General features: G+C 38.4%; 1 protein-coding gene across 1 annotated transcript; it reads right to left on the bottom strand.

Moving 5' to 3' along the window:
* Positions 1 to 17,348: 17,348 nt before the first annotated feature.
* Positions 17,349 to 63,819, bottom strand: LOC149167999 (uncharacterized). Its single transcript, XM_089430662.1, has 2 exons — positions 63,593 to 63,819; positions 17,349 to 18,186 (listed from the first exon to the last, which is right to left on the bottom strand). Exons 1-2 carry the CDS (start codon positions 63,817 to 63,819, stop codon positions 17,349 to 17,351), a joined length of 1,065 nt encoding a protein of 354 aa, XP_089286788.1.
* Positions 63,820 to 144,179: the final 80,360 nt, after the last annotated feature.

The following is a 144,179-nucleotide window of genomic DNA, read 5'->3' on the forward strand; positions in this document are numbered from 1 at the left end:
AGTATCATTGCCTCAGGAAATTACAGAAAAATATGTCAATATTTTCAAACATTATAAAGACATATTTTCATGGTCATATGAAGAGATTAAAACCTATGACACAACTATTATTGAACATATAATTCCTCTCAAACTAGAAGCTAAACCTCTTCATCAAACGTTAAGAAGAATAAATCCAGTCTTGCTTCCAATTATTGAAAATAAATTAAAAACTATTGGATGCAAAAATAATCAGTCCCTTAAGATAATATGAATGAATAGCTAACCTAGTGTCTGTCAGGAAGAAAAATTGTGAAATACGAATTTTGTGTCGAATTTAGAAATATAAAAAAATTGTATTTAAAAAATAAGTATCTATTACCAAAGATGGATCAATTACTTCAAAAAGTCTTAGGTTCAAATAGAATTTCAATGTTAGATAGCTTCTCTCGATATAATTAGATTATGGTTAGTCTAGAAGATAGAGAAAATAAAACATTTGCAACTCCTTGGGATTCATTTATGTATGCTAGAATGCCATTTGGTCTAATCAATGATGGAGAAACATTTCAAAGAGCAATGGATCTTTCATTTATTGGTAATATAAATAAATTCATTGTCATTTATCTTGATGATTTAAATGTATTTTATAATTCTGGTGAGAAACATTTGAAGCACTTGAGGAAAATTTTTGAAATATGGGATTTCACTTAATCCCAAAAAATTGTTGTTTGTAATGAAAGAGGGAGGCTATTGGGACACACAATCTCAAAGGAAGGAGTTGTTATTGATCCAAAAATAGTCTTTCCAATTGAGGTAATTAGTTTACCTAGAAATAAAATGGAATCTCAGAAAATTAAATTTCTTGAGAAGATTTATACCGAATTATGCTGAGATAGTCAAAGATATTACTAATATTCTTAAAAATGATCATGAAGTAAAATGGATAGTACATGCTAGATATTCATTTTCACGGATCAAGAAGGTTATTTCAGAAGCCGCAGTACTAGCTAGTCCAGATTACTCAAAACCCTTTAGTATCTTTTCCTTTGTCTCTGACACTACCATAGTTGTTGTTTTACTACAAAAAAATGATGATGGATATGAGCACCCATTTCCTTTTTCAACAAAGTAATGAGAGATTTTGAGTTGAGATATGACATCATAGAGAAGAAAGCATATGCCCTTGTGTTACCCCTAAAAGCATTCAAGATTTATGTATTATATTCTCCTATCATTTCCTATGTCCCAAACCATGCAATAAAGATAATTTTGACACACCCTGATATAGATGGAAAAAGGGGAATATGGATTGCAAAGATACTTGAATTTGATCTAGACATCAGATCTACCAAATTAGGAAAAGGACAAGGTTTAGCTAAAATTTCGGTTGAATTAAATTGTAAGGTTCTTGGTATCAATACCATTTCTCAGAATTCAAGTGAGAATAATCCACAAGAACCTTCTAAAAACTCAACTATGAAGAATCCACATGAACCTTCTCAAAAATCAAGTGGGAATAATCCACAAGAACCTTCTTCCTATTCAAATCTTGTTCCTCTTCCTTTTTACATTGATGAAAAATTCCTACTTTTAGATTGGTATAAAGACATAGTGAATTTTCGTCGTGATTTAAAGTACCCTCCTGAATTTACAAGGAATCAATCTAGATCTCGTAGACTTAAAGCCATGAAATATTGTATCGTAAATGCCAATTTGTATTGGAAAGATCCTCTCAATATCCTTTTTTTATTTCTAACTGAAAGTGAAACATATGGAGTTATTGAACAATTTCATGAAGGCATTTGTGCAGGACATTTTGCTTGGAAGGAAACTCCATACAAGATTATGAGAGCAGGATTCTATTGGCCTAAATTATTTCCATAGTTTGGATCTAAAGTAAGAATTTGTATTCCATGTCAAATATTTGCTGGAAATGAGTATCTATTACTAAAGATGGATCAATTACTTCAAAAAGTCTTAGGTTCAAATAGAATTTCAATGTTAGATAGCTTCTCTCGATATAATTAGATTCTGGTTAGTCTAGAAGATAGAGAAAATAAAACATTTGCAACTCCTTGGGATTCATTTATGTATGCTAGAATGCCATTTGGTATAATCAATGATGGAGAAACATTTCAAAGAGCAATGGATCTTTCATTTATTGGTAATATAAATAAATTCATTGTCATTTATCTTGATGATTTAAATGTATTTTATAATTCTGGTGAGAAACATTTGAAGCACTTGAGGAAAATTTTTGAAATATGGGATTTCACTTAATCCCAAAAAATTGTTGTTTGTAATGAAAGAGGGAGGCTATTGGGACACACAATCTCAAAGGAAGGAGTTGTTATTGATCCAAAAATAGTCCTTCCAATTGAGGTAATTAGTTTACCTAGAAATAAAAAGGAATCTCAGAAAATTAAATTTCTTGAGAAGATTTATACCGAATTATGCTGAGATAGTCAAAGATATTACTAATATTCTTAAAAATGATCATGAAGTAAAATGGATAGTACATGCTAGATATTCATTTTCACGGATCAAGAAGGTTATTTCAGAAGCAGCAGTACTAGCTAGTCCAGATTACTCAAAACCCTTTAGTATCTTTTCCTTTGTCTCTGACACTACCTTAGTTGTTGTTTTACTACAAAAAAATGATGATGGATATAAGCACCCATTTCCTTTTTCAACAAAGTAATGAGAGATTTTGAGTTGAGAGATGACATCATAGAGAAGAAAGCATATGCCCTTGTGTTACCCCTAAAAGCATTCAAGATTTATGTATTATATTCTCCTATCATTTCTTATGTCCCAAACCATGCAATAAAAATAATTTTGACACACCCTGATATAGATGGAAAAATGGGAATATGGATTGCAAAGATACTTGAATTTGATCTAGACATCAGATCTACCAAATTAGGAAAAGGACAAGGTTTAGCTAAAATTTTGGTTTAATTACATTGTAAGGTTCTTGGTATCAATACCATTTCTCAGAATTCAAGTGAGAATAATCCACAAGAACCTTCTAAAAACTCAACTATGAAGAATCCACATGAACCTTCTCAAAAATCAAGTGGGAATAATCCACAAGAACCTTCTTCCTATTCAAATCTTGTTCCTCTTCCTTTTTACATTGATGAAAAATTCCTACTTTTAGATCGGTATAAAGACATAGTGAATTTTCGTCGTGATTTAAAGTACCCTCCTGAATTTACAAGGAATCAATCTAGATCTCGTAGACTTAAAGCCATGAAATATTGTATCATAAATGCCAATTTGTATTGGAAAGATCCTCTCAATATCCTTTTTTTTTATTTCTAACTGAAAGTGAAACATATGGAGTTATTGAACAATTTCATGAAGGCATTTTTGGAGGACATTATGCTTGGAAGGAAACTCCATACAAGATTCTGAGAGCAGGATTCTATTGGCCTAAATTATTTCCATAGTTTGGATCTAAAGTAAGAATTTGTATTACATGTCAAATATTTGTTGGAAATAAGTATATATTATTAAAGATGGATCAATTACTTCAAAAAGTCTTAGGTTCAGATAGAATTTCAATGTTAGATAGCTTCTCTTGATATAATTAGATTCTGGTTAGTCTAGAAGATAGAGAAAATAAAACATTTGCAACTCCTTGGGATTCATTTATGTATGCTAGAATGCCATTTGGTCTAATCAATGATGGAGAAACATTTCAAAGAGCAATGGATCTTTCATTTATTGGTAATATAAATAAATTCATTGTCATTTATCTTGATGATTTAAATGTATTTTATAATTCTGGTGAGAAACATTTGAAGCACTTGAGGAAAACTTTTGAAATATGGGATTTCACTTAATCCCAAAAAATTGTTGTTTGTAATGAAAGAGGGAGGCTATTGGGACACACAATATCAAAGGAAGGAGTTGTTATTGATCCAAAAATAGTCTTTCCAATTGAGGTAATTAGTTTACCTAGAAATAAAAAGGAATCTCAGAAAATTAAATTTCTTGAGAAGATTTATACCGAATTATGCTGAGATAGTCAAAGATATTACTAATATTCTTAAAAATGATCATGAAGTAAAATGGATAGTACATGCTAGATATTCATTTTCACGGATCAAGAAGGTTATTTCAGAAGCCGCAGTACTAGCTAGTCCAGATTACTCAAAACCCTTTAGTATCTTTTCCTTTGTCTCTGGCACTTCCTTAGTTGTTGTTTTACTACAAAAAAATGATGATGGATATGAGCACCCATTTCCTTTTTCAACAAAGTAATGAGAGATTTTGTGTTGAGATATGACATCATAGAGAAGAAAGCATATGCCCTTGTGTTACCCCTAAAAGTATTCAAGATTATGTATTATATTCTCCTATCATTTCTTATGTCCCAAACCATGCAATAAAAATAATTTTGACACACCCTGATATAGATGGAAAAAGAGGAATATGGATTGCAAAGATACTTGAATTTGAACTGACATCAGATCTACCAAATTAGGAAAAGGACAAGGTTTATCTAAAATTTTGGTTGAATTAAATTGTAAGGTTCTTAGTGTCAATACCATTTCTCAGAATTCAAGTGAGAATAATCCACAAGAACCTTCTAAAAACTCAACTATGAAGAATCCACATGAACCTTCTCAAAAATCAAGTGGGAATAATCCACAAGAACCTTCTTCCTATTCAAATCTTGTTCCTCTTCCTTTTTACATTGATGAAAAATTCCTACTTTTAGATTGGTATAAAGACATAGTGAATTTTCGTCGTGATTTAAAGTACCCTCCTGAATTTACAAGGAATCAATCTAGATCTCATAGACTTAAAGCCATGAAATATTGTATCATAAATGCCAATTTGTATTGGAAAGATCCTCTCAATATCCTTTTTCTATTTCTAACTGAAAGTGAAACATATGGAGTTATTGAACAATTTCATGAAGGCATTTGTGGAGGACATTATGCTTGGAAGGAAATGCCATACAAGATTCTGAGAGCAAGATTCTATTGGCCTAAATTATTTCCATAGTTGGATCTAAAGTAAGAATTTGTATTCCATGTCAAATATTTGCTGGAAATAAGTATCTATTACTAAAGATGGATCAATTACTTCAAAAAGTCTTAGGTTCAAATAGAATTTCAATGTTAGATAGCTTCTCTCGATATAATTAGATTCTGGTTAGTCTAGAAGTTATAGAAAATAAAGCATTTGCAACTCCTTTGGATTCATTTATGTATGCTAGAATGCCATTTGGTCTAATCAATGATGGAGAAACATTTCAAAGAGAAATGGATCTTTCATTTATTGGTAATATAAATAAATTCATTGTCATTTATCTTTATGATTTAAATGTATTTTATAATTCTGGTGAGAAACATTTGAAGCACTTGAGGAAAATTTTTGAAATGTGGGATTTCACTTAACCCCAAAAAATTGTTGTTTGTAATGAAAGAGGGAGGCTATTGGGACACACAATCTCAAAGGAAGGAGTTGTTATCGATCCAAAAATAGTCTTTCCAATTGAGGTAATTAGTTTACCTAGAAATAAAAAGGAATCTTAGAAAATTAAATTTCTTGAGAAGATTTATACCGAATTATGCTGAGATAGTCAAAGATATTACTAATATTCTTAAAAATGATCATGAAGTAAAATGGATAGTACATGCTAGATATTCATTTTCACAGATCAAGAAGGTTATTTCAGAAGCCGCAGTACTAGCTAGTCCAGATTACTCAAAACCCTTTAGTATCTTTTCCTTAGTCTCTGACACTACCTTAGTTGTTGTTTTACTACAAAAAAGTGATGATGGATATGAGCACCCATTTCCTTTTTCAACAAAGTAATGAGATATTTTGAGTTGAGATATGACATCATAGAGAAGAAAGCATATGCCCTTGTGTTACCCCTAAAAGCATTCAATATTTATGTATTATATTCTCCTATCATTTCTTATGTCCCAAACCATGCAATAAAAATAATTTTGACACACCCTGATATAGATGGAAAAAGGGGAATATGGATTGCAAAGATACTTGAATTTGATCTAGACATTAGATCTACCAAATTAGGAAAAGGACAAGGTTTAGCTAAAATTTTGGTTGAATTAAATTGTAAGGTTCTTGGTATCAATACCATTTCTCATAATTCAAGTGAGAATAATCCACAAGAACCTTCTAAAAACTCAACTATGAAGAATCCACAAGAACCTTCTCAAAAATCAAGTGGTAATAATCCACAAGAACCTTCTTCCTATTCAAATCTTGTTCCTCTTCCTTTTTACATTGATGAAAAATGCCTACTTTTAGATTGGTATAAAGACATAGTGAATTTTCGTCGTGATTTAAAGTACCCTCCTGAATTTACAAGGAATCAATCTAGATCTTGTAGACTTAAAGCCATGAAATATTGTATCATAAATGCCAATTTGTATTGGAAGGATCCTCTCAATATCCTTTTATTATTTCTAACTGAAAGTGAAACATATGGAGTTATTGAACAATTTCATGAAGGCATTTGTGGAGGACATTATGCTTGGAAGGAAACTCCATACAAGATTCTGAGAGCAGGATTCTATTGGCCTATATTATTTCCATAGTTTGGATCTAAAGTAAGAATTTGTATTCCATGTCAAATATTTGTTGGAAAGCAGAGGTTAGCAGCACTTCCCCTTGTTCCAGTGTTAATTGAAGCACCCTTTTTACAATGGGGATTATATTTCATAGGTGAAATAATTCCGGCTTCAAGCAACCAACACAGATGGATTTTAATTACTACAAACTGCTTCACCAAATGGGTAGAAACAATTCATGTCAAGAATGCAACATATATAGTAGTTATTAAATTCATTGAAGAGAACATATTTTCTAGATTTGGTTGTCAAGAAAAAATAGTTACAGATAATGCATAAGCTTTCAGCAGTATTAAAATGATAGAGTTTTATCAAAAGTACCAGATTTCATTACATCATTCTACACCTTATTACCCTCAAGGTAATGGAGTAGCAGAATTATCAAATAAAAGTCTGATTAAGGTCTTTTAGAGTCAGTCTTTGCAACCTTCCACCAATGATCAATCATGCTCTAAGAAAATGACCTTAGGGTGTCAAAGTCAAATTTTTTCATTTCAGTGAGTCTTCGAGTAAAATTTGGTCACTAGGTATTAGGTCTAGGATCATTTTCACTCCTTCCTAAGTTTTCCAAGTATTGGTCCCTGTCACCATTCAGCTGAGTGTCCTATCATTCAAAGATTTTTCATCGTTATTTCAAGTTCCAATGGGTCATTTTACACCTTGTTTGTGCTTAGGTAAGGCTCATTTCCCTCTCCTAGGGTTTTGATGGTGTTTTTTTTTGGATGGTCAAATCATCAACAAAAACTTGTATCCAAATGCTCATACACCTTCCCCTATCCTTAATATACCTTCGTAAATACTTCCCATCACTGATATTCCTCAAATTCATAATTTTCCCACAAACCCTAGCTTATTGCTACAATTTGACACTTTTCTATGTTAGATCTGTGTTTTGCCATTTTGGACCCCTTCCCCTCACTCAATCCTTGAAATTCCACTTTCCTCTGCTTCCTAACATCCCTCCCTACTTACCAAAATTCCCTCAAGAAATTAGAAACCCCTCATCCCCTTCATTTCCCTTCATTTCTACAAATCCTCTGTTCCACACATCGGGATAGGCTTTATTCAAATTATTTTCTGAGCAAGAAAAGATTAATTTGACAACAGTGAGAGAGGTTTTTGTCCATCATAGCCCAAGAATATAAAGCTCCTTCATTTTTTACACAGGACTCATGTTTTGGGAGAAATTTCCAAACAATCATTTTCCATAGGAGAGTTGCTGCACTTCTAGAGTGACCTTGGGAAAATCAAGATTTATCCTATCTAGAGTTTCCAAATGACTTTTTTGATGATTCAAATGATAACTAGACACAAATATTTTTCCAATGCACTATCATCAGCTCAATTTGGAGTTGTGGAAGACATCCAAAAGTTGACTGCAACAACACTCTACATTATGGTAGCCTCATTCTGCACATTTTGACCAGTCTTGGGAGATTGAGCTTTTAACAAGTCAAATGAGCTCCAAATTGAAAAATTCAAGATATTCTGGAAATTAGACTCGAAAATATTTCCAACGAACTATCCATCACTCAATTTGAACATCAGGAAGGTAGTCAAAAGTCATCTTGAAGTGGCGTTGTGCATTAAGGAGGTGGTGTTGCGCGTTTAGGAGGTGGCGCTACGCATCCATGGGTGGAACTACGCGTTTAGTAGAAGGGCCAGAAAGGCCTCTAAACCTCAAAAAATTTCAAATTTTCCCTTTATTACTTGCATACAAGTAAGTGATCCTCCCATTGTTGGTTTGAAATTTAATTTTTAAACATAATGTCCCTTGGTGATGCCTAAACCCTAAATTTGCCCCTAGTTATGCCTAAAACCCTAAACCTCCATTGTTCCTCCTATCACCTATCACTAAAACTATAAAATGTTTCCCTAGCCCAACTTCCCTATTCCTTTATCCCTTTATCCCTATCCCATAACATCCCTATTTCCCTATCCCTTTATCCCTCTTCCCAAAGGGCAATTTCTCAAACAAAACAAAGCCCTCCCTCTCATTTTTATCATAACTACTTCCTCATTCATTTTCTAGCCCATAAGCTAATCTCCCATCCCCTCACTCCTAAACAATTTTCACTTATTCCCTTCATACAACCTCAAGCCTTGCAAACATGGACGGAGGGGACCGAGACTATGAGGAGGAGGAAAACACAGGCAGTGACACCTCAGTAGATAAAGCTAGGCTAAGACTGGCTCTGAAAGGAAAAAAGAAGGAGGATAGTGTTAGGTTGCTTGATGAAGATTCCTTAGCTCATCAAGATACTTGTTTATGGTGCTTCTCACCAATTTTGGTCAACTTTGGAAGAGTTTTTGTCATTTGCAAATTTTGAAATTCTACACACAGGAAAACTGCCTAAACGCACAGAACCACTGACGCTGCACTTTTCCTAGGGGCACCCAATGGAGAAATTGTTTGCATTTTTGGATTCATAGCGATGAGGACATGCACCCTAGATATTTTCAAAGTTTTTTGGGCAGAACGGGTCCACCAAAAGGTCAAAAAACACCCTAAAAATGAGCTTTCTGCCACTTTTTGGACACACGTAAGCAGTCTTGGGAGAATCTAGTTTTGAGGGGTCAAATAAGCTTCAAATTCCAAAATTACAAGTGTTTTGGAAAGTAGACTTGAATTCCCTTCCAATTAGCTATCATGGGTGCAATTTGGATTCCGGGAAGGCCTCCAAAAGGGACTTGAAAGTGGTGATGCGCATTGGGATAGTGGCGCTGCGCGTAGGGCAGATTTTGCGCAGGATGCCTATTTTTCCATTTTTTGACCGTGTTCATGGATTCTCTCTCATGGAGGATGATTTACCTTTTAAGTGATGACTTGGCATGCAAGTATGATAGATAAATATTAATAGAGGGTTGATTCATTACATTAGAAGTCAATTTGAGCTCAAATGAATCGGTTTTTCACTTTTAGAGGCAAGTTGTTAAGACACCTATATTCCTGTTTCTTGTTCAGTATTAGTTAGATTAGCCCCTAATCTTAGGGATTCGACCCTTGAGGATGGGATGAGGTTGAATTCATGTCTATATCTTCTTCCTCTTTCTCACTGTAAAGGGTTGGACTCAGCTGGATGCTCAGACCTTGATTGTACATCATTTTGTAGCAGTTTAGGAGGAGATTAATAAGAATTGCAACTATTTTTATGGGATCCATGTGTTATGGAGTTTTAGTACAGTTTTTCCTCTTTTTATCATATTTTAGTATATTTTTTTATTCCATTAATCATTTCATTGCTTTCTAAGTGAATGCTTTCAAGCTGATAGGAAAAATTCATTACATCAATGCTCTTCTTTGGGAAACTATTCACCATTATATGTTTTCTACAGTTTGGGAAGGATCCATGGTAATATTAGCCTCTCACTAGTCTTAAACACCTCAGCCATCAAGCCCTATATTTATAAAACTTATGCCTACCTTGCCCCATTGAAAACCCTGCAATTTTGACCTAATTCCCTAGACCTAAATTTTCCAGCTCCTCCTCATCCAGCAAAACCCCTTCAAAATCTAATCAAAACTTCGTGCTACTATAACTAGCCTAATATCCTTTTCTTGATCTAGTCATCTTGGCTGAGATCCTTATGGAGAGAGCCCTTTCCTAGCCTAGTAGGGCTAGCTACTTGTCTAAGCGTGGTTTGTGGTTACCCTGGCATTACCTTCCTTCAGCCTAAGGTTCAATCCAGGTGATAACAAGGTCATTAAGAAAGTATTGGAAGATCATAAAAGGAGTTGGGATAGTCATCTCAAATATGTAGTTTGTGAAAATAGAGTATCACCTAAAAGATCTATTGGAATGTTTCCTTTTCAACTTGTCTATGGAACTGAAGCAATTTTCCCCACATAACTAGCATTTCCAGTCATGAAATTTCTGTAGGAATCATATGAGGAAGCTGATGATTTTTAGAGGAGAATCAATTAGATCATTGAGTTCAATCAAGAAAGAGATGAAGTTCAATTCAAACTTCATCAATATCAAATAAAATGAAAATTTTATTTGACATAAAGGCTAGAGAAAGAGACTTCATATAAGGTGATCTAGTTTTGAGATGGGATCCTAGAAGAGAGGAAAGAGGAAAGAATGACAAATTTGACAATTTTCATTGGGACCATTCAACATTGTAGAAGTGAAAGGTAATAATACTTTTATTTTGCAGAACCTAGAAGGACAATATTCCTCATTTTCAGTCAATGGGTAATACCTCAAACATCATATTTAGTATTAAAATGCTTGCAACAGTAGTTCATTGTAAATTTCCAGTTTTCTTTTAAGTTTCACTATCAAGTGTGATTTTCACAGAAAATACTCCATAGCCTAAGGAGAAGGCACATGGATACGCAAGTTCTCTGCATCCTGCAGGGGGAAGCAGTCCCTGGATGGAGCCAATGTTATAACTTAGTTTTACCATGTTATTTTTCCATTTTCCTTTTATGTTGAAAAAACAAAAAACAAAAAAAGATATATATATATATATATATATATATATATATATATATATATATATATATATATATATATATATATATATATATATATATATATATAAGAAAATACAAAAATAAAAGAGAAATGAAGAAAAAATGAAAAGATACAAAGTAAAGAAAAAAATGGATAAAATATATATGTAAAGTCCCAAAGTATAGGTACACTTGTTTAAATGTCACTGCAATTATATTTGTATTATTGTTTAAATCCTTATTATGTTAATTAATTAATGATTAATTAATATATTGTAAATAAAGTGATTTAACATGTTTTATCTGCTTATGATAAAGCCCAAGCGAGAATCAACGGTGTAGGTCACCCCTGCTTGGATCAACGATAGGGGGTGAACTTAAAAACCCCCCGTATTATCGACACTTAACAAAGGGGGGATCCGAAAAGTAGTTTTGCAAATTCCTCCAAGGGCTACGTTTCCTCTCCACATCCATTTTGGAACCCCCCTCTACAAAACCACAAACAACCTACTCACCCCCGAAAACCCCTCTCTCATCCACTCCACTCCCGCCGCCACTTTCGAACCTCCAATCACACCTTGCCATTTGTCATTCCCTCATTCATTAACAACATATTACGGTTATGTTAATAAATTTCCCTGCCAACAGCTAATTAACCGTTATGACTAATAAATCCTTTCTGCCAATGTCTAGTGCATTAAATAGATGCACCAAAATGGTTAATTTGTTCAAAACACTTATAAAACATCTACTTCCCTTCACATTCCTTTTCTTCTATCATCGTGTAGCAGTGCAAGTACTATTGGATTTTATCAGCTGACAACCATTTGCTACACCAACAATCACTAATTCTTCGGTAATTCGATACTCCTACTTGTAAATTCATAATTCAGCATGTCGTCATCCAAATGAAAGTCCAAATTACTTATAGAAATCCCAATGCTACCCCTTGTAGTGAATTTAGATTAATTTACCCTAGTTTATAAGTAACATAAAATATTTGAAACCCAGTGTGAGTTCAATCTTTATGAACTCCAAAACTGGGAAAATAATTTTTTTTAAGATGCCAGTGATGAATTGATCATATGGGAATCTTTCCTACCCCAATTCATCTTTCCCCAGACCCACTTCTTCCATGAATTTGTTACTTGGTGTCATTTAAGGTATCTCCCCAGTCAAAGGGTTGTAATTTCCCAGAGCAACGAAGTTTTATTTACAATTAATCCTGAGTTGATATGTCAAATTCTCTAGGTCAATCCTACAGCCTCTTTGTACCCCTTTTCTATAGATTCTCTGATGGATAATTACCAAAAACTTATATTTTCTCAACGAGCCAGAATATTTGAATCAATTTTACCTGAGAATTATGACTTACCAAGAACTAATCCACCCTACTCTTCTTCAATATTCCCATAAATGTCTAGGAAAGTCATTTCCATGGTTTCATGTCTATTAGATTACCCTAGTGATCGATGGGTTGATGAGGTAATTCTAGTATTTTTATCAGTATTTTCAGAAGGTGATAAACCATCACTTATTTTCAACTATAATCAATTTTTGGCAGAGAGCATTCATGATCAATTTTTGAATTTTTCTACTGAAGGTGCTTTTAAGCATCAATCACTCCTTATGTATTTATTTATATTTTATCAAGAAGATAGATTCAAGTTTCCACTACATAAATTATATGCACAGGGGAATCCTCAATATGTTATTCATTAGAATTCATTGGTAAGAAAGAACACAGAGGAGTATTCTTTTAGTGATTATGTAAATCAGTTTTTACATACGACATTGTGTCTTCTCAACAGTGATATTATACCTAGAATTTCACTTGAAATCAAAATAATTCTTCACCTCATTGAGAAAACTAAGATTGGAGACTGGTACCTCTATCATAATTACACATAAATCAGGATTTATGGATGTGAGATTCCTCCCTATAGGTTGACAAAATTTGTACCAATCAGGATTTTTGCATTGGAATACATCAGACAAATGATGAACATGGATGATATACATTTTGTATCGAGTAAGAAGAAATCTCAATTTAAATTAAAAGCACAATTTGACCCTTTTATTGTCAACACCAAAGAAACAACAAAGAAGGCATATCTTCTCTTGAAACAAATTAAGTTCAAATTGAGCATCACCTAGACCTATGATCCCTTAGGGATTATTTCGAAGCTAAGAGTTGAACATAAGACTACACCTTATGCACATACACCTAGGCCAGAAATAGAACAATATGCAAATCAACAGGAGTGGTAGGAGAACACATTACAAGATGCATAGGAACAATTTCATATTCAAACAACTTCACAAACTCAAGGCCCTCAAGAGAAAGAGATGAACAGGACAAGAAAAAGTTTGTCTCCTACAATTTCAGAAATTCAAAAGATAGATTTCACAATTTTTAAGAGAAGAAAGAATACCAATACTCATGAAGAGAAATTTCAAGGAGAAAGTTCACAGTAGTGGGAAATAATAGTATTAACAGGTTCTCATACTTCTACCTTTCCAAGGATTGAGGATATCACCATAGATTCTCCTATATCATTTGTTTCTCATGGTACAGAACATTGAAATCATTTTTGCTAGGTAAAAAGAGATTAAAAGAAAGAATGAATCATTGAAGGCCACCACATATTCTGAATTTTGGAAACAAACTTCTACTACCTAGCATAGACTTATGTCTACACTTGATACTAAAAAGGGACAATTTTAGTTATCTTTCTTGGAACCCAAAGTTCCAGTCCCTAGAAATGAAGAAGATTATAAGACATCTGTTTTTTCTTTTGACACCAAACAAATTCATGCCATTGATCAGATTGATATGCCTAAGAAAGTTGGAGAAGTGATATATTCTACTTTGACTAGTTTAGCTATGGCAACCTCCAAATTACAAGCTTCATTGAATAAGATTCATTCACAATTAAAGATGGAGAAAATGTAGTCCTTGGCCAAAGATGTACCACAATTAAGTAATTGGAAGATCTAGTAATAAAATTAGGATATGATCCTAATAATGTTAAAACAGCTGAAGAAATGATGAAGAAAAAAATGTTGATATTCAAGCATTAAGGAAACAGTTGAAGCTTCCTACTACAGAACATCCATAGGTCAAATAAGTTTGTCAATTGGAGATAGAAAAAGAGAATATGTTCAAAATGATAATTGAACAAAATCTTGAGATATAGAAAATGGAAGCCAAAATGGAGACATTGTTAAAGGAAAAATAGCAGCAACCTGATGTTTCAGATGTCATTCCCATAGCAACAACATATAATGCATGTACTTCAACAGCTGGTGGGCTCCAGTATTGTAGCAATAATGCTACAACTCCTGGAACTCCCTTCTTTAATTTTATCAACCCGGTAGTTCGTAACAAACTTGGAAGCAACGGTGTTGTATGCACAAGTACTAGCTCTTGCCGCAGCTGTCACTTGGTCAGCTGGCACAAGTCCGCTAGGAGCTTAAGCCAACTTCTATGAGCTCTTAGAAGAAGCTTTTTAATTGATGGATGAAATTTAACTCGAAGGAAGCTAATCTAATTGCGAAAAGAAAATGAAAGCCAAAAAGGAACGCAAACCCTAGCAAACCCTAATTCTACCAGCTAGTCCTACCGATGCAAAGGAGAGCATGCAAACTACCAAAAGAGATGCCATTACTTCGAAGAAGGTAAAATGCATGTGTCTAAGTTATCACTATCTGAAGAAAACATCTTTTTGTATTTTTGTTTAAGTTATTAGAATTATCATGCATGTGCTTTTAACTAGATTTTTACTGTGCAGAGGTGGATCAAGGAGGAGAAATGCTTGGGAAAGGTTGGGAAGGTTCATAGAGGGTCTAAGGGGTCCCTAACACCCTTCCAGAGACTCTCAAAAAGTTTGGTTGCAAAGAAACCGTGTTTATGAGCTTCTACAGGAAGTCTGCAGGGGTTCTACAGGATGTTCAGGATTTCTACAGGATGTTTCGTGATTGGGTTTTTGACTGATAGGTGAGTGGGAGAGAATGCATGAATGGGTAGGGAGGTAGGGTAGGGGCTTGGAATGACCCAATGACTAAGGGATGAGGTGATGAGAGGGTGTGGAAGTCTAGCTTGCATCAAAGAAGGTTTAGGCAATGGAAAGGCAAGAAGGTAGGGTTACGTGGCAAAAGAGCAGATGGGAGATGAGGAAACAGACTTGGTGATGGAGGAGCTGATCTGGACGAGGCTCAGATGAACGAGGAGGTGATGAAGGTGCCCTGCATAGTGTTTACCTGATCAAACCAACTACATCTTGCATAGAATCAAAATATTAGATGATCTATCTAACAGTTTAATGAGATCAGTGAACAGCAACCTTATTCATGACAAGAATCACGTACAGCATGTGAACAAAACATTATCAAAGAGATATAAACACATGACTAACTCCTACCAATCCATCCTAAACATAAAAAGCTACTTCAACCATCAAAAGCAACCTAAGTAACAAAGCACGAATTAAATCTAAAGAGCAGACTTTATTTTAAGAATGCAGCGAACACACATAAAGATAAACAAGGGAGGTACTGGGCGCTTGAGATGGGCCCAACCCCAAGAGCTACAACCTCCCAAGAGAGATTTAGAGCTGGTGCAAAGCTGGATTCATCTTTATTAATCAAGAATGAAGAGTTACATCAAAACTGTCCACAAGGAGAGCTTGAGAATGAGCTGAAAGCAAAGCTAATCTATTGCCTACAAATCGAATTACAAAATGACTACAACAAGGCTATGAAATGACTAACTACTAGCTACTATCTACTGGCTAACTAGCTAACATCCACTGGCTAACCAAAATGAGGCCCTAAGCCTTCTTATTTATACAATTTGAGGACCCAACAGTCCTCCTAAAATTTAGGGACTCGGCTGCCCAAGACTTGGAGTTAACAACAGTCCTACTTGACTTTCTTGGCTGCCCTTGTGCTGATTGATTCGGTGGCCTTTGAACTCCGAGCTGATGGTGGAGAATTCGAGGTAAGGGCCCATAAATGAAGGGGACACCTTCCTACAAATCCTCTCCCTTGTTCTCCCACGAATTTGGCTGCCAAGTGCTCATTAAGACCTTCAATTTTGTCTCCAAATTGACCAAAAAGGCTACACAAAGCACCCATTAGACTTGTTGGCATAATGACTAACCAAATTCACTCTATTAACATAAATATAATCAAAAACATGCAATAAACTAATGAGAATGGTGGATTAAGTCAATTAGGAGGTTGAATGAGCCCAAATATTTATCCATTTTTGGGGCTCATCATCACCCCCCTACTGAAAGTGTTGCTCATCCTCTGAGCAACCAATCTCTCTCCTCGTCTTTGATAGCCCTGGTGGCTTCTTTGGCTAACATCTCGGCGATTCCTCCTTTGGCTTCCCTCTTTTCAAACTTCCTGTAGAAACAGTTCGCTGGATTCCTGTAGAAACAGTCTGCTAACTTCCTGTAGAACCAATTTTCTCTGACTTTGCTTTCTTGGCTGGGGGTGCCTTCTCCTTGAACTGTGCTGCTGCCTGAAAGCTGACGAATCCAACACAAATGGCAAGTCTAATGTATTATAAAAGCACACAAGTACAATGAACTGCCCGAGAATAGATATTGCATGCCAAAGCTGGATGGGAAAAAGTGTTTCCAGGCCTTTAACTGAATCAAATGGCATTCTTAATCTTGGATTTGAACTCTGCTAAGAATTGATAAGAGATGCAGAACAGAACATAAGATAGATCAAGGGCAGAGAAAATATGACTTGCTCACATATCACTGCTATGAATCAGCATTTCCCTTCAATCTGAAATTGCTTCAAAACAGGCCAAAAATGAGAATTCCCAAGTTTTGTTTCAAGCTGCTGTATAACCAAGAGTAGAGAAAAACTTCATACCGAATCACACTTTTAAGAATTCTTTCACATGGAATAATCTAGCTATTGCAAAAGACCTTGTGAACCCCATGGAAAGTATTGAAATAAACAAATCTAACCAGAACAACACTAGAACTTTCCAGTTTGTTTCATGGTAGATTCACTTCATGCAAAATCACTGTTTTTCCATTAGTTAACTTTAATTCAAATTTATGTTCCTAACATGACAATACTTTCCGACTGTGGCAGCCTTCTCTTCTTCATTTGAAGATGTTGAAATAAGTTTTGCTAAACATTTCATATATTTTTCTCCAAGATGTTCTCCTAATTTTCTTTTATCTCCATCTTGAGACAAGATAAACAATAGTTTCACAGCATAAGCTCGCATTTCAGAGTATGAAGCTTCACAAAAAGGGAAGCAATACTTGAATTGCTCCTCCCTCTATTAAATTTGTCCTTGCCTCAACAGCCGCTGGTACACAACAAATGGCATGGAATGCTCGAACAATGCTTCCATGTATTGAAGGTGGTGTCAAATTTATTAAAGATAATAGCTGGTATATGATCTCATCAGATTCCAATAATGCAGTTGTTGTGTCATTTGTTCTTTGGGGCAATGTTGTAGACATAGCAAGGTTTGCATAGGTATTAACAGCTTTTTCTCTCAAAGCCAATACAGTTGACAGTGGTGTGCATAGAAGGTCCAAGATGGGTCGGACCACCCCATCTTTGATCATTTGTAAAGCATTCTCAGGTAAACTTGAAAGATTCTGAAGTGCCCCAATGGCTGCTAATTTTGACTTCAAATTAGCATTTGAAATCATTTCAAGAAGTGGAAATATAACTCCCTCTTTGAGCAATGCAGCGTTGTTTTGATCTGTTAAACCTATCTCTGACAACTTACTTGCCATAACAATTTTCATTGTGCCAGACCCTTCTCTCAGGTTCTGTATCAAAGGCTTGAAATAGTTCACCTGTGCCATTTGCACTACATTATGCTCACTGTATGGGAGATTCTCCAGAACTTCGTTTGCATCCTTAGCAGCTTTAGGATTGTCACTATTTGACATTGTTACAAGGAGGAGGATACAACCTTGTACCTTGCCAATCCGTTCACACACAGCCATATCCTTTGAAAGCTCTAAAAGCAATTCCACGGCTCTCATACCCTCTGCAATATCACGTGCAAGTGAACGAACAATAAAATCAATAGCATGATCCACCTCAGCTATTTTCACCTTTCTTCAAGCTCCAAACTTGATGAACAAAAACTCAGGCTTCTCTGCTCTAGAAGACTCTGCTGTATTTTCCTGTAAAACGTCTTCCTGTAGAATGCTAGCCGGATGCCATAGGATGTCTCTGCGCCTCTGCACGATCTTGGTATGCGGAAGAATTTTGAAGAGGCCAAAAAAAATCAGCGAAGGATGATAGGTTAAGCTGATTGTGGAAGCAGAGGATGTATACTTCAGTTTAACATGATGCAAGTGCAAGTTGACTAACAGTTTATGAATTTCAGCTGAGCGCTCATTAATTTCTGCATGATTGTTTTGGAGTGAGGTGGCAAAGACGTGTGCTGGCCCATGCAACTATTGTGCTATCATGAACTGCAGTGGTTAACTGTGTGTTCTCTGCCTGTAATCTCATCCATCAGTTGCACTGGAGTTTAGACTACCCACACTATCCGTGTTTTTTAAATTTCACGTGCATGACTGACCCATGCATGCTGTGTGACTTTCTCGTGAGTGCTAGAGAACTGGGTGTCTTGCTACATTCATGGCTTAATTTCACCATTCCATTCATTCATGCAATGCTTAGACTAGATTCATGCAATAGATGAACAAGGTTTAGTCACGTACCTAAAGTCAAACGACTGCTTGTGAAGCTTTTTGCTGCTGCATGCTCATGTTCTGCTGCTGCATGCTTGGATCCTTTGGTTACATGAGGGCTTGGCTGATGATTTTTGATTGCTTTTCCTTGTGCAGGTGTCCTCTGACCAGATCTAAGCTGCATGCATTTGTTTCCACGTTCAAATCTGCACCTTCAAGCTGCTGCTGCTGCAATGTCACAGAACCAGAACTTGTTTTCGCCATTTCTCCCAAATGGTAAAGCGGATTGATCTGAAACTTGCTGAGCATGTTTCTATCATCATGATGCATCTCCCATGGCAAAATCGTGATCAATGGATGCATGGATTTCGATAAAAATGGAAAATGTCTGAAGATTTCAGGGATTGATTTCTCGGAAACCGTGCATCGGAATCAGCTGAAACTGCTTGGGTAGGCTACTATCACCCATGTGCATCTCCCCATGAAACAGGTTTTAAAACGGAAGCACGGATATGGAGAAAATGCAAAAATGGCTGATGGTGATGGAGGCTGATTTCTTGGAAACCGTGCACCGGAACGGCATGAAACTGCTCAGGCATGTTTTCATCACCCTTGTACAATTCCCCATAAAACGGTTTGTCAAATGGATGCATGGTTTTCAAGTTATGGCAAAAACAAATTTTGTTCTAGGTATTTTTGCTTCAAGGCCTTTTGCAAGTGTTTGCATGGAAGGAAAAACTGAGCTTGGGCTGTGATGCAGGTATGGAGATGATGGAGGAGGAGTTGGAAGATTGCATGAGGACTTCTGAACCCTTGAGGAAGCTACCATGTTTGCCAAACCACTTTTTGAAATCCATGTCTAGTTTCCCATAATTTCTACAGGAAGTTCCTGTAGAAGCACAATGAGAAGCACAATGGGGTGGAAAAAATGATGGAGAAAGGCAAGGGATGGAGACACAAGTGCTTGTAGGCCTAATCAATAGATTCCCACCATCAGATTCCATTTTAGACTTGAATTTGGTTCGTCCAAAGGTTCTACAGGATGTTTCCTGTAGAAATACAGAGCTTCCTGTAGAAGGCACAAGAAAAATTCCTTTAGCCTTGATTTGAGTGCTCCTCCTGTCATGAAACATCCTTCTTGCAACCTGCAATTAGCCAATGAAATTAGTTTTATTTTTCTTTTTCTTTTTTCTCTTTTGTTTTTTTTTTCAAAAAACAACTAGGGCGCCTCATGGAGGTTTTCACCCTAATTGCCTGCCTTGGGCGCCTCCAACGGAGGTTTTCACCCAAAGATCTTATTGCCTTTTTATTTTCTCTTCTTTCCAACCCATTGACCGCCTCATGGAGTTTTTCAATCAATGAGCCAATCTAAGGTGCCTCCGAGGAGGTTTTCACCTTAGATTTCTATTTTCCTCTTTTTTCATTTTTTCTTTTTTTCATTTTTTTTTCTTTTTTCTACCCTACCCTACTGAAAAACAAAATCGTTCTCAAGTATAAGAATACTTCCAATGGAGCCATGTGCACATCAAGATTAGAGACAAAATGATGTGAAGGCTCGAAATGCATGCTTTGATAGGTATCCAGATCTCAGAGACCAAATGATCTGACCTTGAAGGGATCAAACATAGCTGAGGAAGAGAGTACCGCTGCAACTTAGTGACCGTCTGAAACCATATCTCAATATAGCTCTGATATCCTTGGTTCTTTTGCTGATCTGGATCATGTTTCATGTCACCTTCTAACATGACTTTCTCATCTTCCTCTTTTTGCTGATCTTTCTCTTGAATACATGGATGATTTGATGGTAACCATGAGGAAGCTTTCTCGATCTCTGATTCTGATCTCTTCTCTTCATCAAGTGCAGCCCATGGTTCTTTGATCTCCTCTTTTGAATCTTCTTTTGTTGGATGTGATCCTTCAATGCTTTCAAGATGATCTCTTTTTTGCAATGCTCTTCCTGAGCTGTGGTGAAGATCATTGATCTCAAGAGGAGTCATTTGGATATGTTGTGCCTCAGCATTGTAATGGAGTTGAGCTACTCCAATGTGTGGATTTGGAAATGGTGGTATGGGTAGCTGAGTGGAAGTGGGAAATTGAGATGGAGATGGATGGCATTGTGGTTGGGTAGGCATTTGGGGTTGCCTTGGTGGAGGAGGAGGCGATGGTTGTGGATGAGCAGGTGGTGGAGGAAAATGAGCGGGATGAGAGTTGTACTGGGGCCTCCACTCCTGATAAGGTGCATTCCACTGAGGCTGTGGCTGAGCATAAGAGTGAAATGAATGAGCAACTGGTTTGGCATAATATGTATCTGTGAAGGAACAAGGAGGAGGTGTGAACCAGGAAGGATGAGCAGGGGGACCCCAAGAAGGCATGAAAGTGGCTTGGTAGGGGTCATAATAGGTCTCGGATGTCCCTTGCAGTTCCTGCTGGTAAGATCTAGGTCCATGTGGCCTCCTTTAGTTCATATAATGGAGTGGTTCAGTGGCTCCTTTGGCTCTCTGATATGCAACTTTAAGTCCAGGCAAGGAAGGGCACTGATTTGTAGGATGGTATTCTTCACAAATGAAACACACTTCTAGGGAGTGCATTGGACATTCGTTCCTAGGATGCTTTCTAGTGCACCTAGGACAAAAGATGACCAAAGCGCTCTTGGCTCCCTCTTGCTTCCTTTGGATCTGTAAGGTATCCAGTTGCATGGCAAGAAACTGCCTCATATCACTCTTGAAATCTTCCATTTGAGTTGCAAACTCATTCTTGGACAAGGTATTGCTCCAAAATTTCTACTTGTGGCCATTTGCTCCAAAGGAATGTTTTTTCTTCTTCTTCCCCTAGAGGTTCTTTAAATATGCCTTGTGTCCATCAAGGGTTCTTCTTAGTCACAGCCATCGAAGAAGAGAGAAGGTTGGCATGTGAAGCAATGGGGGTGTGTTTGTGAAATCATTTTTCTAACTTATCTCTACTCCTACAAGGCATGAAAGGAAATCTTTTTGATTGATTTTTGTATTTTTCTTCTTGTACCTGCAAAACTAAAATAGACTGAACTGCAACTAACTATCTTGCTGAAATGAAAAGGCGGAATTGAAATGAAAGCAGGAAAGGACTAACCTATTTTTCTCAAATGAAATTGCAGGAATGAAATGCTAAGCTACACTTGCGGAATTGAAATGCTAATCTACGCTTGCAGAAATGAAATTGCGGAATTGAAATGCTAATCTATGAAAGCGGGAAAGGCTAATCTACTTTTGCATAAACAAAATTGCATAATGGAAATGAAATAAACTACTTAGTAGAACATTGTAGTGGAAAATAGAAGAAAAGCGACAATCACCAATACTCTGACGCTTCCCCGGAAACGGCGCCAAAAAGATGGTGGGCTCCAGTATTGTAGCAATAATGCTACAACTCCTGGAACTCCCTTCTTTAATTTTATCAACCCGGTAGTTCGTAACAAACTTGGAAGCGACGGTGCTGTATGCACAAGTACTAGCTCTTACCGCAGCTGTCACTTGGTCAGCTGGCACAAGTCCGCTAGGAGCTTAAGCCAACTTCTATGAGCTCTTAGAAGAAGCTTTTTAATTGATGGATGAAAGCTAACTCGAAGGAAGCTAATCTAATTGCGAAAAGAAAATGAAAGCCGAAAGGAACGCAAACCCTAGCAAACCCTAATTCTACCAGCTAGTCCTACCGATGCAAAGGAGAGCATGCAAACTACCGAAAGAGATGCCATTACTTCGAAGAAGGTAAAATGCATGTGTCTAAGTTATCACTATCTGAAGAAAACATCTTTTTGTATTTTTGTTTAAGTTATTAGAATTATCATGCATGTGCTTTTAACTAGAGTTTTACTGTGCAGAGGTGGATCAAGGAGGAGAAATGCTTGGGAAAGGTTGGGAAGGTTCATAGAGGGTCTAAGGGGTCCCTAACACCCTTCCAGAGAGTCTCACAAAGTTTGGCTGCCAAGAAACCGTGTTTATGAGCTTCTACAGGAAGTCTGCAGGGGATCTACCGGATGTTCAGGATTTCTACAGGATGTTTCATGATTGGGTTTTTAACAGATAGGTGAGTGGGAGAGAATGCATGAATGGGTAGGGAGGTAGGGTAGGGGCCTGGAATGACCCAATGACTGAGGGATGAGGTGATGAGAGGGTGTGGAAGTCTAGCTTGCATCAAAGAAGGTTTAGGCAATGGAAAGGCAAGAAGGTAGGGTTACGTGGCAAAAGAGCAGATGGGAGATGAGGAAACAGACTTGGTGATGGAGGAGCTGATCTAGACCAGGCTTAGATGAACGAGGAGGTGCCCTGCATAGTGTTTACCTGATCAAACCAACTACGTCTTGCATACAATCAAAATATTAGATGATCTATCTAATAGTTTAATGAGATCAGTGAACAACAACCTTATTCATGACAAGAATCACGTACAGCATGTGAACAAAACATTATCAAAGAGATATAAACGCATGACTAACTCCTACCAATCCATCCTAAACATAAAAAGCTACTTCAACCATCAAAAGCAACCTAAGTAACAAAGCACGAATTAAATCTAAAGAGCAGACTTTATTTTAAGAATGCAGCGAACACACATAAAGATAAACAAGGGAGGTACTGGGTGCTTGAGATGGGCCCAACCCCAAGAGCTACAGCCTCCCAAGAGAGATTTAGAGCTGGTGCAAAGCTGGATTCATCTTTATTAATCAAGAATGAAGAGTTACATCAAAACTGTCCACAAGGAGAGCTTGAGAATGAGCTGAAAGCAAAGCTAATCTATTGCCTACAAATCGAATTACAAAATGACTACAACAAGGCTATGAAATGACTAACTACTAGCTACTATCTACTGGCTAACTAGCTAACATCCACTGGTTAACCAAAATGAGGCCCTAAGCCTTCTTATTTATACAATTTGAGGACCCAACAGTCCTCCTAAAATTTAGGGACTCGGCTGCCCAAGAATTGGAGTTAACAGCAGTCCTACTTGACTTGCTTGGCTGCCCTTGTGCTGATTGATTCGGTGGCCTTTGAACTCCGAGCTGATGGTGGAGAATTCGAGGTAAGGGTCCATAAATGAAGGGGACACCTTCCTACAAATCCTCTCCCTTGTTCTCCCACGAATTTGGTTGCCAAGTGCTCATTAAGACCTTCAATTTTGTCTCCAAATTGACCAAAAAGGCTACACAAAGCACCCATTAGACTTGTTGGCATAATGACTAACCAAATTCACTCTATTAACATAAATATAATAAAAAACATGCAATAAACTAATGAGAATGGTGGATTAAGTCAAATTAGGAGGTTGAATGAGCCCAAATAATTATCCATTTTTGGGGCTCATCAACAGCAGTGAAATCTACAACAACAATTATTACAGTGGATAGATAGTTCAGTGATGCAGTAGTAGGCTTATCAAAGGTCATGGGAGATATGACACTAAAAGATCAGGAGATTGAGAAATTAAAGATGAAACTTCAGAAGCTTCAAGAACAAAATATTAAAACTGATAACACATACTTGGTCGAGATACAAAAGAGCTATAAGTTAACTCATCAAATAGAAACTTATGAAAATGAATCTGCAATTGCTTAGACCATTGCTTAGGCCAAAGAAAATATTTGGCTTAATATTAATGAATCAATTACTGAATTATGGCCTTCAATTGAGATTATTTTTTGAACAAGAAGAATTGTTACAAAGATCAAAAGAAGTAGTGGCAGAAGTAAATGAAGATCTCGACCAAAAACTAGGAGATGCTACAAGAATAATCAAGGTTCTGAATTCCAAGACAAAAGAAGAGCTTGAAGAATATAGTATTGAATAGAAAATTGAATTTTTCTTGGAGGTGAGAATGATGCGTACTAAAATAAATTTAATGCCACAGACGGAGAATAAATGTCACAATTTAGAAGTCTAGATTAAAAAATTTCACAGAAAATTTAATTCATTATATGCAAAAGGACTTCTAGGTCTACAGGGTATAGGTGATCAACTAATTCCACTGGAATAATATCAACAAATATTGCATGATATAGCAATAGATAAAGCTAAATTTTCTAAAATCAAAGGAACCATTACTGGAAAGGCTTTCATTGAAGGTCTTAGTTATGATTTATTAATTCAATGAGATCAAGAATTTGTTCATAAATAAGCCTACTTTTGAGAAATCTATTGAAATGGATGAATCATATAGAAAATTATTAAAATTTCTATTCTCGATGAAAAAATATAGGCCAAATTGTGTGAACTCATCGAATGAGAGACAACATATTTTCAACAGATGAAGACCAAATTTTTAGGTAAAAAGAACAAATTTACAGGAACAAGAAACATAACAACGAATTTATAGCTCTAGTCACAAAAAATAGTCCTCAAATTTTGTGCAAGATGTCAAATCAATTCAAATTTCCTTTTTTTCTAGTTCTATTTTTGTAATGAATCCAAATAAGTTTGGATGACATATTTTGTAATAATTTTAATTCAAAGTCTAGATATTTTGAATGAAACTCTATAACTACTTTGTAATTCGAAGAAAATAGGGTTGAACCCTTGTGATGAGCCATTGAGCATGATTGTAATTCTATGAACTGTTTCAGAGATTAATAGAAGGATTTTGGATTCATTTTGAAGCATCTAGTGTTTTCTTGTGAGTTTTCTAGTTTCTTATTATGTTTCCATATTTATTTATTTCCACACATGTTTAAAGCTAATAGGAAATATGGTTAAGATAACATTGAATATCAATATTTCTAAAATCCCTTGGGAAGTCATAATCAATTAAAGAGATTAATTCACCGAAACTATTTGTTTGAGTTAATTCCTCCACATAATTTAATTGATGCTTCCTGTTATCTTTAAGTATGCTCTGTTTGGATGTAAAAGGATTTTACACACATCATCTATATATGACAAGTTAAATACTCTATTATAATGTTTAAGGAATCATATATATCATCTTAAAATTCTACCTTTCATAGAACATTTTAAAGCTTAATTATGTTAAATATGAAGAAATAAACCCTTTTAAAATATAAAAAATAATTAGGATTTGCATTTGTTTAACAGTTTAAAGCATTGTTCATCTAAACCCAAATTAAAACAACATTGTAGATTCTTTGACATAGTTCCTTAGCTTAAAATTCTCTACAAACTACAACACCCACTATAGTGTTTTCCCAAGATTCAGCTTGGAATATTTGTCCCATGACCTTGGTCTTATCATTTTGCATCTAATATCTTTTATTAAATGAAAATTTAACCTGGGACTATTACAAATCCCTCCCCCTTCGGGGAACACTGTCCTTGGTGTTCTATGACACTTATGACCAGAAAAATGCTGAAAACAAAACATATTTCCTGTGGAGCTTTATAATATAGCTCGATGCGGTTTTTACAATGACATCCTCTTGAAATAAAAGCAAACATATCGCTTATTGAAGCTTTCTAACAAAACTAATTGTGGTATTTACAACAAAACTCATATATATATATATATATATATATATATATATATATATATATATATATATATATATATATATATATATATATATATATATATATATATATATATATATATATAGAGAGAGAGAGAGAGAGAGAGAGAGATAGAGAGAGAGAGAGAGGCAAAAATCATTTTCTTTAACCATCAAATAATGAATGATACAAAGCTTGCATTTGATCAACCATCTCTAGTGTTGCTTCATCGAGCCCAAAATGCTTCCATTCCACTTTAACTTGCTTTATTTCTTAGTTCTAGAGCATGAACTATTTCCGATGTAGAATGCATTGTGGCTATGGCTGGAACTCTCCCTCTGGTTAAACCTCCAATACAGACCAAACAATCACATGATCAATAACTTGCATATATTTCTTAAGCAATGAAACATGGAAAATATCATGGTATTTCTTTGTCGGCGGAATTGCAAGTCTATAGGCCACTGGGTCTAATCCTCTCAAGGATCTCAAAAGGCCCACAACACTGAGATGCCAACTTGGAACATGACCTAATCCTCAAGGAGCTCCTCATAGGCTTGATGCTCAAGTACACATGCTCCTCGACCTGAAACTCCTTGAATGTTGTATGTTGATCTGCATAAAGATTTTGATTATCCTGTGCTTCCTTCGGATTCCTCTTGATAACCAACACCTCTTGCTCCATCGCAGCGAACATGTCCAGTCCAATCAGTACCCTATTGACTGGATCACTCTAGCTGATAGTAGTATTACAACTTCACCTGTAAAGAGCCTCCAATGAACTCATCCTCAAGGAATCCTAATACCCATTATTATATGAAATCTCCACCAGTGGAAGATACTCCTCCCACTTCCTCTACTGATGCATGATATACATCCTCAACATCTCCTTAAGAATCATGTTAACCCTCTTTGTATGTCTATCTTTCTGTAGATGATAAGTTGTAATAAACGCTAACTTTGTCCCCAAGCCTGCAAACAACGCCTTCCAAATCTTGGAAGTGAATTTGGCATCTCTACTGGATAAATTCCTTGTAGATTCAAACTAATAGTTGTAATTTACTAAAATAATAGACTTGAATCTACTCTACTCATCAGCAGAAACAATTAAATGATCAGGAAATCATGAATCATACAAGAGAAAGAATTCAATCAACACATTACACAATGATTTCCTAGGGAAAGCCACAACTAAAAACCCCTTCTATTTATATATTGCATTAGTCATAAAATATGAGAAGATTACAATGCTTTGCTCAATCCTAAGCAACCTTCGCACTATATATATCCATCTCACAACCTCCTAGACAATCCTAGGCCAATACTTAACCAATTTCCTTCCATCCCACGTCCCTATTTCATTTCATTGTTACCTTGGGAATCAACCCCTATTAATTAGGGAAAATCCTCAATTGGAATTGTGAAATCCTCATAGGCCTTCCTATGATTACATGCACCACCTGTACAATTCAGATGATTATACAATTGACGGTACATTGTCCCTAAACTCCAATCTCAACTACGTAACTCTATGATATGAAGTGCATGAGTTATTTATGAGTGAATCATCAGTTAACTAGGTGATCACTGTAGGCACACCACAATACTAGACCTCCCACTAGCTCGTCCAATAGTTGGAACTAGTTTAACTGACTTTAACTTAGTTAAACTGAATTAATTAATTACAGCTTGAAATAAACTCAACCAAGGATCCTATAATGTAGGAAAATCTATACATGACTCAAGTTAGACCCTCAACTAGAATTAACCAAGGAAACTAAGTCAAATTTACTTAGTTAACTAATAAAAGTTGTCATGTGATGTGGAATTACAATTTTATTCCTAATTTAATTCAAGGACAAAATTAAATTAGGATTATCTTGTTTCATTTTCAAAACTCCCTCTAAAAAAGAAATGGATTATTTGCTACACTGATCCTTCCTCTATGAAACTCGAATTTTCGTCTTGATAATGCCTTTGTAAAAATATTTGCATCTTGTTCCTCTGTAGGAATGTACTCCAGTAGCATGATTCTCCTCTACACACAATCTCGTAGATGGTGATACTGAATGTCGATATACTGGGACCGATCATGAAAAATTGGATTCTCTGAGAGTTTGATACAACTATGATTGTCAAATTAAATTAGGATCCATTTGTTGAATAAATAACCCAACAAGGGTCTTCTTCACCCAGATAGCCTCACAAGTTGCTTGATTGGTAGCCATGTACTCTACTTCCATTGAACTAAGTGCAACTGATCTCTGCTTCCTATTATACCAAGAAACTATTACTGACCCAATACTAAAGATTCCTCTTGATGTTCTCTTCCTATGAGATGGAATCCCTTCCCAACATGCATCTGTGAAGCCTTGCAGATTCACTCCCTCTATCCATTTGTACCAAAGACCAATCTGAGTGGTGCCTCTGAGGTATCTCAACACATTTCTAGCTACTTTCCAATAGAGTTTGGTTGACTTAACCATTGGTTGACTAAGATGGTTAACTGAAAGAAAATATGTTTGTTCGTGTGTTCACCAAATATATAAGTGAACCCATAAGCCGCCTATAAATAGTAGCCTCCCCTACTTCACCTGAAGTAGCATCTTCCTTCCTCCAATTTCCTACTAGAGGAGTCTCCATGGGTTTGACCCTCCATGTGGAACATCTTCAGTATCTCATTGGCATACTTGCCTTGAGAGACAAATAATTCCTCATCTCCTTGTCATACATCCATACCAAGGAAATAATCCATAAGCCCCACGTCCTTCATCTCGATTTCTCTTTCAAGATCCTCTTTGCAAAATTTTGCTAGCTTCTCATCACATGTTACAATTAAATCATTGACACATAATACTATAATCAACAATTTACCTTCAACCACAATATGGTAAAGTTTTTCATTTGCTTCACTTATGGTGAAGCCCAACCTGGCGAAATAGTTGTTAATCATGTGTACCAAGCACAGGGTGTGTAGAAAATCTTGTAGATTCACAAGCTCATGCAATGTACTAAAGCATAGGACAAGAATCTACTTCTACTTTCAACCAGAGGAAGCCAATATATCAATGAAAACAATATGAACAAGAAGAAGGTAAATCAATGGCACATAATAAAAGATGTATATGGGGAAAGCCACTCCTCAAAACCCCTCTATCTGTATTGCATATGTCAAAAATATGAGTGAAGATACAAAGATTGTTCTCACTAGAATAATTGTACAAAAGTATGCTCAACTCTCTCATCTCACAAGCAAGCTCTTGGCCAACACTTAGCCAATTATGTAGCTCTCTGAGCCCCTATTTCCTTGTGCAATTCCTAGTATGAATAACCCATATTTAAAGGGAATTCATGCTCCCAAAACTGTGCAATCCAAAAATAGGTCCTTCTTTGATTACATGCATGATATTTACAACTTGGTAAATGATACAAATAATAGTACATTGTCCCTGCACTCTAGTCTCAACCGGGCCTTTCTTAGAATCGACATGCATGAGTTTATGATGAGGGAATCTTTAGTTAACTAGAGTGGTACTTGTGGATGCACTAGTGCACCAACTGACTGTTAACTCTCTATTAGTTCCAAAAATAGTTTGGAATTAATTTAACTGAACATAAACTTAGTTAACTGATTTATCTAACTACAACTCACAATTAAACTCATACTAGACCCCTAAAACTTAGGGAGAACATATACATGACTTCAAAAAGAATTCCAAATCGAAATTCCTAAGCTAATTGAGTTAATTAAACTTAATTAACTATTTACAATTTTCTAAGAGAATAGAATTCGATTTTAATTCACAGTTTAAATTCAACGACAAATTTAAATTGGAATTTCTTGTTGCCATTTCTCAACACTCCCCCTCAACAAGAAAGGGATTATTCACTACCTTGATCCTGTCTATGTGAAACTCCAATTTACATATTGACAATGCCTTTTTAAAGCTCCTCCGTGGGAATGTATTCTAGCAACATAATGTGCCTCAATAGACAATCTCTAAGATGATGATATCAAATATCAATATGCTTGGACCAATCATGAAAAACTGGATTTTCAGAGAGTTTGATACAACTCTGATTATAACAGTAAATCACAGTTGGATCCATCTGTTGACCAAGAAAACCAACCAGGATCTTCCTCATCTAGATGGACTCACATGTTGCCTGACTCATAGCCATGTACTTTGCCTCTGCCGAACTGAGTGCAACTAATCTTTGTTTCTTGTTGTACCAAGAAACTATCGTTGACACAATATTGAATATCCTTCCTGATGTTCTCTTCCTATCGAATGAACTCCCTACGCAATCTACATTAGTTAATCCTTGAAGCTTCACTCGCTTTGTCCATATGGACCATAATCCATACTAATAAGTGCCCCTGAGGTATCTCAACACATGCCTTTCTGCCTTCCAATACAGCTTGGTAGGCCTAACCATTGCTTGACTAAGTTGGTTAACTTCATATCACATATTTGGTCATGTGTTCTCCAAGTACATGAGTGAACCCACAAGATTGCTGTAAATAGTATCTTCCATGACTTCCCATGAAGCAGCATCTTACTTCCTCCAGTTACCTACTAAAGGATTCTCCATGGGTTTGTTTCTCTCTATGCAGAATATTCTGAGTATCTCATTGGTGTACTTGCCCTTAGACACAAATAACTCCCCATCATCCTACAATACCTCCATTCCAAGAAGGTAATGCATGAGCCCCATGTCCTTCATGTCAAAATATCTTGCAAGGTCCTCCTTGCAAGACTTGATCAACTGATCATCACTTGTCAGGATAAGATCATTAACATAAAGTACAATGATCAACCATTTACCTTCCACCACTATGTGGTATAGGTTGAGATTCGCTACACTCTTTATGAAGCCCAACCCGGTGAAGTAGATATTTATCCTGGTGTACCAAGCATGGGGTGCTTGCTTCAACTCATACAACACTCTCTTGAGTTGACACACATGCGACTCATGGTCAAAGGTCTCAAAACCCTTAGGGTAATCTATGTACACTTCTTCCTCAATCATTCCATTAAGGAATGTTATTTTTTCATGCATCTGATGTATCTTCCAAACCATCTCTGCTAATAGTGCCAATATAGATCTGATCGATGAGTACCTTGCAACAGGAGAAAAGGTCTCATCATAGTCAAGCCACGAGCCACAAATCTAGCCTTATGCTTCTCCACACTACCATCTCCAACTTGCTTTACCTTTTACATCCAACAGGATCTCACCACTAACTTGTCCTGTCATCTTGGGACCACATCCCAAACACTGTTACGAACTATGGAGTCATACTCATCCACCATGGCATCAACCCAAATTGGCTAATGCATTGCTTCCTTAAAGGAACATGGCTTTGTCACAACACATTCGCCAATAAGAGCCATGTATCAAGTGTACCTATTAGGCGACCTCCTCTTCCTATGCGGAGAAGTGGGTGCTCCCACATTCTCCCCTGCATCATCCAACATTCTGTCAGCCTCTTTGGTGTGCTTTCTTCCCTCCGTGGAAGACTTTTCCTGAGTGGATGTATCCACTCCTAGATCCTTTATGTGTGGTTGATCCCTCTCAAGGGAAACTTGCATGGCCTTCTCTTCATTGAATCTGGCATGCCTGCGAGCCATTGTCATTCTACTGGTTAAAAAGTGCACCTAATAGTTGTGAGGTGTATCAATGTACCCCACAAATATTCCCAACTGTGTGGTTGGCTTAAGCTTCTTCTGTGCATCTTTTGTCACATGGAAATGTATCGATGACCCAAAAATCTTGAAATGACCAACATCTGGCCTCTTACTAGACTAAGCCTCCTTTGGTGTCTTCATCTCAATTATTCAATGTGGGCTACGATTATGAACATAAACCAATGTGTTGCATACCGCAACCCACAAGTGAAGTGGTAGGCCCTGATCATGCAACATCACCCTCACTACCCTTACTATGCTTCTAGTCTTCCTCTCAGCCACCCCATTCTTCTAAGGGTTATGGGGTGTCATCAAATCCTATTTAATCTCTTCCATTGCACAGAAGTTCTTAAACTCATTTTATACATACTCACCATTGTTATCACTCCATAGAGATTTAATCTTCTTGCTCGACCCTTTCTCCAATAATGCTTTAAACTCACAAAACTTTGGGGAAGTTTGATCCCTTTTCTACATGAAAAATATACAGCATTTTAAAAGTCATCAAAAAATATAACATAATACCTGGCCATGGATGCTATCGAGAATGGTCCACACACATCTAAATGGAATCACTCTAGAATAGCCTCTGTGTCACTGTCTTTGTTGTGAAAGGAATACTTGGTGTATTTTCCCAAAGTACATCCCTTGCATGTATCAACTTGCTCAATGTACAATTGTTCTTCAATCACACTCTTGAGAGGAATGTTGTCTTCACATCCATCTGATGTATCTTCCATCCCATTTGCGTTGAAAGTACTAGAATATATCTTATTGATGAGTACCTTGCTACTGGAGAAAATTTCTCTTTGTAATCAATTTCCTCCACCTAAGAGAACACAAATATGGCCTTACGTTTCTCCACACTCCCATCTGCTTCTTTCTTTACCTTTTAAAGGCATTTGGAACTCAACACTAACTTATCTTCTAGTATTGGTACCACTTCCCAAACTTTGTTTCCGATAATGGAGTCATACTCCTCAATCATGCTATCAACCCACACTGGTTGTTACACTTCTTCCTAAATGAGGATGGCTTAATATCTACACACTTGCTCATCAGAGCCATGTAGCTGGTGTACAAATCTGGTGACCTCCTCTGCATTCACTATGATGTGGGTGCTCCCACATTATCTCTAGCATTATGCATCGATACTTCAACCTCTTTGGTGTGCTTCCTTCCATCTTTAGAATTCTTTGCATGAGTGGGTGCTTCCACTCTCTACTCCTCTACATGTGGCTTCTCCACATCATCCTAAGGTTTTTCCTTTGGAGATAAAATCTCCTCTTCTCCATTCAACTGAAGATACCACTCAAGGGAACATCTCATGGCCTTCTCTTCCTTGAACTTCACATCTCTACGAACCACTAACATCCTCTGAGATGGCAAGTACACCCAATGGTTGTGAGGTGTATCAGTGTACCCCACAAATATTCCCAACTCAGTTGTTGGCTCTATCTTTTTCCTTGCATCCTTAGTAACATGATAGTAAATTGATGAAACAAAGATCCTAAATAATGCCACATCTATTTTCTTACCTGAAAGAAATTTTTTTGGTGTACTCATCCTGAGAATATGATGAGGACTCATGTTCTGCACATATACAGTTGTGTTGCATGTTTCAACCCATAAGTGCAATGGTAGGCCTTGATCATGTAACATTTCCCTTGAAACTCCCATAATACGTTTATTATTCCTTTCAACCACCTCATTCTGTTGTGGGTTATGGGGTGCTATTAACTCTTGTTGAATGCCTTCTAATGCATAGAATTTCTTGAATTCATTCGAAAAATATTCTGCACCATTATTGCTCTTGAGAGCCTTCACTTTCCTACCAAAGTATTTCTCAATAAGTGATTTAAATTCACAAAATTTAGCGAACACCTGATCATTCTTTTGCATAAATAAACTCCAACACTTATGAGAGAAATAATCTACAAATATTACATAATACCGGTGCTTGGTCATGGAGGCTGTCGAGAATGGTCCACACACATCTGAATGAGCCCTTTCAAGGATCACTTGTGCTCAACTATCCTTATCATGAAAGGTGGCTTTGGTGTACTTCCCTAATGTAAAATATTTGCATGTATCTCTCTGATCTAGTGCACCCTTTAGAATTCCTGTAGAAATTTATTTCATGATCTTCAAAGCTTCATGCTATAAGTGACCCAGTCTTCTATGATAAAACTTAACGATGTCTCAGCTTTGCACCTTCTCTACTTTTGTGCTCAAGGCAGCACGATATTCTACATCTATTTTATAGAGGTTCTTCACCCAAACCCTAATCCACTTCACTTGTCCTAAGGCTATGTGACAAAGGAAATCCTTTCCTTTTCTACATATCACATTGTAACCATGGTCCCCCAATAAGAAACTAAAATGAAATTATTCTTCAAACCTAGAACATACATGACATCTTTTAATGTGAGAGGAGAACCATACTCCCTCTAAAAAGTAAAAATATTGATGTTGATCATGCTATACCTTCCATCATCTCCCATTTCGATGCGCATCTAGAGGTCCTTCTCCTCCAATTCGCTGAAGAATTCCTTATTGTTGGTCATATGGAATGAGTCTCCACTATCAAGATACCACACACTACCCATCACCGATGTCACCATGCAAGTGATGAGGGTGAAATCCAAATTGAATTGTGAAGCAAGTGCTTCACCTACTGCTCCTCCTAAGGGATTCTTTCCAGCCTTCTTGTGTAGACGCTTTGTGGCTTAATGTCCCAACTCATGATAGTGAAAACATTTAATCTTTGACAAGTCCTTCTTCTTGCCACCCTGACTAAAATCCGATTTGGAATGGCATGAATTTCCTTTCCCTTTCATCAACTTTCTAGCTAAGGCGTAGTTCTCCTCATCCTCATGCTTGGATGAGGATCCATCTATGGTATTCCTCTAAATCTCTTCTTAAACCAAGCCATACGAAAAATTCTCCCACTCTAGTAGCTTCTCCCTCCTATTTACTGAATCTTGGTAGCTGTGCCATCTCTTGGGAAGGCCTAGAAATGCTAGGATAACCAGATCATCTTCAACAACTATAACACCAACACTTCCAAGATCATCCTGACATTGGGTTAAATTGGTCGAGTACTTTGGTATTGTGTTTCCCTTCTTCATCTTGATTTTCCTTAGCTCTTCCTTTAGTGCCAGCATCTTGTGGTCACTGCTATTTTGAAATAGGTATGTGAAGGCCTTCCACATTGCTTATGGAGTTTCCTTACCATGGAGATTCGAGAAAATATGATCTCGAACTCCTTCCAAGCTAATCCTTCTCACCTTTTCAACAAATTTTTCCCACTCTGCCAGATATTGAGCATCAGTTGTTGGAGGCTTAGGAATATCTTTGTCTATGAATTCCTTAAGCATGTTGTCTTCCAACATTTCCTCCATCCTATCCTTCCAAGAAATATAGTTCAAACTACCCTCAAGGGCATATTCGAGTCTCAATCCATAGAATGACATCCTACTGGATCTGAAGAATGATACAAAAAATTTGATTTCACCTGCAAAAAACAAACTCGTATTCTCCTCTTCTAGAGTGATTTCAGCTCTCATACCATTTAGACATTCCTTGTAGATTGAAACTTCAAATTGTAATTTACTAAAACAACAGGATTGAATCTACTCAAGTTATCAGCAGAAATAATTAAACGATCATGAAATCACGAATCATACAAGAGAAATAATTCAATAAACACATTACACAATGATTTTCTAGAGAAATCCATAGCTAAAATTGTTATCTATATATTGCATTAGTTAGAAAATATGAGAAGATTACAATGCTTTGCTCATTCCTGAGAAACCTCTACACTATTTTTATCTCTCGTATCTTCCTAGACAAGAACAGGCCAATACTTAACCAATTTATTTCTTTCCCAAGTCCCTATTTCCTTGTGTTTTTTCCTTGGGAACTAGCTCCTATTAATTAGGGAAATTCTTCAATAGCAATTGCACAATCCTCATAGGCCTTCCTCTAATTGCGTGCACCACTTGTACAATTCAAATGATTATACAGCTGATAGTACATTGTACCTGAACTCCAATATCACCTGTGTAAATCTCACATCTAACATGCATGATTTATTTACGAGTGAATCATCAGTTAACTAGGTGATCAGTGGAGGCACACCACACTACTATACCTCCCACTAGTTCCTCCAAGAGTTGGAACTAGTTTAACTGATGTTAACTTAATTAAATTGAATTAATTAATTACAACTCAAAATAAACTCAACCAGGGCTACTATAATGTAAGAGACACTCTACATGACTCAAGTTAGACCCTCAACTCGAATTAACTGAGCCAACTAAGTCAAATTAACTTAGTTAACTAATACAAGTTGTCATATGATGTGGAATTAAAATTTTATTCCTAATTTAATTCAAGGACAAAAGTAAATTATGATTTTCTTGTTTCATTTTCAACATCTATCTTATATTATCTTCTTGGGAACTCCATGCAATGTCACTATCTCCCTAATGAATATCTGAGCTAACTCACTAACTGAATTCGTAGACTTAACTGCAATGAAGTGAGCTACCTTGCTCAACCTATCAACCACAACCATGATGGAACCATGTTGCCTTTATGTCCTTGGAAATCCTATAATCAAGTCCATGGAAATAACCTAACATTTCCATTATGGAATCAAAATCGGCTACAACAAACTTGTTGGATGCTTGCATTCACCTTTTACCTACTGATAGTCCAAGCGCTTGGCAAAAATTTCAGCCACCTCTTTTTTAAAATTAGGCCAATAGTAGAAATTTTTGATAGCTATCAAAGTCTTTTGTTATCCTAGGTGACCTAAATATGGATTGACATGAAACTCTATCAAGAGGAAATTTTTCAACTCACTGATATTAAACACATAAATCTCATTCTTGAAATTGACCAAGCCATCTGCTGTGAGGTGATACTCATCATCCCTATCACCTTCAACCTGCAACTACAATCTCTACTTCAACTGTTGGTACCTCTCATCATGCTTCCTTACATGTAAGATCTGCTCCTGCAAATTTGTCCCATAAGAGCTCACAACTAAAATATGATTCACCTACACTCTCCTACTGAGAGAATCTACAACCCATTTATCCTTTCCCTTGATGTACGTGATCTCAAATTCTAACTCACCGAGGATATACAATCATCTAGCTTGCCTCGCATTCAGATTAGGTTGGTTAAACAAGTACCTTAGTCTACTATGATCACTCATAGAAATAAACCTCATGCCAAGAAGATATTGCCTCCACATCTTCAAGGCATGAATGATAGTTTCGAACTCAAGATCATGATTCACATAGTTTTTCTTGTTCTCATTCAGCTTCCTTAACTCATAAAATACCACATGCCCTTCCTACATTAGGACTCCACCAAGAAATTTCTTGCAGGCATCTGTGCAAACTATGAACTCTTTATCAGGATCCGGAATCTTTCAGACTGGAGCATTTGTAAGCAAATTCTTCAATTGCTAAAAACTAGTTGCATACTCCTCAATCCATTCAAACTTATTTCCTTTTCTCTACAAAGATGTAATAAATAGTGAATGATTGAGAAGTTTCTAATGAACAACCTATAATAACCTACTAGTCCCATGAATGATCTCACCTCATCTGCATTCCTAGGAGTTTTCCACTCCATGATAGCTTTAATATTTTTCGATCCACTACTATCCCCTCTTTGGAAAAAACATGTTCCAAGTAATGAATATGAGACTAAAATAAACTGCACATTTTGAGCTTGGCATACAATTCATGCTCTCTCAACAATCTTAATACTGCTGCCAGGTGCTCTACATGCTCCTCCTCATTCTTAAAATATATCAATATATCATCAATAAATACTATTACAAACTTGTCAAGATAAGGGTGCAACACATTATTCATCAAACACATGAAAGTGGTTGTAGCATTAGTAAAACCAAAAGGAACCACCACAAATGCATAATTCCCATACCTCGTATGAAATGTAGTCTTGTATATGTATTGTTCTTTGATGCACACCTGACGATATCTTGATCTTAGATCAATATTTGAAAACATTGTTGTTCCTTTCAACTGATCAAACAAATAATCAATTTGTGTTAATGGATACATGCTCTTGATTGTCACCTTTTTCAACTGCATGTAATAAATTCAAAATATGACAGTACCATCCTTCTTCTTTACAAACAACATTGGTGCACCCCAAGGTGATACACTTGGCCTTATGTGTCCCTTATTAAGCATTTCCTTAATCTACAACTTGAATTCCACCAACTTGGGAGTACTCATCCTATAAGTTTCCTTTGATGCTAATGTTTCTTCTTATACCAACTCAATAGATAAATCCACTCCCCTATGAGGTGGTAACTCTAAAATATTTGTAGGAAATACATCTTGAAACTACTACAAAATAGGATACTTCCTCAAGACTTTCTCATTCTCAACATCCTTCCCTTTCTTACTGGAAACATGAACTGCAAAAAATACACACCACTTCCTATGACTGCACTTAGCTTGCATGGTTATAACCATTGTTATTGATATAGGCTTCTTTTTTCCCTTCAAGATTCTCCTTTCCCCATCATTATCCAGGAACTCAATGGAATTCTCATAGAAATCTACCTTGGTCCTGTGAGTAAACAACCAATCTATACCCAAAATCATATTATATGATCCCAAAGGAAGCACATTTAGATGTGCAAATTTAGGCATACCATTAAGCTCAAATGCACAATCTCTCACCCAATGATGAAATCTCCTCTTGGTCCTTGTAGCCAACTGCACTAACCAAGATTATGCATGCACTTATTTATTCAAATGAAATTTATCCACCAGGTTAGGAATAACATAACTATAATTAGATCTAAGATAAAGCAAAATGGAAACAACTCAGTCCCAACGCTTACCTTCCATCTCAATAATGGATGCCTGATGGTCTTTCTTCATGTTATTAAGTGTTGCATAGATCCGAGGAATTCTCTAACCAAATCCCAAACTTTTTGCACCTCCTCAGAACTATAGATATGTCATTTTCCACCTTGATACAATGGACAATCCTTCTTGTGATGGTCTTTTCCACAAATCTAACACTACAATAGTCCCCTAGCGTTACCTTTATTTTGCTACTCTCCAGGCAGAGACCCATGTCCTTTCTTAGTTGCATTAAAATTGTTGTAAGGAGCCATATTCACTTTCTCACCTGCATCCTGAGATATTCCCTGCTTCTAAGGCCATTTTCCTTTGGTCTTCTCATTCAATTTCTAGTCATGCTTGTTCTCTCACTTGATCTTTCACTGCTCATAACAATGCTTGAATTTATGGATGGCTTCCTCTAATGACCAAGGCTCATCAAGCTCAATCTGGTCTCTAAATGCTATTGGCAACCCACTGATGAACCTTTTAATATTTTCCTTCTCATCCTTAAGGTAAGGAACTGTTGTGGTCACCAACAACCCCCCTCTTTGTTTGATATTAGCAATAACACCAAGCAAAGGGGGACCCTTAACAAAAAATCCAAAAATATTTTTATCAAAATTTTTGTATTTCAACTCCCTAAAGCTAGATCGCATTGCGAAGAGAGAGTGAAGTGTTTCCTATGCGCATAAATAAGTTGAGAAGAAGCGACGCGAAATTCATCGCATCGCATAAATTGAAAGTGCCCTTAGATGAAAAACTTAAGGAATCACCGACGGCCGATATGCGACGTCACATATCGCAACATCGCATAAACGGCACACAGTAAATGAAAAACGCGATCTGCGATCTTACAATCTGCGATCTGCGATCTGTGATCTTGCGATCTGCGATCTGCGATGAATGAGACTATCAATTCCTGCGATGACACTACTTGACATCGCAATCTTCGATACTGCGATGTGAATCGCAAGAACCACTCATCGCAATATTTCCTCGACATAGTCTATAAACCCAAAATTGAGCGCGCACCTTAAGGGAAATTAATGATTGTACGCCAAAATATCCAAGAATGATTGTGTTGCATTTTTCGAAGAGTCAAGTCATTATGAGTGTCATGATTATGCATTCATTAGAACTGAAAGCTTTCATGTCAATCTTTTCGTCATTTCTCTTTTCCCTTGCGTAAACTGTAAGGCAGCAACTAATATAAATCAATATGCAGGAAACATCTAAGGAAAAGGGGGAAGCGCTAATACTAGGAGAACAGAGAGGAGATGCCTTCGCAAATGGATGCCGCATGCAACAGGACCACGGATTCCAGAGTATCACTCAACAGACACTGATGAAAATAGACTATCCAAGACTCAGAGTCAAAGGCGCACAAAAGCAGCATGTTTACAAAAGATCCTGAAGCTCAAACTGGGTAAAGCAAAAAGAAAAATGCTAAAGAGGGAGGACGCTCCAGAAAAGCCTGGAACAAAGAACAGAAGCAATTTTCAATACAGAAGATTGTTCAGGCAACGAAATCCCTAACTCATTGAGTCATTCGCACGGCCGGAAACTGAAATAGCAACAACACAATCAGTTTGAAAGAAATCTGGGTTATACTAAGTATACACACAGCGAATACACCCAGCCAGAGGAAGATTTTCGAAAATATCTTCTAGTTTGTCAGAAAGAGGTGCCAGCTTTTGTTATTTCTACTTTTATCGCTCGAACGAAAGGAAAAGACAACCAGCCGACTCTTTCCAGGCGAACGTTGCATCGCTTACAGCACTAAGGAGCAGATACAGAAACAGTTAGAAATTAGATTCAATTTTTAGAAATAAATGTGTTTTAGTAAAAGGGCGGTCATTTGAAGCCGTTTCCTAAATTTGTGTAATTAAGATTAATTAGTTAGTAGTATTTAACCCTTCTCATGGCATTTGGAGAAGGGTCCGGAAATTTGTCAAAAAACTTGTCCTTAGAACATGCACTTTTGCACCCTCAGAGGGGGTTTTTGATGAATGGATGGATCGAGATTTATTTATGTTTGCATTTTAATGTTGCTACTGATGTTGCACTTCTGTACTCTTAGTAGATATTAGAACAAGTAGAGATAAATCGTTATTGCTTGAAGTTTGTGAGTGAAATCAGTCAGAAATGGTACTTTTATCTCTTGACCAATTTCTGCTTATATTCTTAGAGTGATATGCAGCTGAGTTGTTTATATGTTAATGTATGAATGTGTGGGTTACCATTTGGCACTTCTGTATGGTGGAGTCATTTATTTGTGCTTGACATATGAATAACTTATTATGCGATATGTTGTTCACAACTGTTTTGCCTAACTTTTTATGCAGAATGGTTTATCTTAATTGATTTCTATTCTTATGATAGCTGAATGATCTTTATTACCAGTTATTGTTCGAAATCTTTTTAGATCGCATAATAGAGGAAATCTACCCCGGGTTAGCATAGATTAGATGTGTTGTTTTTTTTTGTTAGATTACAGTAGCATAGAGTCAGTTTAGAAGTTACAATTAAATTAGCTTAAATTACTTCTAGATCAGCATCATCAAACTCTACACACACACACACACCCCTTACATTGGGAAACTGGTCCCATTATCCCCAGTCGGACCCGCTATACCAAACGGACAAGGAGCTGCCAACCAAGTTCCGGACCGGGTGGGTATCCCCCTTGTTGTTGACCCGATTTCCGGGCCCTCAACATATTTGGCGCTAGAAGGAGGGCACGAACTATGAATGGCACCTAAATCAAAATCTAAATACCATTCTGAGAGTAAATCACCCTCATCAACTCCCCCGACTTCTCCAGTACGGTTAAACCCGGAGTTAGAAGTCGCTCGAGTATCCACCGCTGCTACCTACCCTAATATATCAGACCAACTTATCATTGAACCCCCTGAAATTCAAACTTTGATTCGTAAACTCCAGGGATTCTCTATTTTTACTCAGAGGTCTGATAAATCTCACAGCAGCGTGACTTCGCAGTACAATCCTGCTCATCCCCCGACCAGATTGAAGAGTGAAAAATTTGGCATCCAACCAAGTGAACTCCCTCTCCCTACTAGGAAAAGAGCAAGGGAAACACAACCAAAGTCTAACAGTGAGACTCTTTCATCTACTTCGTCCATTTCAACCCCCTCACCGTGAAGTCAACCACCCACATCTTCATCCCAAATCACTCATCCATCTTCCACAACCCTTCCTCTTCAATCATCAAATATCATAATATCTTCATCTTCTCAGCATCAGTGACCATTCTCTGCACTTTCATTAACTAGCAGCTCAACGATGGCCTAGTCTCCATGGAACAATCCTGGGGCGGTTTTAATGCCTCCACCCCTGAGCCCAATACCAGCCCATCCTGAGAAATGGATACCTAAATTCAATCCAGAAACAGGCATGCTAGCTGAAGAGCATATCAATAATTTCATGCTTTCTGTTAATCTCAATGGAGTTACCAACGAGGATGCTGTTGTCCGGCTTTTTCCCTATACAATGCAAGGAACAGCCGGGTCATGGTACTTTTCGTTACCTTCCGGGTCTATCACAAGTTGGGACATTTTTCAAAGTCAATTCCTTACCAAGTTCGGTGATGACAGGTCAACAACGACATTGATCAATGACCTATCCAATCTTAAAGCTGAGGCTAGAGAACCCATTAAAGATTTCAGTTTACGGTTCAATAAGATCCTCAACAAAATTCTCGCTGCTTCTCAACCTAGCGAGGAAGTAAGATGTGAATGGTATATCACGGCCTTACCATCAAACTTGGCTATCTTCGTAGATAGGGCAAACAAGACGACCTTAGTTGAAAACTTAACAGAGGCGTTAGCAGTAGAAAAGCACGTAGTAGCCCTAGAAAAGAGATCTGCAATAGAGGAACACAAATCTAAGAAAATCTCTTTCAAAGAAGACACCAAGAAGAAACAAACGAAAGATCCTTTCGATATGGAAGGATTACAAAAAGTGTTAAAGGCCATGTCCAATGAGATGATTGACATAAGAAACAAGTAGTAGAAACTTCTTCAAAAAAGCCCTACAGAGCTTTTAAAAGAAATCCTCCCATGGAGGTGAAACCACCCAATGTTGTCTCAAACGTCGAATCTGAAGAAGAAGAAGAAGAAGAGAATACCACTGAAGGGCAGACCGATGATGAAGAAGTTGTGGAACTACAAGGAATGTGGGATTTCATCCTCCCACAAGAAGAAGATCAAGAAGCATTTCCGGTTAGCACACGAAACAAAAATCAACTTGATCCTCCCCAAACTACCCCTAAATAGAAGGGCGCAAGCCCTGCAACAAAAGATAAGGTCGCAACAAAGAAAACAACCGCTAGAGCGACCCAATTTAGCCCAGTCCAATCAGATCAAGCACCTCAATCAAGAACACTGATAGTGTCGGATGAAATGGAGTATAACATTATCGATGACATGAAAAAGATTAGGGCTAATATCACTCTTTACGAGTTGAGCAAATTGAAACATCAACAGAAAATAATGATGAAAGAATTACATGCCGTGCCCACTACATCTTTACCTACAGCTATAGCTTCCCACAACATGGGAAGACCTCCAACCAACATGATCAATAAGATTGATCCAAATGACATTGCTTGATTGGAGGAAGATCAAGATCTCATACTCCTCCTTTTCTTCTCACTTATGAAATTTTCAATAAAACGCGCACAATTGCTTGGTTGATTCTGGTGCTTCAACGAATATTTTACCCAGATAATATGTGCCAAATTGAATGTTCAACCAAAAAATCCGCATGCGCATAGTTCAATGATCGATCTCAAGTCGAAGTGATTGGTGAACTTAATCAGTGACCATAGATTGTCATCTAACCGAAAGTATGCCAGGTTATCGACATTCTAGTAGCTGATATCCCTGAATTCTATGGTTTAATTCTTAGCAGGGATTGGTCCGAAAAACTCCACGGATATTTCTCAACCGATGGTCGCACATGTGGTTACCTACAGTAAACCGAATCAAATAAAGGTTGAACGAGAGTTGCACAAAAGTACATAGTGATGGAATTGGAAGGAGAGAATGAAGCAATAGCATACAACAGCAGTATCATAGGCAATTACTCGGTAGATTCTTTCCTCGACAATTTCAATGCTCATATTTCACTTACTTAGAAATTCAGTTTTGTCCCAAGTTGAAAATTTTTCAAACTGATAATTCAAAATGTGTTAATTTTTTAGATAACCCTGTAAATAATCTTTGTTTGGAAATTATATTTTGATGGCTCTAAATCTAACGAGGGAGCAGGAGCAGGATGCGTTCTGATTAGCCCAGACAGAAATAAGACAATGCTTACGTGCAGACTTGAGTTTGATTGCACAAACAATACAGCGGAGTACGAGGCCTTGGTGCAAGGCCTATCAAAGCAGACTAAACGTTAAGTATCTTCAAGTTTTGGAGATTTGAGATGTCGTCAAACAGGTACGTAACATCAACATTGCCTATCAAGCCATTTGAAGCACTATCAATCTTTAGTACAAGATCTGACTGCACATTTCATAGCATTCAATATTTCTTCAATCCCAAGACTCCAAATTGCGAGTGCAGACCTGTTAGCTAACGTAGCTCTAGACTTATTCCCTCCGAAGATTTTGTCCAGATAGTTCTCAATAGAATTAATCTTTAGACCATCCATCCCTGACAACATCACCAACTGGAGAGTATTCAACGACGATCCTGACATTGTAAATTTCTCACTTCTGAAGGATCCTACTCAAATCAAATAATTGACGAAGACCATCATGATCACCAAATACAGCAAAATAGCACTGATAATGCTATACCTAAATCGGTGGTTAAGTTAGAAGATTTATATGATTTAAAAAGTCGGTTTAAAAGGTTGCCAATTCTAAACTCTACAGTTCAACTATGAACTATGAATTAGTGAACTAGGAATCGATGAGAAGCCAGAAAACGTTAATCTAGGCCACGGCCTAGCCCTGAAGAAAAATCAGCATATATCCGTCTTCTGAGACAATACAAAACGTTTTTGCCTGGATTACGATGAGCTAAAGACATACAACACTTCTATCATTCAACACACTATCCCTATGATTGACAATGAAAAACCTGTCCAGCAGAAGCTCAGAAAAATCCACCCCAACTTAGAAAATCAGATAAAGACTGAGCTAAATAAGTTGTTGAGAGCCAGAATATTTTCCCCGTCAGACATTTCAAATGGGTATCCAATATGGTGCCCATTAGAAGAAAAACAGTGATATCAGGATCTGTATCGACTTCTGAATCTCAACAAAGCCTGTCAAAAAGACAATTTTCCCCTCCCACCTATGGAGCAAATATTACAGGCAGTAGCAGGCTCAGAATTAATGTCTTTTCTGGATGGATTTTCAGGATACAATCAAGTGCTGGTATATCCCAATGATCAGTTAAAAACCACATTCCGAACTAAATGGGGCACATACGCATATCAGAAGATGCCATTTGGTCTGATCAATGCCGGCGCTACCTTTCAGAGAGCCATGGACATCGCATTTAAAGGTTTAGTCAATAAATTGGTAGTGATTTACCTGGATGATATAACAGTGTACTCCAAGAAGCGAAGCAACCATCTCAAAGACTTGAAACAAATCTTTCAAAGATGTTTAAGGTATGGGATTTCACTTAACCCAAAGAAATATTTTTTCGCATTAAGTGAAGGGAAATTGCTAGGATTCATAGTGTCAAAGTCTGGTATTCACATTGAACCTGACAGAATCAAAGAAATTTCCGAAATATCCATGCCCCATAACAAAAAGGCCATGCAATCTTTCCTTGGTCAAATCAATTTTGTAAAGAGGTTTGTTCCGGATTTTTCACGTATTATTTCTCCTTTAAAAAATATGATAAAAAAGAATTCAAATTTTAAATGGGGTCAAGATGAGCATGAAGCATTCAACTTGATCAAACAAGCTATCATCAACGCTCCATATTTAGCGAACCCAAACTTTTCATAATCTTTTATCTTATACACATTTGCCTCAGAGAAATCTTATGCCGCGATTTTAACTCAAGCAAATCAAGAGAAGGCGGAAGCTCCAATCACATTTTCTAGCTCGAACTTACAAGGTGCTGAACTCAATTATTCAGACGTGGAGAAACAGGCATATGCCGTTTTCAAAGCAATCAAATATTTCAGACCTTTCTTACTTAAAGCCCATACCAAAGTCATAGTACCGTTTCCAGCAGTAATAAACCTTCTGATACAGAAGGATGTGGGCGAAAAGAGAGCAAATTGGATTACCGCCTTACAAGAATACAATCTTGAGATCAAGCCAGCAAACATCGTAAGAGGTCAAGGCTTCTGCAAGATGTTAGCTGGAGCATCGCAAATTCCTGAGAACTCATCTGAAGAGGTACATACATATGAGGTAAGCCTAAACGACGCAGAATCATTATATGCGGACACCATTTATTATCTTAAGAACGGGTATGCTCCATCACGCCTGGACCACACCAAGAAAAGAGCTCTGAGATTGAAAGCTAAACAATACCAGCTCATAAATGATGTTCTGTTTAAAAGGAATTATGATTCTGTACTTCTTAGGTGTCTTGAAAAAACTGAAGCCGAAAAGGTTTTGCAGGAACTCCACGATGGACCAGCAGGTGGACACTATGCTGGAGAAGCTACTGCACCTAAAATCTTACGTGCAGGATATTATTGGCCCACGTTGTTCAAAGACTCATACAATTATGTAAGGAAATGCCAAATCTGCCAGACTGCTGCAGGGAAACAAAAGAAATCGTCCATGCCACTACAGCCGGTTAACATCGAGCAACCATTCAGCCAATGGGGCTTGGACATAATAGGTGAGATTGTTCCTCACTCTTCTAAGCAGCATAGGTATATCCTCACGGAAACAGATTATTTTACTAAATGGGTAGAAGCAGTTCCTCTCAAGACAGCTAATTCTGAAAACATTATTGAATTCATAGATCAATTTATCATCACTAGGTTTGGATTGCCAACGGCCTTAATGTTTGATAATGCATCATACTTTTCTGGAAATACAATGACTGAGTTTGCACTTAAAAGAGGGTTCAAACTGAAGTATTCTGCCAACTACTATCCGCAAGGTAATGGGTTGGCTGAATCAACAAACAAAAACCTAATCAGGATTATTAAAAGAACAGTCGACCAAAACCAAAAGAATTGGCACAAAGCACTGGTAAATGCTTTATGGGCAGATAGAATTACGAAGAAAGCTTCAATCGACACTTCTCCCTTTAATTTAGTTTATGGGAAAGAAGTGGTTCTTCTAACTCACTTAGTCATTCCCTCTTTGTCTTTAGTACAATACATCGATGAAGTATCTACTTCCTCCTTACAATTGAGACAAATGGAAATAATCAAACTAGAAGAATGACGAGAACAAGCTAAGAAAACCCATGCTCACCACCAAGCGCTAATAAAATCCTCTTTTGACTCAAGCATAATGACCAGAAAAAGCTTTCAGATGGGAGATTTAGTTTTAAAATGGGATAAGGCTCATGAAGAAAAGGGCAAACATACGAAATTTTAGAAGCTGTGGCTTGGTCCTTTTCAGATTGTAGAAGTCATAGACCCATCGACGTTTGTGTTGCAGGATTTGGCAGGTAGGAGAGATTCTTTGCCTGTGAATGGACAGATTCTTAAAATGTATTTTCCATAGAAGATAATTCTTCTATTTTTGTAGGATAGTTTTAGTTTTTTTATTTATTTTGTTTTTCTCTTTCTTATAAATAAAACCGGTTGTAAATGATCATCAAAAAGGATTCATGAAAGAGCACACCAATTCTCTATCAGATTTTGATTTCGCTTGTACAAGTAGCAAAACTTTTCGAAAAATCTGATTTTTATTATTGACAAATAGAGTTAACTTTAGCCTAAATATGATGTTAGTTTCAACCTCAAAAAACTTTGATGAAAGCAACCTTTGGTAAAAAATTGTTTTATGTCAGCACAATGAAAGGTATCATCAATAATAAAATAAATATTCTCTGTAAAGCTGCTGTTTTCAAACTCTATTATTGTCATCCAGATCTTTCTTACGGAAAGACAATGACTTCCTCCCTGCTAAAGGAAACCGCAGCATTCAGAGAAACAATCCAGGAAAACACTATATCTCAAAGAATAAGAGGTCTCATCATGAGCCGGCTTATCATGATCACAGATATTATAACTTGCTGACTTTGCCAATACTGTCTATCAAAATAGGGCAATGACTCAAGATTGTTGCAATCAAAAGACAAGGGGTCTCATCATGAGCCAGCTTGTTCAGCAAAATTTTAAATCAAGTGAATGATTGTGTCATCATAATTTGGCCACCAAACCAAGACATTGTTCTTTAGAGAATAAAAAAGGAAAAAGTGTCAAAAAGGATTTTTCTCTGAAATGTTGTAAATAACCTCAAGCAGGATAAAGGATCATTGTTGGATAACAGGTAACCCTGTCGAGGCTATGGACGCTTGCAGGCAGCAGAGGCTCTACCTACGACATATGAGCATATTTTAAAAGCCAGTACGCAGAGAAGACCTTATTTTATCTTTAAAAAGACCGAGTAATGTCTGGTATGAATGCAAGAACTAAGCCTGAGGAAGCAGACAATTGGAATATGAAAAGGTTGTGACAAAGTATCATTGACAGGATAAGGAGTAATGTACTCTATCTGTCCATAACAAAATTTAGGCATATGAAAATTTTTCTGTTTCGGAAGTGAAAATTCAATAGAAAAGCAGAGATAACTGGTTCTTCACAGTGAATCGCCATTGTTGTGGTCACCAACAACCCCCCTCTTTGTTTGATATTAGCAATAACACCAAGCAAAGGGGGACCCTTAACAAAAAATCCAAAAATATTTTTATCAAATTTTTTGTATTTCAACTCCCTAAAGCTAGATCGCATTGCGAAGAGAGAGTGAAGCGTTTCCTATGCGCATAAATAAGCTGAGAAGAAGTGGCGCGAAATTCATCGCATCGCATATATTGAAAGCGCCCTTAGATGAAAAACTTAAGGAATCGCCGATGGCCGATATGCGACGTCGCATATCGCAACATCGCATAAACGGCACACAATAAATGAAAAACGCGATCTGCGATCTTACAATCTGCGATCTACGATATGTGATCTTGTGATCTGCGATCTACGATGAATGAGACTATCAATTCCTGCGATGACACTTCTTGACATCGCAATCTTCGATACTGCGATGCGAATCGCAGGAACCACTCATCGTAAGATTTCCTCGATATAGTCTGTAAACCCAAAATTGAGCGCGCACCTTAAGGAAAATTAATGATTGTACGCCAAAATATCCAAGAATGATTGTGTTGCGTTTTTCAAAGAGTCAAGTCATTATGAGTGTCATGATTATGCATTCATTAGAACTTAAAGCTTTCATGTCAATCTTTTCGTCATTTCTCTTTTCCCTTGCGTAAACTGTAAGGCAGCAACTAATATAAATCAATATGCAGGAAACATCTAAGGAAAAGGGGTAAGCGCCAATACTAGGAGAGCAGAGAGGAGATGCCTTCGCAAATGGATGCCGCATGCAGCAGGACCGCGGATTCCAGAGTATCACTCAACAGACAGTGATGAAAATAGACTATCCAAGACTCAGAGTCAAAGGCGCACAAAAGCAGCATGTTTACAAAAGATCCTGAAGCTCAGACTGAGTAAAGCAAAAAGAAAAACGCTAAAGAGGGAGGACGCTCTAGAAAAGCCTGGAACAAAGAACGGAACCAATTTTCAATACAGAAGATTGTTCAGGCAACGAAATCCCTAACTCATTGAGTCATTCGCACGGCCGGAAACCGAAATAGCAACAACACAATCAGTTTGAAAGAAATCTAGGTTATACTAAGTATACACACAGCAAATACACCCAGCCAGAGGAAGATTTTCGAAAATATCTTCTAGTTTGTCAGAAAGAGGTGCCAGCTTTTGTTATTTCTACTTTTATCACTCGAACGAAAGGAAAAGACAACCAGCCGACTCTTTCCAGGCGAATGTTGCATCGCTTACAGCACTAAGGAGCAGATACAGAAACAGTTAGAAATTAGATTCAATTTTTAGAAATAAATTTGTTTTAGTAAAAGGGCGGTCATTTGAAGCCGTTTCCTAAATTTGTGTAATTAAGATTAATTAGTTAGTAGTATTTAACCCTTCTCATGGAATTTGGAGAAGGGTCCGGAAATTTGTCAAAAAACTTGTCCTCAGAACATGCACTTTTGCACCCTCGGAGGGGGTTTTTGATGAATGGATGGATCGATATTTATTTATGTTTGCATTTTAATGTCTGCTACTGATGTTGCACTTCTGTACTCTTAGTAGATATTAGAACAAGTAAAGATAAATCGTTATTGCTTGAAGTTTGTGAGTGAAATCAGTCATAAATGGTACTCTTATCTTTTGACCAATTTCTGCTTATATTCTTAGAGTGATATGCAGCTGAGTTGTTTATATGTTAATGTATGAATGTGTGGGTTACCATTTGGCACTTCTGTACGGTGGAGTCATTTATTTGTGCTTGACATATGAATAACTTATTATACGATATGCTATTCACAACTGTTTTGCCTAACTTTTTATGCATAATGGTTTATCTTAATTGATTTCTATTCTTATGATAGCTGAATGATCTTTATTACCAGTTATTGTTCGAAATCTTTTTAGATCGCATAATAGATGAAATCTACCCCGGGTTAGCGTAGATTAGATGTGTTGTTTTTTTTTGTTAGATTACAGTAGCATAGAGTCAGTTTAGAAGTTAGAATTAAATTAGCTTAAATTACTTCTAGATCAGCATCATCAAACTCTACACACACACACACACCCCCTTACATTGGGAAACTGGCCCCATTATCCCCAGTCAGACCCGCTATACCAAACGGACAAGGAGCTGCCAACCAAGTTCCGGACCGGGTGGGTATCCCCCTTGTTGTTGACCCGATTTCCGGGCCCTCAACAGGCACATACCTCAAAAACTCAAGGAACCCGCTATTATACTCATCATCTGTCATAGAACCCATATTCAACTCATAGAACTCTTTGGCCCTATCATCATAGTATCTCTCAGATAGATATTTCTCCTTGAAAAGTCTTTCAAACTCATCCCAAATCAAATCCTCTTCTCTAATGCTTCTAAAATTCTCCACATCTTCCCACCACATATCTACTTTCCCTTCAAGATTGAAGGTAGCTACCTTGGCATTCATGTTATATAATTAGTAATGCAATATTAAGAACTTCTTCATTTCAGGTAACCATGCTTCTACATCTTCTAATTTCTTCATCTCTCCATCAAAAGTAGGAGGATTGACTTTCTTAAACTCCTTTGGAAGGTACTCACTCTTCCTATGATGTTGGCGGTGACGAAGATGATGATGATGATGTCTCATGGAAGAAGAACTAGAATAAAACCCATACATACCAGACCTCTTGTTAGGTGTATCCAAGAATCTGCCACTCTTCATTGATCCTCCTTATCCAATCTATGTCTTCTTTGATACTTGCTACCATCTGCCCCATTAGTATTATCCTCCTACCTATCTCCATGATTGTTCCCCATTTATCCTTGCTTCTTCAACTTTGAAAGACTTTGTAGAATCACTGTGTTAACCTTTTCCTAATTTTCTTAAGCTTTGGCAAGAAATTTGTATGCCTCGTCAACCTGTTATTATATGCCTTGAAAATTTTAATCTCTTCCTTTGAACTCCTCAATGTGTATTCTATATCAGGAGAATACTCTTCTCCTTGGTACTACTCCACTGACTTTTCCCATTCAACAAAATTCATAGAAAGCCTATAAGGAGAGTCATGTGAACTTTCATCCACCATTTTTCTCTTCATCTTTGGCCTTCTCTTTCCTACAAACATGCCGTGTCAGATAAACCAAATAGAAACATAATCAAAATCATACCTTAATGAATTTCATGGGAGGTTATCACATCTGCACAAAGCAATCCAGATTAGCACGATACATATACATACATATTGACGTCAACATAGCAACATCATGCATGATGAAAAATTACTGTAATAATAACCATATACATGGTAACCATAACAATCACAATTCATGCATAACAATATGCATTTATCCCATCCAGTCCAAGTGTTTGAACCTAGAAGATATTATACTAATATGTAACCCCTCACCTCACATTTACCTGCTTTTACAAGCTCTCCAAGGTAGACATGAGTTGACTACTACTATGACACGACCTAAACTCCAAGTTCTAGTTAAGGAAGTGGGCCTATAAATTGGAAACTTATTGGCATCCCTTAGGGACCATAGATCACTTAGGATCATAACAACCACCCTACGTGATCAATCCATGAGATGGAACCTTTTTTCATTGAATTAACACCCCAACCACACCCTTGACACATTGTGCATGTGGTTATGCGGATATAACCACACCCATAAGCCTACCTACCAGCAGTTATGCCACAAAATCCTTAGTTATGTGCTATTGGTTGCGAGATCCGTGCCACGTTTTTAGGCTAGCCTCTAGACTACTTCCCAAAACTACCTGTAACTTTCCACAAACATAAATAATATGATAGTAATTCTAACCATTCAAAACTTGAACAAGATATTGACCAAAACATGCCTAATACAAGATATAAATATCATCAAACATATGGTAAAGATGAAAGCTACATGTTGGCTTAGTGGGGCCCAACCTAGGTATGGAAGAGTTATTAGACAAACAAATCTCGTGCTACCGGCCCTTTTGGAAATAGTTTGTGGAGTGCGGACTGAAGCCTTAGCTGAGGTAGCAGGGGAGGGTGTTGGAACCAGGTTTCCACACCCTTGTGATGTCTTGATGTGGTCTGGATTGGACCGCGCACCGTTCTGGGGCCCCATGCTACTCTGCATGACTATTGGGCTTCCACGTAGATCCGCACCAACGTGCTCTTATCATTATGAGTTTATTATAGATATATTCTACTTCTTACAGTCTTTAAGCAAACATTTAACAATAATACCCAGTGCGCGCAAAAATATACATAAACTCAAAACATTAACAACAGGTAGATTCACGATAAAAGACACAATGATTTAGAAATTCTTATCTTTATTGATCTCTTTCCTAGTACAACCAAATCCGCCCTACCCATGCAGCTACAGGGGTCCACGCACATAGTTGCAGACTCTAATAGGCCTCTGTGCACACAGTTGCAGAGCCTCTATCTATCTACCAACACCCTTGACTCAGACTTACAGACACAGAGAGAATATTTCCTTCTTAAACCCATAACATTCAAGATTAAAACAAGGACTACCTTCTAACCTTAGAGCCTTTCTCTATTTATACATTCCCATGGTCTGCGGACCATGGGCAGGCTGACTCACTTTCAATTTTCTTACATTATCTTTCGGGTGGAAAACCCTTTGACTTGACTCATTACACTTCACGCTCTGTGCATCTCGTAGAGCCTTTACCATATTATTACCAAAATTGTGGGCTTTGAGCCCCAAAACGATTACACGAGGCCTCCGCTACCCAACACGCCCCCAACACAATTATCGTGACTTGTCCCGAGTCACTCGGTTGGTACGACAATCCTCACGCAAAGGTCCATCAGCAAATTCTGTGCTTCGCTTATGCTCGCAACAAATTCTTCTACCATCTACTGCACCCGTTGTACGTGAGCCCCCGTTTCAGATGTTTGTCCAGGTTCATATGTTGCCTGCATGTGTGCTAATTTCCCCTCAATGGTGGTGGAGACCACGAATGCCTCTTCAAGCCAAGGCTATATGGACTGTTTAAGCACAACTTCCTTCGGTTGCACAGCGTCAACTTGTGCCTTGAGAACCTAGGCCTCCCTCATTTTGGCCAACTGTTGCGTGATGGCAACTATTTGCGTAGTCCCTTGGACTTGGTTATAAACCTACTTCAACTCCCTTCTACCTCTGCCTGTTGTAGTGTTGGGTCTTCCTGAAGCGATGTGAGTGTAAGGAGGGACTGATCCAAAAATCTTGAGCAATATTGGACAGTGTGCCCTAATACTTCCAATCCAGCTTGAATTTCTCCATGGTGTTGTTCCCGAACTTCTGGAGGTGTAGGTGGTTGTGCCTTCATCCTTAGTTCCACAATTGGTAAGTTTAATTCCCACTAAGCTTTTGATGCTTCCTCTTGGGTCGTATGAAAGCTTGCGGCCATGTGATGGATCTTGTCGGCTATTGGAAGTTCCGCTGGCATAGCTAACTTTGGTACCATGCTATAAACCTCTGCCACGTCCTGTTCTAATTCCTTGTTGTGTGACACCAAGTCATCATGCTGTAGACTAACTTGCTCCAGATTTGTCCCGTGCTCCATTAAGATTTGGAGGGCACGACCTTCCCTAGCACGGAGCTCCGTGGTTACCCCATCCTACAATTGGTATAGGGTTTCTCTAGGAAGAGCGACTAAATTTAGTCCCCAGCTCCTCATGTCACCTTCAACTTCTGCTACGATGGCGCTAGCTGGTAATACTAAAGTGTGCATAATGGAGGCATGCACCATCTGCTCTGTTGCGGTTATACCTTTTGCGAGGGTCAGAACCATCTCCCCTGGGGTTCACACCTGTAATGCCTACAACTGTGCCCTAAGCTCCCCTAACATAGTTGTCTACACTGTCATTAATTCCTTCAGAGCACCTGGAGTGACATCATGCACTGATTCGCTTCTATCCAGAAAGTATTTCTCCAAGGTCTTATTTGTCTTTGACTTCTTGCGTGCATGTGGCGATTCCTTGATGCGTGGCCTCTTAACTTGGGGTGATTTTGTGGGAAGGTTCGTGCGTGCCTATGTCTCTGTTTCACTTTGCAGGTCTTATTCCGAGGACACTTCCTGATATTCCCTAATCTCCTCGGCGGTTACTTCCTTGGTTGCCTCTTGTTGCAAAGCTGCCTTTTGTCCCTAACGCGCCTTTTTCGCCAATTTAGTGAGTCGCAGCTAGATTTCCTTCTTTCACTACTGTGCAACCATCCTTTCTAACGCATCCACATTTGGGGTGCGCTATTCCAAAGGCCATGCTGCCAATACTTCATAAATTGCATTTTCCATTGCGATGAGCAGAAGCTTTACCCATGTTTGTTGTGGATCCTTCCGCGCTTGAATATATAGGTTATGCATGACTACTTTGAACTCAACTGTGCTTTGAAAATTGTTATATATTGTAGGGGACAGCCTCCGTCTACGAGCAATCCACGTCCGAATACTCACCTCCATGAAAATCCAAAATACTTTGATCTCACGAACCCTCGTGGTGTCCTTTGTAGCCTAGAGTGAGTTATACTGCACTGCTTCAAGTAGGTTCTTCTCAATGCTGAGAAAATTGCTACCCTGTGGTAGTTCTCTTGCAACCAGAAGGATTGATACTAGAAACCATGCATAATGGAAAGTCTTACCTTTCTCCTGGGCTTCCTTACAATTCGTAAAAAAATCATCGCATAGAAATTGCGCCTAGTTGAACTGAACCCCTTCTGCACACTACTCCGTAAGTGCAATGACAAGGGTTTGCACCTCATCGACGCAGCATTTCCTCATGAGTTTACTGGCCAGTAGCTGGGTGGCGACTCTGTTATAGACATATTTTGGCACTACAACCCCAAACTCATATGTGCATAAACTAAGGACTCCTTAAGTCCCTAAAAGTGTTGCTTCATATCATAAAGGATCATGGTCAGCTGATTACATCATTTCCCGGAAGTTCCACCTGAAAAACTACTCAGAACTAGCCAAAACTGGACCATACAGACTGCTCCAAGGGCAAGGTGCCATGCATATTGACTGCCTAATTGGCCAGGTGCGATGCATACTCAAATGGCCTTCTGTGCGGATGCGATGAGCGAGAACAGACAAATGGCAGAGAAAGTTTGCAAGGTGGATGATCGTGGAATCTTCCAGAGACTTCTCCTGTGGCACTTGCCTCTCTAAATTCGCCCAAGGATGAGTAAGAGATCATGAAATCTCCAAGTGGAACCAAGAACTATCAGTGGAATGAAACTAATCAAAAACCCAGAGCTGACTCACAACCTTGCAAGACATCTATAAATGGATCCCTCATCTGAGAGATCTAGAGGCTGGAATTTTGTAATTTGTAAGCAAGTGTTGTTGGTTTGGTGAGAATAGACATTGCATTGTTGGATGATTTGCTTGTTCATTAGGTGAAAATGGATTCTTCAACTCGGAGGATGATGTTGGATTAGACAACTGGGTTGTAATCCTCTCTTACATTACTATTAATAAATTTCTTTGAGTTTTCCTCCATATGATCTTGTATTTGTGAATCTTATTGTTTATGAATGCAATTGTATGGTCAATGTGTTTCTGAATATGCAATATTTATGATGTTATAGATAGAGATACTTTGATAGTTTGTTGTTACTTCGACTCTACAGGTACTCTTTAAAGTGGGACAAGTAGGAGAGGAGTGGAAAATACTATCAGGGAAAGGAGAAATCAAGCTAGGATCAAAGCAAAAGATCCAGGTTGGTCCTCTGTTCTTCTCTTCCATCTATCACACTTAAAGGAACTCTTGAAAAGATTTCATTGTTTGTTTCTAAGATAGCTACCTGAATTAGTGGGACTAGCAGTTCGAATCGACACTAGTTTTCCTTGTAACAAAATGGCGACTCCACTCGGGAATGGATAGTTTGTTTTGTTTGTTTATTGTTTGCTTTATAAACTACAGATGGAGCCTGAAGTTAGCCAGCTAGCCTTCGAAACACCTTTGCTATGCAATTGCGAAGTAGATAAACACTGCTTCAGTCAATCTCTGGGTTGGTTTATGAACTAAACATCTGACTTACAAAGCATCCTAAGTGCCCTTGTGGTAGCTCAGAACCTCATCAGATCCTACCCTTATGCTTTGTGTTTACTATCCATCATTACTCAACCTAAATCACTGAACTTAGCTACAGGTTTTGAGCAAAAACCAAGCTCAGTTTCTCTCTCTGGCCCATCGCACTATCTATAACCGTGCAACCTAGATGCATCACACCTCCTGTGTGTTACAGGTGAGATGCATCCCTGTTTCCCTATGTTGCAGGTGCGATGATTGAGTAAACTGTGTTTTATTCCCTGAAATTTGGTTTTTTTCTCTTTGTTTTCAGCTTTATTCAGTAGTTTTGCTGTTCATGATCAGTACCTTCTAGTTGTAACCATCTTCCTTCTCATTATTTTAGCCTCCATCAATTAGGAATTGTAAATGTTTTTGTGTATTTGTCAATCATTTGCAATCTTCCTTTGTCGAAAGTAGCCTAATCGAACTGTCGTCTTTGATGCAAGTGTCATAATTATCATTCTGAATCAAAATAAGAGTGTCGTAAAGTCTCCCTCTTCTAGATAGTTGATTGTACTTTTATCTTTGTACTTGATTTTGAAATTATTAGTATTTCAAGTGTCGAAAATAGTTTTAAATTCAAAATCTGAAAGTGTCATCTTAGTCTTCCTTTCGTTTTGAAAAGAAAAATTGTTTGTACTGTCACTTTGAAAGAAAATAGTTCAAATTTGTACTTAGCTTTCTTTTTTTTCATTCACACATTAAGAAAGTGGAAAACAAATACATGCATGTGCATTTGCATTTTGACTACTTGCGAAATTTGATTTAGGAAAGTGCATTTTAGTGTGTTCTCTATGCTCTTTGCTGAAAGAAAAATCATCATCTTCTTTCCTAAAAGAACATAAACAATTGTTTATCATTTCAGATTGCATATTTAGGAATTTCACATCTACATCATGTGGTGAACCTTGAAAGACAAGCTTCTAAGCAAGATCAACCATAAAATAAACCTCAATGAACATAAAAATGCTTTGGAATCTAACACAACACATCTAGAAGTCTAGGCTAGAGACATGTTCCGGCGTCGTAAAACTTGGTAACTATTGTTTTCATTGTAGGTTGGGTGATTCCTCCTCTTTGATACAACAAGTGCCAGTATGGACTTATGCTCCCCGTACCATCGTGTATATATTGGGAGACCACAATAGGCTATTATCCTTTATCCTTAGGAATCTATGTCTGCCGCCCTATTGATCGTAATGCACTGAACACAGCATTTGGGAAGATTTACTACCATACATAAGTCCTTGGTAATTTCTCTATCATTTATCACCAAGGTGTATTTTGCAGTTTTACGATCGATTTGGTAAACCCTCTAGCTAGACTTCCAGAGCAGTCACTTTCATTCGTTTTCGACTCCTTAAAAGAAAAGGTCCATCTGAGCACTTGTCACTTTGGGCTAATTAAAAATTGAAGGTGACTAGAGTCACCTTTAACTTTTTCTCGACTCGTAAAAATTGAAAGTCAAGTTGCATCCAAGTGTCTTTAAAATTTATTTTAAATGAAATAACATCCTTGTTCCTACGTTGATCTGAGGTTGAGATAATGCAGTCTACCAATCAAGGAATCCCCCTTGGAGGGAATCCTAGTCCTTTCTCCTCTTTGGGAGACATTGGTTCTCCATATATGGCTACATTGTCCCTTCCAGGAATCACAATCGGCCTGCCAGTATGGATTTTCTCGACCTATTTCGTTCAAAACACTGTAATTCCTCAACAATCTAATCAGTAACCAGATGATACTGAAGTTACCCCTTCGCCTTCTACTTCATTTGTTTCTCCTTCCCCTTCTTCCTCTTCACTTGGTGAAACTAGTGGCACTAAAAACCAAGTAGTTTAGAAGAAAAAGAAAGGGAAGGAGAAGAAGAAGAAGCCAGCTAAACAAGGGAACACCAAAGTATCGTCTGGCGAAAATCCACACACTAATGTTTCCAAACCAAAAACTCCATGCGCAATTGGCAAGGAGAACCATTACCATCGAGATTTCCCTTGCATCCCACGGATCTTGAGAGAATTGTCTCCCCGGTTGCACCATTCGGTGTCATCAACCCCTGACAGTCAAGTTGACAGCATACCATCAACTAGTGAAAGTGAAGTCAACAAACAAAAAGGAAAAGTTAGAGTTCCATGTAGGTTATGTGAAGGTGATCACACTCTTCACCATTGTCCTTTTCTGGATGAAGCCAAGAGCATTTTGGATAACCATCCTGCTTCACCACAACAACTTCCACCCAGATACAAGAAACTCTTACCAAGTCCTTCACTAGTTTAAAACCCGATTGACATAGCTCAATTTTCGATCGAATCGCCTATCATTGAAAGTGAACCTTCTGAGTCCATATTAGATCAAAGTCAACTGGTCGAGATGGTAGTCGACCCAATATTGCCTTTAGAAAATCCACCTTCAGATGATATAGTTTCCAAAGAGGATGAGAACGACACTGTTCAAATTCGTTTTGTCGATACAGAGTCTAATGAACTTGGGGGCAATCCACCCATTCCTTCATAATAGGAAGAGACCCCCCTAGTTCATGAAACTTATCTAGACATTTATCTGGTACCCCCTCTAAGCAGTCTAGTTGTTTTCTTTGATTGGAATCAACTAGCGAAACGTCACCTTCCATCTAATGTACCATTCCGAATCATAGTACAAGTTTACAAAATGATTGTGTTTGGCACTATCATAGATGAAGGGACTTTAGTGAGTATCCTTTCCTCAACTTCTTGGAAAGCGCTTGGTTCATCATCCCTTTTGCCTGAAAAACAAAATTGTTTAGGCTTCAACAAAGGAACCAATTGACCATTAGGGATTCTTCCAAAGATGCCTATAACTTTGAGAAAGAAAACAGTTTATGTGAACGTGATGGTAGTCAAAGGTCCACTAGATTACAATCTACTCCTTGGACATGATTATATATATAGCATGGAAGCCATTGTTTCCAAATTCTTTCGAGTGATGTGTTTTCCACATGAAGGCAGACTGGTGCAACTTGTCGACCAGCTTTCATTTCCTGGTTCAAACACAGCTATAAATCAACCATCATCCCTAAATGGCCTCTTCGCATCAACAATGTCTCTTCCATCTTCATCCCATCCACCTAATTACCACGAGTAGTTCGGTGAGTGTGATGAAGATTAGGGGGCATGCACCCTAGTCTGCTTCGGTAGGCGAACCCAAAGGAAAAGAGAGATTTTCTTGAAAGGTCGTAATACTTGGACCGAAAAACATTCTCGTATAGGTTATGTAATCAGTCTGACGCGATTATTTCCTTTGTACGATTATGAATGGAAGCTCACAACATTCACCTTTATACGTTATGTGATTGGAAGCTCACAGCAATCACCTTTGTCTATTTCGATGGGCATCGCAAAGGAAGAGTTTTTGTCTGCAGACAGAAACGATCCTGCCTAACCGCAAGGACTTCCATCTGATAACCTAGAAACTCTCCTTTTACTGAAAGACCTGGGGGCATGCAAACCTTTGCATGCAAGTGAAAGGTGACCTTTGATTTTCTTAGTTTGTAGGTTCTCAACCCTTTAACCTCATAGTTGGGTCATTTCTAGCTTACATAAAATGGTAATGAGAACATGTTATAGTAGTGTTCAAGCTCATTAAAAAATAAATCTACCAAGATACATTATCAAAATATTGGTAAGAGAAATGTTCCCGTAAGGTTCAAGCTCGTTAAAAAATCAACCTACACTGAGCACATGTTGGCACAAGGTTCAAGCTCATTAAAAAATAAACCCGCCTTTGGTAAATAACCTTTGTGATCACTTTGTTATCTGCCCTTTGTGAACTTTGGTTGTGTTCCTTCCGTCACCTCCATTTCATTCGGCTGACCATATGCTTCCACTTGATTATTTACCCCTTTGAGGACATCTGCGATGAGTGATTCTGATTGTCACCCTCTTCACGCTGCCATGTTTTGAGAAGTTCCAAACTTACTTGGAACCAGCTGCTACCCAGAAATATCACTCGTTCCTAAAAAAAGAGCCTCTTTTAAAATATTTTTAGAATTGTTAAATATAAAAATATTGTCGAGCTATTAGCCTTCCCAGTTCGTTAAAGTAAGGGGAACACTCTCCCTCTCATATATTTTAATATTTTTGGACTTAAGGGATCATTAAACAAAAAGATCGAGCGCTTGTCTTTGTCAATTCGTTAAAACTATCGAAAATTCATCCCTTTTGTATTATTTTACAATTTTTTGGACTTAAGGGATTATGCCATGAAAAATAACTATTGGAGTCTCCTTTTCATCCGTTTTCAGACTCTCTAAACAAGAAAAGGACTGAGTTATCTTTGTCGTTAAACTCGTTAAAATAATAGCGACAAACTTGTCCACCCAGACAAGAACAAGTATCACTGACGCTAGGCTCGCTAAACACAAAGCGACAGGTTTGCCCGAAGGGCAAATTATAGACCAAGCATATGTTATCCTCCTCAAGTTTATAAAAAATAAAGAGGTACTAGTCAGCAATGACTAGGTAAAAATGGGAAGAAAACTTGAAGAACTCTATTGGTAGCAAGTCACTCTTGAACATGACACTTTCACTCCGTCACCGTGATTGAGTTGGGTTAGGTTTCCATTCACTATCACCATTGGTCCACCGTACCATCCATGGGTTTAATGCTACCAATCCACATCAGTGTCGCCAATATGTTCAAGAGAATTCATTCAGAGAATTCACCATCCAGCAAACGCCTCATCCACTGCATTACATCCACACTTCATTTTTCATGACCGCCATTCCTGAACCTCATATCATGAGATCGTTTTCACCTCCACAAAAATATTTTGCTTCATTTCGCATCGTAGATGTGGGATACATCAAGGCCCTCCTACGACAGGTCACTCCTTGTTGACATCAGCTCATTATCCAAGAAGTTGACTTAGAAACAAACCTTTCAGTACTTTGAAGCTTGCATGCCTCAATGGCAAGTTCTCACTTCCAGTGACAGGTTTACAACAATGACCTTCGACCGAAAGACTTTGCATGGTGTTCGACATCAGCTCATATATTCACACCACATGAATTGTACTGTAGTACCTTGAGGGCCATCATCATTATAAGTGATTCCTCTTGCGTCTGTTAACAACTTACATCATTGGTTGGTAATTAGGTGATGTCTTTCCATGTTCGACTTCAGAACATCTTTTCACGTGGATCGACTTGTACATCAGGTGAAAATTGCACGAGTTTTGAAGACCCTGGATCTAGTTTCATCCATCCGAGCTGTGATATATTCAAGAAAATAAAGACATCAGTTGTACACAGAAGCTACACAGATAGTCATCTAGCCATGGAAGATGACTCTTCATGCGAAGAATCACAAGTCTGCAACAGTAGACGATTGTCTGCCCTATGTACATGAAAATGAATTTATAAAGCTAAGCATGGGAATGCCCGCGTCCGCTAGATCATGAAAATAATATGATTATGATGTATTGTATTGTATCTTATACAGGTCACCTTCCAGTTCAAATACCTCATATCCTCATGAATAAAGCATTTCACCCGACATCATAATATTTACAACCTCATGCTTTAGGGGCTAGCCGTTATAGACATATTTGGGCACTGCAACCCTAAACTCATATTTCCCTAAACTAAGGACTCCTTAAGTCCCTAAAAGTGTTGCTTCATACCCTAAAGGATCATGGTCAGCTGATTACATCCTTTCCCAGAAGTTCCACCTGAAAAACTACTCAGAACTGGCCAAAACTAGACCTACTTCTCCATGGGCAAGGTGTGACGCATACTAACTGCCTAATTGGCCAGGTGTGATGCATACTCAAATGGCCTTCTGTGGGGTGTGATGAGTGAGAATAGACAAATGGAAGAGACAGTTTGCAAGGTGGATGATCATGGAATATTCCAGAAACTTCTCTTGTGACACTTTCCTCTCTGAATTCGCCCAGGGATGAGTAAGACATCATGAAATCTCCAAGTGGAACCAAGAACTATCAGTGGAATGAAACTAATCAAAAACCCAGAGCTGACTCACACCCTTGCAAGACATATATAAATGGATCCCTCATCTGAGAGATCTAGAGTCTATAATTTTGTAATTTGTAAGGAAGTGCTATGGTTTGGTGAGAAGAGACATTGCATTGTTGGGGGATTTGCTTGTTCATGAGGTGAAGAGGGCTTCTACAACTAGGAGGATGATGCTGGATCAGAGAGCTAGGTTGTAATCCTCTCTTACATTACTATTAATAAAGTTCTTTGAGTTTTCCTCCATATGATCTTGTATTTGTGAATCTTATTGTTTATGAATGCAATTGTATGGTCAATGTGTTTCTGATTTTGCATTGTTTATGATGTTATAGATAGAGATAATTTGATAGTTTTCTATTTTTTTGACTCTACAGGTTCTCTTTGAAGCGGGACAAGTAGGAGAGGAGTGGAAAATACTATCAGGGAAAGGATAAATCAAGCTAGGATCAAAGTGAAAGATCCAGGTTGGTCCTCTGTTCTTCTCTTCCATCTATCACACTTAAAGGAACTCTTGAAAAGCTTTCATTGTTTGTTTCTAAGATAGCTACCTGTATTAGTGGGACTAGCAGTTCAAATCGACACTATTTTTCCTTGTAACAGACTCACACCCCTCGATATTTGATGCTAGCTATTACATACCCACGCTTTCGATTTTACAGCTTATATTTAGCCTTCATTGTTTATGTGATACCTACATCGCTACTTGTTCCGGCTATGTCTGTGGGGTTGTTCCCTTTAATAGGCAGGTGGGTAATGTGGTGTACTAAATTGGCCATGATGGGAATCGGCTCCTCTAACCAGAGATACCCATCATGTACCAGACATAGCAACTATCGGATAACAAAAATGGTGATGGCCACGCAGTGATAGTGGGGTATTCACCTTAGATTTGGTAATCCCGCCTTCTCCACACCTAGTAGCCACTTCCACGGCAATAATTTCTCTTCAGCCAACTGAGGCAACTTCTCGCTGTCCGCAAGATCCCAATCTTTGAACTTTATACTTGGTACTCGACCCAGCAGTAGACCGTCAAATCTTATTTCATCCGAAAGAAGTGGGGTCTGAAGGGTACTCTTCATAGCATCCAAGTCCTTCAGTATCTTGGCCATCCCGTTCCATGGAGAGATATATGGTGGTAGTGAAGGTATTAGGGAGGCATCCTCTTCTTCCTCATCCTATGCTTCAATCTGGGTGAGCAAGTCTTGCAAATCTTCCTCGTCCTCATCGATTTTAGTAGTGATTTCTTTGCCCTCTTCAGCCACTCATAATTTACTGAATCGCGGTGATGTCCGAACAGGTCCCATAGTCTACTTGTTTTTCCGAGGTCACAGTGTGCATGGGGAATTTGGAACTTAGAGGGTGGTGGTCACTTCTTCTGATTCCTCCTGGTTCAGATACAGCTCTTCCGCAAACCATGCTCAGGTTCTAGCCATGGTACTCATGGGAGGCCTAGTAGTTGGATGTTCACTGTTCTGTATCGGCTCAAATCTCAAATATCCCAGTGTTGTCCAAGGGTTTTTAGATGAACACGTAAATTTGAATGGAACCCTTCCCTCCTTTTTTAATTCATTAATATCTTTTGGGCAGCAGATCTTTCCATATCTAGCTCGTGGCCCCAGTCTTAATGACCCGTCGCCCACTCTTTTCTGCCATAACTCGAACTTCTTGTCACGAATAGTGCCAACAACGATCACCTCCAAGCCTGTCCACATGGTAGTGCAGCCCCTTCGACGTGATTGCAATCTTGTTAACAAAATGGCCCTGCATGGAACCCTCTTGCCGTGCAGGCCTCTTGCAGACTTGTTTATAGTCCCGCACCTCCTTTCAACTACTCGGGGCATTGAGACTGTGCTTTCCACTGCCAGTCAGGTGGTCGCACCCTAGGTGCGAGATTTCTGCTTCCCTGCTAGCCCGAGCTGCAAGCACCTTTTGAGTGCCTTCGTATCCATTATCACATCGGGCGCTACTGTATATGGTACACTTCTTCATTGGTAGGGTTGTAACCATGATAACGGGATCACAGCTCGTTCGAGTACAAAGTTAGACCCGACCAGGCCTAGTTCCCTTATTTGCAGATTCGTGCTACTTGCTTGTGTGACACCGGCTTTTATTTTGCTGATACATTCATCCAACAGCATGCTTTTCCTCCTCAGTCGTGCCCGTTCTTCCTCGATTTCGTGAATCCTGCTATTGCCACACTAAATGTCTTCCTGCAATCACCGAATTTCTTCGCTCAGGACCTTGTGAACTATGGATTTTGCGGTCTTAGTAGTTACTTCCATCACCTTCATCCCCCTCCTTTTGCTGCTAAGTTTATAGGCCCATCGAACCCCTAGTATCCGTAGATTCTTATTGGGTAGTCTTATCAGACTGATGTTGTTCCTGCTCCCCCCAGTTTTTGTACTAGCTTTGTCCCAATCAGCTGGCAGACTGCATTGCCATGGTGAATTCGGATTCTTGATTCTAATCTGGTTCGGCGCATGCACCACATACATCTGTATCGTACACCACTGACAGATGCTCCCCCCGCTTTGTCCTCCAATGCATACGCACGCCTACCTTCTACATCTATGCCACATTCTCCTAAGATATTGGTGTGTCCTCCACCCTTGTGCAATTGTTTCGCACAACGCCCCTGGTTGTGCACCCTGCTGTGTTTGCTCCAGAATTGCCTTTTCGTAGCATTCTACCAGTTCCTCCCTATGTGTTGCATCTGTTGGTAACTCCCTTTCTTCCATCACTACGCGGTGTAGTGATCTAACCATCATATTACAATTTAGCATTGTGACCTCATGTAATCAGTTCTGTCATCGCTCAATCTCTTCATCTGACTCCGATGTGCAGGAATTGTCATGTTCCCATGAGATTCTCCCGTCTGCTATTGGTTTCACTCGATCCTGATCCTGTACAGTGATTTGGTAGATGTAGTCTAATTCATCTTCACTATCCTCATCGTGCATAGGCTCATTGTAGCACACCCCTTCAGCTAGGTCCAATGGGACCACTACACGGAGAGACTTTTTCTCGAATATCATTTTTCGTCTCTTCAGGTTGATGACCCCATTCATGTCTGTGGCCTAGTCTAACACTACATATCATGAATGGATATCTAGTCATACACTTTTGAAATTCACCTGAGAATCACTAAGAATGCTCTATGCCCTGTCAAGCTAACTGCGAAAATACTTGTTAACCGATGCATTCATGAACAATTCAATAACTTATCAAATCATGAACAAGATCCATAGTTGGAGCACATCATAGAACAATGCATATAACCAACATACAACCAAAATAGGAACTATGACAAATCTTCCATGAAATCAACATAATAACAAGTACATGTGCTCATTAATCAAAATAGGGTAAATAGATCATATTAACATATACAAGAGCCAACCAAGTTAGGGAATTCCATGTACCACCCGACCATAGATAGGAATGAACCAAATATTTCTTTCAGCCAATCACCCTCATGCCATATTCCAAGCATGAATGTGGGATCTCATGGGATAAAACAAGACATAACCAATTATGAACTTCAGAGGTTAAACCACCTCCACCCTCAAGATATCATTATTTGACCTAAACTAGTCCTGATATCACAAAACCAAGCCAATCTTGGATGCCTCATAATTTCTTCACCATACCTTAAGGAATTTTCCTATCTCCACCCATCTATCAAGGGATTCCTAGAGAAAACCATATCCAACCCCAACCCTTGGGATTTTCTTGAGACCACCTCACCCAATTCAATAACCTTATGATAATCCAAAGCTTAACCAAGAATGAATCCCATCACAACATGACTATCTAGGAAATAGCAAGGCAAGATTGAAACCACTATCAAACCAGGAAAATCCCATGTCAATGACAACAAATGAACCAAATAAATAAATGCATGTACCATGCATCCACACCTCAACAAGGAAAACACACATGCAACCTATTACCTACAAAATCCTCCTACTAAAGTTGTTGATCTAACTTTCCCCTTGCGCTCCCTTGCTTTCATTTTACTTTCCCTTTTCTTTGCTTTCCTTTCTTTCTCTATATCCAAGTGAGTGCTAAAGTGTATGAGAGCCAAAAACTCAACTGACAAAAGTTGTGATTGTTTCTCTAATTCCCTTTTATCATTGGTTTCCCATTTTTTTTTCATTTTTCCTCTAATTTCCATTACACACATATTTGTGTCTCTCCGTCTCCCTTTTCTCCTATTTTCCTTATTTTTCATAATTAAATGTCAATTATTGCCTCTTTTCCTTTGCCAATTCCTTTGCCAATTTCCATAGACATCAATAAACCACAAGTGATGCCCACTATAGTGTTTTCCTAACATTCAACTTGGAATATGTCTCCCATGACCTTGGTCTTATTAATTTTCCTTCAATATCCTTTATTACATGAAACTTTAACCCTGAGTTGTTACAAGGTGTGAGACTTTGTATTCCCTTGTTGCTGATGTAGACATCATATCCTTTTATTTATTGGTTAAATTAAATGTGCATATGTATATATGTGTATATTATTGTAAATATTGTATCGAGTTGTGTTTATAAAGATCCATAAATAGCATGCTTATTTTTTGGTTGAAGCAAATGTGCATAAGTACTTATGTTTTTTTTATTGTAAATATTCCATCGAGTTGGGTTTGTAAATCTCCATAAGCAGTATGTTTGTCGTGTTTCAGCAGTTGTCATTGTAACTATTACTTTAGGTTGTATTTATAAAGTTCGATAAGTAGTATGTTTTGTTGGTCATAAGTGTCAAAGAACATTGAATTCAGTCTTCCCCCAACGGGGAGGGGTTTGTAACAATGCCGAGTTAAGTTTCCATGTAAATAAGTGGGCATTATAAAAGGAAGAAATCCAACCAAGGTCATGGGACACGTATTCGAAGATGAATGAGGGGAAAACATTATAATGGGAATCACTTGTGGTTATTATTGGCTATGGATATTGGCATTGTTAGTATGAAAATTATTAGTATTTGTACCAAAAATGATTCACTTAAGTCACTGGTGACAAGTGACCCTAACAACAAAATATGGTTGTTTATGCTTTAGCTCTGCAATGACAAAATAAGAAAACCCTGTGGTAGAAAGATCATATGCAGCCCCAAACATAGAAAAAAACAAATGACCAATCTAATAACCCAATGGAAGCTTTGAATGAATAATATTTTTATTATAAAACACCTAGTGAAATGGATTTACAACATGGGTCTATAAAATCCCCCTCCATGGGATGGGTCCTTTAATGTCCTTGTGCTTCTGAGCGATCTGTTTCTCTCTCTCAATATGTAGAAAACCCAAAAGAAAAATGGAACTCAAGTGGGAGCTCAAATGTTATGACATGATAATGGTGACGATGATAATGATCATGGTGAAGAATGAATGGACAACCCTCTTATTTATAACAAAGTATCGGGATAAATTAGGAATTCAAAAATAATAAAATATTATTGACCAAATCAAAATTTAATCGTTAGCAATAGTTTATTATATTTTTTGGAGAGGGAAAATATATTTAAAATGGTAAAATATCTTTATTTAGAAAATGGTTGATGTAATTAACAAATAAAATGATTTATTAATCACTTTTTGAGGATTAAGAAAAGTGTGAATTCAAAATAATTATTAAATAGTGATTTAGCAATTATTCCAAAAATAAAATTAAGGAATAATAAATAAATAGTGATTCGTTTAACTATTCATAGGTGATTTATTCAAATGTGTTAAGAAATACTTATCAAATAATTATTTCTAGAGAAAATCAAATAAATAATGATTTATTCGATTATTCTCATGGAGATTTTATTTTATTTTAAAGAGAAATAATTTAATAAAAATGGTTTACTAAATTATTTTACATGGTGAAAGTGACTTTACTATGGTAAAATTAATCCTACATGGCGTATTTCGATCCGCCTATTTAGAAATGGCTAGGTGATCATTTTTTAGGTGATAGCAAATTCCCCCCCAACGTGTGAGTGTTAGGAGAAAATCATATGACTGAAATATGTTCTAGGTTACACTTCCATGAGATACCAAAGGAGAGAGAGAGAGAGAGAGAGAGAGAGAGAGAGAGAGAGAGAGAGTTGAAGTAATACAATGAAGGAAGGAGAAATGGAGGGTGTGTGACCTAATAATATGATATAAGTCTCCTTTTTTTTTGGAGTACACCATCTCAAATGAAGCACGAGAGGCATACCCATACCCGTCGAGATAACTGAGTACAAATAATAATGGCGTGATCAGTAATCATACAAAATACATGATATGTTGGCATCAATGGGCCAGAATGTGATACAATAATACAATGAGTCCCATATACATAATGTTCCTAGAAAAATGATGTCAGGAATGAGTACAATAACATTTTTGATCTGAGTACATGAGACATAATTCCTCTCAAGTTGGCATGGTGAGGAGGAATCACAACCAAAGAGGCCATGATGCACAGGACAGGGCTCTGAAGATCTGGATGGGCCATATAAATGAGACATGCATGTTGTGGGCTTTGTAAGCAATGAGAACTAAGCCAATCAAATCTACAGAACTGCATCTGAGGATGGATCATTATCGACTGAAGCCAAGGCATGTGGAGGGATGCTTGAAGGGCCACCCCCTCATGAGGTCTAGAACATCTCATAAACACTTGAAAAATACTAGTACAATCTGCTATATCACTAGACCATCAAGTGTATGATTCTTGATCATGCAATAATGAGTTGGAGTCAAGCATTCGAGAAACAACCAAGTTAAAGGGCAATGATCATTCCCTTTTCTTGATCTGAGGCACCGAGCAATGATGAAAGTTGGAACCAAGGTACACCACCCTCTAAACCACCCTCCTTGAATATGTTATGAAACGAGCTCACAAAAAGATATAAAAGATAGATCAATGCCTTAGAATTTAGCCTCTTCGAGGGAGCAACCTCCTTTACATTACACAAATGAATGCTTCTTTGATGATTCAAATGATAAAACCTCCTTTCTATATATAGGAGTCTAAGGAGTCACGATATAACCCAGTTGACCTAACAATTATAATATAAAGGCACAAAAATAACAATAGAGGGATTCTATGGGGCACAGTAATAACAATATGGGGACAATAGGGGCAAAACAATATTAATAAGGGATACAACTACAATAGTAATGGGGTAATCACTAGTATTATAGGGACCTAACATGACCCTCTCCTTCAAAAAAGTGTTGTCCTCAACGCTTGAGTAGTTCTGGATGCTTCTGTATAAAATTCTCATCCTCCCATGTGGAATCTTCAGTGGATAAGTTCTTTCACTTGATGAGATACTCCAAAATTGATCAATTTTGTAGCTGTCAAGTTCTTGTTTCTGTGATTGCTTCTGGTTCCAATATAATTTTTCCTTCCTCAGCAAGTTTTGGCAATATTGTTTGAGTTGGGAGCTTGTCAGCTATAACCTTATTTAAACATGAAACATGGAAAACTGAGTGCACTCGAGAAGCTGCGGGAAGCTCCAATTTGTATGCCATAGTACCAATCTTTTGCAACACCTTGTATGGACCATAATACTTTGGTGATAATTTATTATCCTTCTTAGCTTGCTTGAGGGACATTTGTTTATATGGTTGTAGCTATAGGAATACCCAATCACCTATATCAAAAATTCTTTCGCTATGATGTTGATCTGCCTATTGTTTCATTCTATTTTGCGCCAACACAATGTTATCCTTTAAGAGTTGGAGGACATGTTGTTGATGCTCGATGTGATTTTTCACTGCTTGAACCTTAGAATTTTCTCTTAAATATGATGTGATGGATGCTGGCTGATATCCATAAAGTGCCATAAATGGGGTCATTTTTGTTGATTTATGAAAGGAAGTGTTATACCACCATTCAGCCAGAGGCAACCATTTGACCCATTATGTCTGTTTATCAGATACAAAGCAACGAAGATATCCTTCCAAACATTTGTTTACTATCTCAGTTTGCCCATCAGATTGAGGATGATAAGATGAGCTATGAGCTAACTAAGTACCGAGACAAGAAAATAATTATGTCCAAAAATTTCCAATGAAAATGGGATCTCTGTCACTTACAATAATATTTGGGTTTCCATGTAGCTTTTGAATTGTTTCCATAAATGCAATAGAAACTGTATTGGCTTTAAATGGATGTGATAATGCACAAAAGTGTGCATACTTGGTAAGTCTATCAACTACCACCATGATGACACTCTTTCCCTCAGACTTGGGTAAACCTATGATAAAATCCATTGAAACCTCCCCCCAATGTTGGCTTGGAATGGATAAAGGTTGTAATAGACTCGAGATCTTAATTGTTTCAACTTTATTTTGTTGGAAAACCAAACATTCTGCCACAAACATTTGAATATATGATTTAAGGCCATCCCAAAAAAATTCCTTCTTAACCCTGTGGTAAGTTTTTAAAAATCCTAAGTGCCCTCCTAAGGGAGACATGTGCAATTCCATAATAATTTTTTGTTTGAGTTGGGAATTCTTACAAAGGTATAAGCGATCCTTGTACCATAATGAATCATTTTTCCAGCTAACTGTATCAAATGTACTGGGATCTTATTGTAACTTTCGAATAATTTCCCACACTTCTTCATCATTCTTCCATTCCTCCCTTGCTTCATTTATCCAATCTGGTTGGATAATAGAAATGGCGCACAACAATGCTTCCACATCCTCATCCTTTCTTGAGAGTGCATCTACCACCACATTTTGCTTCCCTTTTTTGTAGATGATTTCAAAGTCATAACCCAACATCTTTGTGACCCACTTTTGTTGCTCTTTAGTGGATAATCTTTGTTCTAAAAAGTATTTAAGGCTATCATGATCTGTTTTTACCTTGAAGTGTCTTCCCATTAGGTAGGGTCGCCATTTCTTAAGTGCATGTAGTATTGCCAACATTTCCTTCTCATAAATAGCTTTTTGTAAAAACTTTCCCTTGATTGGACAGCTTTCAAAAGCAATGGGTCTTTCATCTTGCATTAAAACAGCACCAATTCCATTTCCTAAAGCATCACATTCCACAATAAAGGTTTTTGTGAAGTCTGGTGTAGCTAATACCGGTGCTTGGCACATTGCCTCTCTAAGATGTTCGAAGGCCTTTGTTGCTTCTGGAGTCCATGAAAATGCATCTTTCTTCAATAATGTTGTTATAGGTGCTGCTATTCCCCCATAATTCTTAACAAACTTGCGATAATACCCTGTCAACCCAAGAAATCCTCGCAGATGCTTTATGGATGTGGGGATTTTCCATTCCTTAATGGCTTTAATTTTTCTAGGGTGTACCTTAACTCCTTCATGGGATACAATATGACCCAGATATTCCACCTCTTGTACTCCAAAGAAAAATTTGGATATTTTTTCATATAATTGTTTCTCCTCCAATAGTTGTAGCACCTTGTCAACATGTTCAACATGATCCTTCCAAGACTTGCTGTAGATTAGTATATCATCAAAAAATACTAACGCAAATTTTCTAAGGGTGGGTTTCAAAATGGAATTCATCAAACTTTCAAATGTAGAAGGTGCATTGGTAAGGCCATAAGGCATGACCAAAAATTCATAATGACCCTCATGAGTTCTAAATGTTGTTTTCAGAATGTCTTCAATCTTCATTCTGATTTGATGATATCCTGAACAAAGATCCAACTTGGTGAAGTAAATTGATCCATGCAATTCATACAGTAATTCATCAATGACAAGAATGGGAAATGTATCTTTAATAGTGAGCTTGTTCAACTCCCTATCATTCGGACACATGTGCCATGATCCATCCTTCTTGTGCACCAATACTACTAAAGCAGAGAAAGAACTTTGACTAGGTTGAATTATACCAGCCTCTAGCATTTCTGCAACCATACATTCAATTTCACTCTTTTGGGCATAGGGATATCTGTACAGCCTGATGTTCAGAGGGACACTTCCTGGAATCAGATGAATAGCATGATCATGATCATGAATAGGTGGGAGATTTTCAGGAGTCTCAAATAGCTTGGAATGATTGTCCAAGACTTTTTGGAGATCTAGAGAAATAGATGATTTCGATGTGGAAACATCTAGTGAACATAATTGTGCAATTACACCTCTTTGTTCCTTTTTTAGAAGCTTTGTCATACCGTTAGAGCTAATTATCTTTCCTGTTTTCCTTGCAATACCCCTTAATTCAACTTCCTTTCCTTCCGCAAAAAATTTCATGAAAATTTCTTGAAAATTAAAAGCTATTGTACCCAAGGATTGTAGCCATTGGACTCCTAGTACAACATCAGCACCTCCCATTGGAATGGAAAGCATTGGGCTAGTCAATACATATTCTCCCATGGATAGCTTGATATTATGGCACTTTCCAAAGAAATTTATTGTTCCTCGATTTGCAACCATCACTTGACACTCTGGTGCTAGATATAGGAAGCAATTCAATTCTTTTGCTACTTTACAATGAATAAAATTGTGGGTACTTCCTGAATCAATCAAGACTATTAGCTTTTTCTTCTTGAATTGTTTTTCTATCTTGATGGTTTGAGGAGTGGTAATTCCAGCCAATGCATTACAATATATGGTCGGATTCATTTATTCTTTATCTAGTTTTTGTTCCTAGAGTATATCCTCTTCTTTTGACCTTTCTTGCTCCTTTCCTTCTTCCTCTTCACAATCTATGTAGAATAATTTCTTCTCAGCACACTTATGACCTTTAGTGTATTTGCTATCACAACTGTAACAAATCCCTTTTGATATTTTTTCTTCCAATTGTTGTGGTGTCAACCTTATAGGTTGTGGAAGACTAGGGGAAACAACACTTCCATCTTTATAGTTGTGAGTGGTATGCTTCCTGGTTGCTATAATTTTGCTTTCCATTTTTCTTGCTAAGATGAATGAGTTTTCTAATGAATCAGGTTCCCAAAGGTGAACATCATGTTGGATATTATCCTTTAAAGTCCCTATGAACACATCAATCCTATGCTTCTCTGGAATATTTTTTACCCTCATGTTCAATTTTTGGAACTCCTCAATGTGCTCCATTATTGAACCCTTTTGTTTGAGAAGATCTTGACCATCCATCTAAATCTGTAGATCTATTAAGGGGGGCCACAAGAGCTCAAGATGTGCCACTGGGGGTAGCCACTACGACGAGGTGGAGGAGGGGGAGTCAAATGTGTGTTTTGACCTAAGTTCTTTGCTCATTGGTACTAAATTCCATTGTACATAGATGACTTTCCATATAGTCGAATGAACTTTCAGGGGGATATTGATCTACCACTACCTATAGGATGAGTGTGGTGTAAAAATGGTAAGTAATAGTTACTATTTTTTGTTTGCATGTAAATTTTAGAAAATATATGTAAGTACTAATTTCCAAACTTGTGGTATGAATATATAGCACCAGTGAAGTCGACAGGATATGTAGGGATAGTCATAGCACTTGGGGCTACAGATCAAGAGGTTTGACATAACAACAAAGAACAAATAGTGATCCACTATTGGAGGATGTCTGACGTAGGTTTGACATGCTACTGACCGGGGTGACAGAACATGGATGGAATGAGCTAGAAGATCGTCATACATTGAGTGTAGTAGGATTTCCTCTATATGGTGAGGTATCATGAGGAGCATAGTAATGGCCAGTCAGGCAGTTCAAGACTTACTGGTGGGTGGAATGGATCCGTTGGCCCGAGATCCTCCAGATGATAGTTGGTAGGCATATGGACATGTGGGCCCTTATTTTTGTTTTTTGTAACATGTTATGGGCATGTCAAATGTATTTAGAGTAGTGGAATCCAAACACTATATGTTGGATATTATGATACATAATATGGTTATTCATATTTTGTTATGATTATGGTTGACCATTTGTTTATGTTATGGATGTATTCTTGTATATGCATGTGATAAATTCCAATATAGAATGCTATTTGAAATGGTATCTACATAGTTATTTTGTGCTCTAAGAACATGACCAAATTTAATGGATTCAAATTCATGGGGAAAGAGCTTAACTCGTAGATGTTTTCTAGATAGGACATGATTACACATATGATAAATGTTGTTCAATTGCATGAAAAGTAGAAAGGAATCAAGAAAAACATGAAGGTGAAGGATGCGATGATCAAGGGCATTTGCTAAGAAACATATCACTGCATCATATTCATCATGTTTATTGGTGGCAGGTCCAATGCAGACATCATTGGAGTGAACTAATGAATGAAAAGGGGTGAAAATGGCCCAAGTTATCGAGGCTAGATTCCTGGAGAAGCGACTCGCACCATCAGCATAACCGATATCTGGTGTGGATGATGGATCCATATGAAAGATGCAAGAAGAAAATGAATGAGATGATGGGAATGAAAGATACCTAAATGCATAAAGTAAAAAGGATAGGCATTTCGATGGGAAATGTTATGGGTAAAATTTATTTCGATAGAGTGCATTGCAAGGGTTAGGAAGGATTTCTCCTTCTTGATCCTCTAAAAGGTATGCCCCCTATCCCAAACACTTATGAATGATGTAAGGAAATAACCATAATGGTTCAAACTTCCCATGCCCCAAAACATCATGAGCTTGGTCATAGACAAGAACAAGGTCACCTTCGTGAAAGGTACAAGGGTGAAGGCTTTACAGTCATACTGAGATTTGGTGCACTTTTTCGGCACTTCAATGGTTTGCAATGCAACATGACAGTCTTCATTGGCATGATCAAGCATGCTTGAGTATTTTTTCTAAAGGTTGGGTGTTTGGGAGGAATTTGACATCAAGGTGAAGGAAGCAAATTTCACACTTGATTGGTAAGATTGCCTCTTGTCCAAAAACAAAGTGTGAAGGAGTAAACCAAGTGGCGATTTTGGGAGAGGTCCTATAGTCCTACATCACAGTGAAGAGCATAAGGTTCCAGTTGGTATTATGCTTATTCGCCATCCACTAAAGCATAATTTTAATAATTTTGTTGACAATTTCAACTTTTCCATTGCCTTGGGGGTACTAAGATGATGAATGTTGGTGTTCAAAGCCTAATAGTGAGGATAGCTCATGCTAGATCTTATCTTCAAAGTGTAGGCCATGGTTGGAAGCTAATTTCTTCGAAACTCTGAATCGAGTGATAACATGGTTAAAGAAGAACATGGCTATAGTATTTGTGGTGTTATTGAACGTCGGCATGGATTTAGCCCATTTGGTGAAATAGTTGACGACCACAATAATATGCTTATGGTTATTAGAAAATGGGGGTCAACACTCCTGATGAACCTCATCATTGGGTAATTATATGGGCCTAAATTCACCTCCTAGCTTAGTCAAACCAACCATTCTCATAACTTATTGCATACTTTTGATTATATTTTGTTTATGAGATGAGGTAGAGTTGGATATTTTGCTTTGTGGTCTAATGTGCATTTAATGGAGGATTAAAGTATAAAATCAAGGAATTTTGGCAAAGACCTTGGTCAAAACTCGAATGAGACAAGGGAGAGAAATTATAGGAGGAAAATCTTCCTCATTTACTACCCCTCCATTCGAATATTCCTCCATCAGCTTGGAGTGCAAATAGCCAAATCATGAGGACTAGAAGGTAGTCGAGCAAGTGAAAGACAAAGCACCAATTTATCTTGAGTTGGGGGCTGAGCCTCCCTAATTTTAAGTAAGTCGTTGGATACTTTAGATGTATAAGTAGAGAGGCCTAGGACCTCAGTAGGATTTATATTTTTTGTTGTAAAACTCTACTATATTTTCGAGTTGCAAAACTTGTGATAGTTTTTTATGTAATCCATTGTTTTGATAATAAAAATGAGTTTTGTTTTGAGCCAGCACTGAGTTAACTCAGAGGGTTGAAGCTCTTGGGTTAGGGTGAAACCTTAATAGCCAAGGATCCTATTTATTGTACATGTATTCTAGCATAGATTCATAGTTTAATTGTTCATTTGCTTAGTAGTTGCATTTCCATTACAGCAGTGTAGATTAGATTGGTGGTAAGTTAGTTTGCTTCCATTTGTGCCTTCTTTCAATTAGAAAGTTCTCAAGGAGAAAAAGGATCACCATCAAGTTTTCAGCAAGTGTCTCAACCTCACTTCCTCCCTCTGGGACCATGACTTGAGGAAGAGACCCTTCAGCAGCCTCAAAAACATAGATTTCTAGTTCTTGCATGAGCTTTGGAGTTTGTTGTCTTGATTCAACATTTGGTTCATTTCATTGTCATATTTCTCCATTTCTGCAATAAGATCTCACTCATTCTTTCATTCCCTTCAACACTTTCTTCATGCATAATATAGGTAGTTGATTCATGCTTTTCTAGTTTATGAAAATGTATCTTATTGCATAGTTCTTGGAAAACACACATGTTTTAAGAAAAGTAGGTACTTCAGGAGGAGACCCAGACTTCATCACCAGCATCCACCTTCCAATTCATCCACCCTAGCCATCTCTTATTCCACCATCACCCTCACTAGTTTTTTTGTCATTTTTCATCAAAATTCCCCTAGATACATTGAGCGAATCTAGCCATCTATTATCTTGGATATTGCCTCTTGAGTGGTCCTAGACATTCTAACACCCCATTCCACTCATCACACACCTTTTCCAAGCTTCCCAAAACCTCCAATACCTCACAATTAGCTCTCGGTTGTATCCTATAGGTTTCCTGTAATTCATAAACGATCATCCTGTAGGTTTCTAGTACATCTTGTAGGTTTTCCTAAAATAGTCCGTTTTGAGGCCGAATTGATGGGGAACCTCTAGGATGTCATAAAAATCCTCCTAGGGCCCTTCCAAACCATACAACCACTCCATAAGTTTTTTATCCATCCTCAATCACCTTCCATCCACCTATCACATCCACAAGAACAATTAATTTGCATACTTGATTTTGCCTAAAAAAACCAAAAATAGTGAAAAATGATTTACTGGAGTTTTCTTGCTTACACATTAGTATGGTTTGTTGTTCTTTACTTCTGTAGCTTAGATAACAATATTAGGTTAGTGATGATTTAGCAATTCTGCTTAGCATAGTTGTTTAAATGGTTAATTTGGATATGGTGTGATTTAGCATTACATGTTTTTTTCTTCATTACTGCAGTAGTGTAGCCCTATTAGAATAGATTTTCTCTTCTTCCATCAAAGAATCAAGCTTCTTCTTACTCTATAGAAGTCTAGCTTGGAACCCCTCGAGTCTCTCGCTGGATGAACAGTGACAACAGGCAAGACCTTCACTTTTACTTGTGCATATAGCACTGTCACCTCCAGGTTTGTACAAACCCTAGGTTGATAAGTAAAGTTGGTAGCCCAGGAGTTGTAGCATCCTTGCTGTAATACTAGCTCTCATCACTTTTTGGCACCATTTCTGGGGAGGTGTCTCAATAGAATGTGATTACTGCTTTCTTTTTTCTATTTCTTATCTTCAATTTTCTTCCATTGGTTTATTTCTGCAAAAGTAATCTAGTAGCTTCCTTTTTTTCATTTTTCATTATCTTCTTTCCTTTCCATTTTGCAAGTAGAATTTCAATTTAGCAAGTAGATTTCTCATTTTGTCGGTGATTTTCATTCAATTAGCAATTTCATTTCTATAAAGTACTTTCCAGCTTAAAAAAATTACAAAACCAACCCAAAAACATTTCCTTTCATGCCTCATAGGAATAGGGATAATTTAGGGAAATTTTTGCCAAATACCCCCACTACATCCAAGAGCCAACCTTCTCTCTTCTTTGGTGGCTATGAACTGGAATAATCTTTAAGTGAGAAACCTGACATATTTGAAGAACCTAAAAGGGAAGAAGAAGAAGAGGAACCCATTCCTACTGAACCAATGGCTGAAAACCGAAATGACAGAGGGAATAGAGAGAGAGTTGAGGGTGCCTTCCCCTTTAGGGAAACCAACGAGGACATTAAGATGAAGAGTATAAGCTCCTCTGCCCTACCTCATTTCCATGGCCTGACTGTTGGGCACCAAATTGGCCTATCTTTTCCCTGCATTTCCACTCCTCTTTTCACCCTTTTTGCATTCATTCGCATATATTTACTGTGTAACATTATGAGGTAATTCCCCTTTATCATCTCTTGGGATATTTAATTAATGAAGTAGAGTCATGAAATTTTCTACCCACACAAACCACTAAAACTTGTGATGACCGCAGATTATGGAGCCTAGGTGTTGATCATGCAACATATTGTAGCACAGTAGCTGATCAACCACGACAAAAACAACATAACTGATTGCAGTTGCTCTCAACCCATTTTTGACCATTCATATTCTTGGTTCTCTCACCTCTAATGCTGCGATACAACTGATATATATCTTTGGCATAGAGTTGCCAAGTTTCGGGGAGAATTATTCTCCTTTGTATTGTATAGAAGATGGGTCCTTCCTATATCAAGGGGACCTCAGTATGATATTGTAACAACATTATTCAGATTAATAAGATATAACCCTTTTTCTAATCAGGTGCTGCGTGTTTCCTTGTGTTGTGTGTATTTTCTGTTTGTTGTGTTTATTTCTTGTTGCTGCTACAGATCTCTTAGGTAACTGTGAATACCTTTTTTACATTCTGCAGCTGAGTTTTACTTTTGTCTCAGTAATGTTTTGATTTCCAATCATGAACCCTTGGTTGAGGGAAAATCGTAACCTTGCCCCTGCATATACCTTGCGTGTTTCCTTGAAAATAATACGTGCCCAGATTGATACATTAATGTAGGAAAGGAGTGGATAAATTATTCATATCTGGACACAAACATTTTGGCGCAGTTCCCAGGGAGGCCAATGAGGTGCAAGACATGATTTGTGTTAACCAGAGGGTCAATATCTTGTCTTGGGGAGAGAATGAGCTTTCTCACTCTTCTCCAAGTCCCAAGCGCATGTATTTCATTTATTTTGAGCTTTTATTGTTTTTCATTTTAGTAGGGCCAATCTCTTGCTCTGGGGAGGGATGAGTCTTTTGACGCCCTGCTCCAGGCTTTGAGCTTAGATATTTTCTAGCATTTTTTTTTTTTTTTTCGAGAAACCCAATCTCTTGCCCTGAGGAGGGAAGGGTCCTCTGACGACCTACTTCAGGTCTTGAAGCATTAAGGTTCTGTTATGTGTGTGTTATTTCTTGATTAAGGTCTTGATTCTGAGGAGGGAGGAGTCTTTTGATGCCTTGCTCCAGATTCTGAACCCTAGGTCCCTATATATATCTATATATATATATTATATATTATATATATATATATATATATATATATATATATATATATATATATATATATATATATTATTTTTTCTATCGTCAACAACCCTCTCTTCAAATCAATCTCTCGTCCTGGGGAGGGAATGGTCTTTTAACACCCTACTCCAGGCCTTGAGCATAGTGGTTTTATTTCTGCTGCCACACCAACTTGTATGAATAGAGAGTGAAATAAAAGGGGCAGATGGAGAGCCTCGAAGAGGGGAAGACAAGATTTGGGGAGGAACACTTACATTGAGCAAATCATTACAAAAGCTGAGTCAGAGGCATCTTCTCATGCAGCCGTGAGGCCAAGTGCACGAACAAAATCAGAAGGACAATCTGTAGATCAACCAATGCTGTTCATAACACCCACTGCCGGTTCAATACAACAGAACCTCCCAACAGTCAGAGAGACAAGCGACTATATGCCTACTAAAGGAATCTCGTTGCTTGCAACTGAGGAAGAGGAAGTTACAATTAAAGCATATGGAGGAACCGTACATCCCAGTGGGAAAGAAGAAATTACAGAGAGGAGATCTGAAGGGTCCAACCATGGTGACAGGGGGGGAAGAGATTGTAGAGACATTTCTATCACCAAAGGATAGAGGAAGTGTTATTAAGGCAACTCGAACCCCTATGATAAAAGCCCTTCTTGCGGAGCCAGCTGAAATCCCTAGTGAGTATTGGAGGATATTCATGGCACCTACAACCTCTACTATTGATTTCCCAATCGGGGATTTGGGGACTGGTGCACCAACAAAGCCCATCCCTTAAACAGCTTTACCCGATTTCCATGGGCTTACTTCAGAAGACCCTGACATGTTTTTGTTTGAATTTGACATTGTGTGTCGAGGGTATGATTACATAACAGATGCTGAGAAATTAAAAATTTTCCCTGCTACGCTAAAAGGGAGAGACGTGCAGTGGTTTATTGGTCTTGGGGGAAGGTCTATCACCATGTGGGAAGCAATGAGAACTACTTTCTTGGATAAATACCAAGACTGTTGTAAATCACAGGATATTAAAGAAGAGCTTTTTAAATTTATGCAGAAATAGGACAAAAATATGGAAGATTGTGTGGAACGCTTCAAATACACATTGCAGAGCCCAGGTCACTCCGACCTCGATAAAGAAATTTTGAAAATTATCCTCCTTCGGGCCTTCCGAGAAGAATCTTTGGAATTGTTGAATATAGTCAGAAAAGGGGATATATCAAAGGAGGACTATGATACCATCTATGACTTGTGTATTCAGTGCTCAAGAGGGGTTGCAAGAAATAAATGAGGGATTCGATCAACTAAGGTATCTAGCTGGGGTGTTACAAAAGAAGAAATTCGGAACCTGGTGGACAGCCTGAGGACTGATATCTTGAGTACCTTTTCTGATCAGATGGACACACTGCATGTAAAACAAAAACAACTAGAACTAGAAAGAACTATGGCCATATTTTTCCCCACATGCAGAAAGAAACACCCATAGAGGGAATTCCCATTGAACTCTGTAGAGGAGTGTGCAATCTGTGAACTAAGGCACGCGAAAAGTGCATGCCCATCGTTGCCAGGACTAAAAGCGGTTTTTCAAGGAACGGGAGAAGATATGGAGCAGTTGTACTTTATGGGACCTAAGAAGCCATGGAAAACTCAGCTGTCGATGGGAAATCAAGGTATGTTTCAAGATCCATCTCAATATTTTAGCAATTTTAATATGGGTCCCTAGACTATGCCTTATCCGCCTGTATGGCCCCAATACCAGTTTCCATCTTGGCAACTGTGGGCTCCTCATGGGCTCAGAACTAGCAAGGACCTTCCCCTCCTGGTCAATTTTCTTAGTCAATGCCACATCAATAACTTCACTTTCCCTCTAATTTGCCTCCTGGTAATCAGCCTATTCGTCCTCAACTCCCTATCCAACCCAATCCGAATCCTAATAATAAAGGGGTTCAACAAGCTGACACCCTCAACCTACCTTCATACAACATCTAGTTAACATTGAGTAGATTGACAGTGAGGAGAAGGAACCAGAAAAGGTCGGAGAGGAACCAAACCGAGTTAACAAAAATCATACACCTCCTTAACCGCTAGCTACTCAGAAACCCCAAGCTGAACCACCCTATCCAAAAAGGTTGGCTATGAGTAAACCGATCCCTCAAACTGAGTTTGAATTTTTAGGGGAGCTACAAAATTTATTTGTCAAGATTCCCCTATTGCAAGCCATGAATGATGTACCTATATACGTGAAAAATCTTAGGAAATATTGTGATAAGAAGCCTAAAAAAAATTGAGAGATCTGCTCAGCATTCATGTAATGGGGAAACTATCAGATTTCATGATAGGAAGGTACATGCCTATAAAGTATGGGGATCTCGGGAACCCAACTTTAACCATGCACATTAATGGGGTGGAAATTCCAAATGTACTGGTACATTTTGGCGCTGCCATAAATTTCATCACTACTGAAACCATGCATGCATTAGGACTGTTGGAGAGGTAAATCCCCTCTGCGGACAAAGGCAATCCCACTAGACCAAAATGGGTCTAGCAACAATCAAACAATGCTATCACGCAAGTTCCTAATTGCAAATTAAAGGTGGATTACGAGAACCTACTTGGATTCCAACGCTAGTGTTGTAGAAGAGTTGACACTCCCGTTCCTTTGCTCCGGCCGATCACGATCCTCACAATCTCCGTGAATGAACACCTGCACATGCAAAGAACGATACGAATACAAGCATAAAATCCAATAGATGCAATTATATATCGGTCAGAAAAGATATAATCCAAACATCATCATAATGAACAGCAAGAATGGAACCATAATGATAGTCATCTATTATTGATAATCAACAAAGGAGTATACAACCGAAGTTCTGACGTCAAATCCTCCTTTGGTTGGGTGATCAGCTACATATGTCTTGCAAAGCTTGTCAGGATCGGGAACAAGCTTCTCTCTCTCTTTGATTATGAATGCAAAGAAGACTCTTACAACAATCTCTCAGACTTCTGACAGTATCATTCTCCCTATGCTCAAAAACTAGCTTGTCAAATGCAACAGAACAAGCTTTTATAGATGGAGGAGGAGGAAGAGATACAATGAATCAAGACATCCATGGGAATGGCATTATCCTCAGAAAGCTATTATGGATAGAGATATGATGAATATCGACATCCATAAGATTGGCATTATCCTTGAAAAGCTTCATAAGTCGAAAGGAAAAAAATTTCGGGCATGCGTTTGTTAAAAAGCTTTCCCAAACTTGGTTGGCGCGGGTAAGACTCTGAGACATAGCACCAACTGGCGGGCCCTCTTTGGATAATTTCCCCCATTGGCGCGGGTGATACACTGTGGATCCGCGCTAATGGAAAAAGGGGACTTTTAAGGATATTCTGCAGGAGATGTCTTCAAGGCATATGAAGTCCATACTTAGGGGAACATAATGCAAGTGTTTTCAATTTATGTCACTTCTCACAGGTCCCGGAATGAGTCCTCCAAAGTGCTGGAGAGGGGTAACAGGGACGGTGACAAATGGTGACAAGTTACTGTGTAACAGATGCCCCCTAAAGCATGAGGCCTGAGAGAGAGAGGGGTGAAATGCTTTACAAGAACACATGCAGCTGCCGCCGGAGAATCTGCATAGAGAGATACGACTAATAGCTCAAGTACATGATATATTTGGTATGGGTGCAGCCATCCATAACAGAGTACATAATAATCTAGATCCATGGTATGGGTGCAGCCATCCGGTGAGGACCGATGAATAGACTTAGGCATGGTCGCACCCATCCAGTGGATGAGTCATGTAACAATAATCCACAAAAATCGCAGCCTGGATTCCAACAAACAAAATCCAGGGTCTTGCGCTCCATCTCAACCCGAACAAAAGTACAAGTTCAAGCATGTGAATACATGAGTTGAAGTCGAACATGCATGAACATCGTCTGATTACCAGTCAATAATGAAAACTATTAACAAACGCGAGAGGTGCCACCAATAATGACAATGGCCCTCAAGGTACTATAGGTACAATCTATGGCGTGTGAATCAGTGAGCTGGCGTCGAACACCCGTAGAATCATTCAATCGGAGGCCAATGATGAAAACCTCACGTCGAACACGAAGAACCTGCCATTGAGGCATGCAAGCTCCAAGGCACCGGAAGGGAGTCTCTAGATCAGCTTCCTGGATAATGAGCTGAAGTCGACAGGAAGTGACTTTGATCGAAGGTGGGCCATAGTGTTTCCCACATCATCGACACGAGACAGAGGAAGAATGTTGCGGTGAATCAGAATTATGTGAGCTATCAGAGGGAGGTTGTTATTCTGCAGAGGTCAACTTCTCTTGAACATATCGGCGGCATGACAGTGGACTTGGCAGTATTTGACATCAATGGATCAAAGGTCATGGTGACGAGGCAATAAGAAAATGAGAGGTCAAAGAGGATCACCCAAATCCATGGAGGCAAGTGAAAAACGAGATGAGATGTCCCCACCCAGACACGAAAGCAGACAAGTGCCATGTTCAAGAGTGACATACTGCGGACACAACAATAATTATGGTTCCATTTTCCCCCACCATTTCTGGTGAGTACCCCAGTTATTTTTACTAACAATCTTGACGGGGATAGCATATGCTTATAAAGCGTCATCTCGATGGACTCCAATGTCATCAAGTTTTAACGAGTCTGACAGAGGAAGAACTCGACGTCTTTTCATGTTTAGAGAGTTTGAAAAGACAGCAGAAAAGAAAACTCCAAGGGTGTCCTTTTTCGTAAGGTTGTGTCTCTCGAGCCTGAAAAAGTATAAAACAATGCTCGAAAGAACCACCCGACCATTACGATCGAGGAGTACTTTTCATAAGTAGTGATTTCGACCTGAAAAAGTAAAAAAGCGATCGAAACCACGTCGCTTCGTAACCGTTAATGAACCTGAAATGACAAGGGTTCGACAATCTTTTAATTTTTCACACGGTCGGAAAAGAGTTTAAAGATGACCGCCTCTTATTTACATTTAACGAGTCAAGATGAGTAACTCGGCGATCTTTTCACATTTAAACGGTCGGAAAAGAGCTGAAAGTAGACCTCCATTTTTATTCTCTTTAATGAGTCAAAAAGGGAAAAATACGCGGCAATATTTTCATCTTTTACGAGTCTGAAAAGATCTTAAAGGAGACTCGTCCTAGAGGAACGAGTGGTATAAAGGATAGCAACTGGTTCCGGCAATGGTGGAACTACTCAAAACATGTAATGGTCAAGAGGCTGGCTAATAAAACCACTCATCACTGCGGTTCCTTAGGAAAGGATAAACAACCAAGTGAAAGCATATGATCGGCCAAAGAGATGGTGGCGATGGAATGAAACAACCAAAGCTTATCTAACAGAATTTAGCAGATAAAAGGCAATCACGAGATGTAAATCAGGTATGGGTTCATTTTTACACAAGCTTGAACCATGGAGAACTCTGCTTAGATTCGGTTTCATGTTTACACAAGCTTGAAATGAAAAACTATGCTTGTTATCGGTTCGCATGCCCCTAGCATAATAACGCAAAATGAGGTACATGCCCCCCAAGCTTCATTGCATTCAACAAAGTGGATGGAATGAAGGTTCACTCTCGAGACCTATGAAAGACTCGACTTGTATTTTACGAGATCTTAATCAAAAGACTCGATTTGGAAAGGGAGGTGTTTCATTTTTTAATGAGGTTGACATATGAAAAGAACTATCCTCATAACCCTTATTTCATTTGTTTAACGAGCTTGACATAAGATCAGGAACTATCCTTGGACACCTAGTTTCATTTTTTAAGGAGCTTGACACAGGAAAACGAACTATGCTCCGACCGACCTAGTTTCATTTTTTAAGGAGCTTGACATAGGAAAACGAACTATGCTCCAACCAAGCCTAGTTTCATTTTTTAAGGAGCTTGACATAGGAAAACGAACTATGCTCCGACCAAGCCTAGTTTCATTTTCTAAGGAGCTTGACATAGGAAAACGAACTATGCTCCATCCAAACCTCATCATAATGAACAGGAAGTCGGGTCCAAGAGTGGCACTCCCGATGGAAGTCCAACATCTTGGAAGTCAGGACCCAATGCCTCCAGGACACTATGCACGATGGCGGCATCTCTGGATCCAAGCACGGGATAAGTGGCCACGTAGTTGATCTGTGGTGGGGCAGATGCAACTGGTGGATGAAATCTAAGAGGGGATGATGACTGCGTCGGAGGCATTCGGGGATGAACGAACGATAATTGATCTATATTCACTATCCTTCCATCGTGTGGAAAGAAAACCACACGGAAAAGTGAAGAGACCAGGGCCCCCATGGCATAAACATAGTCACGGCCAAGGAGAAGACTGAAATCTAAAGCACCTTGGGTAACCGATACGTCTATATAGACGGTTTTGCCTCCCAAAGTAATAGGGAACTTTGGAAGGATCCCTAATGGTTGACTAGTTCCTCCATCAAAAGCCGTCAGATTCGGTGCGACTGGCTCAAGCTGTGGGGAACCCAAAGCTTGCCAAGTAGTGGAAGGCATAAGACTGACAGATGCACCCTCAACCAAAACAGTGCCAGGTATCGCCTTATTATAGTCGTGTACCGTAACCTAGAAAGGAACATGGGATGGAAGGTGGGAGGTGGTCAAACGACTCCAGTCGAAGGAAACAACTGAACTACTTGGTGGGGGAATCGTATGATTGCCCCCATGCTCTAAAGGGACCGATGCAGGACTCTCGGGAGCAGCTGGGATAGGAGAATCATTTCCAGACGTAGGAGAATCTGAGGAGACGAGAAGAACATGGGAATGATGCTCTTCCGAAACAGAGTGGTCGACGGGTGGTGAACTCGAGTCGACACTCTTTCCGATCAATGGTTGGTCTGGAACAAGCTTGGCAGAGCGAGGTTCAGGAAGAGGAGGCTGGACAAGAGAGGAATCTTGGTCGATCTCTTTGTCAACAGGGGAACGATCTACGGCTACAGAGAGACGTTGATAACCAACTGGTAGTTGGGGTGAAGGAGCTGCGAGACTTTCCAAGACAACGGAGGCTTTATCCATGAGTGGACAAAGGTGAAGGGGATGATTGCCTTCACAAAGTCTACAAGGGATTCGAATCTTCCCTTTTCCCTTACCATTTCCAGCTAATAGAGTAGCATCGTCGTGAGCTTCAGAGGATGATGAGGGGCGGGCCGGATCGTGAGACCATACTTCTAAGACCTTGGGAATGCCAGGACAATCGCAAAGAAGATGGTCCTCCTTGCACAACCGACAAGGAAATTTGACCTTCTGCGGAGGAGCAGAAGGTGGCTTGACTTGAGTTGTACTTTTAACCTCTCGCTTAGGAGTCTTCTTCTTCTTCGTCTTCTTCTTCTTCTTCTTAGCCACCTGGTTACTTGAATCCAGACTTTCGCCAGGCGAAGTAGAAGATGAGGACGCAGAAACAGGCGAAGAAGGGGAGAGGTCCACCTTGGAATCAACATGATGTTGTTCGAGTGGAGGGGACGGTGGAACAGGAGTCATCACACTCGGGACCACTGAGGTTGAAAACAACCATATGGGCAAACTGATGGTTAACCCAGGCAAAGACAAAGTTTCTATATACGGAGCACCGACATTTCGAAAAGAAGGAAATGGACTAGGGTTTCCATCCAGGGGAACACCTTGGCTGGTAGACTCGGAGAAGGTTGCCATTGAAAATGAGAAAGAACCCTACTCAAGCTAACGCAAACAAGATCTAACTAGGTAAATGTGAATCACGACCGAATAAATTTCAAGATAAAGGAACTGAACTTGATCTTTTGATGTTTTAAGAGTCGAGAAAAGGACAAAAAGATGACTCTAGTCTCCTTCGAATGTTTAGTGAGCCCGAAGTGACAAGCTCAAGTGAGCCTTTTCTTTTAGGGAGTCTGAAAAGGATCAAAAGTGACTACTCTAGAGAACTAGGCAAAGGGTTTACCAGACAATCCGTAAAACTGCATATACACCTTGGCAATCATATGAAAACCAAGGACTTCCCGTACGGCAGTCAATCTTCCCGAATGCTATGTTCAGTGCATTACGGCTTGTAAGGCGGCAGACACGGCTTCCTGTGGATAAAGGATGATAACCTAGTGGGGTCTCCACATATACTCGACAGTACGTGGGAGCACAAATCCGTGCTAGACCACTATCGAGTCACAAAAGGAGGAATCACCCAACCATAATGTGAAACAACAGTGACTAGGTTTAACGACGCCGGAACACGTCTCTAGCCTAGACCTCTAGATGTATGTGTTAAGTTCCAATGTGTTTTTAGATTCATTCAATTCATTTTACAGTTGATCTTTGATTAGGTTTCAGTTTCCAGGTCCTACCGTATGTAATCTCTCACAATTCCTAAATGCAAGCTATATGCCAAAATATATCATTGCATTCGATGAACTCTAGCTACGAGAGGGTTGAGATCTTTCAATCAAACAAAATGATCATAAAACAATCAACAATGACTCTAATGCAGCTAATGGCAATAAACGAAACTTTTATTTACAGTCATTAATCGTTAATAACAATGAAAAGCTCTAATTTCCATTAACTAATGCAAAACAAAAGAGATTGTTCGTTTTCTTTTTGATGGAAAAATGCACTAAACAAATTTTGAGAGATAATAACAAAGAGTAAAAATAAAAATTTCACTCAATGAAAATACAATCAAGTCCCTAAATACCAAGGCAGTCGTTCAGAACCAAGAGAAAATCTCAAAGACCTCAATGGGCCATGTAATCTAAGCCCAAAACGAATCCAAGCAAAATCCAAGCGAAAAGAAGAGAATCATTCGAATAATGCAATAAAATGTTTAACAACCACTAAACGAGTGCAATGGAGTAATCAAAAAGTTGACTGGATTGATAGAAGACGAAAAACTCAACACGTAAAGCCACTAAATGTCCTAGGGCTAAAATGTGAAATTGATAGAAAATGGAAAACACCCAAAGTATGCAAATGTAATCTATGCACACTTTTCATTCATATCCTGAAAATGAGAATTCTAATTATGCAAGTGTGATCTATGCAAGAGAATTCTCAAACACATGATGATTCTAATGTAATCTAAGAACCAATCAAGTGCAAATCAAGAAAAACGGGTGAGAGTTCCAAAGATCATAAACTAAAAACACTCAAAATGCATTAACACTCATACACAATTTAGCAAAAACAAAAGCAAAAAAGATGCAAAATTGCGAAAAGACCGAGACAAACCTCCAAGTAATGATCAAAGGAAATCAAATTAATAATTTGCCAAAAAAAACTCAAAACCAGTCAAATAAGACTCTGACACACTCAAGTGATTGAAAAAGGTGTAGCTAGACACAAAACCCAAGCTTGGAAGGCTGCAAACAAGCAAACTGGAAAAGTTCACAGGCCTGGCACAACTTTCAGGCAGAAAATTGCGCTAATTAAGGATTGGCACGGGCTGTACACTGGCAAGTGGTGCCAATTGGAGTGACTGTCATGAAAAAAAGGGCGCCAATCAAGTTTGCTAGCTTAAAAATAAAAACAAGCAGTCCAAGGCTTGGTCGACAGTATCCAGACAGACCAAGCAGCAAGAGACAGCAAAGAATCCAAACCAGAAAGCTATCTAAGCAATCAAAACAAGAGAAAACCAAAGAGACAAGACAAACTCCAAGTTGTTTAGTTCGTAAATCAAACCGGAGATTGACTAAAGTGGCACTGATCTACTTTGCTAATGCAGAGCAATAGCGTTTCGAAGGCTACCTGGCCGTACTTCAGGCTCCGTCCAAAGTTTACGACTCAAACAACAAATGGCTGTTCCCCAGTGGAGTCGCCAAATTCTTGGAGAGGTAAATCCCCTCTGTGGACAGAGGCGATCCCACTAGCCCAAAATGGGTCTAGCAATAATCAAACAATGTTATCACACAAGTTCCTAATTGCAAATTAAAGGTGGATTATGAGAACCTACTTGGATTCCAACGCTAGTGTTGTAGAAGAGTTGACACTCCCGTTCCTTTGCTCCAGCCGGTCACAATCCTCACGATCTCCGTGAATGGACACCTGCACATGCAAAGAACGATACGAATACAAGCATAAAATCCAATATATGCAATTATATATCGGTCAGAAAATATATAATCCAAACATCATCATAATGAACAGCAAGAATGGAACCATAATGATAGTCATCTATTATTGATAATCAACAAAGGAGTATACAACCGAAGTTCTGACGTCAAATCCTCCTTTGGCTGGGTGATCAGCTACATATGTCTTGCAAATCTTGTCAGGATCGGGAACAAGCTTCTCTCTCTTTGATTATGAATTTAAAGAAGACTCTTACAACAATCTCTCAGACTTCTGACAGTATCATTCTCCCTATGCTCAAAAACTAGCTTGTCAAATGCAACAGAACAAGATTTTATAGATGGAGGAGGACGAAGAGATACAACGAGTCTAGACATCCATGGGATTGGCATCATCCTCAAAAAGCTATTATGGATAGAGATACGATGAATCTCGACATCCATGAGATTGGCATTATCCTTGAAAAGCTTCATGAGTCGAAAGGAAAAAACTTTCGAGCGTGCGTTTGTTAAAAAGCTTTCCCAAACTTGGTTGGCGCGGGTAAGACTCTGAGACAGAGCGCCAACTAGCGCGCCCTCTTTGGAGAATTTCCCCCATTGCCGTGGGTGATACATTGTGGATCCGCGCTAATGGAAAAAGGGGACTTTTTAAGGATATTCTGCAGGAGATGTCTTCAAGGCATATGAATTCCATACTTAGGGGAACATAATTGTTGTAGGGAAAAGTATCCGACTCGGATGACCCTATCCCACTCTAAGGGTGACAGTTCCTTAGCAACAACTGTAAAACAAACTACTTAAGGTTTACTTCTTTATGAAAGCAAAAGAGAATGGAGAAAGCACTAACCGTTGCCTTGCGCTTAATGTCGAATCCAAACTCTTCTCTTTGGCCGCTTGCTCCTAGCTCTTTGTTCTTCTGCTCGCCCAGCTACGATGAGATCCTGCAAAATAACAAAGAAGGAAACTACAAGAGGCATGCAATCATAACTGGTTCATGGATTAGTGTAAACCAAACATGCAATCATCACAATATATAATTGAAACAAGAGCACATAGAAGAACCTCAATAGCTTTTATTAATGAAGAAATAAAGGTTCTGAGAGTATTACAACCATTGAAGGCTCCAACCCAGCAACACCTCCCAGCAGAAAGAATTGCTCTTCTTCACCTCTCTTAAACAATCACCCAATAACTCAATAGTGAAACCAATAGCATATCATTACTTTGCACCAAATTCCAGCCTCCTGAGCTCATAGGAGAGAGCTCAATATATAGATGAATTGAGAAAGGATGAGTCAGCTTGCAACTGATGTGTAGCTGCCTTGTGTCGTCTCTCTCTTCAGTTAATCTTTAGTTGATCTTCAGTTCTTGAGTCCACTTGGAGAACCTTGCTTCCACTTGGAGAAACAGAGCCTCTGACTCATCACAAGGCGAAATACCTGATCTAAGTGTCATTTTTGGAAGATTCCAGAGCAATGACTCAGTGTGCCACTTGTCCCATCTCGCTCAGTGCAGGTGGCCTTTGTCCCACTTGCTTTGCAACGCAGGTACACCATGGAGCAACTGAGTTTCAGCGCAGAAACCTAGTGGAGCACCTGCTTTGATTTCAGGATTGCTTGTTTTTGAGTATTTTCAGGTGGAGAACTGATCTGAGAGCTGTTGGTTTGCTGACCTTGTTCCTCTAGGGGTAGGAACATCATGTTTAGGGAACTTTGGATCCCTTGGATTATTGACAATTCATGTCTATTGCTGTAAGGCACAAAATTGTCTATAACAGATGCCCCCTAAAGTATGAGGTCGTTTATCGGGTGAAATGCTTTATTGAGAGGATCCGAAGTTCATTCAATCTGCTGAGAAGTGTCCTGTAATAAGATACAGTACAATACATTATTTTTCATACATTTTCATGATCTAGCTGAGGCGGGCATTCCCATGCTCAGCTTTTATAAATACATTTTGGTACATAGAACAGACGATCGTCTGATTGTAGACTGATAATTCTCTGCTGAAATTATCATCCTTTGAGAAGGATGATCATCTGCTGTAATGATGTACATATCAAATGTCTTTATGTCCTGAATATATATCGCAGCCCGGATGGATGAAACTAGATCCGGGGTCTTCAATCTCTTCCGATCTTCACTCGATGTACAAGTCGATCCATGTGAGAATTTTTTGAAGTCGAACATGGAAAGACATCGCTTGATTACCGGTCAATGATGTAAACCGTTAACAAGCGCGAGAGGAATCACCGATAAGGATGATGACCCTCAAGGTACGGCAGTACAATTCACATGGTGGGAATAAAGGACTTGGCGTCGACCACCATGCAAAATCTTCTGGTCGAAGGTCATTGATGTATACCTGTCGCCGGAAGTGAGAAACTTGCCATTGAGGCATGCAAGCTTCAAAGTACTGAAGGGGGTGTTCCTAGATCAACTCCTTGGATAATGATGGTTTGATTTCGATAAGGAACAAAGATTACGGGAATCCACAGGTGTCGAACGATAAAAATAAAGATCAACCTAGCAGTTCGACAACAACTTCGGCAGAAGTTGTACCCCCCATCATGCACGAATTAACGATAAAACCGCCAAAGGGAGTAGTACACAAGTCGACATTAATCCTCGTGCCAGAGCGGCACAGCATTATAACATAGTGGAAGATTTGGCACAATCGCCATCTGCTATGTCGACTCTTGAGGTACTACAACATTGCCCATCCCAAAGGCAGGCATTGTTATCAGCAATTGGTGGGGTGGATCCTAAAGATTCCAATCTGGTATCCTTTGATCACAAAGGGTATGATCCTCAGTTACCAGCTCAACTAGCTTTCCTCGTCCAAGTGAAAGCCCTCAACAAAACAGTTCATAGAATGATTATTGATGAAGGGGCATCGACATGTATTATGTCGATGAGTTGCTGGAAAACTTTAGGATCTCCAACATTGTCGCGATCATCGACAACATTAAAAGCATTCGACGGAAGGATATATACCCCTTACGGTATCCTTAGTAACCTGAAGGTTGAACTAGGGGGCAAAAAAGTAGAAATAGATGTTGAAGTCATCGATGGCAATCTTGACTATAACATCCTACTAGGAAGGCCATGGATTTATGCCATGCAAGCTGTTGTGTCGACTTATTTTAGGAAGATCGCATTCCCCTTTGAAGGATGGATTACGGTCGTCGATCAACAAAACTTCCTCCCTAATGGTTCACAAGTTACAGGAAGCGTTCCCATGATCCATGGCAGCGACCGGTCGATTCAAAATATCGGAGTAGGCCTACTAAAAGATCCTACATTAATGGGAACTTTCACCCTTCCGCCAACGTTCATTATGGGAGAAGTGGCGACAGTAGGAACCTGCAATATGATATCTTACGCACAAAAGATGTCAGAAAACGATATCAGCATGGATCATGCAAAGGTTTTGTCCCCAAGCCCAATGGAAGTATTGTAGCAATCAATTTTCTTGGCCTGGGGGGCAACCCCAAATCAACGCTCATCAAGCGTTTGGATAGATAGGTCTAGAGAATATGGCGCCCCTTTAAGTCCTTGGTCGCGAGTGCATGAAACCGACAAAGGAATAGTCCAATCAATGGTAATTGACGGGGCACCATGGAATGATTCCCACCATTGTGGGGAAGATACTCAAAATAACCTTTATCATCCTTCAGTTTTCGATTTTCTATCGAGTACTGTAAATACAGTGGGCAATGAGGATAGTTCTTTTACTATGTCAACCTCATTAAAAAATGAAACGATCCCCTTTCCAGATCTCAATGGTAAACCTTCATTCCAACCAACAAAGTTGAATGCAATGAAGCTTGGGGGGCATGCACCTCGATTTGCGTTATTATGCTGGGGGCATGCAAACATATCATTGAGCAGTTTTAGCAATGTTCATGCTCGTTAAAAAATAAACGCAAGAATTGAGCAGTTTTAGCAATGTTCATGCTCGTTAAAAAATAAACGCAAGAATCGAGCAGTTTTTGTGTAGAGTTCATGCTCGTTAAAAAATAAACATAAATTGTGAGCAATCTTTCCCTAGCAGTTCAAGCTCACTCAGAAAAAATGAACCGGTAAATAACCATTGAGAAAAGTAACCTTTGAAAGCCATATTAAAACCCTTGGTCGTGTTTATATGCCATCACCTCCATCCGTTCATTTGGCCAATCGTTCATCTCCATATGTTTGTTTACCTATTTTGAGGAACAGCTGCGAAGAGTGATTTCACTTAGCCATCCTTGTGACACTGCCGTGATTGGAAAATTCCAACCTGTACCTGGAATCTGCTGCTATCCCCGTTTATCACTCGTTCCTCAAAAGACGAGTCTTCTTTGAGCTCTTTTCACTGACTCGTAAAATATGAAAAGTTTGCCGAGTTTTGGCCTTCCAGCTCGTTAAAAGGACCGGAAGAGCTATCCCTCCTCTAGATTTTAATCTTTTTGGACCTGAGGGATTATTGCACAAAAAGATCGAGCGCTTGTTTTGATCGGCTCGTTAAAGAAATCAAAAATTCATCCCTTCTGTATGGTTTTATACTTTTTCGGACTTAAGGGATTAGAAGACGAAAAAGGAATTTTTGGAGTTAACTTTCCGTACCTTTTCAGACTCTCTAAAAATGAAAAGGACCGAGTTTTCCTTGTCGTTAGACTCGTTAAAATGATTAAATAGCGACAAACTTGTCTTTAGACGAGAACGAGTTTCCCTATCGCTAGGCTCGTTAAAACATAGCGATGGGCTTGCCCGAAGGGCAGGTTATAGAACAAGCATATGTTATCCTCCTCAAGCTTGACAAAAATAAAGAGGTACTGGTCAGCAATGACTGGGGAAAAATTGGGAGAACCTCACAGCATTAATGGTAGCAAGTCGCTTTTGTTGTAGGGAAAAGTATCCGACTCGGATGACCCTATCCCACTCTAAGGGTGACAGTTCCTTAGCAACAACTGTAAAACAAACTACTTAAGGTTTACTTATTTATGAAAGCAAAAGAGAATGGAGAAAGCACTAACCGTTGCCTTGCGCTTAATGTCGAATCCAAACTCTTCTCTTTGGCCGCTTGCTCCTAGCTCTTTGTTCTTCTGCTCGCCCAGCTACGATACGATGAGATCCTGCAAAATAACAAAGAAGGAAACTACAAGAGGCATGCAATCATAACTGGTTCATGGATTAGTGTAAACCAAACATGCAATCATCACAATATATAATTGAAACAGGAGCACATAGAAGAACCTCAATAGCTTTTATTAATGAAGAAATAAAGGTTCTGAGAGTATTACAACCATTGAAGGCTCCAACCCAGCAACACCTCCCAGCAGAAAGAATTGCTCTTCTTCACCTCTCTTAAACAATCACCCAATAACTCAATAGTGAAACCAACAGCATATCATTACTCTGCACCAAATTCCAGCCTCCTGAGCTCATAGGAGAGAGCTCAATATATAGATGAATTGAGAAAGGATGAGTCAGCTTGCAACTGATGTGTAGCTGCCTTGTGTCCTCTCTCTCTTCAGTTAATCTTTAGTTGATCTTCAGTTCTTGAGTCCACTTGGAGAACCTTGCTTCCACTTGGAGAAACAGAGCCTCTGACTCATCACAAGGCGAAATACCTGATCTAAGTGTCATTTTTGGAAGATTCCAGAGCAATGACTCAGTGTGCCACTTGTCCCATCTCGCTCAGCGCAGGTGGCCTTTGTCCCACTTGCTTTGCAACGCAGGTACACCATGGAGCAACTGAGTTTCAGCGCAGAAACCTAGTGGAGCACCTGCTTTGATTTTAGGATTGCTTGTTTTTGAGTATTTTCAGGTGGAGAACTGATCTGAGAGCTGTTGGTTTGCTGACCTTGTTCCTCTAGGGGTAGGAACATCATGTTTAGGGAACTTTGGATCCCTTGGATTATTGACAATTCATGTCTGTTGCTGTAAGGCACAAAATTGTCTATAACAATAATGCAAGTATTTTCAAGTTATGTCACTTCTCACAGGTCTCGGAATGAGTCCTCCAAAGTGCGGGAGAGGGGTAACAGGGACGGTGACAAATGGTGACAAATTACTGTGTAACAAGGACTTTGTAACTTGAAACATACACCTACAGTGTTAGAATTGGCAATCGATCTACAGTTAAAATAGTAGGGAAATTAGAACATATCATGATTTCAACGGATTCATGGCATTACCTCGTGGACTTCCCAGTACTCCAAATGTAATCTCCAGCTGGAGGCCATCCCTTGATTCTAGGAAGACCATGGTTGGCAATCGCAGACGCTTATATTGGGTGTCAGTTTGGGCATATGATCATATCAAATGGGAAAAACACTAATAATCTGGTGTTATATCCACTAGCAGAACCTAACCCATCAGCAAAACCAGCAGGTCACACAAAACCTGTACATAAGAAAGAGTCCAAATCAGAAAATGAGGAGTTAAGACCAGATCTCACTATTGGGCAGGCCCTCCAGTTGAAAGATGAAGCAGAAGATGACACAATTACTACCTTTATCAGTGATCCTCATTCTATTTCAGATTTGAATCAACAAATCCTAGAGTCTGTCTTGAGTTGTGAGACTCAAGGAAGTATTGGAGTAGCAGATGAATTCGAGGAGCTACCTATAGCCACGCCCCATGACAGTGTTTCCAGGGAAATAGAACTAGGAAAAACCGTTAATATCAATCAAGAGCTATCAGATACCCAAAAGAAACAATTCCTGCATGTCCTTCGGAAACACAAAGAAGCTTTCACCTGGGAATACTAAGATATGAAGGGAATTCCTACTAATTTGTGCACTCATCACATATACATTAAGGAGGATTGTCATCCTGTAAGACAACCCTAGAGAAGAATGAACCCTGCCCTAAAAAACATTGTTAAGGAAGAACTCCGAAAGCTACTAGATGTGGGATTTATCTACCCCATTTCAGATAGCCAATGGGTTTACCCATTGGTAATGGTCCCTAAGAAAAACTGTAAATGGAGAATATGCGTGGACTACAGAGAACTAAACAAGGCAACTCATAAAGACCATTTTTCGTTACCATTCATTGACCAAGTCTTGGATACATTAGCAGAGAAGAAGTTTTTTCCTTCCTGGATGGATTTAGTGGGTACAACTAGATCCAGATAGCTCCTGAATATTAGGATAAGACCACATTTACATGCCCCTGGGGAACCTTTGCATACAGGGTCCTCCTGTTTGGTCTTTGTAATGCACTTGCAATGTTTCAAAGGGAAATTTTGGGGATTTTCTCTGATATGATGGATGATAGTGTTCAAATCTATATGGATGATTTCACAGCGTATGGAGACTCATTCGAGGAAGCATTGGGGAAGTTAGAAAAATTTCTTGAAAGATGCAAGCAGGTGCATGTCTCCCTAAATACAGAAAAATGCCATATGATGATGAACGAAGGAATAGTCTAGGGACACTTGCTTTTAGCTGCAGGAACTTGGATGGATCCAGCCAAGATAAAGGTAATACAACACTTTCCAATACCCAGAACACCCACTGAGGTACGTAGCTTTATCAGTTATGCTGTCTATTATAGGCATTTTATATAAAAATTTGCTAAAACAACACATCTGCTTTTCCAATTACTGACAAAAGATGCAGACTTTGCGTGGACAGATGAATGTGATGCAGCCTTTGTGAAGATCAAGAAATTGATTTGTAGTGCTCCAATCCTTAGAGGACCATATTGGGAATTATCATTCCATATTCATGTTGATGCTTCCCAAACAAAAATTGGGGCAGTTTTAGGACAGTAGGTGGATAAGGTACCATATGCAGTTTACTATGTTAGCAAGAACTTGGCCTCTGCCGAGTTAAGCTACACAGTGAATGAAAAAGAATTCCTTGCTATCATCTACACCATCAACGAGTTCTGACACTATATCACTGGTTACCCCACCTTTGTACGCATGTATCATGCAACCATCAGGTATCTGATGAATAAACCTATTACTCCTGGTCGTATTACAAGATGGCTTTTGCTACTTCAAGAATTTGATATTACAATAGTAGATAAACCAGGAAAGGACAATGTGGTTGTGGATTTTCTATCTAGATTAGAAAACAATACTGAAGGTACACCTATCAAAGATAGCTTTCCAGATGAACATCTTTTCACAATTTCTGCTAACACTCCGTGGTATGCAGATATTACTAACTATCTTGTTATAGGAAAAGTACCTCCTCAATTTTCATACAAGGACCAATGGAAAATTATTCATCATAGTACCCTATATTCATGGATGGTAGGATACCTCTTTCATATGGGGGTGGTTCAACAGATTCGGCATTGTGTATCAGAGGATGATATCTATGAGATATTGAAGGCCAACCATAGTGGGCCTTGTGAAGGACATTTTGTAGATAAAAGAATAGGCCACAAGGTGCTGCAAATGGGATACTACTAGGCTTCTATCTTTCGAGATGCTACAGATTATGTCCGAAGATGTGACCGCTGGTAACATATGGGACAACCTAGGAAATCGGATGAAATGCCACTATAACCCCACATAGTCCTAGAACCTTTTGAGAAATGGGCCATCGATTTTGTTGGATCCATCAACCCACCCTCCCATCAGAAGGTTCACATCTTGGTCTATACTGATTACATGACTAAGTGGGAGGAAGCTAGAGTGGTTTCGAAGGCAACAGAACAGGTGGTGGCAAACTTCCTTTTTGAAGATATTTTTTCCTGATATGGTACCTCGAGAGAAATTGTTTCAAATGGAGGAGCACAGTTCACATCCCACATGATAGAGAAGGTCATGCAGAAATATGGGGTCAAACACAGAGTGACAACTCCTTACCATCCCCAAGCGAATGGACAAGTAGAAAGTAAAAACAAGGTGTTAGAGAATATCTTGACAAAAACTGTAGCAATTCATCACTAGGATTGGTCACAGAAACTCCCAGAAGCTCTTTGGGCATATAGGACAAAATGGCGAAATACAACTGGATTTTCCCCATTTGAGCTAGTATACGGGAAATCTCGCTTGTTTCTGGTTGAATTCGATATCAGTATGCTTAGAACAGCTTTGGAAGTAGGATTGGACTTATCAGAGACCTAGAAACACCGACTGGAACAACTCAATGAGCTAGACGGGATTCGTTCAGAAGTTTTCCAAAGAACTATTGTTTTTCAACAGCAAAGAATGAAATGGCACGATAAATTTATCAAGAATAAGGTGTTTCATACAGGGGACTGGACATTGTTATACGACTCCCAGTTCAAATATTTTAAAGGAAATCCTCACACTCAAAGGATGGGACCCTATGAATTGGACGCTATATTCACCAATGGCACAGTCAGATTGGTGACAGTAGATGAAAATCGTACTTCCTTTCTGGTGAACGGACACTGTCTAAAGTTATACCACCATCCAACGTCTAAAGATGCCTTCATAAAACATCTTTCTGATACATCTGGTTTGATGGTTGTTGGTGCAGATAATGCTCCCTCTGCCTTTAAAAATAATAATAATAATAATATGTTGTTACTACTTACTTGTTTGTCTTTTTGCAGGAATAAGAACTGAATTATGACAAGGAGAAACGGAGAAAGTTTGCAAGTAATAGTCATTGTTGTTACTCCATTGGTTGCTGTTACTCCACCAGTGCTATTACTCCACTGTGTTGTTACTCCATTTCTTGTTGTTACTCCACCGGTGTTGTTACTCCACTGTTGTTGTTACTCCACTGGTTGTTGTTACTCCGCTGGTGTTGTTACTCCATTGGTTGTTGTTACTCCACCGGTGTTGTTACTCCACTGGTGTTGTTACTCCATTGTTGTTGTTACTCCACTGATTTTTGTTACCCCACCAGTGTTGTTACTCCACTATTGTTGTTACTCCACTGGTTGTTGTTACTCTGTCGGTGCTGTTACTCTGTCGGTGTTGCTACTCCACTGTTGTTGTTACTCCACTGTTGTTGTTACTCCACTCGTGCTATTACTCCACTGTTGTTGTTACTCCGTCAGTGTTGTTACTCCACTGTTGTTGTTACTCTGCCGGTGTTGTTACTCCACCATGTTGTTACTCCACCGATGTTGTTACTCTGTCGACGATGTTACTCCACTATTGTCGTTACTCCGTCGATTATCTTTGCTACTACTCCACTGCCAGGTAGGTCGTCGGGTACACCTTCATTGACTCTTACAGATTTAATTAAAATATTTCAAAAAGAGACTGGTATGTGTCACGAATGATCGCATTTAAGTTGGGGGGGTCTCGTCATAAAGAAACGACGGCGTGCCTAAAACTATAATCATATCACATCATTGCCAAATCCAATGAAAATGGAAACGAAAAAATCGTGTGATTTTGTAATCATGATTCCCACGCATTGGAATTTGAAAATGTACACCAAGAACTTTACCAGTCATTTCTCCAGTATGTTGTATTCAATTGCCATAATCATTCACCCTTACTGCCACACCTTGCCATTAATGGTTGTGTCTTTCGAGGTGTACCAGTCATTATTATCCTTTCACCCCGTAGCCACCATGCTAATAAAATTGTCATCATCACTTGGGTTGTTGTTACTCTCTCCCCTACCAGCTGACCGTACCCATCATGCTGATCCAGTTCTTACAGCGATGGTGGACTGGTTGTGCACCATGAAACAGAGGGCACAAAAATGGTCAGAAATAATCTGAAGGTATGGCAGGTCTTCGTAAATGCAGGGTGGGATTTTTATTTTGACAGGTTGCAAGGATTTAATGAGGCAATTGCGATTGAATTCGCACTAAATCTAGAAGAAGAAAGCTCTCGGGTCCGGGGGATAGAAATCCCTTTCACTGAAGCAACCATTGCAGAGGTTAGTGGGCTACCTCAGTAGGGGCATAAATGGTTTTCACGGAGAACCACCCTTTCGAAGTTCCCCAAAGTATTCTTACGGGCTGGAGAAAATGTTTTTTAGAAGGGCCGGGGGTACGACTGAAACCCATTACCACACCCATAGGGTGAGGTAGCAGGTTTTGCAATGAGATACATAACCTACGAAGGGAGGTATACCACCATGCTTAAGTACGATTTCAGAATATTAGCTCATCTCTGGTTCCCACAAGTGGAAGCCTTCTCAATGAATATGAATTTCTTCCTATTAAGAAGTCTCCAGCTGATGGCATACTCTGCTCGGCGTTCACGAAAGGTGGCAGCAGTCATTACTAACCATGGCTTGGTCCAGCTGCTAGTCATGCATGCAGTTGGGCGATTTCAAATCCTGTGGGAAACATTCTGGGATTCTATAGAGGAAAAAATAATGGCTTCTCGAGCTACTAGAGAGGAAGAGCTGGAAGTAATGGAGGAAGAAACCGGAGCAGAGGATGAATATATAGATCAAGAGGAACTGGAGGAAATGGAGATGGAACTTGAAGAGTAAGAAAAGAATCAGGAAGGTGAACCAGGAGAGACAGTCGAGGCTGCTCCACAAGAACTAGCCTCAACCTCGGAACCATTGGAAGAAGAAGTGCTGCAGCAAAGGACCAATATGGAAAGGGCTACAAGCACCATGACCCAAGCTGTCCTTCAAGAATTAGCCTCGACTATGGAGCCAGTAGAGTGAAGCAGTAGCACTATAATAAGGAAAGAGGAACCACATCAGGATGAGGTGGAGGAATCGATTAATATTGTGGCCGGGGGTGTCCCACAAGAACCACTCTCGACCATAGAACCAATGGAGCAAGAACCAAAATGAGAAGGGCCCGAAGGTGAAAGAACTGTGGGGCCAACAGAAGAAGAGGAGAGGGGCTTAATGCATGGAATCAATGTGATTATACAAGAATCCATCTGGCCTAATGCCATGCTAGAGGAAACAATGCCAGCATCACCTATTCAAGAAATGCTAGACATGGAAGGTGGTGTCGCACAAGAACCACCATCAACCTGTCCAACTTTGGAGACCACAGAGGAAGTAAATATCAGGATTGATGCTATTCCACGAGAACCAGCGTTAACCTTAGAACAAGGAATGGCATAGGCAGGGGTTTTAACCTGGAGTAGAGTCGCTGCAGACAGAGGAAAAGAGCCCGAGACCACAACTGGGGCCGAGATAGATTAGGTAGGAGAATTCTTTCAATTTTCCTCGTGTTTCTCCATTCCAAAAGGGGCAAGGGTGTCTTGCTCTGCTTGACATACGGAAGAGGAGGTGGCCATTCCATTGATTTTGAAATATGATGGGTTGAATGAGGGATAAGTTGCCACGGGCTTGTTAGCCACAGATCCCCACATAAACATCTCTCAATGACCCAAAACAGAGGAAGAAGAAGAAATTTTTGAAATAAGGGTATCTAGAAGGAGAAATTTGGCTAAAGCACCGATGAACGTTCACCAAATGAGCCTGCCACCTGTCAAGATAAATTCACAACAGGGTGGGGTAGGAGATAGTAGGGAAATGGATGCTCCCTAGGAAGAGAAATGAAGTAAGGAAGCCCTGTTGAGTAATCCTATGGATACTTCCTCGAGTAAATCACCACCTATCAAACCTGTTGTAGTACCAGATGAGGTGGTGGTTAAACAAGAATGGGTGGAGTTGTGTGAACAACGAAGGCTGCCTATGAAGTGGAAATATTAGCTTCAGTTTAAAGAAACGATGGGACTCAAAATAGAGGTTAAGAAGTTGAGGAAACGAATGCACTAGTTAAAGAAACAGGTGAAGTAATATAAGCGGCGGGCTAAGAACCCCAAACCCATGATGACTAAAGCAAGGACGCAGGTAGAGGAAGTGGAAAAAACTTCTATTGCCACTCAGACAAACCTGATAGAATATTTGTTTGAGGGCTGTGAATTTTCTTTGTACGATGAAGTTCAGACTTGGAAATCCACTGTGGCGTGATATTGGAATGAAGCTAAGAAAGCCGAAGGGCGAGCATCTGTGACTATCTTTGAATATGTAGAGCACATTGATATAATTCCACTGAGGCATGCAAAGCAGCAATTTAAGGTGGAACAACCAGAAGGACAAGTGGCAAAGTCAAAGGGCGATAAAGAGCAGATGCTCCATTTAGCACAGGAAGCAATGGCATGTTGCCTTCCTGCTTCCTGTTACTCTTTTTTTTGCATGAGCGCTTTCTTTTCTTTTGTTTGGAAAGCATCCAGAAAGAAATTAGTCATGAGATTGAGGACGGTGTATAGTTCCTCTAGATATTTAGAGCCCATGATGTGTCAACTCAGCACTTGATGTGCAAACTTTATATGCATGGGTATCTATTGCGGGTTGAGAGAGAATTTAATCTAGTTCCATATGTGAGGGACATTCATTTAAGGACCCTCACCTCTTACACTTTTAACAAGATATGTTGGCAGAAGGCTTCTGACGCATTTGAGTCAAATTAGGCCACAAAGCCTTTTATCGTAAGAGGAGAACTCGAGAGATCAGTGACTATGTATAATAAGCACACTACATTTTTGGAAATTATGGGAAATAAGGAATGGATGTTGAGGACACAAAAGTGGTGCATTGATCTTTGCATCAAACAATTATTCACGTTTCAGGTTGAGGCCCTGGATAGTTGTCAGAAGAGGTGGATGATGTAACCCACATCTGTCCGGAACAGAGAATCATTTGGAGCACCAAATTTTGCACGGGCACTCAGTAGGGTGCCAAGATATGTGGCATGCATCCAAACCTGTGGGGTCTAATGGATGGGAATTTGATTCCAGTACCCTATTCTATGGCTGGCAGCGGAACACTACACCCCAGCCTATAATGTACCAAATGATTGGTGGAAGGAAGTTCTCATCTTAGAAGGGTTCAATGTTCTAGGAATAGAAATGGCCAAGGAATATGATCTCACCCGGCTTCATGAAGCACATAGCCTATCCAACCCAGGCCTACAGAGACAATGAGCTGCATGAGGGTGTGCAGAAGGCTAGTTGAGGGGAGATGTTGGGAACCAAATTGGCCTATCTTTTCCCTGCATTTCCACTCCTCTTTTCACCCCTTTTGTATTCATTCGCATATATTTACTGTGTAACATTATGAGGTAATTCCCCTTTATCATCTCTTCAGATATTTAATTAATGAAGTAGAGTCATGAAGGATTATACCTGCACAAACCACTAAAACTTGTGATGACTGCAGATTATGGAGCACAGGTATCGACCATGCAACATATCACAGCAGTTCTACGATTCACAATAGTTGATCGACCATGAAAAAACAACATAACTGATTGCAGCTACTCTCAACCCATTTTTGACCCTTCATGTTCTTAGTTCTCTCAGCTTTAGTGCTGCGATACAATTGATGTATATCATTGGGCATAGAGTTGCCAGGTTTCGGGGAGAATTATTCTCCTTTTTATTATATAAAATATGATTCATTCCTATATCAAGGGGACCTCGGTATGATATTATAAAAGCCTTATTCAAATTAATAAGATATAACCCTTTTGTGATCAGGTGTTGCATGTTTCCTTGTGTTGTGTGTATTTTCTATTTGCTATGTTTATTTCTTGTTGTTGCTACAATTCTCTTAGATAACTATGAATACTTTTTTTACATTCTGCAGTTGAGTTTTACTTCTGTCTCAACAATGTTTTGATTTCCAACCACGAACCCTTGGTTGAGGGCAGATCGTAACCTTGCCCCTGCATATACCTTGCGTGTTTCCTTGAAAATAATACGCACCCGGATTGATACATTAATGTAGGAAAGGAGTGGATGAATTATTCATATCTGGACACCAACACTGACCACAAAAGACCCCAACACTTTCCTATTTGAGTTTGTTGTTATATGTCGAACCTATGACTATACAGATGATGAGAAAAAGTTAAAACTATTTCCATCTTCCTCAAGGATGCAACATTGCACTGGTTCATGGGCTTACCTGGAGATAGAATCACAACCTGGGTTCAGATGCAACAGGCTTTTAACAACAAATATCAAGACTACTGTAGGTCAAAGGATACTAAAGAGGAAATTTTCAGGATGACCATGGGCCAGGATGAATCCTTAGAAGACTACGAAGAAAGATTCTAGCTCAATTACAAAAGGGCCAGGTGCACACTTGACCCTGAGTCACTAAAGATGATCCTGCTCAGGGGAGTAAGAGAAGACCTTCTGGATACCTTACACTTGTTAGCAAGAGGAGATATCTACCAATTACCCTATGAGGATATCAAGACTATCTTTAGAAACCATTCTAGGATAGCCAGGAAAAAGGGTAGGGGTAGTCAACTTATGGTCAGTACATCATCTTCCAACTCATCCATCAAGGGTGAAATTGGAAATATGCTGGAAGATTTCAAAAGTGAGATGCTGCAAACTCTTGCCTTGCAAATGGACACCATGAACATCAAAAGGAAGCAAGAGGAAGCAAAGAGAGCCTTGGCCATCTTTTGTCCTAGATGCACTAAGAGACATCCTAGGAATGAATGTCCATTGAACTGTATTGAAAGTTGCTCAGTCTGTGAAGAGAATTACTCCACAGACAAGTGCCCTTCATTACCCGGACTCAAAGTTGTATATCAAGGATCTGAAGGGGTCACTAAGCAGCTTTTCTACATTAACCAAAGGAGTCCTCCTGGGCCTAGACCAAACCAACAGGGCATGCAAGGGTCATCCCATGCATATTACAACCCAAAACAAACCATAGCTATACCTTCTTCAGGACCCCCTGATCATCCTTCCTAGTGTACACCCTCTCCTTGGTCCTATGCATCTCAGTATCATTCCCAGCCAGCCAGCCAGTCATTTCAACCTTACGCTCCGCCACAACCTCAGTGGCATACACCACCCCAGGGGTGGAGGCCCCAATACAACAATGCAATAGGTATATTGCCTCCACCACCTACCCAACCACAACTACTACACTCTGCTCCACCCAAGCAACCCCAGATGCCTACCCAACCAAATATGAACCCGAACAATAGGCAGGCTCATCAAGTATACAGTGGAGAGACATCATATCCATCTTATGCTGTGGAAATCCAGGAGATTAACCTAATATCTGGGAGAGTTCTCCTGAATAACCAACCTCTCCCTCCACATATGGAGGTTGAGGAAGAAAGAGAGGAAAGAAACCTTAAAGTAAATCCACCCTTTTCCAAGAGATTAGCCCAACCACTCTAGCCTACCCCAGAAGAAACTAAACTTTTGGGAGAATTGAAAAATCTATTTGTAAAGATCCCCCTTCTCTAGGCAATAAAAGATGTTCCCATCTGTAATAAGTTGATTAAGGATAAATTCTTCAAGCATCCAGGAAGAAGAAAAATGTATGCCCCTACCATTAATGTCATTGGGCAGTTGTCCGACTTAATGTTGGGGTAGGTAATATGTCCAAAATATTTGGACCCTGGAAGCCCTGTAGTAGATGTCACATCAATGGCACCATTTTCCCACACACTCTTGATTGATCTTGGGGCTGCCATTAATGTGATTACCAAGGACACCATGCTCAAACTCAACCTCCAAGGGTCATTTAAGAAGATCACAACAGTTCTGCAACTTGCAGACTGTTCCATATTCACCCCTGAGGGAATTGTGGAGGATGTGATGGTCTCCATTGACTCCTGGGAGTACCTTGTAGATTTTCTAGTTCTACAGCCTAAGGTTAAGCTCACTGGTTATCCTCTCATCCTTCGGAGGCCATGGTTGGCCACAGCCGATGCTTACATTAACTACAGAGCTGGGAATATGACCATCAAGAATGGGCATATGTCCAAGCAGTTAGTTCTATAACCTCCTCCTCAACCTTCTCTAGAGAATGATTTACCTTTATGATTGGAGGAGGAGGAAGAATATGAGGTTTATTCCACCCAACTTTATGCTTTAGAAGCAACCATGGGAGAAGCACAACAAGATGAGGATGACTTGATTGAACACCTGATCCAAAGTCAACTCCTGGTTCATTACCATTAGAAGAAGAAGTAAGGGAAACCCAGAAAAATAATCCAATTGACTTATGCCTGGCTGATTCCAACCCACTCCATGTCAAAACCATAGAATTTGGCCTAGATAAAACCTTAAAAATTAATCCATCCCTTTTTGCTCTCAAAGAGGAAAAGCTATGCAACATGTTAAAATAAAACCTAGAAGCCTTCGCTTGGAGTTACAAGGAAATAAAGGGAGTACACCCCTTAGTGTGTACTCACCACATATACATCAAAGAAGGTTGCAAGCTAGTCCGAAAACAACAAAGGAGCATGATTCCGGCTTGTAAAGATATAGTCAAAGAAGAACTGCAAAAACTGCTAGATACAGGATTCATTTACCCTATCTCCGACAGTGAATGGGTCTCCCCTTTAGTGTTAGTTCCAAAGAAAAATGGTAAGTGGAGTATTTGTGTCGATTACAGGGAGTTGAAAAAGCCATAAAGAAGGATCATTTTCCCCTACCCTTCATTGACCAAGTGCTAGATGGCCTGGCAGGGAAAAAGTTTTTTTCTTTCCTAGATGGATTTAGTGGGTACAACCAAATCCAAATTTGCTGAGAAGACCAATATAAGACCACATTCACTTGTCCTTGGGGTAGTTTTTCCTATAGGGTCCTTTATTTTGGCCTATGTAATGCTCCTCGCCCTTTCCAGAGAGTAGTCTTGAGTATTTTCACTGAGTTAGTACATGATGCGGTGGAAATTTATATGGATGATTTTACACCTTATGGTTGTGATTTTCAAGAAGCCCTGACTAACCTAGGAAAAGTACCGTACAAATGCATTGAAATCAACCTATCTCTCAGTCCTAGAAAAAGTGAATTCCTAATGATTGAAGGGACCGTGCTAGGTCATTAAATATCTCACCAAGGACTGCAGGTGGACCTGAACAAAATAGCAATCATCCAAAGGGTCCCACCTCCACAAATGTAGAGATACGTCAGGAGTTTCTTAGGATTAGCTGGATACTACCAAAGGTTCATAAAGGACTTTATCAAGTTGGCCTATCCTTCATTTGGGTTTTTGGCTAAAGATTCTAAGTTTATATGGTCAAAAAGTTGTTAAGAGGCCTTAGACATTCTGAAGGGTAAGTTAACCATTGCACCACTTCTCTAAGGCCCAAACTGGGCCCTTCCCTTTCATATTCATGGCGATGCCTCGCATAAAGCTATTAGAGCAACCCTAGGATAGGTAGAAGAGAAATTGCCTTATGCCATCTATTTTATCAATAAGAACTTGTCAAAGGCTGAGCTAAATTATACTGTGACCGAAAAGGAACTCCTCATTGTTGTGCATTCATTAAACAAATTTAGGCGTTACATTACAGGCTACCAAACATTTGTGCATATTGACCATGCTGCAATCAAATATTTAATGAACAAACCAGATGTGAATGCTCGAATTATAAGATGGTTGATTTTATTACAGCAGTTTGATCTAACCATTGTTGATAAGCCTGGTAAGGAAAATGTTGTTGTAGACTTTTTATCTAGGGTGAATCTGCCTGTAGGTGAAGAAGGAATGGTGGATGACTAGTTACCAGACAAGCACTTGTTTTCTATTTCAGTTCTCTCTCCATGGTTTGCTAATATAACAAACTATTTGGTATCAGCACAGTTCCCACCAAACTTGCCCTCCAAAGAAAAGAGCAAGATAGTCAGGAAAAGTGCCCCCTTCACCTGGATTGGGGGTAATCTTTTCAAACTTGGCCCAGATCAAATCTTGAGAAGGTGTGAAAGGGAAGAGGAATTTTTTGACATCCTTTGGACCTATCATGATGGGCCTTGTGGAGGTCACTTTGCAGCAAAAATGACAACATCCTAAGTGTTACAAGTAAGCTATTATTGGCCCACTCTTCATCAAGATGTGAAAAACGTACACTAGTCAGTGTGATCGGTGTAGAGGATGGGAAAGTCTACTCCAAGAGATGAAATTCCCCTACAACCTCAAGTGACTTTTGATCCATTTTACAAGTGGGGCATGGAATTCATTAGGCCTATCAACCCTCCTTCAAAGAAAAAATAGTACATTATTGTGTGCACTAATTATTTTACTAAGTTGGCTGAAACCAAGGCAATTGAGGTAGAAACATAAGAGAAGGTGGTTGAGTTCCTGAGGGATAACGTATTCTACAAATTTGGGTACCCTAGAGAGCTCATCATAGACCAAGGCAACCAGTTTACCTCCAACATGATTGAAGAATTGCTTAGCCATCAAAAAATCAAGCATAGGACCTCCACTCCCTATCTTCCACAAGCTAATGGGCAAGTGGAGGTGACCAATAGGGCACTGGAGGGCATCCTAACAAAGGTAGTGAGCAGCAGCAGGAAGGATTGGGCAAAAGGACTAGTTGAGGCCACTTGGGCCTATAATACCACATGGAAGACGACCACTGGATTTACACCCTATCAGCTGGTCTATGGGAAAAAGACCTTGTTGTCCATTAAGTTTGAATATAACACAATGAGGATGGAAACCAAACTAGATTTGGATCTCAGTCATGCACAGAAAGAGAGATTGTTCCAATTGAATGGCTTGGATGAGTTCAGAATGCAAGCCCTCCTACATACAAATATAGTTTAGCTTCAGAGGAAGACATGGCATGATAAACATATTAAGGAGTATCAATTTCAGGAGGGAAATTGGGCATTGCTATACAATTCTAGGTATAAATATTTCAAGGGCAAGCTAAGTACAAGATGGCTCGGACGTTATGTTGTGAAAAGATGCCATGATAATGGTTCAGTGCAAATCAGAACTATAGATGAAGAAGCCATTCCATTGCTTATTAATGGGCACCACTTGAAAATGTACAAGAGACCTTTATCAAAACAAGAGTTCATTAACAATATCAAGAAAATAGTGATGGTGGTGGAGCAAGTTCAAACGCCTCCCTCATCTGGTCGCTAAAATAGAAAAAAAGAAAAAAAGAATAAGGACTCAGATGAAAACCTCCATGAGGCGCCTGAGTCCCATCTTTGGGTTGAAAACCTTAGGAGGTGGCACATTGATGAAAAGAAAAATATATAGAAAAGCAAATAAGAAGATCCTTGGGTGAAAACCTTCCTTGAGGTGCCTAAGGCAAACAACTAGGGTGAAAGCCTCTCTGAGGTAGCCTAGTTGTGTTTCAACAAAAAAAAAAAGAAAAAAAGAGAAAAGATATAATTTTTATTTGCAGGTGGGTGAGCAAGACAGTCAAGGAGAAAAAAGAGGATTCAAAGGGAGCCTTGCCTCACACATATGCATCTCCTCCACTCCTTACCATGCATCCCTCCATCATTTTTATCATTTTTCCACTCCATTTCTTTGATTTATGCGAAGACTATGTTTTTGACATGATCCCCTGAAAACCTACTTGACGATCTTGTAGGAATTACAGTGGCCCGAAAAACCTATAGGAAGCAATCCAAGGGAACATGGTAGGTTTTTTAGGTCCCTAAACTTCACCCTAGGCATGATCCAACACCTCACCTCGTCCACCATCATCATCCTTGCACTCACCATCCAAAACAAAAAAAGATCAGTTTCAACAGTTTCTACCAGTCATGAAAAAAAAAAAGAAGAGAAAACAAGAACACAAAGAGGAGTAAGAGAATTACTTGAGAGTCCTTTTCTTTACACACACTCCTACTCCTTTCCATTCATTACCCCATCCTCACAGCCCCAACCAATGACATGATTAAAGAATTCTGAGGGAAAAGCAACTACAAGACATCCTGTAGGAAATCCTGTAGTAGCCTATCCTATGGAATGCCAATCATTAGCAACAGGTCCTCACTAGGATGATCCAGGAGCTCCACAACAGTAGCAACATTAGATATTCAATCATAGATATATGCAAAAGCGAAGAAACCATTAGCAGACAGCAAGAGGAGGAAGAAGAATGGCTTGTAGCAAATAAACAATGTAGCACCTCTGATGTTTGACAACTGCAACATGGCATTGAAACCACAGGTAAGTATCGTGCTCGCTCACTCATATGAATCATTTAATAAAAAGTTGTAAGGGTTATGAGATAGTTGGTTCATAAGTGGAAAGGTGGCCAGTTAACTTGGCCACCTTCGTTCAATCAGCACATGCAGAACCAGGTGTCCTCTCACATGTGGTTGCACTCAACTCAAAGACAGAGGAGGAGTGGGACAAGAAGTAGTTAAAATATGGATCTACGAGGTGGGAGCTGATTACGAGAAGTGGGAAATGATGAGGTGGTAGTGGGGACCAACGGTCCAAAAATGGCAAGGTACCTTTGCTGCTAGCACACCACCTCACCCCAAAACACGATAAAGGGAAATAAAACATCGTTAGCATGCATTCATGCATTCCACCTCCTTGAAACTCCCTCACCCAAGTTGCTGTCATAACTCTTGCCACCCACCGGAAGCAAGGATCCATCATTCTACATAGGAATTCCTATAAGAGAAGGCACAGGAATTCCTATATGATATAGTCTACAGGATCAGTCTACAAGATACACAGAGGCAATCTACAGGATAGGCAGAGAAGATTTCAAGAGGGGATATCACGAGAATTTTCCATTGCCACCATTCTAAAGAGGTAGGCTCTAAAATTCCATCCCCATTTACAAGAAAATGAACCAGAAATACTCTAAAATCTAGTGAATTTAGCAACTGTGAGATGTGAATTACATACACAGTCAACTCTGTTTTGCTGCTGCATTTGAAATTTTTTGTGTCAACCCTCTCATTTTATCCTCAAGCTTCACCAACAAGATGATAGGAGGGTTTAATAGGAGAGAACCCACAAACATTATAAGAATACAACAACACCCCCAGGTGCTTTAAATCTTTAGAAGACACAATTGGATGGGATTTTTCAAGAAATTCACAGGGAATGATGATGAGGTGGATCAAGAATTTTCTCACTGCCTCACTCCACACAACAGAATCCATGCCACTATTTTAGTTAGAGGCCTCACTGTAGATCTCACCCCAAATCTCATTAGTAAGGTCACCACAGTTCCCCTAGGAATTCCATGGAGAAAAGAAGACAAAGGAGATAGTCAGGTGGAAAAAAAGAAATTATTTTTAGAAGGTGAAGAACCGAATGAGGAAAAAAGTGGATTAAGGAGGGATAGTCTACCATACCCATGGAGTGAGGTAGGCTAACAACTCATAAATTATATCTCATGTGAGGGTAGATATATTTTTGTTTATGGCTATCATTTCATGATCCTTGAAGAATTAAGATTTTGGGTAGAAACACCAGTCCACCAAAGACTCAGCATACCCTATTTCTTGATGCAATCACTCATAGACTCTAGCAACAAAGTGAAGGAAGGGAATTGCCAACAATTATCTCACCATGGTTCGATTAGGATCCTCATTGAATATGCCCTCCAAAACCTCAGAATCCCTATAACATGGTCAATCTTCATAGACTTGCGAACAGAGGATGACATCAAAACCATCACTTATGATGTTAGTCCTTCTATCAGTGAGGAGGAGGTAAAATAGGAAGAGGAAGATATAGAGCTAGATAAGAATGAGATGGATGAAGAAGAAGCTGACATAGAAGAACATGATGAAGTAGAAGAAGAAGAGGGAGAAGAGAAGGAGGATGATGGTGAAATAGAGGAGGAAACTAAGGAAGAAACTGATGGAGATGAGGAAGAACCACAAGAGAAAGAAAACAGGAAAAACAGAGAGGAAGAAGGAATTAAAATAGAAGGGAAAGAACACAAGGAAGAGTCACCTAGGGTGTCTCCAGAGGCCACTAAGAGGGAGGAAACAACTTCCCTCACTGCTCTCAGCACCCAAGTCAAGCAAAAAGGAAAAAGAAGGAGCAAAGACCATTATATTTCAGAACAAGAAAGAGCACAAGAATCAAACAAGGGAAGCCACAAATATAAAAAAAAAATCCTATTGAGATTGAAGATTCCCCTACACAAAGAGACAAAATTACTTCCCCTAAGTTACTAATCACCTATGTAAGGAGGCCTAGTACTAGATCAACTTCCTCAAAGGGTAAGGCCATCCTACAGGATCCATAGAAAAACCTACAAGAAGCAAAAATAGTCCTACAGGATACTCTGTTGAAACTACAAGAAGCACAGAAATTGGAAAGCAAGGTAGGGAGCAACAAGAAACAAAAGAAGAAGATCCAGAGACAAAGGAACCAAGCCCCCAACCTAACTAGACTCCTATTACCAGTTTATTGAAGGAGGCATGGTAATACCTCAAAAATTTTCCATCTCATTGTTTTTCGAACTTGAGAAGGAGAGGGTCCGAACCCATCGATGGATGCAAATCACCAAGTAAAAAGGGGTGGAAGACATTGGGCACATGGAATAGAAACTCAAATAAATGGGTAAAGAGCTAAGTGGCTTAAGGGACAAAGAAGAAATCATGAGAAGTCAACTTGAGAGAGAAAATGCATGGATGAGGGGACAGCTGTAGGAAAGAGAGAACCAACTAGCATGTATGGCTAGCCTCTTCTTGGAGGCCATCCAGTGTAGGATGCTAGCTCTTTACCTCAAAGAAAAATGGCTCCAGTTTCATATTAAAACACTAGCACAGAAGGGAACCATGAAATTTTCGGACTACAAGCAGTTTATTGATCTTTGTGATAAAAGTACACTAGAGTATAGGGCCAAAATGGCTTAGTTCTATTTACACAACATGACCCTCACAGACATGAATGTTTGGGATCCTAATGCCAAGCTAGGAGATATATAATTAATGGCTTTAGCATCATGGATGAACCATGAGGAGTCAATAGCTATATAGATGAAAAGAATATTGGCCAGAGAGAAAAATCAACCTCTTTTCATCAGAGTTGAATAATCAAGTCCCATGGCCCTCATCAGTACCCATACCTTGATTGCAAATGATCCTAAGTTGGCACCTAGATATCCTACTGCCTAAGAGCAAGAAATTTCACATTTTGAAGATATGTTTAGGCTGCTAGGAGATGATAGTATAAATGCTTGCCTAAGGAGATGGAACACATTGCCACACAGCTTGAATATAAGAGAATATCACTCCCCTCAAAGGTTGAGAGAGGCACTCAACAGGACACCTATGTATAAGAAATCAATGCAAATGTTGAAAGTCAATTGGACAGGCCTAAAACTCAGTCGATGAGCAACACTTTTAGTAGGGGGGTGATGATGAGCCTCATCACTGTGTAATTATATGGGCCTTAATTCACCTCCTAGCTTAGTCAAACCAACTATTCTCATAACTTATTGCATACTTTTGATTATATTTTGTTTATGAGATGAGTTAGAGTTGGATATTTTTCCTTGTGGTCTAATGTGCATTTAATGCAGGATTAAAGTATAAAAGAAAGGAATTTTGGCAAAGACCTTGGTCAAAACTCGAATGGGACAAGGGAGAGGAATTATAGGAGGAAAATCTTCCTCATTTACTACTCCTCCATTCAAATATTACTCCATCAAATTGGAGTGAAAATAGCCAAATCATGAGGACTAGAAGGCAGCCGAGCAAGTGAAAGAAAAAGCACCAATTTATCTTGAGTTGGGAGCCGAGCCTCCCTAATTTTAAGGAAGTCACTGGAGACTTCAGATGTATAAGTAGAGAGGCCTAGTACCTCAGTAGGATTCAGATTTTTTATTGTAAGACTCTACTCTATTTTCGAGTTACAAGACTTGTGGCAGTTTTTGATGTAATCCATTGTTTTGATAATAAGAATGAGTTTTGTTTTGAGCCAGCACTGAGTTAAATCATAGGGCTAAAGATCTTGGTTTAGGGCACAACCCTAGCAGCCAAGGCTTCTCTTTATTGTACATGTATGCTAGCATAGATTCATAGTTTTAATTGTTCATTTGCTTAGTAGCTGCATTTCCATTACAACAATGTAGATTAGATTGGTTGTATGTTAGTTTACTTCCATTTATGCGTTCTTTCAATTAGTAGATCAGTAGGTGTCTCAGAATCACTTCCTCCCTCTGGGACCATGACTTGAGGAACAGACCCTTCAGCAACCCCAAAAACACAAATTTCTAGTTCTTGCATGAGCTTTGGAGTTTGCTGTCATAATTAAGCATTTGGTTCATTTCATTGTCATCTTTTTCCATTACTCCATTTATGCAATAAGATCACTCATGCTTTCACTTCCTTCAACACTTTCTTCATGCATAATATAGGCAATTGATTGGTGCTTTTCTCATTTATGAAAATGTATCTTGTTGCATAGTTCTTGGAAAACACGCACGTTTTAAGCAAAGTAGGTACTGTTGAGCACTAGAAAAGGTATGCAATTTTCACTTATTTATTTATCTTTTCCTTTAATTCATAACTTCTTTACATTATAAGATGGTAATATGATAAAGGATTATGATATAATTAAGGGGAATTGTGATTGATGTAAAAATGATTAATTATTGTCTTTTTTATGCAGAAACTGAAGAAAACGGAAAATCGCCATTCCGGAAGAAAAGACAAGGCAAAACCAACTGTTGTCCCTTTGACAGGGAACCACATCCAAACGAGGAAATCGAGATCGGAGCGCATGGGCCAGGAAAAGGAAGAAGAAGCACAGTACCCACGCAAGAGGACAAAAAGATAACTGAAGATTAAAAATATGGCGAATCCCTCAAGATCCTTTGATCCTAAGGGATTGATACCTCAAGGCTATTTGTATTTTTGGTATTCCCGCCTAGCCATTATGAAAAGGGACAGCGTTGCTAGCCCAAGGGGTGGATTATTGTTGATTTATAGAATTCACTATTGTAATTTGAACTTGGATCATCAACTCTCTTTAAGGAGCGATAGTTGTAACTCTGTTTTTATGATTAATATATAAACTTCGTTGTTGTTTCGTTATCTGATCCTAGAGTAACCGCATCAGTGCGTCCTTGGGGGCTAAGGGCCCGGCCCTAGTGGATCACTTGCTTTCTGTATCATTATTTTCTGATTACAAGTCGTGTGTGGTTTGATTTCCTTTACTTGCTTTACTTAGTGATCTTCTATTCCTGAACATTTATTTCTCTGTTATATTGAATTCATAATTGAATAGTAAGATTATTATTTGCAACTGAAAATGTTATGTTGTTCATTCTGAAATATTATCGCATTGTCTAATTCGGATATTGTTGTTCATTACAGATTGACATTACTGTTCATTTACAGATTGACATTGTTGTTCATTTACAGATTGACATTGATGTTCACTTACAAATTGACATTGTTGTTCCTTTATAGATTGGCATTGTTGTTCACACAGCTACGATTTACCTATAACTATGATTGTTGTTCATTTGGATTACTGTTCCATTATCATCGCAATTTTTGTTCCCTTATAACTGTGGTTAATTCTTATTATGCTAAAATAAGATTACTGATTCAATCATTCTAGATTCGCTATGTGTTTACATTTGATTAAGTTTGTTGTTCAATATTTCATAGACTTACTTAGATTGATGTTCCTTCCCTAGATTGTTGTTCAATTCATTTATTAGTTAAAGGTTGCTATTCAATTCCTTTCGGTTAGGATTGCTGCTTAATTCATTCCTGTAGATTAAGCTTTGATGTTCGATCTTTTCAATAGATTACTTTATGTTCCTTTTCTATTAATTGAATTTTTATTTCTAGCATTCGCTTTGGTGTGAACAGAAAGATCTACAACTGTAGCAAACATTGACTACTACTGTCTAGTTCCCAGATTGGAGATCTTGGCCTTGATTGATTTTCATTTGCATCAGTTTACAAAGGAAAGAGTTATCATTACTGCATCCCTGACTGTTGATTGTTGTAGTTTCTTAAGTGAATGATCTAGTTACAAAGCATTTAAGTTTCTTGCCATTACATTTAGAGTTTGTTTCCAACATTTGTTTACTTTTGTAAAAGCACTATACTACTAGCATTACTCTTGAACAAGTGACCGCCTCAGACTGAGTACACTCTTGAGATAAAAAATCATACATGGATTGATAATTAATGTAGGGTAAATAGAGGTTAAAAAGACCCTTTTTACTGCTCAACAGGTACTTCAGGAGGAAGCCCAGACTTCATCACCAGCAGCCACCTTCCACTTCATCCACCCTAGCCATCTCTTGTTCCACCATCATTTCACTAGTTTTTTTGTCATTTTTCATTAAAATTCCCCTAGATACATTGAGTGAATCTAGCCATCTCTTATCTTGGATATTGCCTCCTAAGTGCTCCTAGACCTTCTAACACCCCATTCCACTCATCACACACCTTTTCCAAGCTTCCCAACACCTCCAATACCTCACAATTAGCTGTCGGTTGTATCTTGTAGGTTTCATGTAATTCCTACAAGATCATCTTGTAGGTTTCATGTAATTCCTACAGGATCATCCTGTAGGTTTTCTTGAAATGACCTGTTTTGAGACCGAATTGATCGGGAACCTCTATGATGTCACAAAAAGCCTCCTAGGACCCTTCCACACCATCCAACCACTCCATAAGACTTATATCCGTCCTCAATCACCTTCCATCCCCCTTTCACATCCACAAGAACAATTAATTTGCATACTTTATTTTGCCTAAAAAAAACCAAAAAAATTGAATACAGATTTAGTCTAGTTTTCTTGCTAACACATTAATATGGTTTGATTCTCTTTACTTCTATAGCTTAGATAGTAGCATTAGTTTAGTGATGATTTAGAAATTCTGCTTAGCATAGTTGTTTAAATGGTTAATTTGGATATGGTGTTATTTAGCTTACATGTCATTTTCTTCATTACTCTCTTAGAATATATTTTTTTCTTCTTCCATCGAAGAATCAAGATTCTTCTGACTCTGTAGAATTTTGGCTTGGAACCCATAGGGTATCTCGCCGAATGAATAGTGACAATAGGCAAAACCTTCACTTTTACTTGTGCATATAGCACTGTCACCTCCAAGTTTGTACGAACCTCGGGTTGATAAGTAAAGCTGGTAGCCCAAGAGTTGCAGCATCCTTATTTCAATACTGGTGCTCATCAACTCCATCAAGTTAATAAACCATTTATAGAAAGGATCAGCTGCGATGGCAGGATGGAGGGGAGCAGGTGGAGCTCTAGCTTTAGGGGCATATAATTGACAAATGGGATAGTGTTTGACTGCCTCAATGCAATCGCTAAAGAGAGAAGGCCAAAAGTATCTGACGCACATGATTTTTTGTGAAGTAGCCATTCTAGAGAGATTAATGATGCAAGTACTAGTGTGGTAGGAATTGAGCACTTTCTCATCTTCAACATGGGTGAGACAGTGACCGAGGATAATATCAAGACCATGACAATAAATATTGTCATTGATGAGGAGATATTGAGGAGCTTGATGTCGAATATATCATCGATCATCATGAGTAATATGGGGGGTGAATTTCTGGGTTGGTAAATAGGTGAGAAAGTCACCATACCAAGGATCATCTTAAGTTGTTGCAAAAAAGTGTTCATCTGAAAGGTTATCATTTACCGAAAGATCAAGCGCACTAGTAGGAAATTCATAAATGAGTTTAGCAAGGGATAAACCTTTCTTACTCTTGGCTATGACAAATTCTAGATCTAATTCTTGAAGGATAATGATCCATCTAGAATAATTCCCATTAATGATATGTTGGCTCAATATGAAGGCCATGGGGTTAGAATTAGTCACAAATTTGGTGGTACACATAATGATATAATGATGAAGTTTTTGAATAGGGAACACAAAAATCAACACCAACTTTTCTTAATGAGAATAGGACATATGAGGACTCTTAAAGTTATTATGGAAATAATAGATGACATGCTCATTTCCAAAACCATATTCTTGGATTAAGACCCTGAAAATTGAATAGGTTGAAACAAAGATATACAGGATGAAGTGATGTTCAAATTTAGGTGGGCTAATCAAGGGACCAGAAGTTAGATCATGTTTGAGAGCATCAAATGACTCTTGAGCTTTGTCGTCCCAAATAAATGGAATTTTATATTGAAGGATTATAAGAAACCCATACGCAGTGGTGGCATAGTCAGGAACAAGCCAACGAAGAAAGTTGGCTTTTCCTTGGAGACTTCGTAACTGGTGAAGGGTGTGAGGAGGAGGAAGTTCAAGAATTTATTGAAATTTGAGAGGGTCAAGAGTGATGCCATATTTGGACACAATGAAGCCCAATAGTTGGCTAAAAGGAACAAAAAATATGCACTTAAGGGGATTGAGGATAATGTTATACTTTCAACATCGAAGGAATATGGTACGTAAATCATGAAGGTATTGTGACCAAAGCTTGGAATGAGCAGTGAGATTTTCTAGATATGCAAGGATAATGTGATCCAAGTCATGAAAACAGTATGACATGGAATACTGAAAAGTGGCTCCAACATTATTTAAACTGCAAGGCACGACCCTATAAGAAAAATTTCCCCATGGACTAGTGAAGGTGATTTTCAGATGACCAGCATGACGAATATGTATCTGATTATATCCAAAGAATCCATCCATAAAGGAAAGAGCCTCATGCCTAACACACTCCTCAATGATTTGTTCTATGAAAGGTGTGGTAAATTTGTCTTTAGGAAAAATTTTATTTCGATTTTGAAAGTCTGTGTAGACACGAATGGTGCCTTGCTTCTTTAGAACAGGAATAAGATTGGACACCCATATGGTGTATTCAATGGGGTAAATGAAACCATCCTCCTTGAGCTTATCAATTTTAGCTTTGATAGCATAATGCTTGGAAGGATGGATAGGCCTTTGATTTTGGTGAATAGGAATGGCATCAGGCCAAGTGACGATGTGCTGTTCAAAAATGGTGGGATCAAATCCAGGCATCTCGGAATAAGACCAGGTGAAAACATCACGAGCTTCTTTGAATAACTTAGTGTAAGCATCAATTTCATCTGGGGTGCACTGTGCCACCAAGGTGATATTTTATTTGATCCGTGGTTTATTCAAAATGTTAATTTTAATGGTAGGGGAAATGTTATCCATATTTACTTCTCCAAAAGCTTCTGGTTCAGGAATGGTTTTTCTAAACCAATTGACGTCACCATGGATCAAGTCTTTGGATTCCACAACATATTAATCATGGGTTTGCTATGGAAGGAAGTATGCATGATGGTGCATATCATCCCAAAGATAATTAGGGATGGTGATGGCTTCCATGATGCCTTCATCAGAATTAAACATGGGAGGATGGGAGGAAGAGATACGACATGTGCATCGTCAAAAGTGGTATACGGATGACTAGTAGATGTGACATCTATTGATATTGAGATTGAAGTGTTAATTGAAGAAGGCTCAACTGAATCAAAAAATCAAATTACAAGAGTGTCCCATTAGATTGATCCCATGGATGACGATAGGTAGACAATAGGGGAAAAACTATTTGTCATCTCGACATCATGAAGGGGAATCACAATGGTGGGTTGGGAAACCGCCTATTCTGGCATAACAGTGGGACCAAAACTCACAGGTAGAGGATAAGTGGAATCACTATGAGCGGCATCTAACTCGCAAAGCACTTGAATTGTATCATGAAAATATTTGAGACAGGGATAGTGATGGGAATAATGGCCATCATTATCACACAATGCACAACGGTGATTCATGTGTAAGGATATTTTCTTATTAACTTACTTGGGTAAGGTGACATGGGCCTCAAGAATGTTAGATTCATGAAAGGTATCATACACCACATTCTTAATATGGGGGAGTTAAGGACAATTATTGGTGGCGAGCCCAACAACATAACACAAAATGGATGGGGGAGCAGGCTTTGGCCATTTAGGAGGAACTGGAGTTATTTGGGGTGCCTTGTCTTTGGGTCCCTTTTTCTGGGATTTCCCCCCCTCATCATATGTTTTTGTAACAAGGTTGGCTTCTTGTTGAGGTTTTTGTGGAAAAGAAGCAAAGGAAGGGGTAAGAATAACATGTTGAACTGGGGTCAAAGTTGTGTAAGGTTTGAGTTGATTAGAAGGAGTGTTTACGAGAGGATCAACGTACCATACTGGGATCCCCAATGTAATGTTAGGTAGACTTAACATAGCCATTACAGGGGTAGAAAATATTCTAGTTGGTGGGAATAAGGAAGGTATTTGACCAGAAGGGTAATGACTTGGGGGAACTTCTCTCCGATGGTTAAGACCTCGTGGAATGGTTCCAGACTGAAAATGGATGGGAGAGATACCAGTAGAAGGAAATGGGCATGGACGAATTGTAACTCAAGGTTGGGTTGAGTTGGGAGAAAAAGGTTGCAGAGGGGAAAGATGTTATGAAAGCATACCAAACCATTTGCTAGTGGTCTATGATGTTTGAAGCATGAAAATATTGGATGAGCTAGGCTCAAAAGGATAGGTGGTTGGCCATAATAAGCCTCAAGCAACATGGAATATTTACAGACTCGAGGAGACACATCGTGAAGGGAAGTGATAGTCTTATTTCCAGTCATTGATGAGTTAGTGGTAAGAGGCGATATCTTCGGTTGAGGTTCATAATAAGTCAACTGATCAATAGTAACGATATTTTCGTTATAGGGGAAGAACATCTTGCGAATGATAGACTCTGTAGCTTATCTAGAAGCGATGGCTTCTATCCATTTAGTAAATAGTCAGTGGCTGTCAAAATCCATTTATGCTAGGCTGAGGAGGATGGGTGAATTTCCCCAATGAAGTCTAAACCCCATTTTGAAATGACATTTCTATCGATATGGGTTTTAGGGGAAAAGGTAATAGCTTTTTCATGCCTTCAAATATTTTCATTTGTGGTAGGAGGTCACATATTTCTTGACATCTGTAAAAGGGTAGGCCAGTAAAAACCTTCCCTTAAAATCTTATCAGCAGTTGTTTTCTAGTATAGGTGTCCTCCACACTCTCCTGCATGAAATTCTTGCATAAATTTTTTAGCTTCATCTTTTAATAAACAATTGAAGAAAATTCCACAATTATCTTTCCAAAATAAAGCATTGTCTATGATACAATATTTCATTGATTTCATTTTCAAAAATCTAGTTTTAGTTCTAGATAAACCAGGAGGAGCTTGTAGGTTTAGTAAAACAAATACGATATCTACATACCAGGGTGAATATATGAAAGCTTCACTGATCTGTGGAGTTGCCATCTCTTCCTGATCAACTAGGGCACCAATGAAATTTATATCTAAGGCCTGACAATTTGATTCAACGATGAGCTTAGCTAAACCTTGGCCCTTGATAAGTTTTGTAGGCTTTATTTCAATTTCATATTCCAAAATGGTAGCAATCCATTTGCCTCTCTTTCCTTCAGGCCCATTCTATGTTAAAATGTCCTTTACTACTGAATTTGAAACATATGCAATGATGTGTGAGTATAAAATGTACACTCTTAAATATTTAATAACCTTTACTAAAGCAAGTGTGTGTCTTTACATTATGTTGTACTTTAGTGTAGCATCTCTCAAGGATTTGTTGAAAAATGAAATAGGATGCTTATAACCTTGATCATTCTTTTGCAACAAGACTACTGCAATAGTATGTTCTGAAGCAAAAGAAAAAATTATAAAATCTTTTTTGAAATCACGACTTATGAGGACACGTGTTTTACTAAGGGCTTCTTTGATTGCCTCAAAAGACTGCTTAGCCTCTATTGTCCACTTAAGTGCTGAATCTTTCTTTAACATGTTATTCAATTCTTTAATTAGCTCTGCTAAGTTAGAAATGAATCTTCTAAGAAAAATTATTTTATCTAAGAATGATTGTAATTCTTTAATGTTCCTAGGATGAATGATGTTTAGGATTGCCTCTATTCTAGCTGGATCTATTCTAATTCCATATTTTGATATTATGTGTCCCAAGATTTTACCTTCTTCTAGCCCAAAGAGTGTCTTTTTGGGATCCAAGGAAATATCAAATTTTCTACATTTAATAAAAGCTCTTCTTAGGTGATCTAGATGTTCATTATCTGATTTGGAAAACACTGTGATGTCATCTTAGTAAACAACTAGAAAGTCATGGATTTCTTTTGCAAAATCTATGTCCACTGCTCTTTGGAATGTTGCTCCAAATTGAATTAATCCAAAAGGCATCGTTAAATACATGAAAGTACCCCAGGGAGTGGTAAATGCAATATTTTCTTGATCCTATGGTTAAACTAAGATTTGGTTGTATCCAAAGAATCCATCAAGCAATGAAATTCTGGATGACCCTAATATCCTATGGAGAATGTGGTTCGTTTTAGGGAGTGGATAGCTATCTTTTAGTGATACTTTGTTCAAGTTTCTGAAATCAACACAGAGTATGATTTCTCCTATTTTTAATCTTGTGGTGACTAAATTAGAGACCAATCTGAATATCTAATTGGTCCTATGATTTGTGCATCATACATCCTTTTTACTTCCTTTTCAATTAATGGCATAAGAACTAGATTAATTCTCCTATGGTTTTTTTTAAAGGGTTTCTAATCTTCTTTGATGGGTATCTTATGTTGAATAATGCTGGTATCATAAGACATGAGGTCTTCATAACTCCAGGGAAGGACATCTTGAAATTCTTTAAATAGACTTATGTATTTTAGCTTTTCATTTGGAGGTATTGCTTTGGATATTTTGATAATCTTGGGTTTTTCTTGTTGGCATTATGACACAGGTGTTGTCCTTAATGGAAACTCACTCAGATGATAGATCATAGTACGCAGGTTAATAGCACAAATTTACAGGTCAGACTTTAGAGAGTGAATAAAGAGAGGTATACGCAGGTTCACCATTGGCCAAGTCGCGTATACATGCAGGTTCACTATATAATAGTCGCGTATACGTACACACACACTTTCACAAAAGGAAATGCGTGTATACCTTGGAAAACTAAGTTTTTGATCCGAAGTATTTGGTCCAAGGTATCGGGTCCGAGGTATTGACCCTAGGTACTGGTCCTAAGTGGTTTCGGTCCATGGTATTGAGAAAGGCCTAAAAACTATAAAAGGAGGAGAAGATCATTAGGCTAGGGTGTGCAAGTATCGAATATCTGATGAAGTGTGAGATCTCATATGTAGGTTATTGGCTTATGGTGATGTGCTTGATCTGAACCAAGGATGAACCTTGGCATTTGATGAAGGATAAGATCTAATGATGTATCAGGATCTTAAGGCTTAAAGTGAATTATCTTTATGTGGTTTGATCACGTATCTAAATAACTTGCACATGCTGTAGTCCGTAAATATGATGATTTGGGTATGGCTGAAGTCTGGAATAGTTGTAATGTTTAAGTCATCATTTACAGATCTATACGCATGTTCAATTTAGAAAAGGAGCATATACATGCTAGTTCTGCATATCAAAGCAGTGTATACATCATAAATTTGATTTGCAGATCTGTACGCTTTCTTTGAGGAAAGAACGTATAGTATGATGTTGGTTGCGTATACCTTATAAAATATGTTATAGTTGCTTCTGTTTGCTATTGCAGTGTTCTGGGTTCTAGCTTGGGTTTTGGTTACTGTATTATGGTGACAACATTTTGAATGATCAGATTGATGGGTTGCCAAAGTGATTGATTGATTCAGTTGTGATTGGTTCAAAAGGAGATTGGTTGATGAAGATATATTTGATGATTGAATGATTTTGTTGATGGATCCAATCTGAAAATTTATGAAACGTGGTCCTTGGAAGAAAAGAGAAGCTTGTAGCCTTCTGTAGGTCGGCACCTAAGTACTAGTAAACATATCAGCTAGTACAAGAGCTAGTTGGTTGTAGCTCCCTTCCAGTTGTAGAAGTTGGAGTAACAAGAGCCTACGTATTTGTAGGATTGCGGCAGTACAAAAATTGTAAACTGGATTTTCTTATTATTAAAAGAAGACATAGACGACAATAGTAGGTGGTTTTCACCCACATCAGGTTTCCACCTTATATCTTGGTGTTCATGTGTGTTTCATATGTGTGATGCTTTATTCTGTTTTTACTACACTGTCTAATGAATTCCTGATATACTGGTTAAAGTTCAATGCATGATAATTTGGGTAAATCAAAAGATCTCTACATATACACTGGTTACATTATGTAAGGTTGCGTATACACGCGAGTTCACTAAGCTGAAGTAGCGTATACAAATTGGTTTTGAAAATTAAATTATTGATCTGATAATACTGATTCACCCCCCCCTATCGGTATTATTTCCAACAATTGGTATCAGAGTAGGTCCTTCAAAAGAAGCTTGATCACTTGAAGGTAGATCCAGCATCATGAGTAATCAAGAAAGTGGGGGATCCATTAGACCGCCAATATTTGATGGGAGAAACTTTGTTTATTGGAAGGTAAGAACCAAAACCTATCTCCAATCACTTGGAACAGATGTCTGGGAAATCGTGGAAGGAGGATATACATTTCCATTAGCAATTCCTACAGATATGGCAGGTAAAAAGCAATACAAAACCAATGCCAAGGCTATCAATACATTATTGGGAAGTCTGTCATAATCAAAGTTTGTCAAAGTTATGCAGCTCAAATCAGCCAAAGAAATATGGGAAAAAATCATTCTAAGCTACAAAGGAGACTCTCGGGTAAAACGTGCTAAACTGTAAACTCTCAGAATTCAATATGAAACTCTCAATATGCACAATGATGAAAGTATAGCTAGTTACTTGTTACGCATAGATGAGGTTGTTAATTGCATGAAGAATCTGGGTGAAGAGATAAAGGAAGTTACCTTAGTTGAAAAATTTCTAAGATCCTTGTCTGCTAAATTTGAATCAAAAGTATCTTCCATAGAAGAAATGTAGGAACTACAGACTATTACTATGACATAGCTTCACGGAATCTTAACTACATTTGAGATGAGAAAAGGAGGTCCATCAGATATGAGAGAAGCCACATTTAAAGCTTCAACAAAAGGAAAATAAGAACTCAATGAATCAGGACATATTTCAGAAGAAGAAGATGAAGTAAACTTTGTCAAGAAGCTTCAATGGGGTTCCAGAAGATTCAGAGGTAAACTACCTTTCAAATTTTTTGCTTGTGGTAGAGTTGGTCATTATGCTGCCAAATGTCCTCATAATGATAAAAATTATAAATGGAAGAAATCTGCAAAATGGAATAGAAAACAAATTGTAAGTAAAAAGAGCTACTATACTCATGAAGATAGCGATGGTTTATCAAATAGTGATGAAGATGAAAATAGTAATGACTATAGACTTGTGATGGCTTATGAATATGATGATTTCTTGGATGCTTTAGATGAAGATGACCTTTATGAAGAAATATCTAAACTCAAAATCTATTTAGAAGAAAAGAATATGATTATAGATACCTTGACATACCAACTTTCTGAAAGAGAAAAACACAATGAAAATCTAGGATGTGAAATTGTGGGTCTAAGAAAGGATCTTGAGAAAAAAAAAATCTCTCAATATTATATTTGCTAAAGGATCAGAAACCTTAAATGAAATTATCAAAGTGCAACGTTCTCCTCTGATAAAGATAGGTCTTGGATATACTGAAGAAGCATCTCAATCACAGAAGCCATCAACCTCCACTAAAATCTACCTTGATGCATCAAAGAGCAGTGGATAATTTGACAATCATCAACAAAGGCATAAAGCAGATCACCGGGTAAATCAGGCTCAATTTACTTCAAGGATGAATAGAAGCCACAACCAACCTTAGGTAAATCGTACTCAATTTGCTTCAAACATGAATATCAATAGAAACTACAATCACCAAGTCAGTAGATTCAATAATCGTAGGAACTTCTTTAATGGTCAATGTTTCTCATGTCATAATTTTGGACACAAAGCTCCTCAATGTGTTGCTTACAAAAACATCATGAATAGAGAAGCATGAAATCAAAGGAATGTGACAGGGATCAAGAACAGTTCCCATAATAACTTTTCTCTTCTTGAAAATTAAATAGAATGCTCAATATGTAACAACTTTTTCCATGAAGAATCTGAATGTAGGAGTAAATTTCTACAAATATCTCAAAAGGAGAAAAATCCATTAAATCCAAAAATATGTTGAAAGAAAGAACTGCAAATAGAAAGATGTGGTATAGCCTTGTATGCAGAAGGACAAGAAAACCAGTGGTACATCGACAGTGGATGCTCAAAACACATGATAGGTGACAAAGAAAAACTATACTCATATAATGCCTTAGAAAAGGAAAAGAGTGTCTCATTTGGAAATGACACTCCTGCTGTCATAAAAGGTAAAGGCTTTGTTTTCTTGAAAGAAAAAGTTAAAGCTGGGAATGTTATGTATGTTGATGGCTTAAAGAATAACCTATTGAGTGTGAGTCAAATGTGTGATCAAGGAAATGAAGTAGTGTTTCGATCAAATGGATGTGTTGTTCGTGAGATTGATACAGGAGAAACTATGATAGAGGTTACATGAACTCCAAACAACCTATACATACTCAAGGGAGGACAACAACTATGCTATTTAAGCAAAAATGATGAAAACTGGCTATGGCACAGAAGATTGGGACATCTAAGCTTTTCTCAAATAAGAAAAGCATGCAGATTCCAGGCTGTTCGTGATCTTCCAGATATCAACAATCCTGAAAATACTATATGAAAATCATGTCCACTCGGTAAGAAAACTAGATCACGAACAAATGGCTTGTGCTATGCTAGATGAATTTGGAACTCCTGCAACTTTCTGGGGTGAAGCTGCATTCACCGTCGTCACTATTCTCAACCAAGAAAATGTTTGAGTAAACAACACTCAAACTCCACATGAACTTTGGCATGGTAAGACTCCTACTGTAAAATACTTCAAAGTTTTTAGAAGCAAATGTTACATCAAAAGGACTGATGAAAAACTTGGTAAGTTTGAACCTAGAGCAGATAAATGTATTCTTCTTGGCTACTCTTCCCGAACTAAAAGATATAAATGTTATAATAAAAGACTTGGGAAAATTATTGAAAGTATTGATGTTGTGGTTGATGAAGCATGCAAAAATCCAAAATAGATAAAAACCGAAGATTATGACAATGAAGAAGATGAGGATCATTTTCCCACATCAAATCACATTGATTTTGAAGAAGAAACCAATGAAGCACCATAAGAAGAGATAACGCTAGAAGAAAAAACTGCGTCCAGGTATGTTTAGAAAAATCATCCAGAAACTCAAATTTTAGGGGAAAAAGGGGCAGGTGTGCAGACAAGAAGAAATTTTTCAAAGCCTCAAGCTATCTAGCATTACTATCTTCCACTAAACTTCAAAATGTAAATGAAGCATGCAGAGATGAATGTTGGCTCAAGGTCATGAATGAAGAAATTGAGAAAATTGAATATAATAATACTTGGGAATTAGTTCCTAGACCTCATGATAAGAATATCATAAGAACCAAATGGATATTCAAAAAAAAGCTGAACGAAAATGAAGAAGTTATCAGAAACAAGGCTAAACTTATTTGCAAAGGTTATGCTCAACAAGAAGGTATAGATTTTGAAGAAACTTTTGCACCTGTTGCTAGACTTGAAGCCATAAGAATATTTCTTGCTCTTTCTAGTTTTCAGAAATTCAATGTATACCAAATGGATGTAAAATCTGCCTTTCTTAATGGAGACTTAAAAGAAGAATTCTATATTGAACAACCATAAGGATTCATACTTGGAAATGATGTAAAACTTGTATACAAAATCAAAAAGGATCTCTATGGTCTAAAACAGGCTCCAAGGACCTGGTATTACTATCTTGACAAATATCTCCACCAATAGGGTTTTTCAAAGGGGTCAGCAGATAACAATCTATATACAAAGATTGACCCTAGTAAATTGCTAATAATTATTGTTTATGTTGATGATATCATTTTTGGTAGCAATGAAGAATCCATGAGTCATAATTTTGCTTCAGTAATGCATCAAGAATTTGAAATGTCCTTGCTTGGTGAGCTTACCTACTTTCTTGGTCTACAATTTCAGCAAAATAAAGATGGTATTTTTCTCTCACAAACCAAATATCTCAAACAGATCCTGAAAAAGTACGACATGAAAGATTCTAAACCAATATTTACCCCAATGGTAACAGGATGTAGTCTCAGCTCAAATGATTAATCAGCAACGATACATCAACCAACTACAAATCCATGATTGCCAATCTACTTTATCTAACAGGTACCCAACCTGACATCATGCATGCAGTAGGAATAGTTGGAAGATTCCAAGAAAATCCAAAGGAATCACACCTTCAGGCAGTCAAAATGATTTTCAAATATCTTTAAGGAACATAGAACGTTGGTTTATGGTATCCTAGAGATATAGATCTTACACTTCATGCATATACAGATGCAGATTGGGTAGGAAGTGTTGATGACAGAAAAATCACTAGTGGTGGTGCATTCTATATGGGTTCCAGGTTAGTGTCTTGGTTCATCAAGAAACAAAGTTCAATTGAATTATCTGTAACTGAAGCAAAATACATGGCTACTGCATCTTGCTACAAAAAACTACTTTGGATGATGCAAACCTTGCAAAACATTCAGATCACATGTACTCCACCCATCTCCATTCTATGTGATAATACAAATGCCGTCAGTGTTTCAAGGAATCGATTCATGCACTCCAAGACCAAGCACATACCCATCAAATATCATTTTCTACAATAACAAGTGCTTGAAAAAAAGGTCAAATTGGAGTATATTCCCTCCAAAGAATAGGTTGCTGATATATTCAATAAGCCACTACCTAGAGAGACATTTGAATATCTCAGACAAAAGTTGGGAATAGTTGCTGCATCATCCTGCTATTATTGCCTATTTTCCTCAGAGAAAGGTGGTTATACGCGAGTTGCATGAAGCATAGTTGTGTACATATGCGTGTTTCTGACAGCACAGTTGCGTATATGTTGGTTTGAAGAAAAGCAGTGGGCCAGACTCAGGAAAAAGGGGTCTGCTATGTTTCTGTCAACTATCTGCTCTGTTTGATGATGGTTACAATCTGCTAATAACACATGGAAAATATCTTGATCCTCGTAAATTTGTTGATATCCTTATGTGTATCTGATTGATGATGATGCTTTGATATCTCTTACTGACATATGCAATGATCAGATCTGATAGTGAACAGGTGGAACAGGTTCATAGGGAGAACATGGTTGCTGGTCTGGATGTTGATTGGCAAATGCTATTGATGATAGTTTCTTATGATTATCATGGTCTTGTTTAAGATATTTGGACTCTGTTCTATATTTCATGTATATCATTCAATGTAAAGGTCATGAAAATAACTAACTTGTAACCCCACTATGCATGGGACGGATGATGTAATGTTTCTTATATAAACAACTGGTATATCCCCACTTGGTTGGGTGGATGAGTCAAATTTGGTATATCCCCATTTGGTTGGGAGATGGATGTATATATGAGTCTTTGGTGATAGGAAGGTCATTGGTGATGTATGTATAGATTCATGTTATCTTTTTGCATACCTTGCTTGTGCTTAGGGAAAGCATGGACTCAATCATGGGAGCTCAATCAGAACACTTCAACATATCAGAGAATTCAACATGTACTCAGGGGGGAGAATGACCCTTTGCCCTTGATGTCAAAGGGGGAGAGAGACTTGGTGTTGCCATCAAGTCCAAAGGGGGAGATTGTTGGAATTATGACACGAGTGTTGTCCTTTATGGCAACTCACTCAGATGACAGATCACAGTATGCAGGTTAACAACACAGTGTTATAGATCAGACTTCACAGAATGAAGAAAGAGAGGTATATGTAGGTTCACCATTGGCCAAATTGTGTATACACGTAGGTTCATTGTATACAAGTCATGTATACGTACACACGCACTTTCAAAAAAGGAAAAGCGTGTATACCTTGGAAAACTAAGTTTTTTGTCCGAAGTATTTGGTCCATGGTATTTTGATCCATGGTATTGGTCCAAGGTATCGGGTCTGAGGTATTGACCCTAGGTATTTGGTCCAAGGTATTTGTCCTAAGTGGTTTTGGTCCATGGTATTGAGAAAGGTCTACAAACTATAAAAGGAGGAGAAGATCATTAGGCCAGGGTGTGCAAGTATCGAATATCTGATGAAGTGTGAGATCTAATATGCAGGTTATTGGCTTTTGGTGATGTGCTTGATCTGAACCAAGGATGAACCTTAGCATTTGATGAAGGATAAGACCTAATGATGTATCAGGATCTTAAGGCTTGAAGTGAATTATCTTTATGTGGTTTGATCATGTATCTGAATAACTGGCACATGTTGTACTCTGTAAATATGATGATTTGGGTATGACTGAAGTCTGGAATAGTTGTAATGTTTAAAACATCATTTACAGATATGTACGCAGGTTCACTTTAGAAAAGGAGCGTATACATGCTGGTTCTGCATATCAAAGCAGCACATACATCATCAATTTGATTTACAGATCTGTACGCTAGTTCGCTTTGAGGAAAGCGCGTATGCATGTAGGTTCGACACATGGAAGTAGTGTATACCTTATAAAATATGTTTTAGATGCTTCTATTTGTTGTTGTTGTGTTCTGGGTTCTAGCTTGGGTTCTGGTTATTGTATTATGGTGAAAACATTCTGAATGATCATATTGATGGGTTGTCAAAGTGATTGATTGATTCGGTTTTGATTGGTTCAAAATGAGATTGGTTGATGGAAATATATTTGATGATTGAATGATGTTGTTGATGGATCCAATCTGAAAAATTATGAAACCATGGTCCTTGGAAGAAAAGAGAAGGTTGTAGCCTTCTGTAGGCCAGCACCTGCGTACTAGTAAATATATCAACTAGTATAAGATCTAGGGGGTTGTAGCTCCCTTCCAGTAGAAACTAGAGAATGAGAGAAGGTTGTAGCCTTCTATAGGTAGAAGCCTGCATATTGGTATAAGACTGCACTAGTACAAAAATTGTAAACATACTTTTATTATTATTAAAATAAGATAGAGACGACAGCAGCAGGTGGTTTTCACCCACATTGGGTTTCCACCTTATATCTTGGTGTTCATGTGTGTTGCTTATGTGTGATGCTTTATTCTATTTTTACTGCACTGTCTAATGAATTCCTGATATACTGGTTAAAGTTCAATGCATGATAATTTGGGTAAATCAAAAGATATCTGCATATACACTGGTTGCATTAAGTACAGTTGCGTATACACACTAGTTCACTAAGCTGAAGTAGCGTATACAAATCAGTTTTGAAAATTAAATTATTGATCTGGTAATATTGATTCACCCCCCTCTCAGTATTATTTCCAACAATTCTTCTATTCCTATGTTACATTCTTCTATATTTGATATTAAAGGCTCCATTTTTGGTTTTCTAGCTACATCATTTGAATTAAATGAGTCTTCTAATGGGATAATCCCTTAGGCAAAAAGTTATTTTTAAGGTTTAAAATCTCAGAATCATCATTGATTATTTCTTCTATTTCTACCTTTTCCAACTTATCTATTTCTACTTTAGTGAATTTAGTGGGTTTATGTACAGTATTTACATCGATATTACCATCTATGATGTCATCTATTGTACAATAAGTATCTATGTTACAGTTTTGGAATTCTCCCTCAACATTCATGAAATCATAGATTTGAGAATCTTATGAAAAAATCTTCCAATATTTCAAATTATCAGGTAGAACAGGTCGGTGTCTTACTTCTACAGTGTACTATTGGTTGGGTTGAAAAGGTAATATGAAAGTGCTAGCAAAGGTAGCCAAACTGTGAGCTTGCATGTTCTGTTTCCTTGGAATAATAGCAAAATTAATTTCAAGTAGTTCTTTAATTAGGTCTAGAAAAATTTCTCTATATTGGCTCAGTCTAGGATTATTCACAGAATACTCTCCTCTAATTTTTTTTATGATCAATTCAGAGTCTCCCATTACAGAAACTCTCTTGGCTCCAAGTTTTCTCACAATTTGTAATCCTAAGACTAAAGCTTCATACTCTCCCATGTTATTTGTGCATTTAAAATTTAATATAAAGGCATGACCTTCAGAATGGTTATTTTCCATGTTATGAATCCAAACTCCTACACCTGCTCCTAATCTATTCACTGAACCATCAAAGTCTAAGTGCCACCTTGATTCATGAAATATGTTTTCACTGTCAGGTGCTTTGTATTTTTCTTCTGGACCTGTGATTTCATTTCTTCCATTGTCTGAATTATACAAGTTAAATGATTCCATATCAGAATGCATGGAGTATATAGGGTAATTCTATGGTTTTTCTGAACTACTTACCATGTATTTCATCAAGGTTTCTCTATAAAGATTTCTTTGCTAACCAAATATATATATGGTAGCATATGACATGTCTAACTATAGGGATCCCTGCAATTTTGCTCCCCATGAACGAGATAATAGCATTCCATAATTGGGTGGGATATCAGCAACTACTATGTCCATGACAATACTCTTTGCTGGGCACTAGACTAGAGTTACACACAAATCTTTAATTAGGCCAAGACATTTGACTTGACTAGAATCAAACGAAAACAGGTCCTTGTAGGGTTTGGTGATATCTATGTTTAATCTTTCCATGATTGCTTTAGGCATTGGGTTATGGGATGCCCCTGAATCTAGCATAGTTGTTGAAAATAGCAACAAGACATGCTAAAAATAGAAGTGCTAAAAATATCACTGCTATAAATAGCAGATCAGGTACTAGTGTTGGACATAGCAGCAAGGAATGAAAAATGGAATTGATATAAATAGAATTTCTAAAAATAGAATTTCAGGTTATATTCCTATTTTAGTTAGTCCCTGAACTAAAATAGAGAAATAAAATTCGAATTTGATCTTAGCAGCTATTAGTAAAATAATTAATTAATTCATCTTGAGTTTATTAGTTGTATAAAATCAAACATGAAGTCTATGTGGGGACATGCAACAGTTTCTCCATTAATTGAGGAATTTATCCATCAATTAAAGAGATAAGGAGTCTAGTTAGATTAATTCAAACCGTTTGTTGAATTAATTTTGAGTTCAGTTAGTTAATGCTTGCATTCATGTAACTGTTGCTCTCCAAATAACTGAATATTCTCTGATAAATAACTCATGCATGTTAGTTCAGTTAGAGACCCAGTTGAGATCAGATGGAGGGACAATGTACTATCAGTTGGAGGATTTTTCCTATATAGGAAACTCATCCATGCAGAAGGAATCATCTCCTTCAGGTTTGTGTAGTTATTTATGAGCTAAGTGAGTAGCGTGAGGTGGGAATTCACACAAGTGGAAGCACTGGACCCCAGGAAAAACCACGCAAGGAAATAGGAGGCTTAGAGGGCAGAGGAGAAGGTTGTGAGAGCTTTTGAATGTCTATGAGCAACATTGTTTGATTGCAGAGAGAGCAGGATAGCTTGAGAGCTTATTCTTTTTGTAACTCGAACATATTTCCACTTGTATGATAATACAGAGATTGGGGTTTTAGGCTGAGGCTTTCCCCGGGTTATTTCTTCTGTGTTATGTGCGATTGATTTCTCATTCTCATTTATATGTGTTCTCATTGATCTTGCTCATATTCGATTAAGCTTCCGCAAAGTTTGTTGCAGAAGTAGATCTTGTATTTTGCTTTAGTCTATTGCATAATCTGTTGATCTACAGTGGGAATTTCTACATGGTATCAAAGCAAAGGTGATCAAAGTGAAGAACAGTATACAAGAAAGGAGAAGTTCGAAGTTTGAGGTTCTTGAATATAGAAAGCGAGTTATTATCACATCTCAATTTCACCAATGGCATTCAATGGTTGAAAATGTGAGTATGCCCTTGATGGCAACTCGAATTATATAGCCTATAAGGATCACATGGAAGCAATATTAGAGGAAAATGGTATAAAGGACTTCATTGATCAAGAAGTCCCTAAGGCGGCAACAGCTAATGCTATGGAATTGGCGGAATGGAAGAAATGTGTGGCTAGAGTGAGGAGAATCCTCCTGGAGGGAGTTCGAGACCACATTATCTCGAGCCTCCATGGGAAGGAGACACAGTTTTTGATGTGGAAAACATTGAAAGATCTATATCAGAATAGAAATGATTAGAGGAAGCTGGTGCTGAAAGACAAGCTTCGTAAAATCAAGTGTGAAAAGGGCAACACGATCTCTACATCTCTAGACAAGCTCACCACCTGCAGGGATGATCTTGGAAGTGTAGGAATCACGACAGCCAATGATGACATGGTGAGTCTTGCACTCCTCGATCTTCCTAAGAGCTGGCATAGCTACCAAGACTCGGTTAATGGAAGAGAGAAACTGCCAGATTGGGAACGACTTTGGTCGGGTCTGATCTAGGAGGAGATAAGAAGAAGCACCAGAGATGATTCTTCATCCAAGGAGGATGAAGAAAATTGCAACTTAGCAAGTAAGGTGAAGAAAGGGAAGGAGAAGGATTCTCATCCCAAATCAAGTTCTTCCCATGGTGGGAAGAAGTTCGAAAAATCAAAAGTGTGATGCTTTTATTGTCATGAGGTGGGCCATTTTGCTACAAATTGCTAATTGAAGAAATCCAAGATGGGATCTAAGGAAGGATCTGAAGGTGAGGCATTGGCCTCACAATTCAAGTTGGATTTCAAGATATTCGCATCATGGTTTCATCCATGGTGGGATGTGGTTGGTTTCTTGACAGTGGAGCTTTTTTCCACATGACATGTGACAAGATTTTGTTCAGTACCTTGGAGGAGAAATATCTCGAGATACTCATAGCGATGGGTAATGATGAAAAGTATAGCATCACAGGCGTAAGAATGGTTTTATTTAAGAGGGAGCATGGAGCTCGCATTACCTTCACTCGTGTCAAGTATGTACCAGGATTGAGGAAAAATTTGGTGTCGATTGCAATGCTGGAAGACAAATGCTATGATGTAGTCTTCAGTAAGGGAAAGGTTTTCCTTACACACATCACCATGAGACAGGTGAAGCATATCGGTTCACGAGTCAAGAACCTATATGCTCTTGAGGTTCAAGATGCATGCAAAGCCTTGAGGAGCAAGGCAACTGTTGGAGACTTGGTGGTTGAGAGGGAGAGTACATTACCTCTCAACATGTAGCACCAGAAGAAGTCTCAAACAATTGTGGAGGAGCCACAATTGGTGAAGCAACTTCAGGAGGTTGTGGAGCAGTCACAATTAGAAAAGCCAAGAGGAGATCGAGTAGAGACATCTACTCATGCAAAGACCTCTAGTAGGGGGGAATTTCGAGCCAAGTGGGCAGAGGGATCACATGCATCCATACCTTTAGATTAGAGGTGGGGTGATGTGGAGTGATAGTCCCAAGAAGGTTGGAATAGGGGTAGGATCATTGAGGTACACAACCTCTTTGATTAGACCTTGCTATGGGAGCCCCGATGAGGAGTAGCAGGATTGGATGAGTGGATAGAGACAGATGTGAATGAAGCAACACAGAGAGTTACAGTGCAGGAATCCCAAGACAACACAGAGCTAGCAGGATGCAACAATGAGAGAGGCACAGGAGTGTTGCACCAGTGCAGGATGGCACAAAGAGGTGTGAAACAGTGTGAGATGCATGGAGTTTTGCAACAGCTCAGAGGTCATAGAGGGAGCACTTTTCAGTGGCAGAGGGAGCTTCAGCATCAGAGGGTGTTTCTAGCCCAATAGGGAGAACAGTTGGGAGTTATTTTGTTTCTAGAGTTGCTGGAGAAATAACACTTGGGATAAGTGTTGCATGCAGAACATTCCAAGGTTCAGGATCGGGTTCAAGTTGAATTCTTTTCTTGTTGAGAGGGAGTGTTAAAAATAGCAACAAGAAATGATAAAAATAGAAGTGCTAAAAATAACACTACTATAAATAGTAGTTCAGGTACCAGTGTTGGACATAGCAGCAAGGAATGAAAAATGGAAGTGCTATAAATAACATTTCTAAAAATAGCATTTCAGGTTAGATTCCTATTTTAGTTAGTCGATGAACTAAAATAGAGAAGTAAAATTCGAATTTGATCTTAGCAGCTATTTGTAAATTAATTAATTAATTCATCTTGAGTTAATTAGTTGTAGAAAATCAAACATGAAGTCGATGTGGGGACATGCAACAATTTCTCCATTGATTGAGGAATTTATCCATTAGTTAAAGAGATAAGTATGAGTTGTAATATTGAGCTGTAATTAGTTGGCTCAGTTAACTGAGTTAAGTCCAGTTAAATTAATTCAAATAGTTTGTTGAATTAATTGTGAGTTCAGTTAGTTAATGCTTGCATGCATGTAACTATTGATCTCCAAATAATTGAATATTCTCTCATAAATAACTCATGCATTTCATTTCAGTCACAAAGCCAGTTGAGATTAGATGGAGGGAAAATGTACTATTAGTTGGATGATTTTTCCTATATAGGAAACTCATCCATGCAGAAGGAATCATCTCCTTTAGGTTTGTGCAGTTATTTCTGAGCCAAGTGAGCAGTGTGAGGCGGGAATTCACACAAGTGGAAGCACTGGACCCCAGGAAAAACTGCACAAGGAAATAGGAGGCTTGGAGGGCAGAGGAGAAGGTTGTGAGAACCTTTGACTGTCTATGAGCATCATTGTTTTATTGCAGAGAGAGCAGGATAGCTTGAGAGCTAATTGTTTTTGTAACTCGAACATATTTCCACTTGTATGATAATACAGAGATTGGGGTTTTAGGCTAAGGCTTTCCTCGGGTTATTTCTTCTATGTTATGTGTGATTGATTTCTCATTCTCATTTATATGTGTTCTCATTGATCTTTCTCATATTCGATTAAGCTTCTGCAAAGTTTGTTGTAGAAGTAGATCTTGTATTTTGCTTTAGTCTATTGCATAATCTGTTGATCTACAGTGGGAATTTCTACATGGTATCAGAGCAAAGGTGATCAAAGTGAAGAACAGTATACAAGAAGGGAGAAGGGAGAAGTTTGAGGTTCTTGAATATAGAAAGCGAGTTATTATCACATCTCAATTTCACCAATGGCATTCAATGGTTGAAAATGTGAGTATGCCCTTGATGGCAACTCGAATTATATAGCCTAGAAGGATCACATGGAAGCAATATTAGAGGACAATGGTCTAAAGGACTTCATTGATCAAAAAGTCCCCAAGATGGTAGCAGCTAATGCCACAAAATTGGTGGAATGGAAGAAATGTGTGGCTAGAGTGATGAGAATCCTCCTAGAGTGAGTTCGAGAACACATTGTCTCGAGCCTCCATGGGAAGGAGACACCATTTTCGATGTGGAAAACATTGAAATATCTATATCAAAATAGCAATGATCAGAGGAAGCTAGCACTAAAATACAAGCTTCGGAAAATCAAGTGTGAAAAGGGTGACATGATCTCTACATATCTGAACAAGCTGACCACTTGCAGGGATGAGATTGGAAGTGTAGGGATCATGACAACCGATGATGACATGGTGAGTCTTCCACTCCTCAGTCTTCCTAAGAGCTGGCATAGCTACCAAGACTCAGTTAATGGAAGAGAGAAAATGCCAGATTGGGAATGAATTTGGTCGGATATGATGCAGGATGAGATAAGAAGAAGCACCAGAGATGGTTCTTCATCCAAGGAGGATGAAGAAAATTGTGCCTTAGCAAGTAAGGTGAAGAAAGGGAAGGAGAAGGATTCTCATCCCAAATCGAGTTCTTCCCATGGTGGGAAGAAGTTTCACAATTCAAAAGTGCGATGCTTTCATTGTCATGAGGTGGACCATTTTGCTACAAATGGCCCACTGAGGAAATCCAAGATGGGATCCAAGGAAGGATTTAAAGGTGAGGCATTGGCCTCATAGTTCGAGTTGGATTTCACGCTCTTTGCATGCATGGTTTCATCCATGGTGGGATGTGGTTAGTTTCTTGACAGTGGAGATTTTTTCCACATGACCAATGACAAGAGTTTGTTCAGTACCTTGGAGGATAAAGATCTGTAGATACTCATAGCGATGGGTAATGATGAAAAGTATAGTGTCACAGGTGTAGGCATGGTTGTTTTTCAGAGGGAGCATGGAGCTCACATTACCTTGATCGATGTCAAGTATGTACCAGGACTGAGGAAAAATTTGGTGTTGATCGCAATGTTGGAAGACAAAGGCTATGATGTAGTCTTCAGTAAGGGAAAGGCTTTCCTTAAACACATCACCACGAGACAGGTGAAGTAGATCGGTTCACAAGTCAAGAACTTGTATTCTCTTGAGGTTCAAGATGCATCCAAAGCCTTAAGGAGCAAGGAAACTACTGGAGACTTGGTGGTTGAGAGGGAGAGTACATTACCTCTCAACATGCAGTGCCAGAAGAAGTCTCAGACAATTGTGGAGGAGCCACAATTGGCGAAGTAGCTTCAGGAGGTTATGGAGCAGTCACAACTAGAGAAGCCAAGAGGAGATCGAGTAGAGAAATTTACTCATGCAGAGACCTCCAGTAGGGGGGAATTTTGAGCCAAGTGAGCAGAGGGATCGCATGCATCCATACATCTAGGTCGGAGGTGGGGCGATATGGAGTGACAATCCCAAGAAGGTTAGAATAGGGGTAGGATCATTGAGGTACCCAAACTCTTTGATTAGACCTTGCTATGGAGCACCAATGAGGAGTAGCAGGACTAGCTGAGTGGGTAGAGACAGATGCGGATGAAGCGGAAGAGAGAGCTACAGTGTCGGAATCCCAAGACAGCACAGAGCTAGCATACTGCAACAATGCGAGAGGCACAGGACTGTTGCACCAGTGCAGGATGGCACAGAGAGGTGTGCAATGATGCGAGATGCATGGAGTGTTTCAACAACTCAGAGGTAACAAAGGGAGCACTTGTCAGTGGCAGAGGGAGCTTCAACATCAGAGGGTGTTTCTAGCCCAACAGGGAGGTCAGTTGGGAATTTTTTTGTTTCTAGAGTTGTTGGAGAAATAACAATTGGGAGAAGTGTTGCATGTAGAACATTCCAAAGGTTCAGGATCGGTTTCAAGTTGAATGCCTTTCTTGTTGAGAGGGAGTGTTGAAAATAGCAACAAGAAATGCTAAAAATAAAAGTGCTAAAAATAGCACTGCTATAAATAGTAGTTCAGTTACCAATGTTGAACATAGTAGCAAGGAATGAAAAATGGAAGTGCTATAAATATCATTGCTAAAAATAGCATTTCGGGTTAGATTCCTATTTTAGTTAGTCCCTGAACTAAAATAGAGAAGTAAAATTCGAATTTGATCTTAGCAGCTATTTGTAAAATAATTAATTAATTCATATTGAGTTAGTTAGTTTTAGAAAATCAAACATGAAGTCTATGTGGGGACATGCAACGTTTCTCCATTGGTTGAGGAATTTATCCATCAGTTAAGGAGATAAGGATGAGTTGTAATTAGTTGGCTCAGTTAATTGAGTTAAGTCCAGTTAGATTAATTCAAACAGTTTGTTGAATTAATTGTGAGTTCAGTTAGTTAATGCTTGCATTCATGTAACTGCTACTCTCCTGAAAACTAAATATTATCTCATAAATAACCCATGCACGTCATTTCAATCAAAGACCTAGTTGAGATCAGATGTAGGGATAGTGTACTATCAGTTGGAGGATTTTTTCTATATAGGAAACTCATCCGTGCAGAACAAATCATCTCCTTCAGGTTTGTGCAGTTATTTCTGAGCCAAGTGAGCAGTGTGAGGTGGGAGTTCACATAAGTGGAAGCACTGGACCCCATGAAAAACTGTGCAAGGAAATAGAAGGATTGGAGGGCAGAGGAAAAGGTTGTGAGAGCCTTTGACTGTCTATGAGTAGCATTGTTTGATTGCAGAGAGAGCAGGATAGCTTGAGAGCTGATTCTTTTTGTAACTCGAACATATTTCCACTTATATGATAATAAAAAGATTGGGGTTTTAGGCTGATGCTTTCCCTGGGTTATTTCTTCTATGTTATGTGTGATTGATTTCTCATTCTCAGTTATATGTGTTCTAATTGATATTTCTCATATTCGATTAAGCTTCCGCAAAGTTTGTTGTAGAAGTAGATATTGTATTTTTCTTTACTCTATTGCATAATCTGTTGATCTACAGTGGGAATTTCTACAATTGCATTATGTAAGATTTTATCATGAACATTTAAGCTAATGTAGAATAGAGGGATACCCCCTTGTTAATGTTTTCCATTTACTTCTGGATCAAATAATTACTCAGGTTGATCATCATTAAGGTTCACAACATCTTTGCCTTCACCTATGTTTAGTGTTTCAGTGATTTGTGCTTTGTATGATTCATTTTTCACTAGCTCTATCAAAGGAGCTGATATTTTCAATTTGGTTATCTCAATCTTAATGTTAAATGGAAATTGAATTTTGGCTAATTGAATGAGTTCTTCCTTAGAAATTGTGGTCTGTGTACTTTTTTCTTCTTTATGAAAACTTGGTAACTCAGTTTGTGTACCAAAAGTTTTGCTTTGAATTTTCTTATTTGGAATAGTTTTAGTAACAGTTGAAGTTTGAGTTTTAGCTGAAGTTATGTCTACAATTTTTGGGGTGGAAGTCTCCTAAGTTCCTCTAGGGAGAATTTTTAGAACTTTGGTTACAGGAGCTTCTGGTATTTTATTAGTTTGGGTTTGGATTGATTTCTTAGTGGGAACTTCTGTATTCTTTTTACTTCTAAGGCTATACTACTTGTGAACTTCATATATAGCAGATTCATAACCTTGTTTGTAGTTGAAGGACTCTCCAGATTCTAATTGTAATTGTTGTAACATGTACAATTCATGTTCTTCCTGAGTAAGAAAAACAACCTCTTCGTTTTTCATCCCTAATAGGTTTATGTGGGTGTCCTCCTCTTCTTCATGGTTTTGTGAACCTTCAACATAATTTTCCTAGAAAGGTGGTCTAATCTGTTGCTCGGGTATAACATCTCTTGTTTTCCAGTATTAGGATTTTTCCTAAAGTTTGGGTTCCTAATTGGGGGTTCTTGTTGATTTTCCCACTGAGATTTCCTTTCCATATTTTCTAATCTATCCATTATCATTTTATACTTTTAGCTAAATTTTTTATCTTACCATCTGAAGTGGATGGTTCCTCTTTAATGGTAACACTTTTCTCATTTCTCATCCTAGCTCTCTTAGCTAATAAATTGGCTTCTACACTAACAACATTACTTTGCATCTGTTCCAATGTTTCAGGGTTTCTTTCTCTCAATTGGTAAGACATATCAGTGTCAAAACCATCACGAAATTTGATTAGTGCCAAGTCTGGTGGAGGTTTGATATTTGTAGGGATTGCATTATAGGTACTGTTGAACATAGTACAATAGTCCTAAACAGATTCATTAGGATCTCTTCTAATGTTTTCATATTCAGACAATATTTGTAGAAGGTTTTTCTTTCTTTCCCATCTATTGATAAAAAATCTATGGAAAGTAGCTAAATCAGAAATATGATTAGCAGGAAACCTTTAAACCATTTTTTGACATCTCCTGCTAGTGTTTGGGAAAATAATCTCATTTTCACATCAGACTCATCAATCTCATGTAACTCAAAATAATCAGTCATTTTATTCACATGTTGTTGGGCAGTATACTGACCAATAGCATCAAACATAAAGATTTTACTTTCATAGTATTGGGGCATGGCATGTAGTTGAGATGGTAAGACCAAAGGTGCATATCTGTCTGCCATGGCTAAGGCTTTGGTTTGACTGGGGGGTAAAGTAGTGGTGCTTGAAGAAGAACTTGAAATGGTTGTAGATGAACTAGATGAACTTGAGATGTTCGGTTGGAGAGGAAGTTGAGGTATGAATGGTTTTGGGGAATGAACTGTAGTGGATATTATAGGTGAGGTGGTAGTAAATGAAGTTGTATTTATAGTTTTTGAAGACTCTGTAGAAATTTCAGGGGTAGCAGTAGTTAGGGCAGCCAATTCAATTGATTCTTGAAGATAAGCTTCGTCTATATGCCTTATCAAAGTTGAGGTTAAAGCTTCTAGTTTGTCAAAAGTATCCAAAACATGTTGATCTAAATCAGGATGTATAGGAACCTTCTTTGATTCAATAAATTGAATGAAATTGGGGTCTATTACAGTATCATGAATTGAATTTTCAGATTTGGTACGAAATGAAAGCTCAAATGGTAAATCAAATTGAAAATCCTCTAAACTTGATATCTCTTTAGGAAGTGAATTTTCTTTAATTAACTGACTACTACTTCCTTGATTTTCTACCTTTTTTGGTTTCCTTAAAATTCTGTCACGATAATCAACTATTATAGCAGGGTTTAGATCTGGATGAGCCCTAGTATAGTGTGTTATTTTGGAAGCCAAAATTTTAAATCTTTTAATTTTTAAATAATTAAATGAAACTTTTTAACAACTCTAAAATGACCTTAAGGTGAAGAGATTATATTTTAAGATTTTCTTTAAGGTTTATTATACTGAGCACTAATCCCTATTATGGTCGCCACTATGTTATCACTCTAAAATTTCCCTAGAGTTGTTATCTTGTATCAAAAGAAATATTAGAGGTAATCACAAACCTACATTTGAGATCAGGATCTAGCCTTCCTAATGCTTAGAGAGGGCTCTCTCTTTATGATTTAACTTTGTTGAGCTAATTGATTTTAGGCTATTTATTTAAGCTTTGATTGGGTTTTGATTTTGATTTGGTGGTGGGATCACTAAATTAGATGGATAGAGGGATGTCCTTTACCATTGGGCTATGGGGTCAAGTGTCAAGAAAACAAGACTGAATCAAGTTCTAAAGATAGTGTTTACAAGGCAAGGTAGCTGAGTAAATTCAGATCTTTTAGGCTAGATGGTGAAGTGGTTTTCAATCAATCGAGGTCAAGGAGCAGTTAAGGATTCGTTAAACTAGATAATGAGGGAAATGATAGAGGTCAATCGAAACTAGGGAGAAATGAAGGGTTCCCTACTCTGGATATCAAAAGAAAACATTAAAATGAATAACTGTTCAAGACAGAGTGCACTCAAACAAATTATGTAACAATAGTCTAGTTATTTCATTCAATTTCGATAACATGCAAGTATGTGAAACACTTCAAGAGATAACAATTCGACAAACAGAAAATACTTCACTGAACTGGCCCAACACACAAATCTTGTAATGCAATGCCTTTATTACTCAATTCAGTCTACCGACTTGAAAAAATGGTATAATGAATCCTTACGTTTTAGATCAATAAAACTATAGAAATGTTAAGAAATCCACCCTCTATACTTCGAATTATGATGTATTTATACAAAAACTTATTACAAAATATCCCAAACTGCTTTTAGGAATTATTCAAGGAAAAAGAAAAATCTTCATGCAAGAAGATAGAGATAGATATGTAGCTACTCCAAGCTGTCCTTGTTTATTTGGCTCTACTATCAGATCTTTTGATGCTTTTTCTCCTTTTCTATTGCTTTATGGTGGTTGTCCTTTTACTTTGCCTTTTAACTCATACTCTTTCATTTGATACTCTTTGACATAGCTGACCATGCTTCTTTTCTTTCACTGCTCTGTATCCACTATTTACCTTGCATTTTCACAGTAAATCATTTAATTTTTCCCAAGTC

This window comes from Pinus tabuliformis, chromosome 5_1, assembly GCF_031772625.1.
Source record: "Pinus tabuliformis cultivar Carrire ecotype Pingquan chromosome 5_1, CPIR1, whole genome shotgun sequence".
In the NCBI taxonomy this organism is placed as follows: Eukaryota; Viridiplantae; Streptophyta; class Pinopsida; order Pinales; family Pinaceae; genus Pinus; species Pinus tabuliformis.

Coding starts and splice junctions, on each gene's coding strand:
- LOC149167999 (XM_089430662.1), bottom strand. CDS start 63,819: ATGGCCAAGATACTGAAGGACTTGGATGCTATGAAGAGTACCCTTCAG. Junction 18,187..63,592: donor GCGGGATTACCAAATCTAAG/GTGAATACCCCA, acceptor TGGAGCTTGAAG/AAAGGTGAAAATAGCTGAGG.